The following is a 118,653-nucleotide window of genomic DNA, read 5'->3' on the forward strand; positions in this document are numbered from 1 at the left end:
CATTTGATACACCTAAATGTAAAACTTAGCAGTGCTGCTAAACCAGGGGACACCATCAGTGTTCATCAGTGACACAAAGAATTGGTCCGGGTGAACACTTGAGACATATAAGATGCAAACATGGACCCTCAGGGGATGACAGTTGATCATCGATGTGATTTGTCAGAAAACTGAAAGCCATTTAGTAGGCAACCATAAGGAGACAGCTACACGCCCGCATCCATGGCTTCACCACCACGTGCGCACACTCGCACACATACCGTCAGCCCAGCGTATAGTTAGATTTATGCATACATATATAATCAACAGCCTGTATGGCAGCCCTGACCCTGCAAGTCTGGAGCAAGGCCAAATAGATGGATCTGAAAAGTCTAAACTCTGAAGGCATTAATAAAAACCTGCCCCATCAACCTCTGTAAGGGCCCTGGCTCGGTGCAGGTTGGTCAGATAAATGGAGAGAGCGATAAATAAATTAAAGATGAAGCAGAGAAGTAGTCTAGTCAAAAAATTGTATGGTGACAGTATTTTAGCGTTAGTATTATTGGTTATTAACATTTAAATTTGAAATGATTTCTGTACTAAAAAAATGAGTGAATGTGCAGTTAACACAGGTGACACCTTTAGGAAGACAACAATAAACCTCTAGTTTCAAGTAAAAATATTTGACAGCAATAAAATTTCATCGACCACTATAACATCACGTTTTAAAAAAATATTTTACTACTGGCCATGATCACTACTTACTGCAGAAAGACAGAAAAGCCATGTCTCTTTTAATTTTTCCCATAACAGAAATGAGGAATGATGCATGGAGGTACTTATGAAATCAGAGGGGGAGCATTAAGGTGGACATCTTCAGAGAAGCGCTACCACATTTTCCCATTTTTTGTGACCACAGATGAAAAAAATAGACCCTTTCAAAAGACTCCTCCTGTCCCAGCTTTGGCACTTAAGTCGATCCCTGTCAGCTGATTTTTCTGTTTTTCAGGATGGAGCCACTATTATAAAAGAGTGAAGGTGCTTATTACAAACAGGGGACCTTATTCCAGCAGTCTCCTCAAATAGAGCTTTGCTGACATGTGGGACAGTTGCTCTCCTGGTGATCCTACTCCTGCACTGTGTTCACCTTTTTCACACTTTATGAACCCTGGGAAACAAATGTAGAGTCACAGCTGAGAAAGCTAACAGCTACTCTACACTGGAATTATTTTTGACTCTTTCATAGGCTATTGGAGGATGGATATTTATTTATCCCACAATCAAATTAATGCAAGTTCAACATGGAATAAAAAGCGACAGCACTGGATCACAGTGTCTTTTACGTGGGTCTTTAAACCTCAAGATGGTCCAGATACATAAGCTGTGCGACTGCTTTCATTGCTTATTCTGTTTTCTTGTGGGTTATATGTCATGTACTGACAGTCGGTTTCTGTTCCTGGTAAGTGAAAAGACAAATACTGGAGTGGAGAAGACAACAACATCAGTTTGTAATGCAAACACAACACACAGCTACAACAGCTGCTGTCCCAAAGGAAACTTTGTAAGGTTTTACGGTAACACAACAAACGTCATAGACTCATAGATGCAGGAAAACAGACACGACAATCTGTTCCTCACCAGTTAATAGTATCCACCCTTTCCACACTGTTGAACACTGTTAAGATGTTGTCCATAAATATGAACAACATCTTAGTCCTAATTTGGGAAAGTGAACTAGGCTGCACAATGGCACACCATTTGTGCCCTCTAACTGTTGAAGGAGTCTGCCTATCCTCTCCCTGCCTGTGTGAAACAGAGACAGTTGTCAAGCCGTAGCCAAGTCAGTCACGCTGCCACTGAGCTCCTAACAATGACCTGAATATAATGACAGATGACACAGAGGGTGTGTGGATGCAGCACAGGACTGAACCCAAACTCCATCTGTTACTCTGCCATGTTAGAAGATGATGGGCTTAAAAAAAGAGAAAGAAATAAAGAAAATACACAACACAATGTTTGTAACACAGGAACACTTACAGCAGACTTTCTTTCAATTACAACATTTCAAATGATGTATGTTGTCACTTCAACAACCAATTGCATACTTCGTTCTACACAGAAATAAAATTATTTCACAAACCTTCACAGACCAATTTGAACTCTAAAAATCCAAGGTTATAACTCCTTGCTTGATTTGTAACAACTGTAAAGTGCAATTAAACCATCTTTTTTTTCCAGAAATCACTGATGCCGCTTCTGCAGTGCAAATCAAAATAGCTTTGGCTTATCCACTGCGTTTTGAACAAATGACTTTTGATAATTAGTTAGTTAATTATTCAATAAAATAAACTGCAGAAGAGCAATAAGAAAGTTACTGTATGGGTGGATATACCAGTATTGACAATACCTGTGGTATTTAAAATATTGAGATCACACTTATACAATAAGAAATATGATAATATTGCAATGGCAGATGTTAGGTCTTTCGCTCATCTAGTTGCCGTTCTAATATACATTCAGTATGATATCTTGAAAGCTCTACTGCTGTCCCCAACATGCAGACAATGGATGTAGGCCCTATACTTTTTTATACCTCTTCGTATATTTGACTTCCACAAAGAGATTAAATAGAGAAAATAATATGCCTATATGTACGTCTGCCTGAGAGTGCACGGACATACTTGAATAGTGTGCGTAGACAGCGCCCCAAGATAACCTGCCATGGCTGAGGGATTTTAGCCAAATCAGCCCAGATGCACAGCTTTTCGCGGTGAGCACAGCTGCTAGTGTAGGAGGGTGTGAGGGACAGGAGCACCGGCTGTTTTAAATGTATTTTCCACAACACTTTCTCAATTAAAGGCCCTTTTTCCACATAGCACTCTGCTAATAACATAATGGCCAGTAGAATGTCATTGAGTGGTGTAATGTACCTAAATCCTTCACCAGCATTTTTAATGCTTTCATAATTGGAGCCCACTTTGGAACATTGTGGCACAAGGGAGGCAGCGGTGGAAAGGCACAGAGAAATGATTTGTAAAGATGTGCGGGCTGGAAATAATAACTAGGCTTGGTGCTAATGTAGGGCTCTTTGCAAAAGGGGAGAAAAAAAACTTGTTGCTAATTGAGTTTGCCTGAAAAAAAGACATTTAAAACTCATCATTTCATTTTACAGTCCTTTTGGTGGCACATTGTGTTTAGAAAGGGGAAGGGGAACACTAGTGGTGTTTCACATCCATTTGGAGGTTAATGGTCAAGTTTCAGGCTTTTAACTGTTGTAAAAACTACACTGAAAGGATTTACTTTAATTAATTGCAAAGTGTGATTTTTTTTTTCCCAATAGTTGTGAACTCTTGCCATTTAAAACTTACATACAGAAAATGCTCAGTTTACGCAAGATAAATACCAGTTTTAGTCTTTTTCCCCTCGCAATCAGAGTAATATGATAATTTTGCCAAAACATTTTGCCTGTATTTAAAGATATTTTTGAATAATCAAAACATGATCACTGCTAAATTATATGAAATCTACCTAAATTCACTTCGACTTGGACTTCTGCAAGAGCAATCATTTTACTTCTTTTGTCTTTCTCTCTTTGTTTCCTCTAAGGAAAAACAAGAGTTCATCCAGAGACTATACATCGCCATCCACTACAATGACCCCTAGCCCTGTCTAAACACAAGCCTTAATGACTCATGGTTTGTGGGCACACTCCTTGGTTATAAGGCACCGCAGGCTGTGGCCAGGGCAGGGAGAGGACACTAGGCTCCAGGATTGAGTGGACTCCACATAGACATTAGTACCTTTGCTTCTGGGTTGCATTGCATCAATGTCATTAGGTAAAAACATGTCCTCCATCTTCAAAACCACACCCCGAGGACAGAGAAAAGCACCTACAGACCCTTTATCTATCAAAAAATAATGGCCAAAGTCAAATCAGTCTTTCTCTGAAAGCACTCAGCTGTTGCACTGCAGCAGGATGTGGCAAGTTGTACAAATTAGCCAAGGCCCTGTTGCTCTCAGATAAGCTATTGTCCTCAAAGAGCACTACATCCTTTTTCGAATCCACGGTTTTTCAGCAAAAAAATAAAAAAAAGAGAGAGAGAGAGAGGTCTCCTGTAAAAATATCCCCTCTATAAAATGAAATGAGGAAAAGGGAGCTGGGGGTGAAGGAGCATGAAAATCATTTACTGGAGAATGATGAAGTGTCTGTTTCTTCTGGCAACAAACAACTTAACAGGTGCCTTAAGAGAAGGAGTTGTCCTATAATCGTAAAAGCTTTTTTGATCATTTAACCTGCACATCCAATCAATCAGCAGAGGAAGTAGACACACAGGCGGTGCACTACACAGTACACAAGCAAGTATATTACACAAAAGGTTAATAGCTCAGGAGAAACTGGGGTAGGTCAAGAAATAAGTGGAAAAGATGTATAGCAGTTACATTGGGAGTAAGGATTCACAGCGGCTCCATATACAGTGGCAGGCTATGTCCTTTTCTGGTATACCAGTGAGACTAATTTAATACTGAAGATGTAAATGACAATCCAACCTATTGTATGCGTTTTGTACAGACAGCATTCTTTTAAAATGATTATATAAAATTTCGCTTTTGAATCCAGGTTTCTACGGGTCAGTCATGCTTACTCAAAGCTGCAGAGTAACACTATAATTAAAAACACATAAACGAAGAGGAGGAGCTGTGGGAGTCTTGACAGATGATCCTGATGGCACTGAGAATGGCACAGAACCTCACCAGCTGGTAGTGGACCTGGCGCCAACTGCCCATCTCGGCTGGCAGCTTGCTCTAACATGCCAGTCGAGACCTGTGAGGGCTTAGCTCACGACCAGTATAAGGCCAGAGGGTATCAGATGCCAAACCTTCACAGTCGGCTCTCAGATGGACCAAGTGAGGCATTTAATCTAAGTAGAATGAAATACAAGTAATTCAGGGTGTACATGAAAATAATAGAAATGGACATTTTAACCCTTTTAAACCAAGCGTCCGGTGGCCATCGCATGTTTGCTCTATCAGAGAAATATCAGCAGTTTCACAAAGCTGAGAAGTTGCGCTTCACAGCCAATATCAGGTCATTACAATAATTCCATTCATGCTGTTGCCAGAAGTCAGCGACTCCGCTCCATCGTTGTTAACCATTAATACACTGTCGACATATGGTAAACTGCCAGATATTGAAGTGTTCAGGAAAAATTGGGAAAAACCCTCATTGACAGGACACTTTCCTCTGCTTTTATGGGTAAAATATGCAAAAAGGCCCGGTGAACAATAGGAATCATTGGTGTTAAAGGGTTAAGTAGAAGTAATATAACCTTAGCCCTAACCCAACCCTAATCCTATGAGGAGAAAAGTAATTTGGCCCACTTAAACAAATAACATGGACAGAGGAAGAAAACCCTGTAAATGTTACAAATGTGGGAAATATTAATTCATTCAATCATCTGAAGAGGGTTACCAACACTTAATTCTCCAGCATTTCCCTCCCACAAATTAAAGAAAAACATCTTAGTTCATCAAAAGTAACAAAAAACATTCCTCTTTTCAGAACAGAACTGAAGGTCTCCCAAAATCTTTCCCTGTCCCTTCACTCTCCCTTCTCTTCTGCAAACTTGTAACGATTTCTGGCAGAGATCCCTGTCTGGAGTAAATTCTTCACAACTTTTAAATCACAGACTGTTGCATCATGGTGGTCAAAACATCAGGGGGAGCTGACAGATATGGACTAAATTATACGTCTGCCTGGCAGAGGTCCAACACTGTAGGACTGCAGCGTTTGCGATGCTATGGTTTTCTGAAGTAGTTCTCCGTGTGGCATCAGTCCATTCTTTTAATGTATGCAAGTCACTTCACACAGAGATGCATGTCTTTGTCCATTTGAGAGACTTTTGGAGCATTTCTGGCAAAGATGTACATTTACAGGCTTTAGCTTGAAGGCACGTTTTATATATATTTTTTTTGCTAGAATGGTGAAATTTTTAAGCAGAAACAGCAAGGAACCAGCCTTAGAAAACTCTAAATTATTTTCAATTAATTGAAAACATCTTTAGCAGAGTGCTGGTACTATCCCAAAAAAAAAAAAAAAAAAACTTGAGCTAGGTAGTCATCTTTTCCTTTCACTTTTTGGTAAGTGTATGTGCAGGTAATTCAGTAAGTAATTAGTAAGGACTTTGTAGCTATAGAACCAGATAATTCTAGAAAGTTAAATTAATATAACAGTCAAATCTAACTACATGTACAGTGAGTCAGGTTCACCAGCCAGAAGCAATTAGGATCAAATAAATGTCCAAAATGTAATAATTTGTTCCAATTAAAGAGCATTTAATGACATGAGATACATCTGTAAGACTCAACACATTTTTAGGCTCTTAAATGACAAGTAGTCTCACGCTGACATGCTGGCTGAGATTCCAACTGAACTCAAGCTGCACATGGAAGAAGACAGACAGATCAAGAATATCAAGGGAGGATGGAGAGCAGCACGGAAAAACAGAGACATAGCAAAAGAGAATGGGAGATCCAGAGACTTGTCAGTCATGGCAATGAACACTGACAAGCCAGCTCTGTGGATAATGTTTCTGTCACTGAGCGCTCTAATCACAGTGTTCTTAGTCAAAACCAATCCCCTCACATCTGTAAACTCGCAAAGTGCCGGGATGTTTAGAAAAAAACAGCTGAAAGAATCGTACAAAGAGAGAGTGTCAAGGCAGGCAGACCCACTCACATCTCTACCATTGTCACCCGCTGTGAGTAGTGCACGGTGTAGAGAATGCTAGGGGTAAGACTCAGAGAGGAGAGGTAGAGTGTGCACCGAAAAGAAAGAAAGAAAGAGAAAGATGGCAGTTTTAAACACACCCGGGCAGGTAGTGCCTGTCAGAACACATTGCCATCCTCTAATTGGGTCATTTTTGATACCCCCTACCACACAGTGCCAGCGTATTGATGGCGAGGTGTCAGGGTGCCAAGAGCCTGCGAGGCCTAGCTGGCACCGAATCAAAGCAGGCACAAACGCTGCCCGCAGACAATCTGGCAAGCCCGAGCACACACAGGCGCAAGAACATCCAAAAACATGGCCCCACAGCTCCCGCCTATATCACCAGGGCGTAATTGGTACATGGGCATTCCGGAGCATTTTCAAAGGAGGGAACTTAATCCACATGTGTACTATGAAATTGGCTATTTTGTACCCAGCCCCCCCCCCCTTCATCTCTTGCTCTCGTTCTCACCCTCCCCCAGTTTGCAACCCCACCATCGATTTAGCACTCGGTCTTGTTTCCCTTGCATCCTCTCCGTCAACTATCAGCTGCCTCTCTATCGTTTCTCTCTGAAATCGCCCCAGGTTTGACCACGACATCTGAGGTTGTGAAGGCGGACAAGGATGCCTAATCTTCGCTCGGTGCTCAGCTTGACAAGATTTCACTGGTTTTGAGTTTGTTTGTGGTGTTGTTTGTGCCTGTGTGTGTGTGTGTGTTGTCTGCACTGTAAGTATGCAGATCTGGAGAGGCTAAAACAAATTCAATTTGTTTGCCGTGCTCGTGCATAAAGCTGTGGAGTTGGGTTTAAGGGTGTGCGTTGTGGATTGATGCTTACAGTAGGATGTGGGTGAACCAAAGCGAGCACATCCTACTCCTCTACTTAGACTCACAATCTAGAAATCTGAACGCTCACAAACAGTAACATCCTCTCATGTGTTGGTGTTCTGTACATTCCTACGTTGAAGAACACTGTCGCATCTCCTCTCCTTTTGTGTGCTGGAGTGTGCCTTCCAGCCAGCCTGGCACTGACTGGCACATGGAGTAAACCAACTCCAGCTGCTTTCTGACCGAGGGGAACTTGTTTAATTAACCACGCTCTGGTTCCAGTGAAAGGGTTGCTTTCGCCTCCAGCTGTTGACCAGTCTGCGGCACCCCGGGGTCCTGATGGGGACTGGCACATCAACCCCTGGTCCGGTTCGATCCACGTTTTTTTTTTTTTTTTTTGCAGGCAAAGATGGACTCTGCCTGTCATGCCAAGATGTATCACGCCTGAGCCCTCCTTCATAAATTAAACATGAGATCCGGAGGAGTTCTTTTAAAAAAGGAAAAAGACCCAGAGGATGTTTCTCTGCTCAGATTCACCCACGCTGTTTTTCTCTCCCCCCCCCCCAATGACTCGGACTCACTCAGACAGAGAGAAAAGGAAGAATGGGGAGAAAGTATAAACAGGTGCAGAGGTGAATTAGAAAACAGTGCCCTCAAAGACTTTCTCAAGTGTGTGGGCAATCCATGGTGGCCTGAAAGAGCACTTCAAAGAGTCTTCTGATGGCTGTCTGGCCCTATCTATGTGCTTTTGGGGACACACTCATATGTTTAAAAAAAAAAAAATGAACTCAGGTTTTAGGCATTACTCATCCTGTGTGTTAAGACTATAGCTGTGTAGCAGGTGGATTAGAAAACAAAGTTTAACCTTGAAAATAAACAAGTTTATTTCTGTCACATATGGTGCTCCCAAAATCACATTCAAATTCCCACATCCTCACATTCCCTTTAAAATTAGCCCTCATTTATTTTCAGCACATGTGCTATAAATTTATTTATTTATTTATTGTTTTTACTTGGAAGGTTTAAAACTACAGTCAGACACTTCAAGGCTGAAATTTACTTTCACAGTTCAGTTCACTTATTGCACAAAGTCTATCATGTTTAAACACAGAGCACAGCAAGGTGCAAGCACATGCTGAATCTGACCCCAGGGGGGTAAATACATGAAGACGCATACAGACACCACATCACAACAGCATCATGTCATCAGCTTAACCATAGAATAACCTATCAACCAACTTCTACACTTGCTGCAGCCGTGAATCACAGGACCGGTCGCCACTGAAGACATCAGGCAATAGGTCATCTGTTTCACTTTCAGTGTCTTGTTTTTGTTTTAACCAGAAAAAAACGAAAACTGTGAACTGGCAATGTCCACAACATAAAAAATATCAGCTATCTTTGAATAGGTTCAACCTAAAAACATGTGGATGTCATTCAGCCAGGACTTCATATGTGGCAACTGATGGAATTTCACATTCAGTTGTAGATTCACATATTTTCTGTATTCCTCGATCTCTCCACTTTGTCCTCCTACCTCTTTAAGTGTAGGATCTCAACAGTGGTAATTGTTCTGTCAGTGGGTTTCCACTCTTTTCCCACTCTCGTCCTAGATAAATCAGGCTTTAAAAGAGAAGTCGAATACCAAAGTGACATTCTGAGAGCTAATGTCAGCACCAGCTGCAGTTGAAGACTCTCGAAATCTAGTGAGAGCCGCAGCGCTACCAATAGAGTTAATTTCACCAGCATATAGATGACAGGTCGTACCATCACCAAACGCAATTGTCACCTTTGCAAGTTGCCATGCATGTTGTGTCATTGATGCAGTGATAATGCACAGTGGAAGGGTGTTGTGTCATCACCTGCACCCCACGTTCATCATGTGTGAATGCAAAGAGTCATATCAGCACCCAAGAGCAAATGAAAGCAAAGTTACCTTTTTTACATGTGTTTTTATATATATATATATATATATATATATATATATATATATATATATATATATATATATACACACACACACACACACACACACACACACACATAGGTTTTCTTACTTCTCTTACATCTGAACAACTCCCGCAAGAGCACTATGGTTTTTAAAGATCTTTGAATCTGCTTTTTCTGCTGTGCTGCTGCTCCCTTGTTCAACTCATGCAGCCTCCAACCCTCATCCCTGATCCACCTCCCCTTGTCATTTTTTTCCCCCTCCGTGCGAGTCCATGGCAGAGTCCACGGGAGCCCCATTTGCCGTGACATATGGCGAACAAGGCAGGCACTGCAAGCGAGTGGCCCTGTCTGGAGCTGTGACTTAGTGTCGTCCCTCAGTGCCTCTGGCAGCACAGGGACAGAGGGATGAAGGGGATGGAGGAAGAGGGAGAGAGGAGGTACAGAGACAGAAGAAGGGTGGGAGTTGGGGCAGAAGGGGGAATCATGCTGGAGTTTTCGCCCTGGAGACACACTGGCAGTCCTAAGATTAGAGGGGTAATCAATCTCAGCGTGGAGCCGGCCAATCCCACCACCCTACGGCCTGGCAACCTGGCCTCCTCAGGTGGGGGGAGGGCTGCAAGGGGGAGCAAAGGAACACTGACAGGAGCGACAGAGAGGAGAGAGGGAGAGATGAGGGGAGAGAATATGCTTTATTAAGAGTCATTTGTCCTTTAACAAGCCTTGGTGCTGGACAGGTGATGAAGCATAGCACCACAAACACATATGATTACTGTCATTGTTGTTTACAGGCTTAGCTGCCTCTGTCACCTCACTAGGGGAAGCTTGTTGTGGTTGCTCCTTACACACATGGCCTGAGCTGTGCAGTACCAGTCTTGGTCATAGTTAAGGATGTGCTGATCCAACAGTCAGTATCTATATCAGTCCAATACAAGCCCTTCCCAAAAAAGACAAAAAACACTGGACCAGTTTTCTGAAGAAAAAAAAAAATCTATCATTTTATAAATAAATGGGTAAATAAATTAAAGGGTCAATTAGCATAGTAACAATTTTGAAAACTAAAACGCAACTTAAATACTTTTATTGGTACACTCTAAGCAGCATGCAATGTGTTAACAACAGTAGCCCCAGCAGCTGCCTGCCGTCATTATGTCAGCTATGTTATTTTATGCTAAAGCAGGGGGGATAAAAAGCAACGACAGACTGCCAAGAGTGCAATATGTGTTGTGTTTTAAGGGGCGCAATCAGTGTTGGTTGGCATTAACACCAAAGAGACTCGACAGAACACTTGCAGAAGCATCAAACAAGAGAAAATGATTTTTGCAAACAGCAACAGACAAAATGAAAACTCCGCACTGTGTCTGATGGGATGAAGAACTATGACAGAAAGTCTCCCCCTGATGGTGACATTATGGGGTTTGTGGTGGTGAATGACCAATCTCTTTTTCGTGTTATATAAATGGAACCAGAAGATTTGCCAAATCAAAAATAATGGAAAATAGTACAGTGGTGAGCTATACTGCCTATATTTGGAGCTAAAATTTTATTAGCATAATTCTAAAAAAGAGAGCCATTGCTAAAAACTGAGTCATGTTGTGAAATATGCATTTTACAAATTGTGACTCATAATTGAAATAATGCATGCTTGCGGGCCAAAAATACTGCTGAGAAAATACACAATGCTAAGAGGAGAGAGCGCTGGACAGAAAACATCTTCAGTCATCCTGAGCAACTGTGGTTAGTTGGGTCAGGTGTGGTAATTTACACATCAATTACACACGACTGTCAGAAAAGCACTGGCTTTCTAATGTACAACAAACACTGGAGTGCTGATTATAGTCTTTAAATGTGTGATCAAGAAGAGGGGTGGTTCCTTTTCCTGTCAATGGTTTTAGCAAAGGTCTATAGAGCACAGCTTCGGCTAATGAGCCACAGAGGACTGCAGACTAGTTTGAATTACCGTCACCTTTACTATCAATGTCTTCTACTTCAGTGATCATCCTCAAATCTTTGGCAAAGATAAAGGAAAGAGAGAGCTGAAACATAACGCAATAAGGAGAAGACTCAAAGTGCTTAAGGTGTAAAATGAGAAGACAAATGAAAGTAAAGGACGGAAACATCCTCACAAGGCCTTTTACAGATAAATGAAATAATTAGACCTAACTCCCCAGTGGCCTTTAGTTTTATTCTATTTCTAGGGAAATAATTAGAGATGTTTTTTTTCTTTTGCTAAGCCTGTGGTTTTTGCTTTTTTTTTTTTTTTGGTTGTTGTTGGGTTTTTTGCTTGTTTTTTTGTTTTGTTGTTTTTTTTTTTTTTGTTGTTGTTTTTCTTTTTTGTTTTTTCATCTTTAATCTTTATTCTGTGTGGAACATTTCCCTCTGGGCAACTAGGTGCTTTATGTAAAGATGTGATACTGTGTGGTAATTCACTGTGGCTTTCCATCATGTGGATAAAAGCATCATGTATCAACCTGTGTAAATGCCTTGCTGCTGTAACCCTCTTTATCAAACTAATGCATTTATATATGTGACAAAGCAGGTAGTGCTAAAGTAGGAGAGCTTGTTTTAATTGGGCCAAGAGGTCTGAACTGAGTCCCATCTGTGTTATGGTAGGGACTTAATTACAAGCAAACATGCCCAACTATCGATACACCACAAAACCGCAGCGAGGAAGAGGGTTAAGAATAATCTTGATGCCCTGCGGATCATCGCACACTGTAAACAACATGGATTTATCCAAAAACAAGACAGAAGAGAGAGAACATAACAAGTTGTATTAAATCAATATGAGCCAAAGCAAGAATCAAAGCTGGAATAAGGGAAATTGGGTTAAATTGGACTTTTTGTTGTGTTTGATCAAATTTAGTGCAGCTACAGATGAACCACGGGAGAGAATGGCAATAACAGACTAATACCAAAGAAGAGATTGAGGGTCCATATCTAAACTCAGTCAATTCATGTCTTTATGACATGACACAGTGATAGAAGCCACAGATATGAGGTACTTTCCAAAGTTCCTCTCACAAGCCCATGAAGCCATTTCAAGTGAACACAGGCATGAGCGCGAAGACAAGGTATTGAGGGAGAAACTCAATGTGTTGTTCGCCTCCAGTTGTGGTCCATAACATCTAAGGCTAGGTTCATCTGTGAGCTACGCTTCCAGGCACATGCATTAATTGAGCTGGTAATTGAATAGTTGTCTTCATTAGTTCCAGTCCCCTGCTTACGAGTCTCAGTTACGGATTACTGGGGAAATGTTCGCACTGACATCTCCTCTGAAAAGCCGGGCAGAAGAACATTCCCATCCTCCTGCACTTATTGTTGTGTTATGTCACAAATTAAAAGCTGCGTAGCGTCTCTCACAGCTGACCAGAGATACAATGCATGTTTCCATAGTAACCAGGGATTTTCAAGACACCAAAGGAGATACACAACAGCCACGTGGAAAGGGGCATGTTAAATGGAAACAATTAACCAAAGCCATTAATATTCTCATGGAGGAAGTTCAGGCTGGAGCACAAAGGCTCTTCCAGCAAACAAATCACCTCAGCCAACTCAACGTTTATCTCACCAGCAAATCCAGAAAAATCATTTACAAGATCTAATGTTACTACTTTGAGATGTGAATGGAATTTAACAACAACAACAACAACAACACATTTAACTCACACAGCTTAGAAAGGTATGAAAAGTGACCTAAATATCTAGGAGGCATGGGCCAAGTTCTGGCAGGAATATTCCATCCTGTTTGACTGGGAGGGGAAAAACAGGTACACAAATAAACAGCATGCGCGTAGACAGGCCAGACATCAGCACTGCAAGTTGCTTGGGGTTGTGCAGCATGGTAGAGAAGATAAAGGGAAATTAAAGGAAAGGTCCCTGACCCTCTCCGATAGCTCTAAATGCCTTGCAATTTTCCACAGGAGACGAAAATCCTCCTCCACAAATGAAGGGCTGTGTCTGACCTCTTCCAAGAGCGCAGGAAGTTTAAGAGGGGTTGACACAAAAAAAAAAAAAAAAAAAAAAAAGACTCAAAGAGAAGCAAAATGGTAATTTGACTTGCGAACAGACATTTCTAACCCCTTTAAGGTGCATTTTAATAAATCCTCTGCAATTTGCATCTCCTGCGCTCAGCCAATTATTATGGCATGCGTCAGATTGAGGCAGCATCTATAGAAAGTCTGACGCTGTCAAACGGGCAAACAAAATGATGCCTAAAAAAGTGGCATCGCACCAAGAAGGCCCAGTTCTCACGCAAAGACTTGAGGACAGTTGTTCCCCTCATTAGAGCATCATTCGGAAATAATTATGTTTAAGTGCTCTCAAACATCTTGGAGAGGTGAAACAAACTGTGCAGAGTTCCAAGAAAAATCCTGACAGGTAACTAAAAAGAGCTACAAAAGTGGTCGTCACCAACTGTCAGAGCTAATCAACATCGCCAGGGCGCTGAATGACATCCCAAACAAATTTAATCAAATGAAATTTAGGTGCAATTTGGGTGGAAGTGGGGCTGATGATCAAGTCACACTTTAAATATCTTCCAAAGCGTGCCACAGACACCTCACATATGTCTACCTTGAAGCACAGACACCTTTCTCCTCTCACCAAAAACGGATTCACCCATTTCCTGGTACCTAACAGCTTCACAAATAGGAAGTGACTGAGCCACCCTGGAACAAACAACGCCCGAAAGCATCAAAAATTGATCTTGTATGAATATTCAACAAGGGAGCACAAGAAACTGAATTCCTCATTTTCACCTTCCTTTCCACCATTGCAGCTTTTCTCCAACTGCATAATTAATGTGTGAACACAAAAGTGTGAAATTGTTTGTTTAGCAAAATAAAGAATGGTGGGAATTTATAAAAAGACAACTTCATTTCTTTGTACTTTTCAGATGAACAATAAGGTTAATAAGGGAAGGAGGTGGATTTGTAAATAATTGTGTCTGAAATTATATACAGATTTACACAATCTCTGCAAAGGCTTGTTTTAGTCATTTAACAATTATTTTATTTCTATAGTAGGGGCTGACCAGTGTTTTCCTTAAAAACAGTACCTGAAATTCTGCTCAAAAGCCACTCTCTGTATTTTATGCAATCTATATCATTTTGATATTTTATGAAAATACACGCAGATTCAAATTATTTTCCCCCCAACATCTGTTTTCTATATTACTGAGAAAAACTGAAAAGTCAAGGTTTCAAAGTGAAACTGTCTGACATTATCTCCATCCCTCCCTCGTTTTGTCAGGCTCAGCACGTGTGGTGTGACGTAGGTTCAGCCAAAAGCAGCGCGCACACACATACACAGTGACAATCCACCAACATTATCTCCTGTGCTTGTTAATGGGAACAGCTCGCACAAACGCCCTAGCAGAGGGGAAAAATCTCCAGCCCCTTGCTCAGATGTGCTCCCCTGACATCAATCGTTGATCCTGTAATTTTTCCCACCTTTTGGGGGTTTTACGCCTTTAAAATGCATGTGTGCCATTTGCCTCCAAGTATACAATTGGGTATATACACATAAAACAGAGAAGAAAAACGGATGGTAGTGAGGGGGTTTTACAAGCTAAAGGGATTTTTTTTTTTTTCCAAAGGTACACAGATACCCTGAGGATTAGATTTACTGGCCTAGAATCATCTGTCAAGATGTGATACATTCAGAAGTTTTGCAGAGATGAATCTAGACAAATTAATGCATTTTTGATTCCTTCCGGTGTGTGTGTTCTGAGGGGAGGAGGAAACTGGTGGGAGTTAGTATGCCGAAGCTAAGTCATTGGACCGGCATGTAAGTAGGAGACAGAGTAGAGTAATCAGGCTGCCCGCAGCCCAGTGGCACAAAAATCACACACACAACACTATCATACGCACATACACATACACACACCTCCAATCATTCATTTTCTTAATGATCCACAGAGCAGCAGGAGGCAGGAAACCATGTTGACTGAGAGACCTCCGCCTTAACCCTCATTCAGAGCAGCATTACTAATTATACTGTCATTTTTATACTGTCAAGTATGTCAGTTCCAAAACGGCTTTTTCATTTTTGAAGCACAAACTAAGACCTTACAGAGTAGTATCACTTAGTTTTAGCTCAAAGTCAAACTGAAAAATTCCCTTTGGTCCATTTGTTTTGCAGAATGCTCTAAAATCAGAAGCTCCCAATTTGTCTCGACCCTAGGACCCTCACTCCCACCATTTCACTCCTCTCACCTCACTTTTGCTGACCTTAGAGTCTCAGTAAATATTTCAGGGGGGTTAAGAAAAGAAAAAAAAAAAAAAAAGGGGAAGAAAAAAAACTTTCACCCACACATTTAGGCAAATATCAGGACGGCCGCGGAGGCGAGGTGGCCCTGAGTGGCCATTAGGATGCAGCAAGCAGCGTTTCCATGCAGACACCATCTCCAGATGGAAAGGTCACCTCCCTCCCTTCGCGGGTAAATACGCAGACGTATACAAATGCGGTTGCGTGCTGAAATGGCTCACCTTAAGAAGGCATTAGGCTCTCTTCCACTGAACTTTACATGCCTCTCTTCCATTATCTTAACCAATGGCATTTCAACCTCTTCCAAAGTAGTGGAATGCTCCTAAACTACACAAAGCTATTAAGTCTGCATCTTCAAAAACCAAGAGTGATTTTCATTTAACTGAAACAAAAAAATTTCAACAAAATAAAATAGTTAACTTAAAATGGCAGTATGATTTTATGATTACCATTAATGTACGCAGTCCACTATGACAAGTAGACAATTTTACTGATAATAATTTGAAAACATCGATTTAAAAAAAAAAAAAAAAAAAAAAACATTGAATATACACAGGTCCTTTGAGCTGTCTGTAGTTATTACAATACCGCACAGCTACAGGAAGTGACACTGATTGACCAATAGTTCATCCTGGTCGACTTCAGATGTGACTCAGTGCCGTTCTGTGTGCTTTAGGTCCACTGCAAGGCCCTTAGCACCCAACATGCCTACTGGGCCCTGCAAGCTTTGCTGCTGTCAGGTCGCATCTAAGCAGATGACTAACCCAAACTGTCAGTGCCCCGCATCCATTGAAAACACACCTGAGCTGGGGCACGCCTTCCACTCCGGCCCTGGGCGCACCGGGCCCCAAGTCAGCACTGACTGTTGTGAAGAGGTTCAGGAGGGGTTAGGTCATTTAGAAATGATGGGAGAGGGAGTGGATTATTTTAGACAGGCGTTTGACTCATTTCTTGCTCTCTCCCACTTTAGCCTAAATGAAATGGTCACCAGTTAATGACATATCAGAACGTCTCCAGGTGAATAAAGTGGGGAATTCTAGTTCAATCTTTTTCTCAGCTTCGTGATATCTGTTTGATGTCGTATGAGGATGGAACCAATAACTACAGTTATTTCCTCAAGATCATTTGCTTTTCATACAACTACTGCTACTTTTGAGGTTTTTTTTTTTTTTGTTAACCTTTAAATTGTCTTCTACTTTGATCCGTCGTCTGTCTCCCTCTTCCCCCTTTTGTTGCTGGTAGTTCCCTTTCTCCCTTTTGTTGCTTCTATCTTGCCATCTCTCCCAGTCCCAGGGGATGACCATCTTACCCCTGGCACCAGATCCCAGCGGATACACAGAAGCCCCCGCCATCGCTGCACTACTAACTCTGCAGTTAGTTTCTTACGGAGTGCTGAGCCTTGTTCCCCTGACGCTCTCTCCCATTGGGAATTCCCACCAGAGACAATGGGCAGCTTACCAGGGTAAACAACAGCCTGCTCCATGCCAGGCTGCCACAAAGGCACAGACAGAGAGAAGGGAAAGAAAAGTGCAAATATGGTACAACAATGCAGAAGCAGAAACACCAGCAACAATACACAAAGCCAAATCAGACATACTCCTCTCAGAGCTTCAGATGTTTAGAATAAACGGTCACACAATCACACACACAATATGTAATTATGGTTTCAGCTGCCTCTTTGATTTAGTCAAACAATTGTTTCATCTGCTGTATAAAATCTATAAGAGCTAATTTTCTGTATCATTGATAGCAGGGGAAAAAATTTCATCAAGAAAATGCAATGAATTATGGGGCAGCTGGTATCCAAGTGCAGTGAAAAAAGTAAGCCTGTCTGATGTCACGATTGTGTCAAAGCATTTGTGAGAGGGGCTGATATAAAAGGATGGTTTGGTCTTGAAATTCATATCCACTTACCGCCAGAGCAGGCCTGTATACCTTTCCAAGTAATGGCTGTTTACAAGATAAAAGAAGAGGAAAAATAGCCACTTTTCCCTGCTCAGACATGAAATTCTCTTATGAAATTAGGCTGATAAAAGGGCCTTGTGACGTCGGCCATTTTTCCCCACGTCAAGAAAACCTTGCCTGTGAGCATTATTAATGGCATCCTTGTGGCATGTCGTTTTTCTACATCTCCAACGTGCTCCTAACAACAACAGCAGAGGGCTGGGCGTACTGCTTGCTTTGTCAGAACAACAGCGGAGTCGCCGTGCAGCCCTGTCACATTCCCAGAGGCAGGTACAACCTGGGAAGAGCCAGGAAAACACACATTGCTGTGTGCATAAGAACCAAGGGTTAATTTTTGTTGGTTCCCGGTTGCCTTCAGTGGGGGTATAGTGGAAAAATGAAACAGGGTTGAAACAAATAGCAGCGTCGGGAGAGACGTGTGGCCTTCGCTTAAACAGAGCTATAAATCAGTTGACTGACATGGAGAGGGACGAGAGGAGAGGAGAGACGAAAAAGAAGGAATGAGAGTACAAGCCAAAATGTAACGACTACGTAACATTACGAATGCTTGGACTGACCAGCATATAGAATTAACTCTTCCCAGGACTTGGAGATAGTTGTTCATCACTCTATAATTCCATTTACTTTTATGTTTTTTTGTAGATGTGTCACATTTTTTTCTTCCCCAGCGAGGTCATATGTAAGTGCAGTCCCTCATCTATATGGTCATGTTGACCCCCGACTCTCTACCTCACTCATTCAAACAGACGTCCAGCAATGTGTTTGAGGTGCCATGGGATAAGCTCTCCAGAAAAGAGCAGCAGAAAAATAACAGTTTTAACCACAAGACACACCTCACAGGTTCATACATATTTCTTTTTCACACAGCATAATGCATGCTGTCTGCAATGCACGTATCTGCATTAAAACACTGATGTGTGCGCACGATTGCTTACAGAAGTGTGCCTGTGTCCATACAGTTGTGTGCTCAACTGGCAATGGTATTTCAGCATCTGGCTCAACACAGGCCAGGATTAACAAGCCTCTTCGGAGTTGCTAAACAGAAAGGGGTGAGTGTGCATGTGGATTACATATATCAAGTATCATCTTGCAGTGATGCGCTTAATGAAGTCCTGTGTGTGTTTAAACCTGCGTGTGTGCCATAAGGCATGTGGCATACCAGGATATAATGCTTGCCAAATCGCTAATATATTCCAGGTCTGTCTATAAGCTCAGGTAGAGGCAGAATCTAGGAGATATCTTATGTGCAGCTGTGCATGTTCCAGCTGCGACCCACCCAGTGTCACTCATTTTGTCCTGACTTGTGAGGGATTACCACAGTACGGGCTTGTGCTGAGGTGGCGAAATAGAAAGGGATAAGAAGAGGAGACGAAGCTATGGCAGGCTGAACATGTCCGTGTTTCACATATAGGCCGGGTCTCAAGCAAACCTGTAGCATTTCAAATGAACGCTTCTGAGCGCGACATTAACAAATATCATCTACTGCCATTAAAGTTTGCACAAAGAAGCTAATAGAAAGATCAAGTTTTGGTTTTGCAGAAGGAACATGGCAGCTGTGGTTCAGGCAAAGCTGGAAAAAAATCAAATTGGATAGTCACAGGTATTCCACATTCATGGTTTGAAAGTAAGCCTAATAGTGCATTTTTCTATAACACAGTAACAGGGAAAAAGAAGATTTGGTGCATTTGTGTGATATAGCAGAGCATGCAATTGCCTCCCGGATTTCCACAGTTTAGGCGCAAAGTATGTGCAAATTATTTCATTCACCTTACACCAAAGAACAGCGGTCGCCTGGCACTTTGAGAGAAAATTAAATTAAGCACCCAGAAAATGTTAGAGGAAAACTTGGAGGATATAGAATGGATTTTTGGCTTTAAATCTGATGGAGCTTGATACTAATGCGGTATAAATCCTCGCCTTTCATTATAGTATTATATGAAAAGCGTTGGAATGGAGCGACGGATCCTATTTGACATTCCGTTACCAGAGCAGTTGTGCACAGCTCCACACTTAAGCCCTTTAAAGCTAATACATAAATGTAACATTACATATGGCTGCAGCGCTCAACAGCAGTTTTTTTTTTCCTCTTTCTGACTGAATCAGCAAACACATGAGATGATTCTCCCAAATGGTTTAATTACTCAAACAGATTGAGGAGCGTAATGATGTTTTGCCTCTCCAATGGAAACAATGCTGCTAATCGGCTCAGCTATTATTCTGACAATGAAAATGAATCATAAGATGCTTGTTCCTTTTTTACAATATGTTAATGTCACACACTGTAATCGACTGGGCTCACGGAACAGTTTGGAGGCGAACACTGTGCAGTGAATGTGTTCACAGAATTTTCATATGTTACATCAAGATCAAGGAAAGGATGCCACACTTCTGTTTTTAGATGGGAGCTGTGTGAGGAGTTTCCTTGTTTTTCTTACTTATGAAAGACTCCTCTCCAAACAGAGACACACAGAGTCATCTACATTGTTTAAGATGAGAACTGAAGAAATGAAAATATTGATTATAAGACCTTTTTCCAGAGGGTTTTCTGGCTGGTTTGCAAAAATCAAATAAAAAGAGGGTTCAAGACAAAGAAAGAAAGCGTTTCTCCAAATGAAATCTGCAGAGGAGGAAATTCAACTTTTCCCAGCACATGTTGTCACCAACGCATCCCTGTTGTTTATCAGTCTGCAAAGAGCTACAGAGGAGGGGTCGGGCCTGTATGGGAGGTGGTGGGTGCAAGATAGGGTCCATTTTGTCCCGTGTAATTTGGTACGAGGGGACATCACAGATGCATTGTGCCCTATGGCTGTGGTGGTGGCGGCAGCACGTTTGGGCTTCATTGTGCTGCGATTATGTAGGACGAGCACGCCGCCTGCTAATCCGCCTGTGGGAGGGTGCATGCCTGTGAATTATTGCACTTGGGGAGAGGAAAAAAAAAAGAAGAAAGAAGAGAGGGAGAGAGGGATATGAGGAGCACGAAGAAGGAGGAGAAGAAGAGGAGGAGGATGATGAGGAGGAGGAAGAGGAGGAGCGAGAGACACAGAGAGAGAAGCCCCGTTGGCTGTGATTATGAAATGGTCTGTCACAGATTAAGGCTACAGGGATGCAGGCAGAGATGAGCCAGAGCCTCCCACAGACACACTGGCTAGTCAGGCTGCTTCATTGAGCTTACCTGAGGTGATACACGCCTCGCATCCATCGATGGATGTACAGCACGCACGCACACACACACACACACACATACACACAAGAAAAAAATGAGAGAAAATGAGAGGGAGGGAGAGATTGAGAACGAGAGGAGAAAGCGTGAAAACAAACATGCTCCAAATAGGCTTGCAATTGAGACAGAAGGCAAGAAAGAGGAAGAGAGGGAGAGAGATCTGTGCCCAAGGAAAAACACAAGAAAATAAAAGGGAAAAAGGAAGAGAGGGAGTTTGAGAAAGCTGGCAGCCACAAAAGGCAGTGACTAAAATAAGACCTGTGTGGCTATTGTCTGTTTCCAGGAGGGCTTTGGTGATAAAAAGCCCACGCTATTTGTCTTTCTCTTGCCTTGCCCTCCTCGAGAGCATAGATACCTGGAGATGTTTTTTCAGCCAGAGATAGGAGAGGAGCGAGTATGTCAAGTGAGAACTGAGCACAACATGCAGCATTGGGCTCTTTCTGCAGGTTTGTATAATTATACTGGGACTCTTTATCCTAAATATCTATTATTTTCACGCCTGGCAGCTTGAGAGGTGCGCAACGTTGTGAAAAGGGTCAGAAATATTCAACTCTTCACTGACTGATTGACAGCTACAGGCTGCCCAGTTCTGTCCAATCACACGCTCCACTGTCAGGTTGATTCTTCCCCCAGCTTCAAGTGGGAAAGAAAAGCCACTGCCAGAGTTTGTTATAGCAGAAACATTCACATTTGATTGGCAAACCAGCCTTCTTTCAGGACAGACAGCCAATCAGCTTAATTAGCCCAATGGTATTTCCAGGTTTTGTATCTACAAGGCTGAGATTTGTGAGTAAGGATTTAAGTTTCAGCCTTTTGTTTAAGGGTCCACTGGCACTTGCAAGTGTCTTTCAAGGTAAGCCAGACAAAACGTAAATATGCATCATCGGTGGGAGTTTCATGCAGGTTCATAAAGGTGTTTTTTCCTCCAGTTGTGGAGGCAGCTAATTTTCTGTTTGCTTGAGAGAATCAAAATGAGTCATATGAGTCGATAAGCAAACATAAGCCAGAGCAATAATGTTGGCCTGAATATATCAAGTGAATCAATACTAAAGGTATCCCGTCAGTGAAAAAATCCAAAAAGAATCTACTGGACATTGGATATGGTCTTTTGGAAATTTTACAAGAATTCTGCAACAAGTAATAGAGGTTTTGAATTTCTTTCAAGCTTTTTTAAAGTTCTGCACATAATTCTTCAACTGATGTTTGTACAAGCAACTTCAACACTACTCTGGCCTGAGAGAAGAGACGGTCCAGTAGTCTGTGCTGTTAAATGTTTCACTTCTCAAAGCAAAAATGTGTTTCTATTCTTCCTACTTTCATGAGACTTTAAAAATTAAAGTGGAAAACTAAAAATGAAAATTAGCAAATAAAATCACATCAAAGACTGAACTGCCCCGAACATGTTGGTTCTACTGGAGCAACAAAAAGGAAAATCAAATCTGTGTTGATTGAGGAAACCTCCTCAAATGAAAACTTGAGATAGGCTTAAAACAAATTTCATAAAAGTGGTATTGAAATAAGTATCATTCAGAAACCGGTATCAAAATCAAGGTTTTATATAAACTATTATTCCTGTCAACTGACCCAGTGAGTAATGCTGTAACCTATTATATAGTGGATTATATATGGATTTGTGATAGAGCACTGAGACTAAAAGGATCCACCAAATGAAACATGTTGTTTTCTAACAATCCAGTATGTCCGACTGCTAGTAGAGCGGTTTCATGATAATGATAAAAACATAAATAGACATTATTGGATGATTGTGTTTCTTGAGTCCTTGTGTTAAATTCCTATGTAATCATGTGAAGGAGATGCAAGAGAAGGATACAACATTATTTTTTTTTAATATTCAGAGTGCATTTATTAGTATCCCTACACAGCAGGTCACTTCCTGCATCTATTCAGAAACTCAAGGCCACATGGCAGGACTTAAACATCATCATCTTCGACCAGCCATCATACTACATGTACATACATGCATACTATTTCTTACCCATCGGACCATATTAGATGAAGGTTGATAACCCTTTAGAAATGGTGAGTTACTGCAACATCTTGGCCTGACATGCATGTGACAACCCACATTGATGCCAGATAATTGCCCTGGTGCTCGCCACTTAATGAACATAATTACCATGTTCTTCGGCATTCACCCCGTGATTAATTGTTACAACATTTCTTTGTTGGGTTCCGACAAATTACCCCCTCGCACCACCGTTGCTATTTTCACATTAGGCAATCATAAAGCACACAAGCAGGCACTCATAAAGACAGCTTAGAGCCACTTGAGAGCGATGTTGGGATTACTGAGGGAGGCAGATGAAGTTAAGGACTCACCAATCAGTCAATTATAATCATTGGGGAAAGGTTTTTGAAGCTGTCATTCCATGAAGCAGGCAGGAAAGTGGGATGTCACGAGCACTATATCCAAACCAAAGCAGGATGCGTCAACTTAGTTGTGCATGTGCGTGCACACGACACTCAGAGATGCAGCGCATTACACAGGCACAGACACACACAGACAAATAATATCAAAGGGAAGATCTAAATAACATCAAATGCCTCAGAAATCATGTGATTCACATTCACAATCACTTTGAGCTCCGTGATAGCTGTCAATGCCAACCAAAACATGGCCATACAAGCAAAACAGCACAAGTTCTAATCCAATTCTTGAGCTCGTGTTTGGGGGCAATTAGCTCAGGCATATTTCACACACGACCTAATTGAGATGCTGTCACCCAGTTAAGCAAGGCTTGTCTTAAGAGCATTTGCCTAATAAGCCATGGACTAATGCAATAAGGTGCCTATTCCCAATCAGCCATGACAAAGTCTAATTTATTCCAGACCAAATGAGCAAGAGCGAGCAGAGGGAGTCTAGGGGCCGAGTAATGATCATGACCATTGGAAAGTGTGTGTGTGTTTTTTTTTTATAAATAAATAAATAAATAAATTACTGACTTTGGGGCAAAAAGACCCATCCCGTTAAAAACGCAGCTCTCAGGTCAGTGTGAGGAAGACATAGTGTATGTTCACCGACACCTCCTGTTGAGAGAAAAGCGGCTCTCTTCCTGGGCTTCGCACCTCCTTGCACATATATTCATGTGTGTGTGTATAAGCACAAACACAGTTCCATGTAGAGATACACACAGACACATGTATACAGTGCACACAACCCACAGCGCTCCTGCGTGACTGATTCAGCGGAGCATCAGATCGCTCACTGTGACAAATAGCAGGCTGACAGCCGAACACAAAAAAGCCCACACCCTAACACCTAACCTGTGAGGGGGACTGGGGGCAAAGGAGGGGGCTGACCTCGCAGCAGGCTTCACAGCTGTCTTTTTGTCTCTCTCTTTCCCGTGCCACTTTTCCTTCCATCCAGTTCCCCTTCTACCTGTCCCCCCCCGCCCCCCCCCCCCCCAACCCCAGCTCGCACTCTCACTTTCTACCCTTTTTCTTTCCCTTCCAACTTCTGTATCATCGTCAGTTTCTCTGTAAGGTATTCTTTCCCCTCTCTCTCTCTCGTTCTCAAGGAGTGATAGATTCCCCCTCAGTTCATTTATCCTGGAAGCGGAGGAGACGGCAGTGTGATGTGATCCATCTCACCGGCGATGGAGGGAGCGCGGCGTCCCTGATCACAGGCCCTATCAATCTCACTCATAGGGGCCGGATCAGTGCTGCTGTCAGACAGCAGACACACATGGCCTGTTTGCCTGCCGAGGACTTCCTACTGTACCTAGTCCAGTAGCACTCACTGGGGATGTGACTGCAGCTGAGAAAGGAGGTCCAAAGAGGAGTTATTGCTGTTCCTGAGCTCCAGAGAGGGAGACACTATAGCCCTTCTCATCCAGAGTGGCAGGACTGGGACATGAGTTAAAACCATTTGCTCTACATACAGGAAAATTATTTTGCTTTGGTGCCAAACAGCAATTCAATGGGAAAATAAACAATTTATTATCAATCTCTTTTAGCCAATTACGAAGCAATAAAGTCCCACATTTTAAAATGCCAGGATTCACTGTTTTTCAGTGTTTGATGTCATTGACAAAATAAGAAATTTGATTATATTAACTTGACATTTCAACACCTATGAAGAGAAATGTACCTTGTCTTTTTTTAATATTTTAAAATAATTAATGAAAAATTTATTTTTAATTATCAAAAGGTTTACATATTCACAATATGTAACTTCTGACAATTATGCTATCAATGTTTGATTGAGAAAATCCCTGTACCCTATGTAGATGCACAACATGGTTTTGTTTTGTTTTGACGTGGGGTGTTTTGGATGAACAAAAAAAAGTTCAAAAAGGAAATAAAGTATCAGACAGCATCCAGGCCAAAATAAATATACAAACTGTAAATCATCTTTCAACATTAAAGAAGATCTATTATTGGTCAAAAGACAACAGATGAGTGTATTTAAAATGAAAACAAACACAGATAAACAGCTCTGCAAAAACTGTTCCTTCATTAAAACAAATATTATAGTGACGTTTTACCTCAGCACACAGTTTTATACTAACAATATAAAGATCTCCATTTGAGCTGAAGCATTTCAATCCATGTCTGATTGTATTTCCCAACACACCTCCCATATGCTGTATCAAAACACATCAAACTCTCTTCGACACTCAAGTACACAAAATCACCCTGGCCCATGACATAAACCACTCTTTACACACATTCCCCCTTACACACTCTGACACCCCTCAAAAAACACTTCCCTGCTGACGTGTAACACTCTCATGCACTCATCCACAGACACTTCATAACCTGACATGCATCACCCTGACACACATGCACACATCCACACATATCAAAAGCAGTGGGCTGTAAAGTGCTGTCCCTATCCACCCCAGACAGCGTCGACCAATCAAATTAGGTCTGATCAAAACATGCCATTCAAAGCCAGGGCTTGGGGGGTAGGTGGGGGCATTCAGGGGAGCGCAGCCGATGCTCTGACCTTGGGAGCAATTAGCATGACCAGAGAGGAAGAGAGACAGAGACAGACTGGGAGAGAGAGAGTGAAGGGGGGGGCCTGAGCAGAATAAAGAAGGAGGTAATGTAGAAGCACCCCCACCTTACAAGATCTGCAAATAGGAGATGGAGCCCTCTGAGGGCCCACTCAGCACAAGGCCCTGGTCTTACCAACCTCCTCCTCCTGCATCACAGCCTCTTCACCCTAGCTCCCCAAACTCCCCTGCTGCCTCCTCCCCGACTTCCCCAATGCAAGCACTGGGCCTGGGTCCCCCCCCCAAAAAAACACCCCTCCCCGAGGAAGCAGGGGCCTCATCTCTGTATCTTCTTCAGCCTTGCTCTCATTAGATCCTGCGTGCCATATTTGATTTTATAGGTCATTAGGTGCCATGAGGTTGCTTTGCATTTGAGGTAAAATAATAGTGTGCTGGATTTTTCTATATTCTTTTGCTCATTTCTAATACAGGATAATTTAACCAGAATGAGTTCAATAATGACACTGAACTCCCTTGACACAGAAACACAAACACACAGCTCCTCTACAGTATACAGTATGCTTTTTTAATTATCCATTCGTTTATCAAAATGTAGTGAGCCTGCATCTTTGAACACATTATCAATAACTTTGAGAATGAAACACTGTAAAGAGCAGTGATCTCCTATAAAGCCAACTTACTATCTCTTCCTTTCAAAGGCTGAAGTATTTGTCAACGTTAACATTCGTTGGCTGTGTTTATACAACCACATATTCCTCTCGTATAGAACCAGTGCTCCCCTCTTGACACCACTGCATCCCACCCCCACAGCCCCCCCACCTCTACCTGGGAATCTAATTTCAATTGACTGCCAGACAGAGGAGGTTTGAGGTTAGACCCATAGAGTTAAAAGGCTGTGCAGGGCCGCCTAAGCGAGGTGCGCAGGTTCAAATTGTTTTCTATAAGTCACCTCTACGGGGGATTTGTGTTTATCCCTGGCCATTGATTTGTTGCTGGGGTTCATTGGGTAAGCGAGAGAGAAAAGGGGAAAGGAAGTAGACCAAAGAGTGGAATCCAGGAGAGCCTGAAAGAGAGTCTTCGTCCTTCTCGTGGACCTCCTGAGACAGAACGAACAGTGGTGTGATGGATATGGAAACCAGGGTTGTGTACACTTATTTTATCAATACTTTAATGACATAAAATTATTCTGTAGTCAGGAGTTTTCATTCCAAGTTTTTAAATAGATTTGCTACTTTTCTGTATTTTATGGCACTGAAAATTATTTTTTGACTTTTGTGTATTATGCTTAGGTTTCTATGCGTTTCTTTACCTTGGCCACCAGACATCCAAACATGGAAGAATGGTTAAGGGAAAAGCTGAGACAGAACACACACAACAAACAGGGTGTCTCGTGCCTTTAAACCCATGAAACAACACCTCACAGTCAAGCAGGCCAGTGTGGCGTACGGAGAAGGATGCATCACTTCATAATTAATTTACATATAGCTTCTTCGGCGCCTTCTTATCGCTCAATTTCACCTAGCAAACTCCCACACAGGTTTAAAGCTGTCTGGATTTTATACGGTGTATGATATTCACATACATTGGAACCAACAAACGTCTTGCTTTCATTGTGTTATGCTAAACACTTTGGCATCAATCCGACACTGTGGTATTATTTCCTTCTTCCCTTTTTGTCCATTCTTGTTTTGTCTTTGATACAATAGGATCTTCCTGATGGGGGGGATTTCCATTTCTCTGCATTGTTCTTCAAAGCTCTTGTCATTCTATGTCTGTTCTCATCTCATAATGCTGCTGTGGAGCTCACCCCATGACTCGCCTGTTTCACTTTCCCTTTGTGGCTTAATTACCACTGAGCGTCTTCAATGTAAACGATGAGAGACAAATGGAAAACAAATACAATCAACACACTGTCGTATTAACCAGGTTGTCCCCCTACCCACCGCAACACCTCTTCTGCTAGACAATGCCCTGTTTGCATGTGTGTTCTGTACAGTGCAATACGCTGATGGATAGACAATGGAGTGGATGTAAATACATGTTAGCATATGCATACAACACGGGTTAATGGGAAATGGTAAAGTCATACATGTTTCAAAGCATTATTAGGTCAATCAGTTTGTTCGAAAATACGTAAAGAGAAGCGCAGCCATGTTTACATCCCTAAACCTTCAAAGATATAAATCAAACTTTCCTTATTTAGTTCAAGACCAGAATAGCATAGGTTTAAAATGAAATAATACCTATTGAAATGAAAGCTTACGATAAAAAGATAAAACTATGAAACATACTAAACATATAAAACAAAAAAAAAAAAAACTATATTTGAAAAATGAACAAGATTGCATTGCAGGGGTTTTGATGATTGAGGTTGTCAGGTAAAACTAGAATTGACAGTATCATGTCTGATTAATCTCCCAAAAATTTTTTTCATCTCATCATTTGGTCAGTAAAATATTAGAAAAATTGTCTTGGAAAAAAAATATATTGCCATTTCCTGCATCACAAATAAACATACCTGAATCGCTTGTTTTGTCTAACAGTCTGACATACACATTCAGTGGAAAAGTCAATGAAAACCAAGATAAATTCACATTTAAGAGGCTGTGACTAGTGAGTTGTTTGGTATTTCTGCTTCAAACATGCCTTACACCATTAAACTGACTCTCACAATAGTCAATTATAAGTTGTCTTAAATTCCACTGGTTGCATAAAATGCATACATCTAACATAAAATAGACCATAAAAAGTAATTCCCAAGTGGAAAAAATAGTGTAGCTTCATCATAGTTTAAGTCTAAATAGCTGGGTTGGTACTTCAAACCCCAACTGCTGAGAAGTTACAGTAGTGTTTTGGTATATGCTTGATCACTCATGCATGTTGTGGATTTCATCAAGGAGTGTGTATTCATTTGTGTTTGTTTAGTTTGGGGAGCGAGCCTCAGCTTGACAGTCATCTTGAGGGGCCTGCTTGCTATACCCATAAACAAGACGGGTCTAAATTAGCCGCTCAGAAAGCCTGTGGCCTTGAGTGGGGCTGTCCTACCCCCCAGCTACATTACTGAGCAATGCTAATGATCTAGGCTCTACTCATTTACTCTCTCTTCAAAACCACTTTGCTACCTCTCGAATCAGATTTAGCAGGGCTGACTTTGTGGCAAGCTTTATCATTTAAAATTTCGACCCCTCCTACAAAAAAAAAAAAAAAAAAAAAAAAGGGTGGGGGGGGACAAAAAAAAACACACACACACACACATACATACCCAGTGGGAGCAGGACTCCACTCTGACTCTTGCTGACTGACTCTCTCTCAAGGTTTTGGTGAGCACTGCTGTTGCTTCTCCAGGTTTTAATAAGCAGTGTAGCAGAGGGTTTGTCTGTGTGTGTGTGTCTGTGTGCATGGTTTGTGTACATGCATGTTTGTATGTGTGCGAGTTTGAACGGTGAGGCAGTAACGAGACATACGCCCCCTCTACCACCTCCACCGCAACCGATGCCGCACCACTGTTTACTCTAGCAAATCCTGAACGAGGCCGCGGTGCTCCGAAGAGAGCTTTGCTCCTGTTAATTGGTCATTAAAAGTAGTGGTTTGTGGGCCTCACTAAATCTTTAAACAGGCCATGAAATAATAAAAGGGGAGGTTTGTCACTGCTGTTAGTTCCCCAGAGCAGGCAGTGAGGGAGAGAGGAAAAAGAAAGAAGAGCTCGCCTTTTGATCATTATCTGCAGAATTAGCATGACTGATAATAATTGCTCTGTTCATTTCAGGCCTTGTAAATACATTGTGGATGTGGGGCTGCACACCGGCAGATGAAAGGAGGTTGTCATTGATGTGTGAGGGGGTAGAGAGAGGTGGGCTGGAGGGGAAGATTGTGGCAGTAATCATGATTAGTGAGGAAAATACAAAGTCTTGCTAGACACAGGTTCAGGCAGCAATAGCTTGTTGTTTATCGCAGTCAACTTACAGTGTTGCACATGTTTGACACTGGCTGCTTAGATGTGTGCATTTGCATTGTTGTTCTCTGTGTGAGAGGAAGCACTACACAAGATGCTGCAAAAGCAGCGACAAATATGCAAAATGACAACCCCTCTCCTTTTAACACTAATGATATCAAAGAGTCAGCTTAAAAAAATGACACCAGCTGGATGGAGACAACAGGTGTCAACACACACACACGCAAAACATATTGTCTATTGTACCCTTTTAAGGCCTATGAGAGTAATGATTCTGTTATATGTGCATGGCTTCTCATATATTGATTTGGACCAGGAGGAGGCCCCTCCCACAGGGGGCCCCCATTCCTCGGCTCCCCACCCAGCTCCTATTGTGCCTGCGTATGTGTGTGCGCAAAATACCAGCAGTTGGTGTGTCAACAGAGGTTGTGTGTGTATGTGTAAAGAGGAAGACATAAAGGGAAAGAAAGAAATAGAGACCCTGGGCCTTGGCCAACTGCTGAAAAATACCAGCAGTTGGTGTGTCAACGGAGGGTGTGTGTGTGTGTGTGTGTGTGTGTGTAAAGAGGAAGACATAATGGGAAAGAAAGAAAAAGAGGACCTGGGCCTTGGATTTCTATGACATGTTTAAAGGTACCAACCAATCCCCTCATGTTCACTCACACACACACAAAAGACAGTATGTGCACTTGCTCGCAGACCCATACATGAGCACATCGACGCACAACACATGACCATGCACAGCTTTATTGTTGGGGTATCAGTTCAGGCCGTCAATAATGGAGCAGTGGACTGTGAAGAGACAAGCATGACCCAGACTGCCCACGGTGTTGTGTGTGCGTGTGCGTGTATAAGGATCCATACAATCCAAATGCACACCAGACACACACATGCAGAGAAAGAGAGCCTGATTGGTGACCTATATGACCTCTCCCTCCTGGCCACCCTCCTTCTGTCTATGTGCTGGCCTGTGCATGTGCGCCGTCCGTGTGTGCACCCTATACAGACCCCCTTTTCCCCTACCCCCCCCCCCCCCGTCTCTCCCTCTCCTCCCGTCACTTGTCCACCAAAACCTCCCATTGTTTCTTTCCCTCCCATCCATTGTCTCAGCTGAGTATGGAGGGATGAGCAGCCGGTGAAAGAAGGATGCTGATGCAGAAAACTGTCTACTAGAAGGTTCACCATACAGATTGGCAAAAAAAAATAAAAAAAATTAAATGGGTAACTGGTGTGTTCTTTGCCCACACTTAACTTAGAAAAGTGAGAAAGTGAGACTACAACAGTAGGTAAAATACATCTGGGAGCAAATTACCTGCACCACGAGCATTTTTTTTTTTTTTTACTTTTTAATTGAAAACAAATTCACACTTTATTTAATTAGAAATTAGCATAACTCTTTTGCCTTTTTATTTAATGCACACAGACCTTTGGTAATTTTCATGTTTTAAGCCAATCCCCTCTCACAGGTTTTACATTTTCAGTCCCGAAAGTGTTGATAAAACAGCAGACACCCGCAATTTAGTTGCTGCCCAATCATACAAATTTTCTTTCTCCTGTTTTCATTGTAGCAACTACTATACTCAGTTTTCTGAATGTCATCCATCATGCTTAACCTCCCTTTTATAGCAGAACATTGAAAATGCATCTCACTTAAAAAGGTAACAAAGCTTAAATTTGTCTTATTGGTACTTTGACTGCTGTAATTTAAGTGATATGAACACATGCAGCTAAAACATGATTCAACCAAAGAAGATACATTTGACCTATGAAGTAATATTTTGAAAATGGGCCTCAAAGTTTGCATTGCGGCTAACTAGGTTTTGGCTGCCATCTTCAGGCTGTTGTGAGTACTACCCCTCCTAACCCATAGATTTGATTTAAAAGCCCTAGAGCAAAACATGGTGATTGTTCCTTCATGAAAATTAGACATCCCCACCCCTAATCTCTTCTAATTTCATTCAAGGATTTGTAGAAGCCATAACCCTAAGACTTACGTTACACATAGTCATTGAGTGTGGCATCTGTTTACATAAGCACACATTGTCAGCTGAAATTCTTGCAAATTTATATACATTTTAATCATTTTCCTCAAAAGCACGCATGGTTTATGTCTGGGAAATGAACAGGAGAACAGTCACCACATAAATCTACGCCACGCTGAAGGCAAAATAATTGCTGTGCTTTACACCATCACAGACATATTCACAGAAATAATGACTCTATTCCCAGGTAGCTTTCATACCATTTCTGACAAGTTTACTATTGGAACGGCTCTGGACATATTTTTTTTATGTACAAATCTATCTGAAGCATTAGGTACAGTCGAGAGATGTGTACTCCAAATCATGCTCTGCCCCCTCGGGGAGTTGTGGTATTAAATAAGACCTACCTTTGGAGCATTAGTGGAATTCAATATGTGCAATGTAATTATTCTGCTCAATAAGCCACTGGAGGAGGATATTCCATTTACTACATGCTCGAAAGCAGGTAGATTCAGGTGCTGTTTTATGCTCAGACAATATTAGCAAACATACAACTGGTTAAAAAGGGAAAGGGGGGGGCTCAAATGCATTTTTTAACAGTTTGCTGTTAGTTTACCATGAGGCAGAGGTCTCATTTATGCATTTTAGAGCTGCTGGCAAAGATTGGGGAAATAAGAAGTTGAAAATCATCAAATTATAGATCTTTTTAATGTCATATGGTTGATAAAGCCACTGCTGCTAAGACCATTAGCCAATCAGTTACATGCATTTTGATAATCCAATCACTGTTTAGGTCATTAATCAATGAAAAATGCCAAGAATATGCTGGTTCCAACTTCTATGAACGTTACAGCTTTTATCTATTTTATAACACTGAAAATTGAGTTTGGTTGGGTTTCTGTCTGAATTATAAAAGGCTGGATTTCACCTTGGGCATTTTTTACAGAATTTCCAGACATTTAATAAGTTGAACAATTGATGAGGTGACCAAAAAATAATCTGCAAACTACTAAATTTTGAAAATAACCATTATTTGCAGCTTTACAAGTCATACACTTTTAAAGCTAGAGGAATATTTACACATCATCTCAAAAGACATGTAAAACGAATCCAAGTTATTTCAATGTAACATTACAAAAAAAAAAAACAAAAAAAAAAAACTAAATAATAATGATATGATGATAATGATGACACTGAACACAAGTGTTACAGTGCTGCTGCCTATCTGCTACACCACCAACCCAAAAAATAAAGAGTGCAAGTTTGAAAAGAGATGGCGAGGGAGGGAGGCGGCTTTGGGGATGGGTGGGGGGCGGTGGTTTTGCATTTCATGCTGTCCCAGTTGCCTAAAGTGATTCTCTCAATAATGTATTAGAGCACTTGTTTATTATTTACTGTTTACACAACTCAACTCATGCTGCTTTTGTGGAGTGACATCCTCACCCGCACCGTCTGCGCAGAGCAGGCGAAACAAGACGCGGCACAGACAGACAAGCTGGGCCCACCAGCCAGAGCAGGAAGCCAACCAAACTGGGCAGCCACCCGCTCCACGCCACACTCAGTTGATGCAAAGGCACTGGACTGAGAAATAAAAGACATCTCGGTTCATAGGAGCCATTGTACATGCATCCTGAGGTTGTCAAAGAAAAACACACACATGGACACAGGGGGGTTGGAAAAAGGTGGTGGGGTGGGGTTGGTTGGGGGAGGGGGGGCATTGAGGGGTTACTGATATTAATATTAATGCACCTAACTGGCCGCCATCCTTCTCATCTATTTCTTCATTCCCATGTCATTTTCTTTCAAAGTGGTCATCATGTGAATTAAAAGAAGGCCAGGGCAGGGGTGTGTGTCCTGTATGATAACAGGTGCAAAAGGTATGAAAAGGTTGTTTCATATTGAAGTATTGTACGTCATGTGACATAATGTTTTTCTTGGCACAAGATGAAAGAAAGAATGGCATACCACCGATTTTCTTTTTCTATGGTAATATTAAGGTCCTAAAAAAAAAAAAAAAGAAAATCCCCAGCTTCTGCTAAATGATTGAGAATCATTCAAATTCTGCCTCACGCATGATGGGTTTGTAGCAGAAAAGTAAAATGATTTAAAGGCTTAATCTGAGATCCCCACAACAATAAAATTCAAAACACAGGATTGAAACTTGCTTTCACCCCATTAATGTTTTCAGATCCCTCTAAAGTCTGTTTAAATCAGTAATGTTTGTTGGCGCAAGAAAAGAAAACATTTTCTACTACAATCAGTTATGAAAATGCACAAATGATAACATTGCATCTATAACTCACATTCTGCAATTATCTATGTGAATATACCTGTAATGGGCAGGATTTTTAAATTAAGGGATTAACACCATGAGCTACGTAAAACCTATCACCACAAAAAAGGCAAAATTTCACTGATTATTTGCCTTTTGAATTAAATAATTTCTATTTTCAATTTAACATAAAGATAATTATTGTATAATTCTTCTCTCATACCTGCATGACAGAGTTTGCATCTCCTCATAACACTTGTAAAGTGTTGGGGGAAGAAGCACACTAATACAAGTCTGGTAATTACAAATTAAAAAAAAAAAAAAAAGTCTAGCTCTGGTCATAGTAGACAGTAATAATATCCTCTAGTGCAGACATTAAAGTCAATCAGTTCCCAGGCCAATTTCGAAGAAAAAAATGGGGAGGTAGCATACAGATAAAAAACACACAACACTTACTGTACCCCAAAAACAAAAACAACCACACACACACAGACACAGCATTTTCAAAGTCATAAAACGAGGGGACTTCAAATGCAGCTATTTGTTTGGGGCCTGTTGTCGTGGGAATAGGCAGTGCGACTGTGCTGGTTCATTAGAATTCCTTTCAAGTTGTGGAGTGCGGCCTCCCTGTGTTCCTCTCCCCATATTCCCTGACCCCGACGCATCTCTATGGGGCTGAGGTAGGGCGGGGCACAGGGAGTGGGGGGTAGGGTTTGGAAGTAAAGCAGTAAAGCAGTACATTGCACTGTAAACGCACACACAAACACACTTTTGGGTGCACATATACAGTGGGACACAAGACTGCACACACATTACTTAAAAAAAAAATAATAATCCCGGAAGCAGTACTTGAACTGGTTGTGAAGTCACAATAATGCACATGAAAAGGCAGAGTGAAAACCTCACAGCAGTGTGACACACACACGCACACACTCACACACATTACATCTAATGCAGATAAACAACCACACACACACACTCACACACACACATACCCTGAGCTCTCCTCCCTAACGGTGTCACCTCGCTGCATCACCCTCTCAGGGATGCAGGGGGGAGGTTCGCCTCAACAGGCACAGCTCAGCACTCGGTCACAGGAGAGACTGTGATGTTGTGTTTTTGCCACCAGAGATGGTGGCGAGGAAATTGTTTGTGTAACACACCTGGATCCTTTCGAGCACACTAATAATTACTCCCCTCATCTGCTGCAAGAGCAGCTGAACACTGCCTCAAAAGTCCTCAAAAATAAGATGAATGTACAAGTGTCTCCATCAGACGATGATTATGAATGACTGAGTAGTATTTCAGATAATACTAGATTTCCAGTATTTTTGTAATATCAATAGAAATGGATTAAAAGAGGGAGAAAATTATCTTTGCATCAAGGCACTTCTGGATAAAAACGAATTTTCTTTGAATCCACAACAGCTCTTACTGAAATCATTTTAAATTCAACTTGTTTAACATTAGTGTAATGATTTTTGACTCACTTCAGAAACAAATATCTTGAGAAATTATTTAAAACCATGAGCTGAATCTTTTACAACAGCTTCAGAAAAATTTAAAAAAAAATAAAAATAAAAAAATAAATTTCAAGGCTGAAAAATAAGTCTGACAAATGATAATACACTTCCCTTCAAAGTGCAGAGCAATAAACTCTTAAGCTAATTAACAATAGTTCAACGTGGTAACAAACAGATTTGTGAAAGTAAAAACACCTAAATGATCAGTGACAGCTGATTAAACATCATTGTACGTAACAGATGAGTCAGCATTTTTGTTGCAACATTTAAATGCCTCCCAGTGAACGTGAGTACCATTTCTGCTGAAGACTGACCGATGTTGGTTCATTTGTTTGCAGTCCTGTCCAGTTTGCAAGAGTGAATATGGCATGAACCACGGCCTGTATAATTTTTTTTTCACTCAGTTGGAGTGAGGTCACTTTGGCAGGCTGGGCTCCCGAACGAGACCCCAGCGGGCGCCAGACTGCAGGGAGAGGGACGCAGAGCTGCTGCCCGTCACAGCCCACTGGTTACCTGACGGGCCCCAAGGCCTGCCAGACTGACACCACCCCCGGCCGGGCAGGAGGCAGAGAAGGGGCAGAGGAGGGGGCCAAGGATGGGGTGTACAGAGGTGGAGGTTGGCATAGGGGACAATCACAATCCATTGCATTTATCTATTTCATATAGTAGGGCAGAATTGGAGAGGACACTGAGACAAGGGACAGTTAATCGTGTGTCACAATTCCCACGGTTGGCATTGGAGTGAGGTTGTTTCAGGAGACGGACAGAGCAGGAGCGACAACGTAAGAGACAGCAATTACTCAACTTATGATAGAAAAAGATAGAAATACATGCAATACACAGAGCTACCATCATGGCGGAGTACAGTAAGAAAGAAAAACTGTCTAATAAAAAAAAAAAAAATCAGGTATTACCTGAGAGAACCGATAGAATGCGATGGGAGAGGGAAAAAAAGGATAAAGGAGAGTTAAAAAAAAAAACTAGTTGCGTGTGTGTGTCCCAGCGTGTGTCTGAGGCTGGCGTGGAGGAGAGGGCAACATCACAGAGTCTCTCAGGCGTGTCCAGAGCATGAGCTGCAGACCTCTACTACATTCAAACACACACACACACACACACACACACACACACACCTGCCCTCTTCCATTTTCGCCTAACACATGCAGCAATGCAATGCGTTTTCAGTTCGTTACAGCGACCCACTCAAACTTTTACCCTGCAATAATAAAGTTCATGCAAAGTCATGCTGATATGTGCATTTACCGTAGTTCATCCAGTGAGACTCAGTACTTTCCTATAAATGTTTTTCTTTTTTTCATGTCACTGTAATGAGGAGTCCATTTTCACAGGGGTAAGAAAAAAAAAAAAGGTTGTGTGCCGTTATACAAATATATCATACATCAAATGCATCCAAATTCAGCATATGCATATGTAATTTGTAAATGTACGAGTCTTCAACATTTACCTTGAATATATTCAAATTAATAACCTTATGTACACTCTTCCAAGTACACGCTCTAAACACATACACTCACACTGACTTCCTTGCACATGGACTAACACTGTTACTGATAAGGGGAGCAGATTGAATCTTGTCAAAGAGCAGTCCGTGTTCTACAGCAGAGCGTACACAGTAACTTTGCAATTAAACCGTAAATGGATCAATGTTTGTATATGTTTGTGTGTGCATGCGTGTGTTTGGGGGGCCTCAGGGGCCCATCCTAATGAGCTATCTGTGTGCATTTCTAACAAGAGCTCGGTGCAGCGCCCACGGCACTGTCATCCTGGGCCGCGGCTGACCTTGCTCGACTACTAGGCTGTGTCGTTTGCTATATTTATGGCACCACCACAACCACCACCTTGGTGTGTGTTTGTGTGTGTGTGTGTGTGTGTGTGTGTGTGTGTATGTGAGTGTAAATTCACCAGTGTGTGCATTCCAGGAGGGCGGGAGTGCAGGGGGGCTCACTCAGGAAGCAAATACTGTGTATATCAGCATAATGAATCAAGTGGCAGAGAGAGAGGGAGAAACAGAGAGAGAGAGAAGGAGGGAGGGTGGAAGGGATGCAGAAAGCCATTTTCCCTCTGCTGTTTTCTCCCCTCCTGGCAACCAACTCCTGTGGTGTCTATTCTCTCTATTCTGCATTTGCCTTTTTTCCATTATTTCCTGCTTTATCCCGCTTTTTATTTCTTTGCTTGGCCTGATCAGGCGGTTGCTTCTACCTTCAGCACAGCACAAACACCAAGCATTCAAGCATTACAAGTTGAGTTGGACGCAACAATGAAGAGGTTACGCGATGGTTCACGTGTGTTTACTGTCGTCTCTGTCTCTTTTTCAGACATAAGCTATCAATGCTGCCACTGGCGATGGGTGCTTGAACATTTACACAATGTACACACAGCAAAAATGTAAGCTTGTATCATGCATCAATTCGTGTCGAGGCACTGTGCATGCTAGCAGCTCTGGGTTTAGCACCGACCAAGCCATATGAATCACCAATGGAATAATAATAATGCATGTGCATGGAATCAACTGGACCGCATGTTCATCTCTGGGCAAGGGAGAAAGGCGCGCAGACACGCACGCGGGCACACACACACACAGATGCATACACAGCCTCAATATGCAAAGCTCCCCTGTGCTGGGTTAAGGGAGAGGGGCGTGCTGCTGTGAATACTCATCTGAGCCTGGCAGAGGGAGCTGTGTGTATCCCCCCATAACCTCGGGGCGAGGGGCAGGGGAGGGCACTCCATTTGCGTGGGACACACATACACAAGTGGAAACACACACACATCTGAAAACAGATTTGCACACGCACAGACACATACATGCTCATACACCAACACACACAAATAATATAACCCATGCATACACACAGTTGCACATGCAGGCGATAACCGAAGGAGCACTATGGGAAGGGGGCGCCGTGACCAAAAGTAAAGTTTTAATTCGGTCCTTGGGGACACTGCTTACTCATCCAACTCCCCCAAGGACCGACTTCCTCGGAAATCTATTCAAATCACATCTCTCCTCCGCCTTTTATTGCATTTCTCATATCCCCCATCACAAAGTGACAAATCACCACACACTTCACAGAACCAACATCACTTTCTCTCTATTTTGGGGGACAGACAGATTTGGGGGATTTTTACTTTTAAAGTGATTAGAGAAACTTACTTCCTACTGGCTTTTCCATTATTTTCCATGACTGTTACTGTACATCAGATGTTAGGAGTCCAGTGATATATAAACACATAAATATATACATATCTGACAAAACATGCAGCAGAAATACCTGGAGTTATCAATAAGAGGAAAAATGATTTCTCTGACAAACGTAACTGCACCTTCCTCAATACCATACACACACATATGTACACCATATACAGTATTTGTTGTCCCACCAGTACGCTCAAACACACTGGAACTCAAGTCCCACACTTGCTGCTCCATTCTCAATAAAGCAGGTGATGAGAGCGCCAAAGTCTAATTAGTTTATGCAGACGTATGAAGCTGGTGGGACAGGCAGCATTGTTATTATTTCTCTGCCAGCCCACTGCAGACACACACACACACACACACACACACACAGAACAACAGTGACACTTACAACGTCGCCTGCCGCATCCCCAACCATGCTCATCGAGGATGTTTTTTTTTTTTTTTTTTTTTTTTTTTTGGGGGGGGGGGGTTGCGCTGTGGGTGAGACTGGATGAGAAAGGGGGTGTCAGGATGAGGAGAGTCAATGTGCGAGCATGAGAAGCGAGGCAGAGAAGCGCCACTTGATATATTCGTAATGTTCCTTAATATTTTCATTTTGATGTAATTTGTGGCCCCGGTTTTTTAAATATCCGCTCTGTAATAATGTTTAATTTCAAGGGTCAGTCTGCCAAGGAGTATATTAAAGCTGATAAAACTCATTTTCCACAGGCCCAATATCGCGCCCAGATCAGGTTAGGAGGCCAGCCTCCCTGAATATTTCATCTTTTATCATGCCGATAATGGGAAGATGACAGAGGCGCATTATTACAATGAGAGAATTGCTCATTTTCCTGACGGGGAGGGCTGCCTGGCTGCTTGGCTGCCTTCTTTCCTGACTACCTGCATCAATGACTGGTTGGGGCTGCCGAAAGCCAAGGGCTCCACAGAGTGTTTGTCGCAATAAAAGCAATTCTTCCCTGAGAGAGGAGAGGTGACGAGTGGAGAAGAGCAGTGGAGGCGCAGGGAGGGGATGGAGGTAGGGAGCATGAGAGCGAGGTGAGAAAGAAAGTGAGGGAGAAAGAAAAGCAACTTTCTTCAACCACCTCACTTATTTGATTGCAATGAATAATAAATGTGTGGGCTTGCAGTCGGTGTGGGGGGGTACAGGGGGTTTGAGCAATGAAACACTAACAGTGTGTGTGCTTGAATGTGTGCTGGTGATGTGGCAGGGTAGGGGGCTAGGTGATAATCACAGATTTGAAGAGGGTCCCCATTCTGTATTAACCCATTTAATTGAGCCATTAGAAAGAACAAAGCTGGGGCTATGGGTTGAGACGAAGGTTTGGGGGGGGGGGGGGTCCAACCCATCATCAGCCATGGGAATGGAACCTGCGCTGCCCACAAATGAGTGACTGGACGGTCTCTGGCGCCAGAGCAGCTTAATAAATGGACCCAATCAAGGTTTTTCTGGGGACCACCTGTGTCCCATACAGGTCAGAACCATTAGACCCACATTAGAGGACCATGATAGACGCAAGCGCTACTCCAGCCACCCCAATAATGAGGATAATAAGAGTACCATAATGGCATATTTATGGGCTGGCTAGGAAAAGACGAGACGGGCCGCAGCGTTTTGGGTTATTCAGAATTGAAGGGAAGGAGAGCGCAGAACTGTGACTCACAGACGGGTGACTGCATGAGGCTGTATGGCTCTAAGCAATGTACAATATCAATAGCGTACAATTTCAATTACCAACATGATTACAGGATTTTAATCCTTCACATATAAAGCCTGTAATAAAAGAGGCAGCAAACGAGTACACCAGGAGTGATCAGAATAAAATTACTCACAAGAGACCTAGTTATGATACATTTCCATTTCCACTGGCTGCGCTGTGTAAAAGATCTGTCACACACCAGGTGGGCCTATCTTGGCATTTAATATGTTAATTTGTAATCTTCCTCTTCATTCAACTATTCTACTACAGGCACCGCATTGAAGGAATTTTCTCCTTTTCTGTCTCTCCCTCCAGTACTCTAATCTTGAAAGTTCCTTCTGCACTACAGGCACTGGGGACTGAATGCTGGAAAATAAGAATGGGAATTTTTAAACAGCTAGACAGGCAATGTCAACTAGTGGTGTAAAATACAACTTTGTGTAGGATTTGCTTTAAAATACACTTCTCTAAGGGCTGAGGGGTGATCTGATTGCCAAATGGTTAGAGTGTATACAACATGGGCTCAAATACCCTCAGCAGGTGAGTCTGAGGTTTGATACATGTCTAATAATAGTTATAAATAACTTAAAAATAGCTTAAAGCACAAGTCAAAAAAGCTATATCTCTACATTACTTAAGATCTCTGTGTGTAACAATATCTGATGTTACAGCAGGCTGTCATTGTTTGTGCACACATTGGGAATAGGTGCATGACAGCAAAGTATGAAATAATGCATGAAGTTTCAACGCTGTTTAGTTTTACCCTGTTTCCTTTTTCCATCGTCAGTACCTACTTGCACTCCCTCTCTATGACGTATTTCTCTCTCACATCTGTGTCCAGACTAACACAAAGATACTTGCAGATACCCAATAAAAATTCTTGGAAGAGCTGGATAAGCAGAGTCCTTTGTCTCTGCTTATCCAGGTGAGCATGATCCTGCCATCATCACTGAATACAAACTTTTTTTTGGGGGGGAGGCTAAGTTCAAACATCAACAGCAGCAGATACATTTCCATTAATCGATGTTTAGATATGCTTTTTCGTTTTTCTAAGTGGAGCATTACAGGAGATTTAAGTTTGTCTTTCCTTCGTATTCCTCCATGCTTTAGTCTTCTGGTGTTCGGACAACAGCAGGTTTGAAAGAGACAATGTGCACCGCACACCAATGAATGATGTAACAAGGGGGCATTCCCAGATTTTGCAATGACAGTTTGGACAAAATAACATCTTTACAAGTCTAACAGCTTGTCAGTGATGCCAAACCGGTGTGTTAGCTATTGTGAAAAGGCTTTCAAAAGAAAGACAACAAATCCCATGCACAACCCACCCATCCTTAGCCACCCTCCAAAAAAGGTGCCAGACACTTTGGGTGCATCCCCATGGAGAGGAAGAGGAAGTGATGAGTACCCCAAAGGGCAACGGAGGTCACTACTGACCACTGTGTCTGCCAGCAACCCCAGGGAAGGGCAAGATGGAGTCAATGTGTCTGGACCCCCACCCCACTTAAAAAAAAAATAAATAAAAAAATCTGTCACCGCCATGTCAGGAGGAGTGAGTGGGAGGTGGCAGAGTGGGTCAGGCCTAGGGTTAGGGGGAGTGGGTGATGGTGGGTACCAGACTGGGGCACCTCGGGGGACTTTTGGGGAGGAAGAGCCATGCACCATGTCTCCTGCTACCAACCGTTGTTCCCTCATTTGATTGTAAAGCCATGAATAATGCATGGCGGATGGGACTGAAGGAGGGGGAAGGATGAAGGGGTGGGTGTTTTTGTGTGTGTGTGTGTGTGTGTGTGTGTGTGGTGGGTGGGGGGGAGTTCAACCTTAAAGGGGCCTTGCCACAGTGGGAGTCATTACCGATGAACAGCCACACTGATGAGCCAGAGAAGGGGAGACAGAGAGAGAGAAATGAATGGAGGAGAAAAACAAACAAGATACAAAAAAAAATAAAAACTAGGAGGATGCCCAAGAAACTATGCTTCTCAAACATTTCAAACATGCCGCTTATTGAGTTTTTTCCCCTTCTCTGTTTTCATCACTCTGTAGATGTTTTGTTGTTGTTTTTCATCTGTTCATTCATCTATCCATAATTCAACTCCGGGAAAATACTTGACATGTTTTTCCTATTTATATTTTTTTGCTGGGCTTTGTTGTAATAACTTATTTGTACATGGGCCTGTGAATGTAAAGTAAAAACTTTTAATACTTCAGTTGAAACTGATGGGACTACATTCTAAGGGAAAACACAACAAGGGGTATGATGTGACAAATTATGTATATATGTAGGTATGTAACCCTGCTGCACCAATATTCATATAAATGCTCCATTTTGATCAAATTTGCGTCTTCTATACATCAGGAACAGCAAAGTCATAAGTTTATTACTTCTCTGGCATGTTCAAGCACTGAGGTTCATTGAAACTGCAGCTATTTCCTGTCATCTGTGGCTCCTAAAAGTTCAGTTACTGTTCTACTGCTGCTGCTTCTTTTACCATTTTACTTCTTGATCTGCCAGCTTTACAATGTGCTTCCAATGACAATGGCTAACACGTGCACAATGAATTGAGACAGATATTCCAGTCTGGTAGTAAGTAATGTACTACAAAGTGTGACTGGTCTTAGTATAGCTAATATCGATCGGTGAAAACATACAGATTGATTGTATGGACATTAATCAGTTAATCAATTTTCAGAAAATGAATAAGCAGCAATTTTGCAAAGTTATTTGTCCACCACATTACTAGTAAAAATGTCAACCATTGAGCAAATACTGCGGAATTCTATTTTATATTACCATTAATTAAAACTGAGGTTCTGTACTGTTAATACTGAAGACTTCTGTAGACCTTTTCCCCAAGATTTTCTGACATTCTGCAAATTAACAAAGACTATAAATATAGTATGATCACTCATACACATGGGTAATCATTTGAATGTTATAGAAAGGATGCACAAACTTTGACCCGCATACTGTAAAATGTAAAACAAACAGGAGACTTCTAGTAGCAGATCAGTAGAAACACAATTTCCTTCCGCATATGTAAGTTGGTGGCGCAGGAGGTGGGTGGGAGAGGAAAATGAGCAGAGCCATCCACCAGTATTGCTGCTGCTAACAATGTGTGCATGTGTGTCTGCAGGTACGCATGTTATCGTGTATGTGAGAGAGAGAGAGAGCCATTCCTGCGGCAGCAGCTAAGGCGCTGTAACAGGACTAGGTGTTATCACTCATTCTGATTCCGTATTACAGCATGACGGATGGGCCCCCGCGGGCCGGCGAGTGTCGCCGCGCGCTTATTACCGCAGCTCTTAAGTGGGAGTTGATTTAGCTTAAATAGGTTGTTTCATAAGGAGAAGACACTGGCGCTGTCACCACTGCTCTGCTCCTCGCTACAGCAAACCGCCACTCTAATTGAATAATGCCTCCTCTACATACCTATTAGAGTGCTTAGGTACATAGTGTGCCCCAATAATTGCTCACACAACCTGGCTAATTTGGCCTTCACCCTCTGTGCACACATACTGAGACACACACTCATATTATATTTATATAAATATATTTACTCACACACACACACACACACAGCTTGTCCAGCTTCTCTTCTGTGTGATATTCATGTTGCGAATAAAATACGCAGTATGTATTTTTTCTGGATTAGTATTTTCGAGTAGTCTGTGTTTGAAGATCAACTCTACAGTGCTGATGTATTAGCAAAAACAAAACAAACAAGGCCTGTATCTGAGTCATATTTTTATGATTTCATACTGCATATCTAATCTGATATTCCTCGAACATGAATCCATTGGAATCACTGGATTCAATGCTATAAAAGTGCAAATAGACCCACACTATAAAGGATTAGTGTTTTATTAGTATGTCACAGAGATATTTGAGAACGCGTGTTTCAATAATACAAATGCCATGGTGTTTTAGTGTGGAGGTGGTTACGATGGAAGGAGGCTTGGATAAAGACATTTCGATTAACGGAACGCTGATCCGTTTTCTTGTCTCTCTTGGTTTTAAGAGATTATTGCTGATGCAACAGTGCGATGGCATGTGAATGGTGCACAACTGTGGAATGGAACCTGTGCCAACTCTCTGTAAGTGAACAAGGCACCATGGATTCTTGCCAGCAACAACATACTCCCAGGGAAGCCGAAGTTGGCCGTCAATCATGGGCCCTCAAATGGAAACGCACCCATTTCTCACCCGCCCGCCATTTTTTGTCAGAAAGATGGGCAAACACATACACATAAGGGCAAATGTAAGTAAATGGGAAAGTTTGATTTGGCCCCAGGATATCTTGATTAATCCTGAGGAGCTGACCTTATGAGCAACATGGGAATTTTACAAGGTCTCTTGCCTTAGGTGAAAAAATGATCAGTGGATAAAATTCAAAATAAGGTCTGTTTCAGCTAGACAAGCTTTACAAATATCAATCACCACTTTTAATGAGCACCAATAATTATATATTATTTGAAAATAACAGATTTTACATCTGATCTGTGATTCAATTAGTCTGGCTTTCAATCCAAAAAAAAAAAAAAAAGTTTTCCTACTTGCTCAACATTTCCAGCCTAGCCAGTTTCATTACCCTTATGAATTGTTTGGTATGACATAAAGATACAGGCAAAATCCTAATTTATTCTTCTTTTCGTTTTGTAAAACACAACAGTGTTTGTTTACCTTTTTTGTGAACTGTGGTTTAACAGCTACAGAGGAGTAAGGCAAACTAGGCAAGAACAGCTTTAAAAAAAGAAAAGCACTGTGTGCTAACAATACATCCCCTAAAATTACTGAAGAAATGACAGTGTCATTTAAATAGCTGATATTAACATTTTCAGATCTAAATTCAACAGCCTTCATACACTCAGTCACACACAAACCAACGTACACACAATATACACCCTACATTAAGATACACAATGAAAAAAAAAAAAAGAATCACTCAGCAAATGCATGAGTATACATTAGTGCAGTGTGTGCTTACATGCCCACATATACACACAGCCCTGTGGGTGCTTTGGTGTGCCATGCCGCTCTCTTTCCCATGCGTGCTTGCTGTGCCCTCTGGTTGGCGGTGATTGATGACGGCCATGGAGAGGCAGATCATTTGGGTGGCCCCATCTACACAGGACGTAAATCAAATCAGCTCTGCTAATGATTCTCAGACGTTCATCTGGCAGCCGCGGCCAGAACCCTATCGGGTCTTGAACGGAGGGACAAAAGAAACATCAATAAGTCCCAGAACGATTTTATTTGACCATCCGTTCCAGGGATTGACATCAATTTTCCCAAAGTTTTCTTGGTGAAAAAGAGGCACCTCTGTCTAGAAAAACTAAGGCGTCATCTGTGCTGCATCCCATATGCGTAATTGATGCATGCTTGGTGTGTGGGCATGCATGATACGCATGTTTTTAGATGTGATGCAAGGTGATGCAATGTCGCTGAATAGGGGAAAAGATTGCTTCATTGGAATATCTGCTGGAACATCAAATCTGCTAGGCTGTGAACCTCCTACATGGCAAAACAATTAAAAAGTTCTCATTGGTGGCGAGAATGAGAGCTCCAGCCCATCCACACGGTATCTGCACCAGTCTGTGGATGCAGTACTGTTGCTAGGTGTGATGTGATGGATAACCCTGGTAGGCAGGAGGACCTCAGCCCTAAGGCCTCCGGGGGTGACCCATTACAACTTTTCATTAAAACGTCTGTCTGATGCACCGCCTTGATTTGTCTATAATTTATGAAGCCATTACGAGCTAATTAGTGCCAGGATCCCTCTGCCCTGTTTGGCAGGCCAGGCCCCTGGTAGTTACAAGAGGGCAAACACTGCTGGCTTTAGCTGCACAAGTACAAGCAAAGGCTATTGGTAACAAGGAAGGGCTCAATTTTCCTTCTAAACTGTGGCCGTAAAGGTTGGTAAATACAGTCCACTGCCAAATCAAAAGATTTGTACCATCATATCCCACTACTGCTTGAGAGTTTAGACTTTTTTTATTTGAGTAAACATGGGCCGAATTGTTTATTATATTTATTTTATTTTGGCATTTTCATTCCTTCACAAGCTTCACAAGCAAACTTTGGTTGAAGGATGATATCGCCTCAGATTTTCTCTTGATAAGATTTCATTGTCCATTTCTGCAGGTGATGCACTTTGGAATCTATCACTGCCCATTCTGATTGAGTTTATTATAAAAACCTCTGCTGTTTTTGTAAAAAAAAGTTGCAAAATTGACTACTACTTAGAACAGAAAAGCTTATGTTTATTTGTGAACAAACGGGTTAACATTTTTTGAAGCATGATTGATTATAATTCTTAAAAAAAAAAAATTAATTTAAATCCTTTCAGTCTTTTCAGTTATATTTGACCCCAGAGGCACTGTCAAATTCAAAATCTGCATCATCTGCATACAGAACAAATGTTTAACAGTAGCCTAGCAGAGCAGAGAGTGACTGTCCTCAGCAGCTTGTCTATAAGATTGGAGGGGGGGGTGTCTCATCAAAGCCAGTGCACCCATGCATGAAAGTCAATCCACTGCTTGTGTGTGTTTTATTTATTCATTAGTGGCACGCGGCCTGAAAAGGAAGAAGAGAAAAAGACAAGAAAGTTCCATTCAAATAAGCATGGCATCCCCGGAGCAGGATTGTAAGAGAGACAGAAAGAAGGGGGGGAGAGATAAAGTAAGAGCGTGTGTGTGTGTGTAAAAAACAGGGTGCTGGAGAAAAAGGGAGATGAGGGAAGAGTGGGATGACTTCTTTTAATTTGGGGAACCCCTCGGGGGAAATCGAGCCCGTGAACACGCAATTACGACAGTCATCAGTGAAGCGCGCACGTGAGGAAGTGGGGCATTGAGTGTACAAAAAGAAAAAAGAAAAAAATAAATCAGGATGGAAAAAGAGGAAATGACTTGAAGTATTATTATCTCAAGTCTCAGCACGCTCGTACACATAAATCTCCATTCACGTCATTTTAGAAATAATACATGTAACTAATACAAATGTAATCTATTACAATTAAATGACAGTTTTGGCTGTGGGGAAGGGGCAAGACCATTACCACTGGCCAATTATCATCTTATTACGGGTGTTAAATGACCTCATATTAGGGTCAGCGCCCCTCATTTCAAGAGAGAAAATAATTGTTAACCTCTGTAATACTGATACACAGAAACAATTTAACACACCCCAAAGGGATTTCTTATGCTTCATATGCCAGAGCATTGGCCAGAAGTTCCCCTCCTTTCCCCCAACAAAAACTCTGCACTTCCAACAAGAGTTTTATGCTGCCATAGCTGAGATTTATCAATATCATCCCAAACCAGTTTCTGCCAGTGAGCTCTGACTAACAGTCAAATGAAATGTACAAGAAATCATCTATATTGTTGCCAGCATAAGATAGTACACTACCATAAATTCATACAAAATTTTAAACATGACACAGCTCTATCACGTTATAGGCCGGACATCCTTAGATTAAAAAAAAAAAAATGTCATTCAAAGATGACAGTTTCTTACATATTATAGATTTTTTTTTAAAGCCAATAGCAGTAATTCAGGTCATTAACTGTAGTTTTAGGTGCTGCAGTCTTAAATTCTCATTGAAAATGTAATGCACCCCACCTCCTGTCACGCTGTCCCCATGCCAAACTTTTTGGTCCACAGGAAACAGTAGTGAGCAAGTTGTCAAGCTAATTAAAAGATACTGTAAATGATAATGGCCTTCATACAGAAAATATATTACTGATCCCTACCTCACAATGAAAAAACTGTATTTGGTCTTTAATCTGACATAATATGGAGAGACACATTGTCAATAACAAAGGTGATCAAATTAACTTTTTCGTTTAAAAAGTCAATAGATAAAAACATGACAAAGGCAAAATTCTCATCACGGTGAACTTTTAAAATAATCACATCTTCAATTCATGGCAAGTACAATAAATTTAGAGGAAGTCTGGAATTTGAGTATCTTTAAAAGTCAATTCCCTTTCAAAAACAGTGTATGTGATGAAAATGTAAAGTCCTCTGAGGATATATCCAGCACTGCATTTCCCCTCAACAAGTTCACTAGAAGAGACGAGAGACTTGGTGTGTTTTCCAATAACTTTTTCTTTTGAGTCAGGTAAAACCAAATCTATTTAGCTTGTAGATAACAGTCAATCTTATATGAATGACTCTCCTAAGTCAGCCTGGGGTATGTGATTTTAGAAAATCACTATTTGCAAATAACTTTCAATTCCTTTCCAGCTTAAATCAGGTTTTTCAGGAAATTCTCTTTGTGGTTTATTGCATCTGGCTGAGTGGCCTTTATTGTGCTGGCTCTCAGGTGGGCTTTTATATAGGAAGGCCGGACCCCGGGGTCCTATGTCGCCTCTGGCTTATATTGAGACAGACACTGAAGTGACGATCTCCCCCAGTAGCCTGACTCACTCACTCAGCGAATCCTCTAAGTGAGTTACCTGTCTAGGAGGGTGGCTTAGATAGAATGAAACACTCACTTGTCACTTTTATTAACCCTCTTATACCCCCCTCCACACCCCCAATTCTCCCTCCAACAACCCTCACAAAACCCCACAACCTAGCACTATCACACTAACCCTATCTTCTCACCCGACAAAATCCCCATCTCTCTTTTCTTTTCTCCCCTACATTAACCCGCAATTCTCCCTATCACACCCCCTGAAGCCAAAATCATCTCCATTTTGCATAATGCTCCATTTAAACTGATAGCAGTGACATGAACGAGAGTGCACTCCGAGTGAGTTGGAGAGAATGGGGGAAGTGATGAAGCTTTGTCCTCTCTCATTGACTCTGTTTCTCTTTCTCTCTCTCTCTCTCTCTCGGGGCTGGCCGTGACCCCTGGTGGCAGTTATTATCCACAAGGTCGCAGTTGGTCCCATGTCCCATGAGCAGAACACAACCCCATCCTAATGTAGTCCCTCACTAGGCCTGCTCCTGTAAAGCCCTATACTCATTGTAGCACCCCTCCTCTTTCCTCTTCAGCACACATATATAAACACACACAGCATACACTTCCCATCCGCCTAGCAAGCTTTAGCCCTTACAGCTGCTGCCTAGTGGCTGTCACATGTAGTTCCTGGAAAGAAAACGTGAGGCAGAATGATAATGATTCATGAGACGGCACATTATGCATGTGTTACAAGTCACTGTTTCATTTTTATACAGTTCTTACAAGCTGTTTAACTTACTGAATACGCTGATTGGAAATCAAAATAAAACTGAAAAGAATGGAAAAACCTGAGGGACAAACCCCAGTTTGCAGTTCGTCACATAGAGTAAGGGTTTGATATGGAACACTGGAATTAGTTTTTTCTCGTAATTACAGTCTTGTGAAATTATTAAAGGCTTGAATTATTAAAACAAAACTGACTGAAGAAAAAGTCACTTATTGGTTAGACTGTTCATAACATATGAATATGTACAGTCTTAGTCCAACTCCTTAGAAGTGTAAACTTTTTTTGCCACCTGCATTAAAGTTAGTTTCTCACTTGGATAGAATGACTGCTGCCGCCGTAATCAGATATATTTTTACCAAGCTGCAGAATTTTTCAGTTTGTACAAAATAAATAAATCAACTCATCCGAATTGACAACATTCATTCTGTCTTGAATCATTTATTACAAAAAATTGAGGGAAATCCAAAAGGAGACTTTTAAAAAGATTTCAAACAGAAAACAATGACAGAAACAAGCTGTGCTGACATCTCTATCTGTCTCTCCTCGTGTGACACATTCTTAAATATTCCAATCGAGAAGTGGGCAGAGTCACAACATAACCTCATGAATTCAAATGGTAGATGCCCTGAATGCCAATAGTTTCAGTCTTTCCTGCTGTTACCAATTTATATTTTCCATATGGGTCCTTAAACAGCAAATGGAAGTCAGTCCGTGCCCTTCTATCCCTCCGTGCTTTCCCCCTGGGGCCAAAGATGGTCAAAAGTCAAGGAAATTCTGATTCTTCAGCACATGACACCAAGGGCACCTAAACACAAACCAAACAGCTCCCACAATGCCTCAGTGTTGGCAAACTTGGGCTCCCTCCCTCAGAGATCTGCTAGTATTCTAAATGGTAATTATTATACACATATATACACACACACCTAGACACACACTACTTAGATTGTACAGATGAAATGCAAAAGACAAAGAGGAGAAAGGGAGGAGTTCAGCAGAGGCAGCAAAGAAAATGAGGTGTAGTAAGAAAAAAAAGGAGAAGTGTAACAAACCGGGAAAAAAGAAAGAAAGCAGAAAAAACTGGTGGTATGTAAATGCGGAGTCAGAGAGTTCATGAGGAGTGAGGAGGTATAATGTGCTGAGCTGACCTGTGGGCTGCGGGACTGAGTGTCCGGGGGCCGCAGGGGGACAGTGACCAGATCTCAGTGGTTATCATTATGTTGAGGGGGAGGTCTGCTCTGTCGTTCTCTCAGTCCCTCCCCCCAAATCTACCTCAGACTCCATTTCTCTCCCAGAGCAAAGGTGAGGTGGCCTGGGGAGCCGCGGAAGGTGAAGGGTAACACAGGGCAAGCTCGAGGTCGATGGCTGTCGTTAGCGATGCAGCTTGACCTGCTCACCCATAACTTGAAGTTTTACTCCCCAAGTTTTTTTCCCATCCTTTTTTTTCACAAACTGTCGTTCTGTCACCGGTGCCAGACCAGACTGGGATAGATGAAATGTCCCCTCCTGAATTTTAATCGGTAAAATGTTTCTTTGAAGGAACTTGCTGGGTGAAGTTACCAAGAAGTATTTGATAGAATTAAAAAGATGGAAATGATGACTTCTGATTCAGATTGAGAGGCAATTGTATGTTTATTTACAAATCTCTGCATCTATAAACTGGTGCAATGAAGAGAATATAAAAATATTGTTGTGTTTATGCACTGAATTATCATTTTCTGCTGCTGCAGAAATTGAATATCACTGCAGAATTGATTAAAGATTAACTTTATCTCATCTATGGTTCTAGTGCTGATTGATTCTACAGATTCTGAATTGTGGAATAAAATAGAAACAGACTGAGAAAAGAGTGAAGAAAGGAGTTTAAGTGGGAGAGAAGAAGGTAAGAGGACCCTTGCACCTTAGACCTACAACATCAAACACACACACACATACACACTTGCCTGTCTAAAACACATGGCACTTTCCACAGATTAGAAATCATCTCAATTTACAAAAGCCTCCCTCGACAAAAGGTGTTCTTTTCAGCGAGATGAGGCCATTGGCAGAAAGAAGAGCCCCAGGCCCCTTCATTGTCAAGCTCTTTCTTTTCTTTTCTTTGCCGCCAACAAACACCACCCTCTTTATCAGCGCAATTACTGCACAAACAGACTCATCATTGGCTCAACTGTCCTCTCCTATCGCCTCCATTTCCACAAGCAACCTAATTAGTCCTAAAGAGAGAAAAGCCGATGAGCAGAGGAGAGTAGCAAGGCAGAGAGAGAAAAGACCAGCCATCATGTCCATTTGTGTGGAGTTTGGAACAGCCATTGTATGTGTTTATGTGCGTCTGTGAATGGGTGTATTTTTCCCCGCTCTGTTTTTTCCCCCTTTTCTTTTTGTTGTTGTTGTCCTCACTCTTTCTATCTCCTTTTTTTCCAGAGAAAGAAAGCCTTCAAAGGAACGATTGTGCCGAGCGGCTCAAGTGGTCTGTTGGTAAGCGGACAGCAGAGCAACACAACAAACATGGCTGGCACTAATCAGGGCCCCGGCTAATGTAAACAATGTCATTTTTTGCCCTTAATGAGCCAATTTTCCACAGATACGAGAGGGCTAACAATTGGGGCAGCGCCTTTGATGTGATTCATCTGAAGGTTTGTTTGTGATCACTTGGCACTTTTTGTTGGAAGCCCTGCGCACAGCTGCTTTCATCTACCCCTGAAAAGGGAGGGCCACGACTCACTTGGGTATGGAGGGAGGGAGGAATAAAAATAATAATTTTCTTTTCTTTCTCTTTTTTCTAAAAGACAACCATCCTCCTCCTTTTATTAGAAACTAGTCCTAATCAGCTGACCAGCCCCCTCCTTCTTGTCTCCCTCCCCTTTAACTGCACACAAACCCACTGCTGAAAACACACATACATATACAAGAGCGAAGGATCATCGTCCATAAGGGATAACAAAAAAAAAAAAAAAAAAAGAAAAAGCATCGTTAATGTCGGGTGTCTATGGCGATCAAATAGCGAACTCATTAAAAGGCACCCCAGTGTGCGAGCGGTGGACACTGACAGGGCCTTCATTAACATGGTGCTGACAAAAGGTGAGGCAGACCAAAGAGGCAGCCGGCGGGCCAGGTGTTGGTGCTGCGGCGCCTTTCAAGATGGCACCACAGCCAGAGGCAGGCAGGCAAACACACTCCATCAAATGACATACTGACCAAAAACAAGCTGGTTCTACTGAGAGAAATAAAAAAGAGCAAGTCAGACAGAGAGATAGAGCTTTTTTTTTTTTTACTGTGCGGTCCTAAAAACTTCCCTTCTGCAAAAATGCTGTGGACAAGCTAATCCCCATATTTTACACTGACTGATCAATTTAATCAAACTGACCCCACAAGTCTCTCCATGTGATCCCTGGACCAGTAAAACATGTTTTGTTCAGATCTGAAGATAAGTCATAATAAAGTCTAGAAAGTTCAGTAAAAGGTCACACAAACAGACAAAGACTAAACAGTAAAGAGTAGAGCGACTGCTATTGATGTAATGAAGGTAGTCAAAGGTAGGAACCAAAGGCAATGCATCGCCTCATGTCCAGGCCCATTCCAATCAATCACTGGAGCTGAAGTGAAGTCAACTCCAGGCTAGTCAGTCAGCAAGATCCCACTATATCCACAAACACGCATACATGTATATCTATACAGATACAGATATGTGTACACATGAACACACCTCTGTCTGCTTCTCTGGCCATGAGTCAGTGGCCCTCTGGGGCCACACACACACACACACACACACACACACACACACACACACACACACACACACACACACACACACACACACACACACACACACACACACACACACACACACACACACACACACACACACACACAGAGCACCTGCTGGACCCTGCAGTTACCAGCTGTCAATTCCACGTGTTCTGTGCCGTCTGTTTAGCGCGTGCATGTGTGCGCGTGCACACACAAAGACTAGGGTTGCAGCAAAGTTAAGCAAGAAAGAAAATGGCATTAGTCCTTCAAGGACATTTACCATTCACCATACATTCAACAAATGCTCAATCAATGAACAGCAGCAGACATTTTCTCAAAAATTGATTTTGTGAAACAGCAGATAAATGAATAATGGAGATGTGGTTTGGTGTTCTTTGGAATCCTTGAAAATAAATTAGATTTTGGTTTTTGGGTGTTAGTTGGACCTATGTGATGTCGGTCTAACTCTCACTGTAAACAATGCAATGCTGCCCTTCAATTGCCAGAGTAGCCATTACCTTTGCTACCTGAAATTCCTCACCTTTTTCCAAAGCAATCACTACAGCTGTTACAACATGATGTATAACAAGGGCAAACAGACAGCTGATGCACCCCACAAGAGTACAAAGAACCATTAAGCAGTAAAATGGATAGTTTTGGTGGAAAAATAAGACACATTGCAGTGTTTACCTCTAGGGCATGACCTTAATCCTGAGCTCCCTGCACCCCTCTGTGAGGGACAGAGAGATAGGAAGTAAAGCTCAGACAACAATGAAACACATGTCTGTTTTTTTTTTTTTTTTTTTTTGGAAGGGGGGAAACGCAGAATCAATAATGTGTTGTGATGTGAAACTGATTCCCCACTGGATTTCTCTGCGCTCTGTGCAAGCCTATTCTCTTTGTGGCCCTAAGGTAAATAGTGTACTTTGTTACAGTGTGTAGCAGTAAGCCTTAGAGACCTGTGCAGCGATTAAGCCACACTGGAGCACATTAGCCCAGGCCATGTCATGGCAGGCTGAAACAGGCCTGGCATGGAAGGAAAAGAGATGAAGAGAGGGGTACACCAGAGGGAAAAACAGAAAAAAATGGATCAAAAGAGAAAAAAAAAAACAAAAAAGGATGATAAGGAGAGGACAGAAAAATAGAAGAAAAAAGGAACAAGGATTAAAAAAAATAAACATTTGTGGAACTTCATGTCATACAGCTTGTGAATACATCATCATACAAGGCTCTACTCCTACACAGATGCACTCTCGGGTCCAAAGGAAGACAAGATGTATAGCAAAACCACTCCATGGTGTCACTGCTGACAGTAAAGAGAAAGCCGAGGATGGCTACGTGGAGCATGGATGGAAGGAGGAAAGCTGAGACAGGATGGAGATGGAGAAAGTGACAAATTCCCTGCTGATGTCTAATCACAGGTTTTCCCCCTAAAGGCAGAAAACCCACAAGTCTTTGCCCCTGCTCTCATCGTCTCCTCTTTACTTAGACCTGTCCCTCTGTCTGTACTACATTTGTCACTTTTGCATAAATGTGCTATACACTGATGTGGGATGGACTAAGGCACTGGTGAAAGTGGGATGGCTAGATTAACAACCCTAGGTGTGATGAAAAAAGTGGGGGTGGTAATAGGAGAGCGGACTGAGATGAGTTGATAGCAGCAGATCCTTTCTCAATGTCTGAGAGGGAGGGAGAAAAAATATTCTGACCATCTTCCAAAATCCCAACCTCCCTCTTTTTCCATCCCCCTTTGCCCCCTGTCACCCACCTCACCCCTCTACCCCACTCGCATGTACCACTCCTCCTCTCTTTCACTCTCTCCTTTCTCTACTCTGCCTCTACTACCCCTCCACCCCCCCGTGTCTCTCCAGGAGGCAGTTGTCAATCAAGTGCGTCTCCCACAATCCCTCTGGAGCTCATTGTGCCCGCGGTCGCTGGCGGAGGCAGGCGTTGCGAGGCGGCGGAGAGCCGCAGATGGAGGGAGCACTGTCAATCATTGTCACTAATTATTAATTTCTGTCACTCAGGCCCCCATGGCAGCCACGTAGCGGGGGCTTATCACTCTGTCTCTTCCTTCCTCCTCCTCTCCACTCATTCACCAAGTCAGTCTGTATCCCTCTGTCCCTCCCATGTTCAGTCCCTCTCTCCCTCCCTTGTCCCTCGTTAAAGTCTCAACCTCTCCATCGCCTTTGCCTCTTTTGCTCAGGTCGCCTGCTGTTGCTATTTCTCTTTCCACTCTCTCGGGCTGCAGTCCACTCTTTCCCCACTCTGTCTCATTCAACACTCCCAGGGTGAGTTGATTTGGTATGCCACCCCGGCCACAAAAAGTTCAACCTTTCATTATGTGGTGCACGTGCACTCAGAACTGCCCCCTCTCCCCTCCCATCAGCAGGTCAGTCCCCTTGACTCTCTGCTCCCTTTTAATTGTATTCTGCCCTCCACCCCACTCAGCCTCTCATTTTCCCTATCTGACCCCCCCCCCAACACACCACATCCAACTCCTCCTCACAAGAATCCCAAAAAGACATTAAAAAGGCCAGCGTGGCTATTTTTCCCCCCTTTCTTCCTTGTTTAAGTGGAGACTCAGCAGGTCTCTACTGAGGTTCTGATTGATTCAGTGAACTTGGTGTATTCAATTTGCACACCAGCGCTTTCACTTGTGATGTCACTGTGATGGTGGCTAATGAGGGAGGCCTGACCTGCATGTAGTTGCGACTGAGGATGGGGCTGGTCCACTCTGCTAAGGGTTCTGATCCGCTCTCACCTTCACCTCATTACCAGAAGTGGTGGGCGGGAAGCAAAGAAGATGGAGAGAGAGAGAGAGAGAGAGAGACACAGACAGAGAGCGCTAGTGAAAGAGTTGGTGATTAGGATTTCAGGCTGAGAGACACACACACACTTTATAAATTCAAGCCCTTAACTAAATATTCCCACACCATGTAAATGTAAGCACAAATACTATACACACCACATATTTAGACATGCTCTTTATATGCATATACACAATTGATACTAAGCTCAAACAAAGGTTTTCAGGCACACACGCATACGTAAACTCATAAATACAACACACAATATCATATATGAACTATGCCCACTCTCACACATGCACTACACTGTTGGCTGATCATGGATTGTGATCCCCAACAGACATGTGCTTCTCTAATGAAGGGATGCGGAAGTGGCCAGCTGGACACCACTGATCCTTCACCTCCCTCCACTGTCGTTTCACTCCATCTTTAACTCTTTCCACCGATCCATCCACCCATGCACACAACCAACCCTCTGTCCACACAAGCCCCGGCCTGCCCCGAAGTCCTGCTCTGCATACAGCCATTAGCACCATTCTACCCATAACCTTCTGTCTCCCACCACCACCTCCCACTCTCTGGTGCTTCTCTGCACCCCCCCCCCCCCTCCATCTCCTCTCTTTCCTGTCACTCTTTTTTCCTTGGCACATGTCACTTTTCCTTTCTCTTTCCCTTGTCTTCCCATCTCTGCTGTTTTTTCCCCCCTTTCCTTTCCTCCATATCCTCGGTCTCATCTCCTCTTACCTGTCACCGTCTTTCTCTTCCCATCTGATTGTCTCTTTCTCCCTTTATCTATCCATCCCTCTGTACCCCGTCCTCAGTGTGTGTCTGGGTGTGTGTGTGTCAGCATTCAGCACCTCAGAAGAGATGGGGTTTATTGGGGTAATGCATTTATCACTGCTGCAAGCCAGGGCCTCACCTCCTTCTTTGAGCCAGTGAGTAATGAAAATGGGATCACTTCTGACAACACTCTGAAACACACACACCGATTCACACAAATGCACCGCTGCCCACACACAGAAACACACATCCACGCTTGTCACTATAAGGGGCTCAGATTTTAACACACAAGCTCATACACAACACCAATGCAACTCAAACCTTTAAAACAAGCAGGACTACATGACACTTAGTCACACTATGTCACGAGTTGTACATTTCCAATTATGTTGCCTTTTGTTCTTTATATTAGATAATATAAATGAATATGTTTGAGAAATTGCAGTAAACACAATTGCTTTGTAGTTAATTGATTACAATGGATCGCTAATTAACAGTGGTGCATAAATTACACAGAAATGAGCATAAAAAAACGATGTTCATTCATGTTAAATTAAATGAGGTTATGATATGGCCTATAGCGCACTACTAGGAATATTTTATGTTCGAAAATTACATTATCTTCTAATCTACAATGTTTTTATGACTGTTTACATTATTGAAAGCAGAAAAAAAATGTAATGGAAAAAATATGTTAAGCAATTTATAATATTATATTTATATTATAAAGAATCCAGGGAGTAAAGATGCCAAAATCAAATGTATTTACATAGAAGGCAAAAGACGATGATGTGTAGCCATCAACTGTGCCAACAATGAGGGAAGTTTCATGAAAAGAATAAGGACTTGCAGGGCAAATGTTTTCAATATTTGATGGACCCACCAAACTCTCCAAAAGCAAAAGAGATACTGAGGAGTTCGAGTGGTATAGTCGACATGGAGCCATGTGCAGTTGAGACTAATCTTGTATGGAAGTGCGTACAATAATAGTACAAAGTCTCTCTTATTTAGGCTTGAAAGTTTCCAAATAGGCACATGCAGAAATGTATGATTAAACATATTTCTAAAGTTATGAATTCAAATTCGTTTAAATATCTTATGTTTCTGTATGCTTAATAGAACCTGAATAGAGGGGTCAAAGCAATGCTGATGTGCAATTAATTAATCATTTTGTAAGGTTCAAATGTAGAAATACTGGTTAGGTGCAAAAAAGAAAAAGTAAAGCTGCTCACCATTTTAAAATGCACCATCCTACCCGTGGGATACCTTGGCCTTGGTAGGGGATGTACTTTAGTCTGTGCCTGGCTTTATCTTCCCACAACCTTGACAAATTATATATTGTTTGAAAGCTCAAAATCACCCGATTCTCTGTGTGCAAAGCATTTTAGGATCCCAATATTGTTACAAAAACTGTTAAGGCTTACGTATAAACATGGCTGTGTCTGTTACACGGTTAAAGTGAGAGTATCATCAGTTTGAATGTACATCACTCAACAGCAGCTTTGAGCAGTTCAAAGTGATCGAGTCATTTTCTTAGAAATTACATCTAAGTATCATAATTACAAAAGCAGTTTTACAGCTAATAAATTTGTGCCATCCTCCCATCATCACAACATTTTCAATCAAGTTGAATGACATCAATATAGTACACAAACAGCAGCATGCAAAATGATTACAAAGTAGAATCCACTCTTTAAAAAAAAAAAAAATCATGAAAATCTTTAAGGCCCATTGAGTCTAGGTCAGTGAGTTGAAAAACTGGGAAACTGTGACAAGAAAAAACTATTAGATGGACAAGTGACAACACACCCTGATGTCACACAATGATTTGGGGACTGCTGTTTTGAACATTTCATATTTCATGCTGACTTGTAAGGCAAGATTTACTAGTGATTCTCTGATTCTCTGTGGTTTTCTAGGGAGAAACAAATCAGGTAAGGATCAAGTGTTAATGGCCAGGGGTGTCTGTCTAATCCCATTTGGTCTGGCAATGTCGGGAGGGTGGGGGAGGTCTTCAGCAGTTTAAAACGATACCATCACCACAGGTATTCCAGCTAGGCTCAGATTGGCCTTGACAGAACAAAACATCGCCGCAGCAAACGATTCAAGCACCTCCCACTACATCAAACTCAAGAGGACAAGGTCAGATCAGCAGTGACATAAAGTTTAATCTTAGAAAACAAACTTCTCTTCAAACTACAGCCTTAAATGCAGTGTATCGTAGCAGAGGAGAGCGTTGCTAATACACCAAGTGGTGCGTGGAGAGCTTAAGTCAAAGGACTGCTGACTAATGCGCCGAAATGGTTGAAAATACTCTGTGGTATTGCAGATGGTAGAGGTATTTGTTATTCATATGGCCCTCAAGGTGCATCCACAAGGCTTGCGTGAAAGTGTGTGTCTGCATGTGCATGTGCAGATGTCTTTGTGTGTATGCTTTTGTATGAGTAAGTGTGTGTGTGTGTGTGTGTGTGTGTGTGTGTGTGTGTGTGTGTGTGTGTGTGTGTCTGTCTTGTGCTGCATCTGCAGTGCTGAGGATGCCATTAATGCTTGCTGCTGATCGCCCTCCCACATTTAAATAACAATAGTGCAGTCAGAGAAAGCATCGGTGTGAATCCAACCCGCAAAACACCCAGGAGCTGCAGGCCCCACTCCTGGTGTGTGTGTGTGTGTGTGTGTGTGTGTGTGTCTGTGTGCACATGTTTGTGTTAAATGTGAGTTCAGGTGCACTTGCTTCTTCTTAAACATCAACATACATGCGAGTTTGAGAAAAGGTATTAAGGGAGAGACAGGGGAGGAGAGCAGGAAAACAGAGCGAGAGAGAGGGAGGGAGGCAGGCTGCAGCAGCCTAAAATAGAGACTGACTGTGTTGTGTCGATTGGTTGTGTGATGAGAAAAATGCAGGTCCAGGAGCTTCCCCATTAGCATGTACTGGTGGCCCTGGGTTCTTCTGTGGATGAGCTGCCTATCTTCTAAATTAATGCAGCACTGGGTAAAGAGGAGGACAGGGTAACGCTGTAGGGTTTCTATCATCATTTTCATTTCAGAAACAATAGTTATTTCAACTTTTCCTCTCATTGCAGTGTGACTTCATCAATTGCGCTACATAAGGCACATGAAGTTGCAGCAGGACTTTCCTTCCGCATTTCTGTCAAATTCATTTGGACAGCTCATTATGAACAACATCTTCATTCCTGCTGTGGCCTCACAGAAACATAAGGCAGATCAAACCTTCTTCACTGTTCAAATAATGTGACTGTACATTTAACCAACTGTACATGTTTGCACTGTCTATTGTCTTACTCTGTCCACTACTCTGTATATACATATTTAAAATATTTACATATATAATATTTTATTGTAACTAATCACTACATAGTGTCAGTTATAGCATCACTTCTGTTGTAGTACTTTTTCATCACTCGCACTGCAACAAATAATACTATGTTTTTGCACTTCTGGTTCACTGCATTTCATTTCATACTCTGTATCTGTACTCTGTACAGAGCCAATGTAATCATTGGATAATCAATAATCTTAATCAGAAATTATAAATTGATGACTTGGAAACAACACAAAAAGGCAGCACATGTGGAAGCCAAGGCACCAATCGAATCATGATTTAGCTACATATTACGAGCACCATTGAGCCTCCTTATATCCATCCTCTACTGCTGAAACATTATCAAACACAAATGTTGGACAAACTTAAAAAGGTCTCAGCATGCAGGTGAAACTGGAGTCTGATACTTTCAGTACATCGTATCATCAGCCAAACACATTCACAAGCTCCAAGTTATAACAACAGCTCTGTTCCACCACATACGTTTGATTTTTAGGAGGAAAAACACAAATACCACACCAAAGCCAGCAGGTAAGCCAGAGCAGACATTGGCTTCTTTTGTTGTACTTCTACTGTGACAGTAATTCAGCACAATGGTAAAAAATATACATAGATATATACAGAGAGAGGAAAATACAGGAACATGTAAACACCGTTAGTGGACTCACCCAAAAAAGGCCTCCTGCCTGTCTGTGAAGATATCAGCTCCGTTTCTGCTCTGTTGATGGGCGTCCATCTTGTTAGCCTTGGTAACGGTTAGCTAGGCTAACGGGCTAGCTTCGTCATCAGACGCTTAAAATAAATCCTTTGGCGACTAAATTACGACAACAAACGCTCATGCGGATCCACGGAAGCTTAATAAAGTCCGCACAAAGTCACCGGAGGTCACTGAAGCCTACTTCACATCGACATTTCAGCTGAATTCAGGTTTCATTAGAAACAAGTGGCGTTCAATCAGCTCTGAGTTGAAGCTCATAACGAAGCGCAGCCATATTGGAGATGTAAGGTCAAAGGTCATAGGGCACCACCCTGTGCTAAAGGTCGACTTTTTCTCAGTTTTTAGCCCATATCGGTTTAGATTTTGGATTTTAAATCAAGAGTCACCATGTTACTGCACGTAACTTCAAAATAAGATTTATAATCTTATTATATTTGTTATTGAGATTGTATCTTTAGATTTTTTAAATCTTGTCCACCTCCAAAAGGCAAGCGCAACTCTGAAGCTGCTGCTGCTGAAACTGTGGGTTGAGTTAATGAGCAGATCAAACTGCCTTAATGGTACAAAGATATTTTCTAACATTCAATCCAATTAATTTTAATTAAAGAAAAAGGAGCTTAATAGAAGCCAATAACTTTCTCTTATTCTATTTTTTTCAAAGAAGTTCACACATATTTTAGATCATATCATAATTGTTCAATGTGACAGTCATATGGTCAAAGTTTTACTTATGTGCTTTTATGAAATGTGTTAGTGTTACTGCTATGTGTATACCTACCTAACAGCTAAATAATGAGTCTTTCTGACCTTTAGACAAACGCCACCTCTCAGCCTAGTGTGCGTCACGCATATGTTTCAAACAGCTGACTCACTGTTTGTGCTTTGTGGGATCAGGAAGGCATCTCTACCTGACCAGGTGAATTCTAAATAGGCTTGTAAGAAGTCTAAACTATGTTCTCTGTGATCTCCATCGATACTTCTTTGTATCAGCATCTTCTTCTTAATTTTTCCCATTTTTTCTCTGGCCCTGCAATCTATCAAGTGCACATATTCAGTCACACACACACACATACACACACACAAATATTCACACAATTACAGCTGCAGAATGCAATCCACCTCTTCTTACCTCTGTTACAATTTTTGAAAAAGTTAGATGTCACCAGACACCCACTCACTGGCATGTACATTCATACACACTGAAATATGTACGTATATATGATAATTGTGCATGAATGTGTGCATAGAAGAGCTTATCCAATTTAGATAATTTGAAGTGCAAATCACATCACTATGAAATAAAAGAGAAAAAAGATAAACGCTACAAAAATAATACAAGAAAGTTCTTCTATGTCTCATAAAGGGCAGTCTGCACATAAAATGAGAGAACATATCAATTTCTTTCCATGTGCAACATTTTTTTTTATTTCTCTTGTGATATGACACAATTTGATGCTCGAGAATCGCAAGTGCACAGCACACATGAGAAGTAGAGAAGAGCAGCAAAAAGAGGAGGGAAGCAAAAAAATGTAAAGTAGAAGTGGAATGTGTCGAGAGACTTTTGAAAAAGAAAAAAAAAACACAGAGACAAAAGACAGACAAAAAGAGTGAGAGGCTGAGTCTAATAAGAACCAAGAGACTACGTGCTGGTATCTCGTGGTGCCATTTGAATACAGGGCAGCAGCAGCTGGAGTCTGTGTCGAACAGCTCTGCACTTCACACAGCATCACCATCAGGAGAGCATAGCGCTGCTAGTACTCTGCTGGAGTCTTGCGCGGCTTCACACACTCCCACAGACCAGCCTGTGTGTGAGCATGTGTGTGTGTGTGTGTGAATGACTTGAAGCTCCATGGTTCTCATTACTCAGCCACTGTAATGTACTTGCCTTTCTAGCCTACCGTATTGGGGCTGGTGTTCCCACTGTTGGCTTACAGAAAGGGAAAGGACTGGCCTCACCTCTGTTCTGAATGCATTAGCACACATCACATTTTCAATCTGGACCTCAGCATAGGTTCCCTACTGAATAGTAACAGAGTATATGCATGCAGCTGTGTGTGTGTGTGTGCAATTGCAAGAGGTGGGGTGGGGGGTGGGGGTTGCAGCAGAGTTTAAAAATACCCATACTCCTGTTCGGTGCTGATAAGTTATGTTATGAGAAACTGCCGGGGCAGACAGCAGGGTCATTAGCATGACTGCCAGATTGAGAGGTAGTGAGCAAGGAGGCAGGGAAGGAAGGGGAAGAGAAGGGAAATAATACCCCAAGTTTCCAAAGTTTTTGTTAAGGGAAACAAGTGAACATCCAGTAATGAGTCTGCACATGTAATTTAAAGACAAACACCATCCCCTGACCTTTCACTCTGTCTTCCTCAGCCACTTCCAGACTTGATGATTGGCACCTCCACAGCCTGTGACATCGACCAACTTTCATAAGCTGCCGTCGCTACGCTCCACTGATTTCTGCAGCGGTGGACGGCAACTAACTTTTCACCTCACACTAAAGATTGAAGACGATAGGATATATAATAAGATTGTAGATTAAAGATCAAAATGGTTGTTCCCAACCTTCTGTGCTCATGACTCCTTGAAAAAAATGTTTTTATTAAATTTGAAAAAAATAAAAATAAAAAAATTATTAGATAAAGGTCCAGTTAACACATACATTTCAATGGTCACAAGTTTGGAAGCTAAATAAGCTTGTGCATTGATACAAAAGTAAAAATCAAACTGTCCCATATGACCAAAGTGTCAGTCTTTCTAATGTCCAGTTGCATCAAAAATCCCCCACAGTCTCAGTACACAAGTCTAGTCCATCATCTTTAAGTCCACTTCTGTTCCAAAATCCTCAGAGGCCCTTTTCACAGATATTACAAGAAGAAGTCTACCGCCCAGAAACATTTAGTGCAAAGGAGGCTGTTTATTGTTTTAATAGCAGCTGCTTCTGTATTATTGTCTTTTCCTTTCTTTCTTTTCTTTTTTGTTTTTGGCTGGTGTTTCTCCCGTTAGGAACAATAAATCAAGACTGGGCTATAAAGAGAAAAGATAAAAAATAAAAAAAATCATCACTGGAAAGGCTAATAAACTTTGTGTCCCTAAGTTTTGTGAAGGACGTATTGCTGAAATATTATGAGCTGGTTAAGGATGCATGAGCAAGATTTTCTAAGATTTTCTTTTGAATAATCATCACGGGTCTCTCTCAGTAACTGCTCAGTTTTAAACCCCACTTCTACTAATTAAACTGACCGACCCAAGAAGATTCCTTCACCAAAAACATAGATGATGTCAGCCTCCACTACACAGGGACATTCAGACAAGCAGCACATTAAAGCAAACACCTCAATAAATTAGTGTAGGGACATCCAAACAGGGGACAAATGGTCAGCGTTTGAGATCTTGTTACCAAGCTCTGTCTGTCTTCGTTTCTCCATCAGTTAATCCAGAAAGCTGTGGACAACAAGAAGCAGCTGAGCCTCCAAAGAATGGCCCATGTTGTACAACACTAATATTGTTGTTAAATAATATCAGTTCAAGTAGATATAAAACACAAACACATATTTCTGTATTTATTTAACAAAGATATATCTACGAGCAAACCATAAAATGGAAAAAGTTATACCCATGTCTCCAAGAAACTGATGGTAGTTAAGTTTGTCATATCAGTACAACTGTTTCTTCTGAGACCCTAACAAGGCCTTCAATGCTGTGATCATCACAGAGCTGATGCCAACTCGACCTGCTCCACCCACCTTACACTTTTCCATGCAATTTGAATTCAATAAACGTTTTCTTGTGGCCTTGTCAACAGCAAACCACAGACCAGTATCCTCAATGGTTTTGTACAAGAGCAATTGACACACGTTGATAAGGTGCTTTGTCTGTGTGTTATTATAAAAACGAGGGTATAATACTTCTACTCACGCCATTTGAAGGAAAAATTTGAAGTAGGTCATTGACCTGTTTTTGAGAAATGTGAAAAATCTGGAACTTGACAAAAGCCTCTCACACCAAACATGGGTACATCAGGAAGACACAACGTCATTACAACGTCACAACTGTCTGGTTTCCACTATACCACTAATGAGCAAACGAGAAGGAGAGAGAGGGTACCCTGATTAGTCTGGCAGCATCAGTGTCAGACACTCAGCGGGGCGTCCACAGCTCAGTGTGTTTCTCTGTGTCTGTGTGTAATGTGTATGTTCAAGCATTTGAACGGCTGCCAGTCCTTGCTTTCTCTTGTTTTTTTTTTTTTCATTCCATCCCTCTATTTCTCACTTTCTTTATCTTTTCTCTTGTTTTCTAAGCTCTAAAAAGTCTGATCCCTGCATTGGCTCAGTCTGGCAAATGACTGCAGGGCCTGACAATCCACTGTCAGCATGTGCCGCCACAGTCAATAACGCTGTCCCATGTCGCCACACTACACTGGCTAAAGCTCACATTTCTTATCCCTCCCAAAAAGTGCTGCTTAACAGCGCTTCTCTGCCTTTGCCAATCCTGCTAAACGCATCGCCATATCCCCCTAATATGCCCCCCCCACAAACCCCCTCCCTGTCACATTTTTGGTTCTCCAAATGACCAGAACATGCTCGGGTGAAGTGAATTCTGCATATTTTAAGACCAAGGGTAGCATGCAGAGAAATTTGAGACCAGATGTAATGTGTTTTTCACGATGCCCCTGAATTCTAAGCAAGTGATGGGTGACTGATCTGGCTGTCTGTCTGTAACAAGACAGGGTCATGTAGGCTATACTCAGATACACACTGGAATTGCATACGCGCATATACACACATACATGCATGGGATGCAGTGGAGCTCAGACAAGTGTTACCAAGAAATTGTAGTCGCCACGATAATCCACTTCTCCTCTATCGTGTTCCATTAACCTCACTGCTTAGACACACGCAAGCACACACACACACTCCTTGTATCAGCCCACATGAACTCACACACACACACACACACACACACGCGTGCATGTCTGTCAGTGTCAGGGGCTGTGTCGTCCAGATCCATTGTATCTGCATGAGGCTGAGATAATGGCATCTGTCGCTGCTCCTTTTGTCAGCGCTGTCCCCGGCCCCTGCTCACTGCTGGTCCCCATTAGCTGGCTGCTGGCCCGCTGGCCCCTCTGCTCCACGCTCTGTTGCCTGAGCGAGAAAATACAGGAGACGCCTGTCCCTTCTTCTAACTCCCTCTTTCGTTATCTTTCTCGCACTCTCCTGTCCTCGTCCGCCTCCTCACACTGCTGCGGATTAAAGGTAGTTTGGTAACCTGGAGAGGTCCAAGCTTAAAAAGGTGAATGTCTGATGGCAGCCATTAGACATTTGGTAATTCAGTTATGTAACAGATTATCAAGAAGCCTCAAATTATGTTTTCTCTTGTGTCTGCTATATGCTAAAATCTGGATAGTTTTCATTTTGAAAAGGTCTGTCTTGGTTTGAAACATGAATATATTTTAAAATGCCCCATATGTTTGACTCACTAGAGTGTGAACAGTCAACCATTACGATTATTTTTCATTAACAGCTGATTTGCCAATAATTTTTCCAATGAATTATTCGGCCCACTGAGTGACAGAAGTCCAAATGTTATGAAATGGATTGTTTTGTCCATTATTTACAGATTGTTATCGGGTTTACAAAGACAAACAGCAGGTTTTTGCTGAGGAGATGATGATGAAATTGTAGGATTGTGAGCATAATATCTTGAAATATTCTTTAATCCGTCAGGGGTGATATCACTGATTATCAAAGCAGTTGGTTATTAGTTAAATATACTGTATTTTTTATCCATTATCTTCAATGGACAGAGATGGTCATTAAAAAGCATTAAAAATTAGGAGGCTGAAAAAATGTGTCACAGTTATGACTCTCATTCAAGATAGAAATAGAAGCTCATCATAAACACTAAGGTGATATCCAGTTATTGTACGACTGTCCTAGCTACAGGCCCTCTACTGTAACATCTATTTTAATTCAAATTTTACAACTCTTCCCTTTTCCCAGAGGCATATCACTGAATATTTGTGTATGTGAGATGTTGTTTTGTGGGTCTCTTGCGACAGACCCATGATCTATTCTACCATTGCTATTTTGTGACTTTATGACAAACTGGGAACTTCGTAACTTTTCAGTCGTACGCTGTTGAGAGCTGTGTTTACAGAGTGTTGTACAGTAATGTCAGACAATCTCTAAACTGCCCATCTCAGCACCAACTGCGCTTGTCTCCGCTGCATAATTGCGATCACTGGAGCTGCATTGCCTTACAATATAACAAATGAAGTCTGTATTACATTTGTCACCTATCTGAGATGTCTCACTTAGTCACATCATTTTCCCCTCGTCTCTCATAAGCATGGCTAATAAAATGTAAAGATGGGAGATAATACACCACTGACTGAGTTTTATTAAGAACGTAAAGGCAATATCATTGTTGTAATGATAGTGAGACGTCCAAGATGAAGGGCAGGCCGGTGGACGGAAGTGAGCATGACATCACAGGCAAAAGTATGTTCTACTTGCTTTATTTCATTATTGGTTAAGCTTCGTTATTAGAGAATGGGGGGGTAAAGTAGTGTTGCCTTTGATAAAGCAAGGCAATATCAGGAGATGCTACAGTGCCAAATTACAGTTGTACATCATGCAGCTCGCTCTTCTGCCGCTTCTTCAACTTCTCCTCAGTTGTCCTTTCTCTGCAGCTTACTTTCTTTCTGGAGTATGAGAAGTTAATCTCCATGTTGCCTGCACTGTGAAGCAGAAAGACTGAGAGGTTTGAAGAGGAGCAGCCGAAGCAGCAGACAACAGCCCCATCTAGGGACTGCGCCGTGTCACTGTATGACTGAGTGGACGTCAGGCGATCCGGTTGCAAAATCCGGCAACATTCACGTTTATTGTTCAACATTTGGACTCAGACCATTCTGGACGTTTAACCTGATATGATTTATGTTGCTGCCCTGTTATTTCTGTTAATTCTCTTTAGATTTGGCATGGGTTTCTGATTTGACCCATGCCGTTAATTAACCACCTTCATCAAGTGAAGAGACTTCATTTACAAAGATAAAAGATGCGCAGGATGATTTTTAATCACATCGTGCAAATCAGCTGTTAGTCAACTCTGCACACATTGTTTTGTAATCTGAAGACACAGGACACATTCACCTCAAGTGTAGTTTTCATTTAAAAATAAGTTTTGCACTTTTCAATCAGAACTTCATTAGCTCATTTTATTTCTTGCAGCCTATAATATTGCACATTTTTATATTATTTGCTGACTTCTATTTAAAAGGCTTCTATCCTTTATGTCTAAATTAGATGTTCACAATATATAAAATATAGTATTTTTTGTTTAAGTCTAAACTTATCTCTATCGGTTTGCATTATTGTGAATTGTAATGTTTGAATTTTCTTGAGTGGGATCAATGAAATTTATAGTATTTTTTTCTCATGTACATTAAAAAGATGAAACTAATTACACAAGAATAGTCCTGAAGTAATTTCACCAGCATCTGCCCTGAGGTCAGCCCAAAAAATAAAACAGCCTTGTACTGAGGCCAGATGACCTTGAAAACATCGTAGGCATGACCTCTCTCCTTCTCTGAATATGAAGTGACTGGCACATAAACAAACCATCAGGTTGACTGTCTAACCTATCTGCCATTAGCCCGTCGAGATATCACACTTTGCTTTAATTCACCATCTTTCAGAGTGTCACACTTTATATTCCTTGGCATGGGTGGGCTACATGCGGATGCATAATTTATCTCAAATTAGCGCCTATTTGAGTAAGCATCAAAGCAAGGCGGCTAAGGTTGGAGGAGAGCTTAAGGAACCGCAGGGAAACCATCACCAGGATTAATGCGGGAGATTTTTATAAGAAATTACTGGCTTAATGAAGTGGATAAAAAAAGCTGTCAGTGTTTTATTGCATCTAAATTGTGTGGAAGTGGTGTTTAGCTGTCTCGCCTACTCCCCACATAATGGGTCATGACAGTAGCTGTGAGGCTTATTTAACTTAACTGGTGAATAACTTGCATGGCGAAGCTATTCACAGAGTTGTTTTTATATGCACTAAACCAGAAAGAGGAATTTTTTTTCCTCACTCATTATGACACCATATAAACAGAAACAAATCAAGAGGACTGACAGTTTGTCCGGCTACAGATCATTTAAGATAGTTTTTCCCCAAATTAGCGAAGGTTAAAAAGGTCATTTTTTTTTATTAACACATAGAAATTATCCTTAACTTTATAAATGAGATAAAAGCTAAAGTCTGTGCTGGCACTGCTCAGAAATCCTATGGTTGTTATGCTCACAGCGCAGGTCCAGTTAATCAAACAGTGGATCCCTCTTTTTACACAAGCACCTGACGTTTATAGTCAAACTTGAACAGGGCGCATAATTCAGCCAATGCTGAATGCTTGCTGTAAATTTTAAAGTATCAAAAGTTATTGAGGTTGGAGAAGAGGCGATAATGAATCACAATACAGTTGTAGGAAGTGCTTGAGCAAACCTCCAGCGCCATCTTGTGTTTGACTGCAGACCTGCATTATATTAAATGGTAAGCAAGAAACCGGGATAGAGCACCTTTCTGTTTCAGTCAGCAACAGTCAGCTGTCCCAAGAACAGTAGTGACTGTTTAAAATTCAGGCCAATTACTACAAAAACAAAAAACTAAATTTACATTTTCATTTATTTCACACAGTATAGCTCACAATACATTAAATCAATCATCCATCAAGCTTCTGATGTGCAGGTGTTTATTTTCATACGACTGATAATGACAATGTTGAGAAGAATTCGGGGGGGTGGGGGGGTCTAAAGAAGAAGAGTTATTTGAATAGCTTTGCTCAGTGAAACCCAGGATTCAGGGTTACCCTGTTAAGTTATCCAGATAACGCTGCTTTTCTGCTCTTTGGATGCAGCAGGTCTGACTTTTGACATGTCACCACAGATATAAACAAACAGAAAATGCATGGACGACAAATGGGTCACTGCAATAGTTTGCTGAGAATTTGGTCTTTTTCTCCTCCTTTCTGCTGAAGTTCCTTGATTAGCTTTACTTTCTCACCTTTACATACAAAGAGAAGTATTGTGGCTGAGAACGATGGAAGCAGACAACACGCTGATGTATGTCTGCTTGGAATGGGTACATTTTGTCTTTGTGAAACCTACTCAGAGCCAAACTAATTATGAGACGTGGGTCAACAGTTTTCAATGGGACAACTGTAGTTGGAAAAATGTGCAAGTTTCAACCAGTTCATACCGTTTTTTTAGATTGCAACAAATAAAGGTTCAGTCGAGGGATGTTTTTCCTATTTTTCCATTTTGGCAGTGTTTCTGTAAAAACATTTCCAAATTTCCAGCAAAAACTTATCAGAGATTCAATTAAAAGTCTGATTTCCATGGGTGTGCACACACAGGGAGACTTTACTTTCAGTGATTGAAGAGTTTTAATAATGCTAAGCTGCTGTTATTGAAAAGGATGCATATCTTTCCATAAACATCCTTCTCCAGTATCAACAAGGAGCCCAGTCTGGGATCTCATCAAAACCTTTCAGACACACAACCACACGCATTCACACGCACAACAAGTTAGCCATCGACAGCACAATCCCTTTGTGGGCTGCTCACAAAACCTTGTTTTCCCCTTCACGAGTGAAACCAAAAAGCGAGTTTTGGGCAGCATTCAGGTAAGGTGAGGTGAGTGGTGGAGAGAAAAAGCTTGCAATGCAGTCAAGCTTTATCTACATAAGGCCATCTCTGAACAGGTGTGGGTTAGGACTAGCAGTTCACAGTCACCATCTTTTTTTTCTTTGTTTTTTATTTAATTATTATTATTTTTTTTAGATCAGCACAGAAGTGGTCAGGGTGATTTCATCACTAGACAGAATCCTCGAGACTGCAGTCACAGCTCGTCCATGACAAGAGGTTACAAGAAGGGTTTCGTTCTCCCCCCCTCACATCGTTCATACAGAGAGACCAGCAGCTAAATATCACAGTCTTTGACCGCTTCAGGAAATCCAAAGAGAGAGACTTAACACCTTTTCCAGTCCCAGTGCGTTTCCACTCTCTTGACTTCCTCACAGCCAATACGGTGTTTTGCATCTGCCTGAAACGGATGCTTGAATTTCCCTTCCATCACAGCTTGAGAAGCCTGACCCCCTCGGTGCTCCAGTGTTGCTCCCACACTCTCTTGGCTCAAGCTGTCTCTCAGTGCTTTCAGTGCTGGGACCAAGGGATTGTTATTGGTGCACCGGGGAGCCCTGAGTTTAGTAGTCTGACCTCTAGGCTCCCTGGTTCTTCTCCATCTATCCATCCCTCCACCCTCTTTTTTCATCTTTTTCATTTTTTATATTGCATCAGTGTTTAGACAGTGTTGCGCGGCGTGCCGTTCATTGCAACAGCCTTGTTGCAGGGGGAGCCAACAGCCTGGGAACTCACTGGACGCTGACTGGAAACACCCACCTCAAATACTTCATGGATGGCCTTCCGGAAACAGTGGAAGTTGTAGTCTATTAATCCTAAGAAACCAAGAAATATAAAAGTAGTTTTAATGGCATCTCAAAGTCTATTTGAAAACAAATACTGTTCTATTTAATTATGTCATGACTATAAAAATAAAACATCAATGTTAAATGAAAGTAAAGACATATTGCTGATTTAAGGATGTGAAAACGTTTATTTTCGGGGAATTGCAGTCAGAATTCCTTTAGCTTTTTCTTTTTTTCCCCCCAAAAATAGGTCTCTTGTAATTCCGGTGAAACAAACTAAATCTCTGGATCTACCCTTTGATGTACTTAATTACAACAAATTACAGAGAATAGGTGTTGCATACATGCAGATGCACACTCAGTGTGCAATGCCAGGATAGCGAAGAAGAAGGGGGAGGGGGGAAAAAAAAAAAAAAAAAAAAGAGAGAACACTTGACTCAAGCCACAGCATCATTAAGCCAAATTAAGCCAAATGAGGTGCCGAGGATCACAGATTTCTCTGACAGCTAACCTTTGCGCTCAAAACTTTCTTCTCGCAGGATGCAGACAAGGGCCAGGAACTTGGTGACCTCTTTCAGGTACAGCACAGTGGTGTTGTTGAGCTTGATGATGGCCATGGACTCCTTGTCATAGGCACTGCCGCTGCCATCCTCCCTCAGACTAGTGTGCCACAACAAAACATCACAATGTTTAGGGTAAAATGGAAAATAAACTGCAGCTTACCAATGATGTCATTAATTAAGCAAATAAATATATAATTGAAGTTATGCTTCAATAACAACATCGAGAGACAACAATGGCTGCACTCTACATCTTAGAGCATCAACAAAGTACAGGGAGAGTAAACTAAATGTGCTTTATTTATTTGAGTAGTTAAAATGCAAATTTACACTAAACGTTAATAAACCTACTCTAAAGATACTCTGGCCCACGTTTCAACGTGCTGTCTGTAAAGCTCTTGCCTGTTAAATTGAATGAAGATGTGTAGAGAGAAGTGGCACAACCCAACTCTGACCTCTATGATAAATTGTCAAACAAGCACAGAAAACAAACGCCAACACACTCACCCATAGATGCAGGAGACGTCAATGACCACATCGATCATATCACAGCACAGCTCGTAGGACTGCATGTCGACAGGAGAGCTGTCTGTGGCAATGTAAATCTTACTGACCACATCGAACAGGAAGGCCTTTTCTATCCCTGAATTCTGTCAGACAAATATTAGATGAAGCACAGGGAGGAAGAGGGAGAGAAAAAAAGTGGGCGATGAAGAAAGGAAATATTAGGAAACTGTTGTGGTAAAGAAACACTGATTAGATTACTTAGATTGGTAATATGACGACACATGTCGATAACTGATGAGACATTTATTGCTGAATAATATCTTGATTAAGGTTCAGTGAACCGAGAAGTTCTTTAACTTTTACAGCAGGGCAGTTCTCCTTTTCATATCGCTGGGTCATAAATCAATGAAAGCAGCCCAATTTTTTATTTTTATTTATTTTTTTGTTCTTATTCAATTTTGGAGCGATATGATGATCAAACCACTCTGACCTGCCAATCTCTTCATTAGCTCACTAACACAAAAACAGACTTTCCTGTCTTCATATTTATCTAATAACTTTCCGGAACTTCTTACACTGAAATGTACCAAACGTTGTGTGACAATGCATATGGAAGCCAGGTACGCATGTGAAATTATGTTTTGTCTTATCGATCAGTAAAGCTCAATATGAATCCTCAACCACCTTTTAGCACGTTATTTCCTGTGTATTGATAATTGGAAATGTATTGGTATTTGTTGCTAAGTTTAAATCAGTTATGAAATACAGATTTACTGGGTCCCTTCTCGACCTTTTTGATTCTTGTTCATGGTCAAACTGGCCAGAGGGAGAGTGTTGTGGAAAATCTGTTGAACAAACAAAAAAACGATCTGGATACACTAAAACACTACCAAACTAGATTTAAAAAAAAAAAAAAAAAAAGACATGTTATTATTTGCAAGCAGTATGTGGTGACGTGCAGCAAGTTCTGCCATGATGATTCTATGGCAGCGATATTTTGGGTGTTGGATGTCAACATATGTAAACAATTTAGAAATCACTCCCTCAGCAGCTTTCCCATCAAACCACAAACACTGCCTGAAAAGACTGAGGGTGCTGGAAGAACTGCCAACAGTGGCCTCGGGGCTTTCAGTGACTCATATTCACTCTGCCACACACAAAATCACATCTTCAGTGACAATATCACGAAAAAGGTTTGTTGACAAAGAGCTTACAGAAATGAAGATGTTCAGAAGGTTCTCCAGAGTGGGGAGTTGAGGGATGAGCTTCTGCACCACTTTGCTGAAGGCCTCAAAGATTGAGTGGTCGTAAATACTTGTCAAATAAAAACTGAAAAGACAAAAGGAAAGAGGAGGTGAATCAGTTGTTGCTGAGCTGTCACTTCTCACTTCCTGAAAAAGCATATGGAAGCAGGTAAAATCATAGATAAGCACAACATCACATGACAGTCTGAGGCAGGGTGGTGGGAGAGAGAGAATTTAAGCATTTACGCCCAATTTTGATATAAGATCACAGAAATGGAAATGAAATTAGTATATCTGTTCTCATATGACTGCAGGAAAAGGGGGCCCATCATTTCTTTCACATTAACTCAAGCCACTCACCTTTCACTTAAGTGAACTGTCTGCATACACTTGGCAAAAACTCGACTTTTCAGAGCACAAGAGCGCCATGAGGCAGAGCAAAGAGGAGAAAAAAATAAAAAAAATAAAATAAAAACAGCCCTCTTAGCGCTGCTATATATCCAGGTCGGCCATGGCTGTCTAACCAGAATAAACAACAATCTCACCCCACATAAAACATAGTGAAGCTGGTGCCAACAGCATCCAAACATCAACAGTAAAGCTGTTCACCGAGCTGACCGAGCTGAGCCTGGACGGCCTGTTTTATACGGTACACAGCACAGTGTTTCAGGGCCACGCTGTGATTAGCAATCTTTCTCTATGTTTTTTTCATTTTCATTAATGTGTATTCCGAATTTTTCTATTCATTACATTTCTACATGTTTTGTCTGTTAAATTTAATTAAACCGCAAAAAAATTACTAATAGCCCACCCCCCCCCCCCAAAAAAAAAAAAAAAAAAAAAAAAATCTACTGTAGTTAAAAGAATTCAAGCCTGTCAAATTTGTTCCAAATTGAGTTTCTTTCCATCAATCGTCTTCCAGCTGCATTTTCAATAAGGCTTTGATTCCATAAAAGATTTACGAAGCTCAAAGTTTTCAGCGGCCCAAAAATAGAAAGTGCAGTCTAACAAAGAGCAAATACTCACATTTACCCAACTAATAACTACCACAATACAATGTTAAACAATTACTTTAATCAATGATCAATTAAGCCATCAATTTGTTTTCTGTGTATTGACTAAGCTATTAAGCCATCAATGGTGGATATTTCTAGGCTCTTTTTTAGGATATATGATGCAGTTAATGTGCCAATATTTCCCTAGCAAACCAGTCACTAAATATCCGAATAATTTATAACTGCAACTGCACTTCAGCCTCCTTTGTAGACCTTAGAGATGTCCGCTCTTTTCAGCCTGAATCATAAGAGCTCTGTTATATGAAGCACGTCATTGATTCTTCATTAGAAGATGAAAGAGGAATCTTGCAGTAACACGAAGAGTATGCAGAACGTTGTAACAGAGGATTGGTATGAACACCAAACATCTGTCATGAAGTTTCATCAAGTTAAATATCAGACTATAGAATGCAAGTCAACACCTTATTCATGGTCATACAAGTAAAATATCACACATCATTTTAAAACGGAAGGAACAATATAGATTAGTGTTATCTATATGACCAGCATGTGTAATAATTTTGCTCTATATGGGCAGATTTATGTTTTAAAAAGTGACATTTCAGGATTTTCTTACAATACAAAACAATTTTCACTTTCACAGTTGACACTTGTGTCAAGGTTGTAGAAACCCTTAATAATAAAATAAATAAATAAAAATCTGTTTAATTCAACAACACTTTCTGTTTGGCTGCTGGACCAACCTGCTTGAGCTCACTTCTATGCTGTGTTTTGGTAAGATTTGTGGAAATTTGCTGAACAAAACAGTAGCAGCACTTCAAGGCTCAAATTCACTGTGATTCAGTGTTATTGATGTGAACCTCAGTTTGTAGGAACATTTATTTCTGAACAGCAACTTTTAATGTTGCCCCCCCCCTCTTTTTTTTATTTTTTATTTATCTTAAGTGAATAAAATATTTTTGTATTATTTTATTTTCATATTCAGGAACCTATGGACCTGCTCTCAGGGTTTTCACTGGCTCCCTAAAACGCAGTAAAGAAACTCTTTTTGAGCCTGACAGGCCTGAATGACTATTGGCTGGTTGCCCTCACCGAGACAGTCATGAAGTGGGAGGATGGTTGATGGTTTTGAGAGGATGGTTATAGTCCACATAAAAAAAACAGAGAAAGAGATCCACTGACGGTGCCATTTTATCTGTGGTGCACACTGCTCTCACCCACTTGGAGAGTAAGGACTCGTATGTCCGACTGCCCTTTGTGGACTTCAACACAATAATACCAGAGGCTCTGGTGACCAAACTGAACAAAAGTGGACTGAGCACCTCCATCTGCAACTGTGTCCTGGACTTTCTAACAGACAGACCATAATCTCTATCATCTCCCTGAGCACTGGCTCCACCCCGGGCTGTGTGATGAGCTCCCTCCTGTACACCCTGCTGATGTATGACTGCACGGCAAACCACCCCGGCTGCCATATTAAGTGTGCTGACGACACAGCGGTGGGTCACATCAACAACGATGAGTCTGCATACAGACAGGAGGTGGAACACCTAGAAGGTTTGTGCAGAGAGAACAACCTCTGCATCAATGTGAAGAAAACGGAAGAGTTGGTTGTGGACTTCGGGAGGAACAACCACATGCCCTCTCCCCTGCACATTGGAGGAACAGCTGTCGGGATGGTCTCCAGTGTCAGGTACTTGGGCGCACATCTAGACAACCTCACCTGGAGCAACAACACCTCCTGCCTTGTTAAGAATCACCACCAGGACTCTACTTTCTTAGGAGGTGCAGACGTGCTGGACTTGGGAGCTCAGCCCTGACCTCATTCTACAGATGTGCAGTGGAGAGTGTTCTCTGCTCCTGCGTCAGTGTGGCATGACGGCTGCTCTGCTGCAGAGAAAAAGGCCCTGCACAGGGTGGTGAAAACTGCACAAAGGATTGTGGGTGGCAGCCTATACATCACCACAGACATCTACACAGCTAAGATGCAGGAAAAAGGCCTCCAACACCATAAGGGACCTCACCCACTCATTGTTCTGCTCCTCCCCTCAGGCCGGAGGTGGAAGAGTACCAGGAGCAGAACCAGACTCAACAAAAGTTTTTTTCCCACAAGCTGTTTGGCTGCTGAACTCTGTTGGCCCCCTTTAAACACTCGCCCCCGATGGGCATGTGCTTTATTGCAATATTGGCTAAATTTGCCAACCGGACTATCACTTTTTCTTTGATTTCATTTTCCTTTGATTTAATGTAAATTCAGTACTTTTTATTACCAAAGCCCACCAAGCACGCACACGCACACGCACGCACACACACACACACACACACACACCTTGATCTGGCCTCAGTTCATTTCGTACCCCCCTCATGCATGCATATGTTGTGGGTATAACCCTAACCCTGTGGGTATAACAATAAAACTTCCTTAACTCCTTGAATGTATGGCTAGTGAGTTGAAAAACAAAATATTAAACCAAATGTACCTTAGATGAAGTTTCTCTAAGCTGGCATCAGCCAGATCGTCATTAGCTCTCTGGTGGATGTCTCTCTGGGTCTCAATCTTGTGATCATCTGACAACCCGTCAACTTTGTGGATGAAAACCTCAAAGTTAATATCTGGATTTACCCTGTAGGCCCGGGACACAGTGAGGTGAAGCCTACCAAGAGCCTCCACATAGTCATCCTGCAAGGAAGGAAGTGGTATTAAAACACAGCAGCATTATACTCAGCTTTGCAGATTAATAAATTGCAAAAATTTCCTTCACCTTACAGTCTTTATTTTAGATGACAGCATTGAGACACACGATCACCACATAATTAATTCATCACATTTGCTTCTGCTAAATGTCAGCATAGTTAAAACAACTGAGACAAAAACAATTCAATTTTCTTCAACATTCAGATGCCTCAAACCTCTTAAAAAAAAAAAAATGTACGTGGCAATCTTCTGCCTGCGTGAACTTTGATAACGGCAATTTAAGTGATTCACTGCACGTGCATCTTATACTTTAAGTTAAAAACAAATTACAATAACCATGACCTTGCAGATTCCCATCACTAGACTGAACAGGGAAACCAAGAAATGCAGCCCATTAAAAAGTGTAACTGCTACAACCTGCTCTTTTGTGAGCTGAATCCAAAGCAATCATTAAAGGCTTCCCCGAGACAGCGTGAAGTGTATGTCCTCATCAGTTTTACACCAGGTATGAAAAAACGTGCCACTGCATTGTCTTACAAAACAGCAAGACAAAAACAGTTCTCTACAGACATCACTGTGTGACCAAGTGCTGAAACAAATTGAATCTGATGCACCTACTTGAGTGGAAATAAACTCTGCGATCAGATCGGCTGTGGCTTACACTGTAGCTGAGATTACTCCTTGAAAGCACTTATGCTCCTGTGGATGTCACTGGGATAAAAGCCAAGGCGTGTAATTGTCTTTTATTCTGGCTGTTCCAGCTGCTCATCACTGAGCTCAAATTTCAAGGAGTTAGAAACGGTCTTCTCTTGTGTTTTGCCTTGTATTCAGTGTCAGCGACCAGTTTATAAAAAAAAAAAAAAAATTAGGATTATTATTTTCATCATACACAAACTGAAAAAATATATGTGAAAGTGAGTCGGAATATTGACAGCTTTCTATTAAATGTGCTATAATTGCATGTAAAGCAAGAGGAAGAACAAAAACCTATCTTTTAGTCAGCATATTTGAAATGTGACTGTTTACTTCCTGTGTCCAGAGCAAGTCAAGCGAATAAGCACAGTCGCTTCATGTGTTCATGGCTGCATCTAACAAACGATTGATTTGCTGTTCCTCACCTGGGCATCAATGACGAATATCAAAGCCCCAGTTCCTCTGAAGATCATCTCATAGTCAAAGGTGGGGTCAAAGAAGTCAACCTGGCCTGGGAAGTCCCAGATCTGGAAGTTGACGAATGAGCTGCTGGAGATGTCATCCTTGTAGATCTTGTTAGTGCTCTCCAGGAACAAGGTCTCATTAGGAGACATTTTGTGAAAAACCACCTGAAAGCAGAGAAGGGAAAAGAACACATGCAGATGAAATGTATTGGTTTTCGTTGTAATCAACCTAGAAAGTCTGTCACAAAGTAATGCTGCATACATTCTAGCACAATCCTACAGTTTTAGGTTTCCTAATCTAATACCCAGACAAAGCTCCGGTTAAGTTAAGATGCAAACATTGCCCTGGCAGGTTCTGATATAACAGCTGAGCTACTCCTCAGAGCTAATAAAACTACAGTTCTTTAACACTGCTCTGCGTAATCATGCCATGCAGAGATGAAGACTGCAAATTAGACAACTATTATCTATACCTGAGCTGTTACAGGCTTAAACACTGACTCCATTTATTTCAAATTTATTTAGCTTTTAGAGTGACAGGCTTGACATGACTTTCCTGACACATTGTGCAACTCTTTCAGGGTGTCATGTGAGTTTTTGCTTTTTGAGCTGTATTAGGATCTCTGAATATTTGTTTTTTTAGATTTGTATTGAAGACTTTCAACTATTTCTTGCACATGCTTTTGAAAACAGTAAGAATTGTATGTTTTGTGTAGAATACAACATCTTGAATGAATGATCGGTGTGTTTTATTTTTTTTTTAACAGTTACAGATGCACTGTATAATGCATAATTGTATAATGAATAATTATCATGTGTTACTTGTATTAAGATTACATTGGTTTCATGAGATTGTCGTGACAGCCCCATACTATGATTCCAGCACATCCGAGAGATCATCTGGTTGTCACATGCAGAGCAAAAGGGAAAAGGGCAAAACATTGCAGACTCACTGGTCTGATGCAACACATGTCACTCTATAGTCAGCATTTTTCAGTTGCAGCAGACAGCAAGACTGGCGCTGCAAAGTCAATCGTAATTTTGGGCTGACCAGAGTCTTGGTCTACTGGATACAGTAACAGGTAGAAAATAAATTGGGGTGGATTATGGTGGAGATTTGTGCCTTTACTGCCATGTTGAATCAGTGTATGGGTGACTGAGGTCACAGGCTACTAAACCAGCAACAAGCCAAATCACATGTTTTCAGCCCGTACTTGAGTCTTACAGGGCAGCATTACTCAGGGACTTGAGGATGTGTGGATTACTGAAAAACAGAACACATGAAATTCTTTCCTTTTAATTCCTTCAGGCATTGTCTTTAGGATATGCTCTTGGCATGTCGTACTATATTTAGCCTGATTCAACTTCCCCCTTAGATTTTAATATGAATAATAAAATAGCACAGAAGGAACAACTGCATCACATCTATTATTCAGCTACGGTGCGAGTCTGGAAGTGGTCTGAAGAATGTGATGGAGACCGCTGACTTTCCCGTACAAGCTACTGTTCTAATGAAAGCAAAGTCAGAAATAACCCTGAGTGCCCCCCCCACCTCAAATTAACTGCATGTCTGTTGATTTTGAGTTATGGCTAGTTTCATTAAGTACAAAATGTTAAGAAATTTTCACCACTTAGGTACAAAAATCAAATAAAAGCCTTTGAGCCTTTGTTAACTTCAACTCTGAAAAGTATTATTATCCAATTTATATTGTGTTGACAAGAACACGAATACACTTATTTTCATTGGTAGTCACATATCCCACCAATATTTGATAGCATCATTGAATATATTTATATAAACAGTTGCAGATTACACTTGTATGAAAACAACAATTACTGATTAAATTAATCCCAAGTAGGAACAGTACTATTAACTGGTTTAACATTAACGGTGACTTAAAGCATAATTATTCAACCCTAGGGGCTGAGTAATCCCAAGATTTAGAGGGGAAAAAAGCAAAGTGACTATGGTCACAGAATGTGGGGCATTAATGGTAAATTTCTGAAGTACTGTTGAGAAACTTGCACTGTAGCCCCTGCTGCCGGAACAACAGGCTCTGAGAAGATTTTGAATATACACAGGTTTCTCTTTGTTCGTTTGTTTTAAAGGGACCAGAATGGAATAAAAGTTGGTCCAGATGCTGGCTCAATTGCCAATGAAGCCAACACTGCTGCAGGAACAATGACAGATGGAGTCTTTATCTTTATCAACTGAAAAAACTAGGGAAATCATTAGTGTGGGAGTATTTCAATTATAAAAAGGCCAGGGGGTTAAAGATGGCGGCCACCAAATCTGTAAAACCTGCCGAAAGAAAATTGCAGCCAAGGGGGTTCAACATTTGCATGATCACCATTCAGAGATATGCTCACAATTAAAAAGGTACGCAAGCGTTTAACTATGCTACAGCACGATGGTCTGCATATGCATGTGTGTTAAATTGTTAAAAACATGATACATTATAATCATTCCATTAAAATCCATAATCAGCCCATCCATAATCCCAAAGTAAGCTGCGCCAGCATCTGCAAAATCTACCATCACATGTAAACACTCTTCTGGTAATGTTAGTTTACTCGGGCTGAAGCTGAAACTTTGGACTCAGTTGACAGAAATCCAAAGTGCAACTGCTTTGTTTTTAAATTTTTCAAGCCAAACATGTCACACTTCCAGCTGCTTCAGTGTAACAATTTACTACTTTCCAGTCTTAGATTGAGGTAAACTGAACATCTTGGTAAACTGATTGCAGAAAAATGGTTTGAAAACATCACTTTGGGCTGATGAGAAATCAATAACCAATCACAAATATCGCAGCTATTTTAAACTCGGAGTATTGCATGTTAATGGGTTTTTATGGGGGGGGGCAAACACATTGAAGCCACCTTTGCCCTCCCAGATGGCTGATCCGGCCCTGATTTAAACACATATGCAGAGATGTTGTGGTGCTGCTGTAGTGATTTACAGTGTTTGGGTTTGCACAGCTGAAGGTGTGGTCCCTTTTTTTTTTTTTTGGCTGTCATGTGAGAGCCACACATCAGTCCTAACCAGCCTCACAGCTGGGTGGGACTAAGATATATTTGGCATGTCAGACAAGCTGTTAGCTGAACAGTCACATGCTGCACATCCACCGTCCGCCGGGTTAATGATTCCCCCGCAAGCTAATGAAAGCTAACGGGAAGAGCTGCTTTGATTGGACTTCCTCCCCCTCCTGTGTAGCAACACTCAGTCAGACACACACACACACACACACACACACACACACACACACACACACACAGCTAGTTATCTCCTGATACAGTTTCCATCACCTGCGACATGCTAAAGTAACTCGCTAGCCCTTTAGGCTAGCCTCCCCGTTGGCCCGGGCAGGCTAGCTAACTCCGTAGCCGCCCGGTCCTCACCTTCTGTATGGACGACTTGCCGCTCCTCCTCAAGCCCATGAGCAGGATCCTCGGTTTGCTGTCGGAGGGCGCCGGGCTGTCCTCGATGTCGGCCTCCTCTTCGCCGTAGCCGAAATCTTTGGGGAAGGAGTCCGCAACCCCGTAGCTGTCGGACAGCTGTTCCACATCGTACTGAATCGACATTTTGACCCAACGACTGGTGGCTTCCCCTGGTTTCCCCCTCCGCCGCCTCCCCCCCGGTTCAGTCGTCGCTTACCGAGCCCGTGTTGACACCAGACGGTGGTTGTGCACCGCAGATTAACGCCAGGCAGAGAGAATAGGTAGTCAGGAAAGCTTCGGCTCGTCGGACACACACAGCCTGATCACACACATTTCCTTTGGATTTCCTCTCCTCCGTTAAAAAAAAAAAAAAAAAAAAAAAACACACACACACACAAAAAAAAATCACCCTTTGGTCCCGCCTCCCCACTCTTATTGGCTGTAGCGGTTGCAATTCTAGATGTGATTGGTCCGACCGCCTGTCAATCTCCTGAGGACTGACGCTGTCACCTGACCAGTACTCCGACGAGTTTTGTGACCTATCACCCGAATAAAAGGCAGATAAACACTCTCATCGCGGATTTTTAAAGCTCCGTCACAGTCAATAAATCAGACATTTTCTTGTCATATTTTTTTGGGCTTCTAAAAACGAAATATCTGCATAAAATCTATGTTGAACAAGCCAAATCGAAGTTGAGCAATTGTGTCGTTACGGCGCGTCACCAGCAGATGGTGGCAGATACCCACCACGGGCTGGATGTGACCTTAACAGTCGAAAAAAATATCGGAAATTATAAATATAAGTCACGATGAAGACGCACGAGTGTATCATTAGCTTTAAATGTTAAGCAAGCGCTGAGTGTCCGCGGGCGTTTAGACTTCTTAACAACAGGGGATTTCTCTAAAGCTACCACCGTTTTTGTGCAAAGTCGGTGGTTTTTATTCGACACACCTTTCGGTTTATTTTTACGAGGCACACTTGAAGGCATCGTCGGCGGCTCGAAGGAAGGTGACACAGGAAAGTTAACTTTCCGGCTCAGTTTGGATTTGGCAGTCACAACTAACCACCGTGACATCAGGTGGACAGAAGGCACAGTGTTCACAGGAGGAAAGTCAGCCGTGCAGCTTTAAATCACCATGTCTCATCCAAGAGTGAGTGTGTTTGGTTCTGTTGTTGCACCAGTGCCCGGTCTAATATTCAGAAAGTAGCTAAGCTAACGTTAGCACCCTGGGAAGAGTAGGAGTTGATTGGTGATACGTCAATCACCTGTGAGCTGATCATTTGGGCTTTTCTGTGTTTATTGTACATGTTAAGTAACTTAAGTTGAGGGTGTTAAAGTAGTAATAACTATAAACGTATTTAACAGCATGCCATGATTTGTCCATGTTAAATCTGTCAGCACTTGATTTCTTAAAAACAAACACAACACGAAGGAGCAGCTCAGCTATCACAGTGGTAAAATTACTGGATCTTGAACAAGGAAGAGATGGAGAATGACTAGACACAACGTGACACTGAAACATAATAAGAGACCATGTAACCCCAAGAGAGTATTTTTTTTGTGTGGCTGTAATACAGATGTCAGTAATCTAATGCCTGACTTTGCTCCACACAGGTTTCAGACACCAAAAGGGAGCAGTTTCGGAGGTACTTGGAGAAAGCCGGTGTTGTTGACAGTCTTACTAGTGGTATGGCTTTTTTTTTTTTTTTTTTAAATGGAGGCACTGTTTAAAATCTTCCTCACAACATAAACAACTCACAAAAAGCAAATGAAGTCAAACCAGAAGAGCTGCTGACAAATGTACAAATGCTGAGCACAGATCCTGCTCCAACAGGACTGAACTGAAAACACCAATAAACAGCAAAACAAAGAATCAGTGTGATGAGTAAATCATGTTAAATCATCATCTAATGCGAGACACTGAGACCAAATGAAGCATACTAATAATTAAAGAAGGGCGTCATTGGAAAATTTTAAACACTGGTATTAATATGATATGGGAGTTTCTTTACTGACATACCTTTCTTTGTTTGTTTACCAAAATATAGAACAGTTTTAAGAAGTCCAGGAATCCTCCAAAGTATTTCCAAAGAAGTCAGTTTCTGTATTGAATTGTAAGACCCAAAAGTATTGGGTATCTGCAATTTCATTTAAACCCCCCCCCCCCCCCTTCTCTGTTTCAGTACTCGTGGCTTTGTATGAACAACCCGATAGGCCCAGCAATGCCCTGGAGTATCCTTTTGCTCACATTTAGCTCATCTTGATATGGCCAAATAATTTTTTGGTTTGAAGTGGGTTGAGCAGCAGAGTCAAGTAGCCACATGATGAAAGAAGATTCACAAATACAATAGACACATTTTCTGTCGATTCTTTCTTCCTTTCTTTTTTTTTTTTTTTAACCAACTTACTCCAGATTTGTGAAGCAGCATCTCGGTGCTGCTGGCCAGATTTCAGCTGACTCTGAGGCTCTGCAGCAGGAGGTGCTTGACCTAAGGCAGAGGTGTGCACGTTTGACAGAGGAAAACAAAGACCTCAAAGCAAGGGTAAGCTTAATAACTAAATGTATGTACACATTCAACATACTGTTTAAGGCACTTTACAAGCAGAGTCCTTTTTTTTCTCCTCACTCTGCAGCTTCAACACTATGAACCAGTATCAGAAGATGGAGCCACAGCTGAGTAGACCACAGCAGAGCTTTGGTTTGAGGGTTTTTTTTTTTTTTTTTTTTGGTTGTTGTTGATATTGTTAATATGTCTGACAAGACGAGGTGGCACTGTCAGGTGGAAGCCAATCATTTTTTATATAGCTGGGCAATTTTTTGTAAATCTTAGTTTCTACTCCTTTTCTTAGAACCTAACTTATTCTGTACATGTATTTATATATGTATGTTGCTTTTGTCACTCCTTACAATAGCTTTACCAAGAGTTTCTTCATATCATTGGGCAAGTCACTTCTTAAGAGTGTAGGCATCATTTTTTTGAGAGGACTAAAAGGGGTTCCATAACCAGCACCAACTTTACTGCGAATGAGTTTTCTTTTCTAGCTTCTTGTTGTAAAAATACACCTATTGTACATGGACACAAAGATGGTAACAAAGACACACATATACTTTATTTTGAAAGGTCTGCTCAAAGTGAATTGCTGTAAAAATTTCACAAATATGTCACTTGTAAAATAAAGCACAGTATTGCATTATGAGGTCAATCACTATTTTCTGAACAGCAGTCTTTCTATTAGGCCTCTCGTGGAGGAACTTGGTGTAGTTTCAGTTCTCAGAGTATTCTGGGTTTTGAAACATTAACAACCCCAATTGAGTTTCCTTAAAAAAGATCAAGATGGTATTCACATTCCTGAATAACACTTACAGAGGTCTGAAATATAATTACATCTTCAGTCATAATAAATTATTAATAGAATTAATAGCAATAGCTCAGATTAAAACTGTTCTAATAATGCAATAATTCAAGAAAGAAAGCTAACAAAACACACAATCACTGCTCTTTGTCATGAAACCTGAAAGTGCTGGAACTGTCACTTATTTTTCACATTTACTTTTTCATAACCCAGATGGCTCCTCTATTTTCTGTACTTGTCTAAAGTCGATGACATTCATGTAGTTTCGAAATAATTCTGGATACTGTGTGGTATTAAAAATCCCCTGAGGAAGCAACCCAAACACTGATACAGAGACAAACATCTCTATGGCCAGATCACATTTGGTATTTTACCAGGTTCGTTCAGATTTTAACAATTTTCATATAATTCATCAGGACCAAGCAATGACAACTATCTGGGACAAAAAACAGCAGTACTCTAGCTAGTGAGGATAGTGCTGCTACTTGTTGATATGCTCAGAAATCTGATGACAATGTTTGACACCCAGGACATGATGCCAACGCTGAGCCAGAAAGCATCTTGTTTTAGAATTACAATAACGATTAAAGGAAACTGCAAACTTTTCAAAAATTATACTTAATTTAAAAGATTTTTTTTCTATGTCACTGCTATAAAAACACCACAGTGGGTTTTTAAAGGACGCAACATAAATGAGACCGAAATGTTAACGGTTTAAAGTGCAGGACATAACGAGAACAAACAAATATAACTGACCGGTTAGAAAGCTGCTTACAGATGTCTGTTGGTAGATAATGCAAATAAGGAAAGCTTAGATCTGCAGGTCTGGAGCTCGTCTGCTGCTCGTGTTACTCGCCACTGATGCTTTGCAGGAAGGTGGTCTTGTGTTTTGTCCGGATTCTGAGCCGGAGTGGTCTGGTGACTCTGGGGAGGCGGCCCGGCTTTGGTGTTTCTCATCTGATTTGGACTGATTTCCAGAGGACGGAGGTCCACTGCTGGCTTTTGTACCTCCATATGAATCTGTATCAGAGCTTTTACCCTCCAGCACTGTGGAGCATTTGGAAGAGCTGTGAGTTATCCACGGTCTCCTAGATGAGCTCAGTGGCAGGGTGGGGAAGGAGCAAACGTGAGCTGCCCGCTGTGGGCGTTTTGGAGAGTCTGGGCTCTCTCTGTCACTGCTGTCTCCCTCTGGGCGTCGAGGAAGATTTAAAAAGTCCTCAGTCTCCTGCTTTGGATTAATCGGGGAGTCACAGCATGCCGAGCAGGGCTCATTGGTAGTCGAGGTGCAGGTACACCCTGGAGGGCACTGAGCTGAACATCTGCAATCGTCCAAATCCTGCTGAATGGCCTGCTCGCCCTGAAGAGGTAGAATATTTGAGGGATTGATAAGGTTTGGGTACATCACTGTGCCCTGAGACCTCTCCATAATGAGGTAGTCACTGGGTGCAGAGGCAATTGTTGCCTTTCGAGCTGCACTGGTGCCTATTTGAACAACAGACTCTTTTTTATATCTGTTTTCATAGAGTTCATCAAGTTCATCTCTCTCGTCTCTTAAATGAGCGTAGAAGTCCAAGATGGTCTTTTTAATCTTCTTGTAGCCCAGATGCATGATCTCTAAGATGTTTAGGAAGAGGGAGATCGCAGCAATGCACTGCATGAACACCATGAAGACACTTTTCTCTGTTGGTCTGGAAACGTAGCAGTCTACAGCGTTTGGACAAGGATCCCGCTCACACTTGAACAAAGGGTAGAGGTGAAAACCATAGAGAAGATACTGGCCTGTCATGAACACCACTTCGACAACGGAGCGAGTTACAATGTGTGCCACGTATGTGCGCAGCAGAGAGCCCCTCAGAGGAGGTTTGTTGAGCTTCCCCTGATCAAGTTGCTTCATCTCCCGCTCAATCCTCTTCCGGGCTTCTGCCATCTCTACATCCACCAACTCCAGCTCCTTCCGCAACAGAGCCTTCTTCTTCTGCCGGGCCTTTTCCAGTGCCCGGAGCCTGTAGAGAGCGTGGCCCATGTAAACCAGAGAGGGGGAGGACACAAATATGACCTGCAGCACCCAGAAGCGGATGAGGGAGATTGGGAAAGCCAGGTCGTAGCAGACGTTTCTGCACCCAGGCTGCTCAGTGTTGCAGACGAAGTCGGCCTGCTCATCATTCCACACATCCTCCGCTGCCACACCGAGGACAAGCATACGAAAGATGAACAGGATGGTGAGCCAGATCTTGCCAACCATAGTAGAGTGGATATGCACCTCCTCTAAAATCCCCCCAAGGAAATTCCAGTCCCCCATCTTCACTCTGCCATTATGACTGCTCGGAGATCAACAAGAAAAAGAGAGATTAGTGAAATGAAATAATTTGGCGAATTGTTTAAAATGGACAGATTGATAGTTGATTAACATAATGAGTACACAAATGTGGAAGAAATTGTTTTTAAAAAGTACTAAAACCCTCAAAAAAAAAGTGTAATATATAAAAATCTAGAATTTCCACAAAATCTTAAGTATCAAAAAGACAGTACCTTTTAACAGAGAAAAAGACAAAACAAAATAACTAGTCGAAAAGAAGCTATAAGGAAAAATGTAGTCACATATTTACAAAAAATAGTATTAAAAATAGACAGAAAAGACTTGTGGATCCAGAGATATGTTTCCTAGTCTTGCCAGTTGTCCACTTCAGCCATAATAAAAGCCTTCCTCTGAGCTGAGCGGGCCGTTATATAAAGCTGGCCAGAGGTCTGTGCAGGTTCCATTTACCTTGCAGAAGCGTGGACAGACTGCCGGTGGTGACTTAAATCTCCTCGGGTCATGCAGCCCTGATGTGCTCACCAAAAAGTTTTAAAAATCGTTATTGCCCTCCACATGAGTCCCTGCGCATCACCTAAACTACAGTGACCCGCCTCTGCTTCAGCGTTGCCAGAAACAAAGTGGGAACAACTGAAATGTGGAGGGCAGAGTGCCAACACTACTTTGACCAGAGAAAGTCGATACCAGCAGCTTCACCGATGCATTTAGATCATGGCCCCACTGCAATGGGGTTGTAAACAGTTGTAGCACCAATACTGACCTCGATCCTGTTGGGTCAGGGCTCTCTCTGTGTTTGTTCTGATCTAACTGCATTACATTAGACTGTTTCACCTTTCTGCACTTAAAGGTTTTCAGGCATTTGAAAGCACTGATGGCTGCTGAAAATACAGCTGGGGGTTAATTTAGGTGTTTGAGGTTTGAGTTTTAATAAGATGTTTCCAGATAAATGCTTTACAAGTCCAGGCAACATGCTTTGAATTTTTTCGCCCTCAATTATTCAGGGTTGGTTGTTTTATATGTTCAAATGAAGAGGAAAGAAAAACAGCGTTTGTTATCAATAACAGTCAGTTATCATTGGGCCTTGTGCGATCAATACTTCTCGGCTGCACTGAAGTAATCAATGAGTCATCATGTCTAATTTCATCCTCTGTTGCATTCTCTCTGGATGTAATTAATTCCCTGTACACTTGACACATTATTTTATCCCATTTGCAAGAAATTTATCACAACGGATTAGCTTGTTCACCAACTTCACAGTCCAATTCTGAACACCATGAAGCACCTTTGTGGGTTAAAATATGCTATTTTCAAAGCACTTGAAATGCTTATTTCATGTTACCAATACAGAGGACAACTTCAGTGCAAGACAATTTGACACCATCTGTTGATCTGAAACCATCCCAGGCTGAACTTTTCCCCTCCGACCTGAAATCTTTCATTCTGCCCAGCAGGATTGATTTAAATCAGTCTGGTACAAACACATTAGGGGTACAGACGGTCACACTGGGGTAACATATTGGGAAAATCCCAGTGCTACTTCCTTTTCCCCCCCTTTCCAATCACAGCAGTCAGTTTTAATGTGTGCTTCAGCCCCCATGTCAAATTCATTTGGGATCAGGAAGGAAACTTCTGCTCTATTATTCATTAGCATAATCTCTCTGTTTCGGAGTATAAAATCCGCTTTGACCAACTTGTGTTGACAATTTAAAACACATCAAACATCAAAACATAAGAAAAAAATAAGTATGAGATTACACGTAGGAAAAAGGATGTTTCTTTTTTTTTATAATTTTCGGCCCATTTATGGTATTTTATTATGAGAAAGGACGGTGTAAAGAGACAGGAAACGTCCTCACCAGAAATTCAATCTGCTCTGAGAATTTGCACCCACATGGTGGCTGACAATCTACATACAATCAATATATTGAGCCTTCATTATAAATCAAACTGGACAGAGGAACCCACTGTTAGTTTTCATTATTTTAATATATTTATATCATTATATAACCATTAGTACATTATTAAAAACAAGATTATTCTGCACTCTTCTAACACTCTAAAAAAAGAACAAAAAATCTAAAAGGACTAAAGCAATTGCTGCTTGTAGGAAACATTTTAACTTGCAGATCAGGCAGCCAATTTATCTCATGCAGATCTATACATGGAAACATACCATGTTGTTAACTTTATGTCCGTGTTCGTTCAGGATCAGGTTTGTGGGGACTGAATATTGATGCGACGAGTTTGGGAACTATGACATTTTCCACATACTCTCTCTCACGCTCACTCATTTTCTACCGCTTACCCATCAGGGCCACAGGGGTTGCTGGAGGCACTCACAGCCAATGTTTGTACACCCTGGACAGGTCACTTTCCACACAGGTGAAAATCAAGTACATGTACATGAATTACTGCAGTATCTTTAAATTATTTTTGTATCTGATATATATATATATATATATATATAAAATCAATAGTATTGTTCTGTATCTCCAGAAAGTCAACTTCAGTTACAGATATAAATACCATTATAAACGTCAATGTTCAATTAAAATACATTCAAGTTGAGTTGTGGAAATGCAAAAGCATGTGTAGTACTCTGTTTGGACTCACCTCTGTTTGGTCAGTTTCTCTATAACTTTCATGAAATTCTATACATTTTAAAAAATTAAATTATCTGTTAGACAATGCTCCTGGTCACATCAGATATAAAAGCTGTTAAAGCTTTTGCATTTCCCAGGTAAAAAAAAAAAAAAAAGACAGGAAAATTAATCACCACTGTTCTAACAAGCCCTGTCCTGTCAACAGGACGTGGTTGAAACAATAACAAGGCATTAAGCCAAGGCTTGATGGTCTGACAACTCCAGTGCTCACAAGAGAAACAACAATAACATTTGGGACATTCATCCCTTTTCCCTGAAACTTTGTTCTCTTTCTTCTCATAAGTAAAATTTCACTTTTAATGTGGTGCGGTGATAATGTTTTAAGGCACATTTTCAGTAATACTCAAAGGTCCATGGTTATCCTGTAGCCAAAAGTCTGACTATGAGAAGTCAGATGAAATACGAATTCATTTATTAATCCTGATTATTATGAAAGGCACACAAAAAGCCAAACATTTTGAAAGAAACAACAACAACAAACAAAAAAACTAAACAAACGCAACAGCACAGATCATAACTGGAGTAAGAAATATTTATAGAAGGCACATGCCATCATCAACTTAGTCTAAAATCCTTTTGCAATGCTACACATAAACAGCAGGGAGCACACTTTAAATTCATTTATTCATCTTCTACCACTTAAAAATTTCCGGGTCACAGAGGGTGGTGGATCTGATCCCAGCTCACAGTGGGCGAGGGCGGGATCACCCTGGACAGACCAAGTCCATCACAGGGCCAACACACAGAGGGAGGACATGTAAACTGCACAGAAAGGCCCCAGGGCAGGGAACCGCAGCCACGACCTTCTTGTTGTGGGGCAACAGCGCTAACCACCATGCCACCATGCTGCCCCCACACTTTAAACTGAACTCACAAAGTCCATTATGGAAAAAAAAAGAAGATAAAAACACTTTGTCCACTACAAAAAAAAAAAAAAAAATCTGTAAAACGTCAGTAAAATTTAGGTTCCTGAGTGGGACGTAAGACTTTGGACAACAGCCCAGACATTGGAGGTGCAGCGACATGGTCCCTATGGTGCTGGTGAGAGAAAGATATTGAAGAGGACGGCAAAGAGCACACAGACTACAAAGCCCACTATACAGAGCCAGAACCGTGGGTCTTTGAGTAGCTTCTTATTGTAATCACTGAAGAAGACGTAGCCGATGGTCATCCCTGCCAAAATTCCTCCAAAATGAGCCACAAATGACACCTAAGAGAGGATGAAGTGAAGTATCAGATTAGGCCCATAAACCCTTTCATCAAAGTTAAATAAATAGACCCCCCCCCCAGGGACGCCATCTGATCTCTCTGAAATGTTGTCAATGCCCAAAAACCAGCAGGACCAGTTTCCCAACACAAATTAGTAGTTGGGTGGAAAAGAAGGGGAGGGGAAGGGCAGGATGAGGTTTATGCTACAAAACTGAAACCAAGAACTGCCAACATGTATGGATGTGAATTCGTGTTTAGGTGGGGCGAGGTTATATGGTCTCTCTTCGTCATGTTCATACAGAGCTTGGTATCTACATGACGTGTCTTGTCCCAGCAAAAGCTGATAATCTTGTCTTTAGCCACAAGCAAACTAAGCAATCACCAAATGCTGTCATCTTGGGAGAGGTAAGCTGGATTTATTGGACCGCTGAAGGCCCGAACTGCATCGGGAAAAGGTCAAAACAGCCGTAAGTACAACAGAAACTAAATCGTACCTTCATTCCAGCCTCGTCACTGACAAATCTTCTGTAAAAGGCAAATCCAAAATCTATACCAACTGGAAAAGGTCAAATAAAACTGTCAATAAAACTATTTCCATGCATGATCAGAGCTGAAATAATACAGAGTGAAACCACACAGACGGACCTACCAAAAAGGACAATGACAAGGATGCGAAACACACCCAGGAGAGGAATCATCTCTCGGAAATTCTGTGAATTGAAGCAACAAATATATGAACTTGTGGAGTGCCTAAAACAGATAAAGTAACAATAATAAAGAGGACAATATGGATTATTTTAATTATGGATTCATTTTTGGATTACTATCTCAATATTGCCCATAAGAAACTAATACTAATAATAACAAACTTAAAATTGCTATTAAAAGGTTTAATTTCCTGTTTGCTGTTCAGTCCAAAAACCAAACATGCTGTTTTCAATTAAACATGTTGAAAAGGGTATGAAATTCTTATATTTGAGAAGTTGAAATCCTTTAAGAATCAAGTCACCATGTCAGCCATTTATGGAAAAATACCAAATAATCAGGCCGAGTGCTAACCTTTAAGAACATACTGATGATCATTCTCACACATTAACAACACGATCAGCACTTAAAACTGAGCCTGCTCCTCAGGCTGCTGTTCACGCCAACCTTTCCTATTTACGTGGATGTACACTTACCACCACAGCATTCATTAAATAGCCTCCCATTAAGGCATAAACACCCCCAGAGGCCCCCACCAGCGCACTGAGCGGATCAAAGATGGAGCTGGCCAAAGAGCCTGAGGAGAAACAGCCATAGAAAAGATGAGTTTTACCGTCCGTGGAATGTCTGGCAGCTTGGACTTGCTCTAACACACACAGGAAAAACCAACATCAAGATGAATTAATGTCGGATGTCTGTGTGCACGGCATTCACTAACACGAACAAAGTCCGTCTATTTTAAGACTTTGAAAGTATTGTTTGCTGCATGTGAAGAAGAAAACTGTCATATAAAGGCGTTTCTTACCAGCCAGGACTCCGGCAAGGTAAACCATTCCCACCTCAAACCCCTTGTGGACCAGTTCCAGTGGGATCCCCAGCAACAGCTGCATCAACAGGTTGCCCAGAATGTGCTGTACACTGGACAGGAGTACAGAATATTTGATCATGAATGGTAAATATCCCAGAAATGTACAGAAACACCTTTAAGAATAATAGCTAAGCAACAACCCCCCCGACTCAGACCTCACACAGCCAAGTACTAGTTTATGTGCCATCTGTGCAGATTATCCTCAGATACAGATACCACAGCAGCAGCTGTCGAAACAGAAGTGGACCACATCACACCCAAGAAAACACTGACAGAACAAACATGCACACACACAAAAAAGCGTCTCAAAATTGTGCGTCTGTAATTTTAACTTCTCTTGGAAACTGTTAACAGTAAGAAAAATATACACAATCTCCAGATGTATCCTTGAAGCAAATATCCTGTTTGGTGTCTCTTGGTTAGCGCTGGCCAGTGATTGTGACCACTCTTCCTTTGCTAATCTAATTTTCCTGTGTGCTTCTGTGCTGTCATGGTTTTTTTGTTTTGCACTTTTCCTTTTGTTTACGTATATGAGGTATTTTGCTTTGCATAAAAAAGTGCCAGCATCTGGTAATAACCCCCTAAATATAAATATTATATAAACCTCCTTGATTTATCTAGAAATCATGTTAAAGTTAATACTATAAATCAGGATATGACTCCCTTTAACTAAGTGATGAGTATAAAGACCTGGTGTGAAATAATAGACGGTATTAACGTTATGGTCATGACTACGACACACAGGATGAGCAAAGAGATGACGCTGATAATGTGTCTTCAAAATGACCGCAGAAATGAATCAGCATCGAAAATAGAAACTCACAAGGATCAGACTGGTGTTTGCTGGATTCAGGGGCTATGACACAGTGGTTTGTGGGATTTTACACTCTTTTACACCAACTCGAGCTTTCATCATCTCAAACGACCTAAAAGTGCTGCCCCAGCTTACCCAGCATGGACAAACATGTAGGAGATAAAGCGCCATGCTTCCTGCCTGCACTCAGGCTTGTAGGTGAGGGGGCTGTTCCAGATGCCATCATCCAGGGTCACCCACTGTTTCTGGGGCTTCCAAACAGCGTAGTAGATAAACACTGCCAGCTGATGAAAAACAGAGAGCGGACATAAACATTTAACTCTAAGTATTTGATCCAGAAAGTCCCTAAAAAAACTAAAAAAAAAAAATGTAGAATAGATGGGGGATGGGAAGGCTAAATCTCCAACAGCTGAGAAAACAATGAGCAGAGTGGATCAGACATTCAGATGATGGAGTATGCTTCACCAAGACATGTCCCACTGAGCTGACCCCCAGAAATCCCCCAGAGTGGTCGCACAGAGCCGCTCAGATGTCTAAATGCTGGTATTTGTGTAAATATAAATCAACGGAACATCCACAATGACACAGACACTCAGTTGATCTTTTCTGGGGAACATAAATGGCTAATCTATTGGCTCCAGCACCCCCCCCCCATAACCCGACAACAGATAAACAGTAGAGGATGAATGAATGATTGAATAAATGGCTGATCCATGCAAATATAGTGGGCTATTTACAGCTATTCAAATTCAAACACTGGACATCTGTAAATGAGACAGAGGGCTTAGTGATGAGCAACAGCCTTCCACCAAATTTGAATATGACAAGGGACTGATTGAGAAACTGTTATTTAATTTAAATGTTTTAAGCATATAAAAGAAATGGGCCAAACATTATAAACACACATAAAGAATAATTTAAAAATATAAAATCTGGCTTCAGGTATATTTAATATTAATGAATACTATACAAACATGTAACAGTTGATAAGACACCATAATATAGTTTGAAGCACTTATTATGAAATAGTGTTAATTCTTGTACAGTATTTTTCAACATGTTGCATTGTTAGTGTTGTACACTAAATTCATAATCTATTTATAAATCTGTGTCCTCCTATAGGTGCCTACAGAAGGAGTTATAGTCGTTTGCACATGAATTGATGAATGGATCTGCTTATTTAACTATTAGAAATGTGGCCAAAATATTATTATTATTATAATATTATTATTCCTAGTGGGAGACGTTTAAAACCAGAATAAGTGTTACATATGGGATCATCCTTGCTACATAAATAACTCAATAATGCTCCCTTTTGTTAAGCTGTAGTCATGAGGGAAATGAAACCACAGCGTGCCCCCGTTCAGCCTAATGGCTCCCCACATCCAACCAGATGTGTTTATTTGGGTCTAAGAGCCAAAAAGGACACAGTTTATGAAAACCATCTCTTAATCCCACCATAAAAGATCATCTGTAACTAGTTTAACATAAATGTACCACTCATGGAAAGTACTGGTTCCTCGAACACATGCCGACTGCTTGGTGTGAGGACTGCAGGGGGTGAATCAGGACATTCAGAGAAGGTGGTGCAGATGCCAGACGAAAAGGAAGACAGGCAGAAATGAAAACTCAAGAATATCAGTTTAGAAAAACCAAACCAAATCAAATCAAACTCTGGCTTACAGGTATTTGGTGCGTTCTTTAATAAGTTTACTCAATATATTCTCTACCAAATACAATTAAAGCAAATCTAGTAACAGTAATTGTGACTGGCAGCATATAAGCCAATGTGGGCTGCATGTCGTATAATTGGATCACAGAATCTATAGCCACTGTCCCAGTACTCAGATGGGGATGTGTGTCATGTACATTCAGGGAAGGGCTACCTCAGCAATACTGATGAGGATGATGAAGATGGGGGGCGGGCAGCAGTTGGCACGTTCCAGGTACTTGCTGCGCAACTCTTCGGGAAGCATCCACCTGGACACAGACTGTTGGAACCTCTCACAACATCCTGGCTTCCTGTTACCGTCCACCTGAACCTGGTCCACCTGAACCTGATACTGTCTCCCATCGCGGTCCACAGGAAACGGCTCCTGCTGCTCGATGTCATCGTTGTCCATCGCTGCAGCAGTCCTGCAGAGCAGAGTCATTTTTAGCAGTAGTTAACGTGACATTTAACTACTTAAAACTCCGTATTCGAATGGGGCCTGCTGTTTAAGCAGTGTGCTTCAATCATCTTTAATAACTCAGAAGGTTTTAAGGGCTAATTGGATTGACAAATTTCTATATTAAATGGAGGAAAATAGGAATAATTAATGGAAAACAGAAATATTAAACTTGTCCTCCACTTTAATATTTCCATATTACACATTTATTTTGCTGTTAAAGTAACCAGTTAGGTGAGACTACCAAAAAATGTGATACGAGTTGCTATTCAGTATAGTAATGGTCCTTTTTGATATTTAAAACGATATCTTTATTTAACAATACATCTTCCATCACAGACAGCGACTGAAATTAACACATGCACAACTTGCTTCAAATTACAAAACATTTGCAACAACTGTAATGCATTCATTTCAATAAAAGTAAATATCAAACAACATCAATTTATATTCCTGACAGAGTCATCCATTTGGAAACGGTGCATTGTTGGATTGTAACTATGGAGTGTAAATGTAAATCTCTGTTACAGATGGGGCTGATTCTAACAACACTCAGCTGCTGAGGAGCTTCACTGAACAGATCTATTAGTTGACTTCAGCGAGGTAAATAATTGTTTATAAGGAATTGGTCGAAAGTACACGTAGGCTACCTTAAACTCCGTGTTCATGCTGTGAATGGAGCTGCAGATGATGTGTTTAATGACTTCTCTAAGTCACTCTGACCTCCATCAGCCTGGAGCATTTCCTGTTTATTGGGCGTTGTGGAATCGGTTGGTGATTTCAGGCAAACGTATAGTAAAATCTAACGGAGACTTCTCACCGATGTTCAGCGTTTTTTTTTTTTTTAGACAAATGTCGCTTTCAGTTTTAAATGAAACGAAGCTTAATGTGGTCAGCTCACCCAAACCTTCAGCAGGAAATGTGCAGATGGCTCCTCCCGGTCCGCAGACACATAAATAAAACCAATTATTCGGCTGGACTCAAATCTGCTGAGCTAAAGAACAAACAAACAAACAAACACAAAAAAAACGAGTGCGTTGGTTTTTGATTTGAAGAATAAAAATATTCCTCACTGTCGTCAGACAGCGAACTGAGTCTTCTTCTCCGAACCCGACTGCCCCCCCCCAGAGACCGGGATAAAACAAACAAACCCTTGGAGGTAATTATAGTCCTTCCATTCCTCCTTCCTGGCTCGGACTTCCTCCCCGGACTGACTGCCGGCTCTGCCCCTCTCAGACCGGCCTTCTGTCTGTTTACAGGCCGCGCGCTGCCACCACAACCTACCTGTCACCGCCTCCCCGCGCGCTCACACACCTGTGAGCCAGTGACGTCACCGACATCATGGTTCCTCATCCGGGGCAGCAGAGGATCAGATTTACCCAGCATTCACCTCCACCCGCCACCCCCCCCCCCCACCCCAGGGGAGGGGGGGCACCAGGGTTTGACCTTTAACCCCAATAATCATACTCACAGACTGAGGTCTAATTAAAGACTCTGTAATGTTGATGTTTCCGTTCATCCACCACCAGGTGGCACTAAAGCCCGCTGTATGAATAATGAACAGCAAACCACGCTGCAGAGAAAATGGAAACTTTTGGTTGGTTTGTTTTGCATAAATTGTGAGAGAGAAACTGCAGCTCTCCCAAAGACAGTCCCTTCAGACATCTTGTTTGATGGGAACAATAATCTGACTGAAAGGTGAGTCAAACTAGATAAATCTGACAAAGCCAAACATACACTGAAGCTGCAACACTTTGCAAACAAGAATGAATGGTAAAGAAAAACAAAGCAGGACTGTAGTTAGGATGTCTTATCTTAGAGCTTTGTCACCTTTGTACTGTTTTCTTTGTATTATGAAAATACAGTAAGACAGAAGAAAAACAGAAATCCACTGCTTAGCTGGACATGAAAACCTTCCCTTTCTTTGATAGATTGAAATAGGTTTTGTTGATGAACCTTCTCACTGATCGGTTAAAATCTCCCCCCACCATCAAAGTTTAAGGCCAAGATTTTATTTTCAATACCATCACAGCTAAAATATACCAAGCCTTAAATGGTCAAAAATAGTCAGTCTTAATATTTACAAAACCTTCTCTTGAATTAATTAGTCTGCTGATAAACACATAATACTCAAAACCTCCAGAACAATGTCCACCACTGCTACTGAAACGTAAAGCTTTGTTTAAAATCAACATCCCAGACAACAGATTTTAAACACAGAAATTTTATTTTTTTCAAAAGGGAAGAAAAATCCACATTCTCTGTTGAAGAGTTGTGAGGAGAGAGAAGGGTGGGGGGGGAATGTGGGGCAATGTGAGAAGCAGGAGCCTTTAAATACAGCTGCTGGAAGGTTATACAGAACGATCATAAGAGCCAATAAGCTTTTTTTCTACAGCACTGGCAAAGGATTTGACACAGATCTGCTTTAGTCAGGATTTTAAGAAAGAGCATATCAACAAGAAAAAGGGAAAAAAGGGCAGGCTTCATACATTGTTTATCTTTCAGATTCTAACTTTTGGCCAGCAGCAATAGTTTTGAAGTAAGAAATTAACTTTTGGATTAAAAACTGGATCAACCATGGCACCCAAAACAGTTTTAAGATGGAGGGGGCAGGGGGGGATCAAGGAGTATAATGAAAATCAAGTGGAAGGAGGAAGAGCAGCCATCTTGTGGGAGGAAGCGGAGATCTAATCCACATTCAGGAGTTCAGGAGACATCTGAAACACATGAAGTGAATGATGCAGTGAGACTGAGCCGATCCTTTCACTCACTTATTAAAACAAGAAATATTCACATTGAGGATACTTACAACTAGCAGGCCGGGCTCCATATCTTCGCATGATCTGGTCTTGCGTAAATTTCACAAAAGATTCATATTGTTCTGGAAGAAGAAGATGGACATGAGGTTCAAACACCAGAGGACTGACTGCCTGTCCGAAATGAGACAGCTACTTATGTATCAAAATGACTTTACATCCACAGCAATGTTTGCAGGTCTATTTGCACATCTGTCCACGCCAACACATGTGAGCAGGACGAAGACACTTCACATCTTTTCCCCCCTTTATCCTCCTTTCACAAATAAGACTGCAGATCACAGTCAACACCTGGTAAGGATACCAAGTCTCAGCATGTATAATCTATGATCTGTCTCCAACACAGACAAGCTGGAGATATACAGCAGTTGTTCATTTTTGTTTCTGATGTAAGAATGTTGTGCCTTATTAATTCTATTACCAGTGTAATAACGCTGCATTAATATTCATTCACTCGAGACCATTTTGTAGAAATATGGGTAAAGAAAATATGAACTCTATCAACAGTGCTCACAGAAGGACTACAGACAGAAGAAGATGGGTTTTATACTTAAGCTAAAGAGAATATTTGCTTATTAAGCTGGTTCAGTTGCTAAACTAAATTATGACTCATTTTAATGTTCACTTCAGCTGCTATAATTCATCCGTTCCCATTTACAGTCTTGGCTTTCAGCAGCTCATATGAACCCTGGGGAATCTGTGGGTGCCAGCACTGCAGAAGTTGTCAGTTACAATGAAAGATTCTCATAAAGGAGGGGGGAGATGTTTCTCATTATAGTGCCACATAACTTATCTTCACTCACAGAATTTAACATTTTGCCCACATAAATTCTGAGTCTGAGTCTTCTGACAGAGCTAGTACTACTTTTTAAAAACAAGAAGAACTTTACCTGCAAGTTTTGTATTAAGGATCTGTTCGTACTCCTCCCGGATCTTCTCCTCGTGATCTTTGAGCAGCCGCTCACACAGAAAGCTCACCTGCTTCAGTGTGAACGAAGGCTGGTCCTTCCTTGAGGCACCTGGGGGAGAAAAAAAAAAAAAAAAATAAATAAATAAATAAAAAAATCAGAGCCACTTTAAAAAGACTGCACTACCAGCAGCTCCTGTGCAGCGATAAGTCGGAGGCAGAAATGTCACCTCTCCAGAAATAGGTTCCTGACCAGGTGCATATTTACAGCTTTGTTCTCAGTCATCTTTCTGTTCTGCTGGACCAGCGGGGTCATGCAGCACTAATGTTCTCAATGTGTCCATCACCAGTACCCCGAGAGCAACTTTTAGTGAGGTGATTCATTACCCTGTGCTCTTTGAGGTCTGCTATGAGTTGGTTAGACTAAAATGCCTGTAAATCATCGATGAGGATGAAGGTTGGAGATGGAAAGGCTGAGATAGTAACAGTTTGGTATATGTGGTGTGTGAGAGTGCACTAAAGAAGCGCAGTACTGATGGTCTGGGACTTGGATTACATCTTATGTGTTCATTCCCAAACTGTTCCACTGTTACGCCAGCACAAATGTGTTTCCAATGGGGAGCAGCAGAGTAAGCAAAGTGTGCAATGTTTCTAAACATGAATAATTAGTTGTGCTGTAGTTTTTGGCTGGAACACAACAATGAGTTCAGCTCTTTAAACTTGAATGTTGGCATTTACCAATTAGTCAGTGCTCGTTAAAAAATGAATTAGAGACAGTTTCTATTATATCATGAAGTGGGTGTTTACAGGCAGTGATGTAAACTCATTACCAGGTTTTTGCAGGGGTTACATCATATCTTGACATACACTTTGGATATATTCTTTTATTGCTTTATTTGACTATTTTATGTAATAATTTATAACAAAGAAAGTAAGTAAGTAATTGGGGATGTCACAAAGACTGGTACTTGAGTCCCAAAGTGAGGCCAAACGTCCAAAGTACTGGAGATCTGACTCTTCTCAGACAGAGAGGGAGTATAAAAACCATGTGGATAATCAGAGGTCAGTTTTAGACAGGCGGGATTCAGTATACTATTGGTGCCCGCGTGCCAGAGAGCATTTCAAAAGAAAAGAGCAAGCTCGAAGACAAGCATCTGGTTCTGTACACAGATTTCAAGGCCAGTGAGTCTTAAGTTTATATTAACAAGATGTCAAAGAAATTTTACTGTTATTGTGTGTGAACTTCTATTACTCGATCAATTGTAACTTTTGCTGTGTTAATGATCAAAAACCTGGCTTGGTAGGATTAAGTACATTTTATTTGATGGCAACAAAACAAAGCATTATCTGTTATTGAAAACACCTCCATCTCTCACGAAACCCAAATCCCTCCAGTAAAGTGTCACGAAAAAACAACTCAAATTTTACAGCAATCTGAAATGAGCAAACAGTAACAGAAACTGTTTTAGGGCCTAAAAGATTCTACCACTTCATTTACAAAATGTACAGATTTGTAATGGCGCTTGCACACCTGTACCAGTTTAGTATGCATCACATCTGTGTATGATCAACCTCTGCAGCTGCAGTCCTAATAAGGTGTGCAAGGATTCTCCTACCTGGTGGGGAGCTGGGAGCGTTAAGGGATGAACTGGGGCTGGGGGCGTCACTGGAGCTGCAGGCCTCAGTCTGGTTGAAGGCCCCTTCCAGCTGCCGCCGCCTCTGGATCCGGCTGTACTCCTGGCGGAGATTCTGGAAAATCTGCTCTGTAGACAACGAGTAGGAGCAAGGTCAGAAACATCAAAAAAAAAAAAAAAAAAAAAAAAGGACTGAAGGTAATCGCTTACACCCAGTTATTTACAGATAAAACTTCTTCACCGCACCAAGAGAGATAGGTGCCTGGCTAGATTCAAACCAGGGATGCTGCGATTACATGGCATGTGCTCCAAACCACTCGATCACCAAAGCCTCCAACTAAAAGTATTTTAAGTGTAACATGAGTTCTTTCAAAACTACAACCACCACAAGCAGATTTGTGCAATACAAATGAACATGAACGAAACAATTGTGGGGAGATGTAATCATTCAATGTTCTTTAGATAAACCACAGCTCTGCTCATTTCCTTTCTGTTATCTAGCACCAAGAATGGATTCCAAAAAGTACATTCACTCACAGGATGTAGGGGACTGACATACAAACTACAGCTGTGGTAAACACACACACACACACACACACACACACACAGATGACTCAACACACAATCTGACCATGTGACTGTATTACTTTCACATCTCTTCCCAAGTTTTTCATGTCGTCACATCATACCAAGCTACAGCTGGTAACGACACTAAGGTCTACGCTGAATCTGAGATGGATTATTTACAAGCCTGTAATGAAGTAAAAACAGTCCCATTCTTCTGTGGTCTGTTTGATGGCTGAACAGACTTTTGAGGGGTTTGCAAATATAAAGATTTTAGCAGAAGAATCTGAATACTGATGATTATCATGATTGCATGATGATTATCTGCTCATATATTTGAGATATACAGAAACCCTGGCATCTTGTGAATACTGAGGTTTGAGCTTAAAAATCTGAAAAACAGCATGTTTGGTATATTATTGTGAAATCATGGATATCATGCAATTGAGGGTGAGCTTCTCTACAATGTGCTCAGAATTCATGCTGATGTAACAATGTTTCTCTACATAAGCAGCAAATAGGGACAGAAAACAAATGCGAAAATGGTCTCAGAGATTTCACTTACAAAGCAGTACATGACAGTTAACGAACATCAGGTCACATAGTGGGGAGCGCAGAATGCTCTAAAAATGTCATTTGCACAGTGACAGACAAACCTGCCCATGATAAACTTAATTTCATACAAACCAAAAAGAATGAACTGAAACTGTTCCCACTCACAAATCTCATTCCCACATGACATTTTAAAGCCACCGTAAAATTAACGAGACAATGGATGACAGCAAAGGAGGCTGTCGCGTTTTGATAGACACTTTTTTTTGGGTTGGTGAACTTGGTTGGATAATTTAATGTCACAATGTACTCCTCTGAGAGTGTGATTAGCATTTTCCTCCATTTCGTGACATTTTGAAAAACAGTAGGTGCATGTGTATAAAGCTATGGTGGCTCATTAAGATGTGGTCAGCATTCTGTGTGACACGTCTCTTCATTAAGAATGAACCCTATGCTGCCTTTCTGTCCAGCCTAAAAACAGTTTAGTCCTTGGGAACCAACAGAAAACCCCCAGCCTTAAGCTCTTGAATTGACTAAGATAAGCTCCCTCATCTATATTTGGTTATCAGCTTTGGTTAAGTCACTGTACATGTTACACCTCTCTAGGAACTGGTGCCTCATTTATCTTGGGTGGGGAGAGTGAGAGCATGCCATGTTGCACTCCAGCCTGCTCACCATCAAGTTTGTTTTGGTAATGACGAGGGGAGGGCGTTTCTTTTAGAGCCATTTTTTGCTATTGCCTCACCTGAAATGTTCTAGACAAGTAAAAATAATTCTTCTTCATTTGATTTATTTTGAGAAAGTCATTCATGTTGCCAAGTATTACTGTAAAAGTGCTGCCAATGAGACCCTGCCTCTTGCTACATCTGGCCTTGAAAAGCTTCCAGTATCAGCAAAACGAGATGCTAATCCTGCAGCTCTGTTTATTTAGCTACCACTGGGTTTTTCACTCATGATAAAACTTGCGCTACAAAGATCAACAGCATCCACATCCCACAAACAGGTGCAGGTAAATTCCAACTCGAGCTGACAATACCAGTTTGGCAATCAATGACAACAATTTTGATCATAAATAATTGATGCAGTAAAGGTTCTGTGAAATGGGAATATTTGGCATTTTTTCTTGAAAAAACAGACACACAGACGCATTAGAAGGGTATAAAACTTGATCAACTGTGGCTACCCCCCTCCATGAGAAACACAAGTGAAACAACAAAAACTGGCAGTTTTTTCATACAGAGAGTAGGTGATCCAGATCTTACCACCTCCATTTAACAGGTCCCTTTGGGGGAAACCTTATATTAAAAATGGGAACACTGTGTGGTTGTTGTTTAATCAAAGGCTATATAAGCAGCTGAGCATGGGAGAGCATGCTAACTCAACTTCATTTGGTAGCATAATGTCAATGTACCATAATCATATTCCAAGGCAGCTGTCTTGTGAATTGGTCCAATTGTTTATTTCCTGTATGAAAGGCAATGAGTTGATAGTAATTGCAGTGACTTTGTGTGTCTGGTTGAAGCCATACACACTTTCACAACCAACGGATGATTACCAGCACCCCTGAGTTAATCTGACTGACAAATGAAAACCCTGTACTGCTTCCTGCCACTTCCAGTTATTGCCAACGACTGGTAGCTCAACTCTGGGCGTTGCTTGGCAACAATGACCCTGCTACAAACAGGCCAAGTAATCAATCACAGAGACTTCCGGGAGAACTGAGAGCGCAGTGGAGAAAACCTTGGCTAAAAAGCTTAGGCCCAGGCCAAATAGTGAATACAACAGGAGATCGGCCAGATAATTTAGACATGGTGGCCCGAGAGAAAACAAAGATGACTCATTTCATTTCACCCTCCACTGCAACAGGATTGTGGGGGGAGGTGGGTTTCAAATGTCCCAACTGCCAGGAAGCAGGTTTTGATGTATTATGGGTCAGTTTAAGTTACCCCTCTAGAGTACAAGATGTAAGATTGACTGCCATTAGAAATACCAGCAAAAATACCAGGTAAACAATGAACTACCAACAAGCTTGCCGCAGAATAAATTATTTCCAGACAATACTGATCAGTAATGGTTGGCTAATGTAGCATTAATTTGGTCTCAAACACGATGGCTTATTTTTGGTCATCCAAACACTGATGTACAATGTAGATTAGCTACCAGTGATGTGAGCTATAAACCTCACATCATAAGATTTCTTTCCGTTACCTAGTTTTCACTAGTGAGACGTTAATCTTAGACTCATGAACAAAATTCATTGTTATTTGATCACTTCCTGCCCAGAGGCTATGTGTAGCCCACAATACTTTTCCAAAATGGTTCAGATTTGAGGTTTGAAGTAAGACCTACACACCTTTCTGTATACCCCTCCACTAAAAAAAAAGTCAAACAGCCAAGCTTTTCAGGTAACATTGTATTGCAGGAAAACACCAGGCTCATCTGTCATCTGGGGGAATTTTACCACAGCACAAGCCCAGACTGGCAGCATAAGAACAAGGCAGAGGAGAACTGAGAGTGTGATCCCATCAACACTGTGGTGGGGGAAAAAAAAGTAACAAAAAAAAAAAAAAAAAAAGCACAACAAAAGGAGAAAAGAAAAAAACAACAACCTAAAGATACCTCGGTATTGTCATAAATATTTCTCATGAGTGCACAATCATGTTTATAAAAACAAACCTGACTAACAAGCAAGCAAGTGTAGGTAGAGACACGGGGGTGGGTTGACAGCTGACCTTTTGCTAAATACAAAACTGCTTTCACTTGGCAAGCTGCAGCAGAAAGGCAGGCTTGCAGTACCAGTCCCAAGAGGGGCCTCTTTCTGGGTGAAGGTGAGCATAATACCTGAGTATCTGGTCCTAATGTCTACAACCGACAAATCAAAAGTACATCACCCACGCAGCTGTCATGCTGTAATTCAGCCAGATAGTCAAGGTCTGAGAGAAATGGGACACACTGAAAGCCTGTTGGATTCAAGAACTTGACAAAACTGGAAGTCAGAGAATTAGCAGTGTAGACAATGTAAAATAAACTAATTATTCCTTCTGCAAAACACCAAAATGTTGATATGCAACATATTCCTAACCCTTACACCTATCTTTCAAGGAAACATAATGAGTCAATCAGATTGCATAAATAGCAGAAATAACAGGCTCAAGAATAAACGTCTTCATCTCCAGGCAGCAGTAACTACATGGAATGAGGTTCTTAGTAACAAAACACTCCAAATGATGATGACACTTTGGCTAACCACAGCGAGAGTCATACAGTTCACTAGAAGAAAAAATAAATGCATTTTAAATGAAGCCAGTTGTGACTGCATCAACATACATCTGTGAAACAGACTGTCAAATAGGGGCTTGGGATGCATTTCACCATGGCATCATCTTGCACTGATGAGCACCATTAAGCATGTTATTTCTCACAGTATAAAGCCAGGAAGAACAGAAACCATGATTGGCTCTTTGTCTTAATGAATTATACCCAAACCTCAAAGGACAAACAGGGACTCTGTGGGATCTCATTTCTTTGTTTCAATGAAAATAATCTTACATTTCACTTTTGTTTTTCAGTGAAGAAGGGTTATTCTGCTGCATGTTCAGGTAAATGTTCCATGAATAAAAACACCTGAAACCTAAGTCATAGAGCACTGAATAAAGGGAGATGCTGTCCAACAGTCACACTGCACTACTACATATTTTTCCTGACCCACCCTGATTATGCTGTTGATAAGTGTTGATAATCTATGATATTTAAAAAGGCCTGAAAACAATTCAAATCTCTGAGGATGTAACCAGTTTAGTAAAGGAGACCAGCAGCTCAACACACAGTAAAGGGGCACTTATGAGGATAGGAGCACATTTAATCTAAACATTTCCTTTCCAAACAGGTCCATGCCTATCAAAACTGGATATGATGAATGAATTTGACACTGGAATGGTTTTAATCTGATGGCAAGATGAAAGACAAACTTCACTGCAATTATAGTAGCCCACCCTGAGTAACCTCCTTTTCAAGACACTGTCGGTAAATCACATTAATTTAAGAGTTCAAATCAGGGCTTGGTGTAGGTAGGAGAGCTTCCTAAGCCACGTAGAACCCACTTACATTTCAGTTACTCAAATAAATGTATACCAAGCTACTATTTCAATTAAAATTCAAAAAGTGTAAGCATTAGGCCTCACTGCCTTAATGGTGCCCAGATCTAAGTGGCTGGCACATACAATAAGCAACCAGATCGCAGTTGATGCATCTAGGCAATTATCTCGTATCTGGTGAAGCTTGTGTTATTTGCTTCCCGCACTGCTCATTGCTCACAACCAAGCTGCATTCAAGTCAATGGTAGAGAAGAGTACAGGCATAAAGGAAATGAACAATGCCTGCTAGGCCTGAAGAGGAAAAGAAATGGTTAGTGCATAATGATAACACCCCCCCCCCTCTCCCGGACAGAGAGAGACACACACACACCTAAATGCAAGGCAATTGTAGCAGTAAAGCAAAGGGGCATTACCCAGGCAGCTCCTAATTAAGAGCCTGCTATGATGCGCCTGCTGTTTTCATACTGTTTGTCTTGTCAGTAAATCCAAGAGGTTAGACTGTCACTGAGGTGCAAATGTTAACACATGAGCAAAACCTTTTTGTTTACTTCCACTTCAATTTAAGGCTTGATTAAATATAAATCAATACATCCATCAGCCTCCACCGGTAATGCAGGCGGTATGGTGTTAGTGATCATGACTGTCAAAGACATTCATCCACTCCGGTGATCGATGTGCCATCAAATTTAGCGAATCACAAAACTTCTCTGCTGTGATGTTGATTAACAAATAAACATCAGCCTACGTAATGTAACTCAGTCAACTACACAATAATTTAACGAGCCGGGATGAGGCCACCGATGAGTACCGACATGGCCACCTCTACTTGATGTGTGTCCGGCGTTGTTTTGATCAGGACGTTTATCTTTCAGGGGGAACTTGGCGACGACATTCTCCTTCCTGACGTTAGCTTAGCCCGGCTAACGTTTAGCCTCCAACCCCCATTCTGCTCCTCCGAACAAGCTAGCTATCCATTCCACTCCACCCAAACCCCCTCCCCCCATGACACCCACCCTGAAACGTAGAGAAAAAAAACAAAACACACACAAACAAAAAGAGATAGAAGCCAAATCTGGTTTTAAATCCATACCTGGGGTGAGCCTGTGTTCGCCTCCTAAGGCCGGAGGGGACATCGAATGCGTGGGGCTGTCGACCGGGGGACGGAGGTTGCATCTTTGCGGGGACGGAGTGCCAGGAGTCCCCGGTAGTGGATTGCACCTTCTCCGCTTGGGAGACTGGGGGCTGAGGAGGGCCTCAAACTCCATCGACCGTTTTAACGTAGCTCCGCAAGCCATGTTAGCTTGACAAAACGAGGAAATAAAAGTAAGTTTGAGGGGCGACGGCCGCACTTTGAACGTTAGACGGCCCTCGGGTGTGCTCGCTCTTTCTTCCTCCCACAACAACGGCTCTTCTTCTCTGAGCCGAGCCGACGGCCGACGCTGAATTTTTAAAACGTCACAATGGCGGAGCCTACCATTGGGAGAAAAAGGGAGGGGTGTTTGAATTTATTTATTTTTTTATTTCTTACAACCAGCACTTTCGTACCGTTCAATAGTCCCGCTTTTGTTTATCTTAATACCTGATGTGTTGCTGTATTCACCGTGTTGTGATCGCCGCTGTCGGTTTTAAGCTTTGTTTTACTAGATGCTGATCCTTTTTTCCAGTCGCTGATCACTTTCCGTTCCCCAGACGGCTGCTGCTGGTGGTCAGGTAACTCAGGTGGATTACTGATGATCCAGAGTACATCAGAACCATATTTATTTACATTTTTAAGAAAACAAACACTTTGTTCTATTTTTAAATGTCCCCTCAAACAGACGAACTCACAGTGTGGGTATGTTATTGATGGATACCAGCTAATTGAAAGAAAGCATCAAGCACATTTTTAGTAAGGCTTAAATAGATAAATGTTTTTCAATTGACCATATGATTAAAAAAAGCATATTGATGCTGCAGAAATTCCACCTTGAGTTATTGTGTTATTGCAATTTCTTTCTTCTTTTCCACACATTTTTGCAGTTTGGTGCTATTTTATTATTGTGAAAACAATATTGTGCCAAACAGTACAACTCTATATCCGGCAGTTCAAAAAAATTATTTATATTTTAACTGATTGAAAAGGATGACAAAGCTTTCAGTGATACTATAATACTGCATATAGATGTTTATATAATTTATGTTTTGTCTGGACTAATATCCCCAGGTGTTTTCATCCCTGCTGTAAATTGGATTTGAGCTTCTGATCATGTAATATATTTCAAATAATTTAAATATTACAAATATTAATCATCACTGAGTTGTACTGGTATAAAACACACACATGGGACTGGTAAAATAAGCCACTGCTAATATATCTGACAGACAAAGTGACAAGAGACAGGATGCTGACCTCCGCACTTATGATCAATCTGAATGAGAGGATTGACTGAGTGCATTTTCTTCTTCATTTTTACCCCTAAAGAGTATGGTGATGTGTAAATGTAAATACAATCCATAATGAAAATGAAGGGCAGCTCTGGTGGTTGAGTGGTTAGACCGCATGTCATGTAAACACAACATCCTGATTGGACTCTGGCTCCAGACCTTTGCCGCATGTCAGTCCCCCTCTCTGTTCCTGTTTCCTTCCATTCCAAATGCTAACTAAAATAAAGGCATAGAAAAACCCTGAGAATATAATTATAAAATGAAAATAGGATTACAGTTTTTTTCCTGACATAACTCATCCTGTTGGAAGTGGGGTCACATGACTGCTGGCTGATTGTACTTTGACTTTGTTATTATTATTATTATTATTTGTTTATTTCATTATACTTTCCTACTTATGTTGTCAAGTAGCACATTTAATCTCCTTGGTTTGTTCTAACCAAGCGTGAATGCGCTGATTGATCGAGTTTGATTTAGGATTATTTGTTGCTTCAGATAATGTGAGCAGTGTACGTTTCCTTTCATTTGTAGAGTTATGAACACAAAACTGTAACCACTAACACCTGACGAAAGGCAAGCAAAAGTTTAAATACTTCCCCATGGTGTCGCCTGCTTTGATTTCAATGAACCATGTCTAATGTAATCCAAGAACACTATCATTTTTATGAAATTCCCTATAAATGTTTATAATAACTTGACAACTTTGGTCCATTATATTTATCCATCAGATGCTATATCTGTTGATGACTTTATGCCTGTGGAGAGAATCAATAAGACTATGAAATGAATATTAAACTTGTGAGGTCTACACTTTCACAGTATGTTTTTTGTTTTCTTTTGTGTTGGGGGAGGGTCATTGAATGGATAGTGAAATTCCATGTTTGCATTGCCACTTACAATATTTAATAATTATTTTTATGAAATACACAGTTGGTGATAGTTCACAGTGTTAGTTTTGATTTTGGCAGTCTCAACTTTCTGAGGGCATTAGAATTACAAAAACATTTAGAAGTCAACTTTGCTTTCACATTAATGGACTGTGTGTTAAGGATAATAATTTAACTAACTTTCAGCTTGTACAGCTGCTGTTAGACTTTTACTTTTACTTACTGATATGATTGCTGGATTTTTGTTGCAGCTTATGACCTTTTCATTCCCTCACTCACTAAAGCGTGAGGGTTTCGTGTTGCAGAGTTTTGTCCAGAGTTGTATTAATAAAAACAAAAGCACAAAGTAAAGTTGGGGCAGAAGCTAATTGTATGCTGCCCTCATGCGGTATTAAGGCAAATGAATGCTGTGCATCGCTCAGTGCTCAGTCCAGGATCTTCAAATCAAACATCCACCCTGTCTGCTGGGGATAAATATAATCTGAGGTATCAGGGTGACTTTATTCAAACACGGGTCCTATTTGGTTGCAAAGGTCCCTCATTCCCATGATTACAAACGTGATTTAATACAAATGACACATTTATCAGTTTTTTTTGGGGGGGGCAGTAGATGGTCACTTAGTCCAAAATTGATGTATCATATTTATATAATTTTTGATGTTGATGAGTTCCTTAAAAGTGATATTTTTCTGTCTGTGAGGTGAGAGAAAGATACTGAAATAAATACTTTTGTCAACATCTGTTTAGATGCAGAGGAGAAAAACGAGTTGCTCAAAGTTCCCACAGTGCGATTGACAATGAAGTTACAGATCCGTTGAAAATAAACACAAAACAAAACAACATCTTCAACCTGATAGGACAGCAGCAGAGCAGTTAAAATCCGAAGAAGGCAGGCAGTCCCGTTACCTTCACCGCTGATGCTGATATTATATTGTCACAGCTTTTGTTGACAACTCTGAGTCGTCGTCCATCTTGAGATTCTACATCCTCCTGGAGCTGCCGTGGACGTGAAGGCAACACCAAAGCACCCTGCCTTGTGATTGGACTGTCACTGTCAGGTGAACAGGCTATGTCACTTCACTGTCACACACTGGGTGGGGAATTTGAGAACCGGTTTACCACTTCACTGGCCAACGCTATACAAACTGCAAGGTCTAAATTATTTTATGCACGGAGATGTGTAACTGAAGTCAGGGCCCATTCTAGAAATGTAAAAAATTTAATTTAAGTGTAAAATTTCTTGTTTTTGACATTGGCGCTGAATGACTTGAGGGTTTCCTGCTTTTTATTTACTTATTATTTAGAGTTAAAACAGCTAAGCATTCTTGAGCAGGTGAGTGAAATTGCTTGAAAACAAATGCAGAGTCCAAACAGGGTAGGATCAAGAATTGCATTTAATTTAGTCGATACAGGGGTTGAAGCATGCTGAGAATACTGCCATCTGACCTATAATCAACAAGAGATTAAGATTTATGTGACACTCTAACCATCCCTGCAGCTGTGAGTCGAAGTCAGGATGTGCTTTACTGCAGCTGCTGTCTGAAATCCTTCCATGCATGGGGCTTTTGTCAAGTTCTGCCATTCATGTGCAGATAGGATGCTCAACACAGTTCCAGCATGCTCACTGACCAACCCTCAGAGGTAAGTTATCATATGAGCGACCAGTTGATGTAGTCCACCCAAAAAGTCTGTCAACAGGTCACTTCAGAGATGCAGTATGTCCCAGGGGTCATTGCTTTGAAGCATCGCTATGGTAGGCAGAGAGGTCATGGATTACGGGTCAGACAGTGACTCTTTATCATCACTTAACTAAAAACTATGGATGTCTTAAGCAAATGCCTAACAATAATTCAACTAACTCCTGATGCTTTAATTGTTATGACTGAATTAACGTCTAAGAATGGCCAGCTATTACTCACAGTTAATGTTTTCTCCTCAAAGAAAAACAAATTACACGTTACCCATATTTCAGTTACATTTGTAGTCATCTGTAACTACTATAATATTCAGGAAATGTACCTTTTCTACCTCAATATGTTTAAAAAGGCCAGTTATGCTATAGCTAATACTTTGATGACAATAAATCCCATGATTCCGCACTGGAAATTTGACTTGAAACAGTGCTTTTAACAAGAGTTTAGACATTTTTCCATCTGTGTCTTCATCTCAACACTCATATCTTCATTTTCTGTTGTCCGCCTGCTGATTTGTTACCATTTCTGAGACTGTGTCAAGTTGTTTGCTTCTGGTTTGGCTTTCATCAGTCTCAGAGACGCCAGAGAAGTTGTGGTCTGTAGACTGTAGTCCTGGGGTTAAGTCTGCTGAAGGTGTTTGACATCTCCCAAACACGCACAGCCTTTGTATGCACTTCAGCAGAGCCACTCGAAGCTCTCTGCAGCGCAGAGCATACAACAGCGGATTGACTGCAGAGTTAAGCAGGCAGAGGGTGCTGACAAAGGCGAATGCCCTCTGTTTGGGGCGGGACAGTCTTATACAGACATCAGCTAACATGAAGGAGAGTGCAGGAAGCCAGCAACTCACTAGTATGAGCAGGATCAGGCCAAAGGTTCGAGCCAGCCGGATATCCATCCTCATGCGGGCTTGGCGTGTCCCTGCTGCTCCCTGGAGGCTGGCCATGGAGGATTCATGACGGTGGGCCTTCCATAAGATGAGTGCGTAGGCCCCCATAATGAGAGCCAGAAGCACCAGGATGAAGCTGACCCAGCAGGCCAGATACCCCTTGTTGATGTAGGGAAACAGATGTGAGCAGGGCAACTTAAGCTCTGTGTGGCACCTCCAGCCTATGAGAGGCAAGAAGGAGATGAAGATGGTGGTGGTCCAGAGAGCTAGAAGGCTCAGCAGGGCTCGTCGACGGGTCAGCATCACTTTGTACCTGGATGCGTGGTATATGCACAGGTAGCGATCCAGAGCAGTCAGCAGTAAACTTCCCACTGAGCTGGTGAAGGCCATGGTCACACCACCTAACTTGAAGAGGTAGGCCGTGGCGTTGTCACTGCGACGATAGAGATGGAAGTCCAGGAAACTAGTGGTGAAGAAACAGCTGGCAAAGACGTCAGCCAGAGCAAGGCTGCCAATGAACAGGAAGGATGGCCGGTGCCGTAGAGACGCTGTGGCAGTGATCACACCCAACACAAGTGCATTTTCAAGCAGTGTAATAGGACCCGCCAGGTAACAGATGGAGCCAATGGCTATCTTCTCCACGTCACTCAGCACCATGTAGTACTCCAGGCTCTCATTAGACAAGTAATCTTTGAGGAAAAACACAAATGTATGCAAAAACAAGTCTTTAACTAAAGCCACTGCTGCTGACTTTAGTGCATTTGATGATAAATACAACAATAAAGTGTTGAAGTTATGCAACATTTTTAAAGATGGATGCATACCTGGTGACAATGAGTTGTTCTCTTTGGCTTCTAAAGGAGCAGTGCCCTCCATTTCAACGATGATCCTTCAGGCTAATGTTATACTTTAATGAGGAAATAAAAGTATCAATTAAATCTGTTGTTCTTTACAAAACCAGTGAAATAAGTCATCATTGCTTCACTGAAGGAATATTAAATTAAAAAGGTAAATCTCCACTATAACCATTATTGCTATTGGTGATATTATAACTTGGAAAATTGCTTTCAAATATTTGTTTAAAAACAAACCTTTGCCCTCTGGCCATTTTTACATCAAATGGTAAAATTGAAACCTCATATTGGGGAAAAATGTGGATGATGTGGTTGAGTAAAAAAGGTCAATATTGAACTTGCTGCTTAAAGGGAACATTAACGTATGTGATGTCAAGACAGAAAGTCATTTAGAGATCAGAGTAAACAGACAATAATCATTACAGCATCAACTAATGATTATATTGGAGACATATAACGCCATGACACTTTCCTCAAGGAACAAGAACAAGAAGCCTGCAGTCAGAACCGACTTCTTGATGATCACTACATATATATTGTTTCATTTGCATGCCATTTGAAAGCCCCTTTTATTTCACATTAGTGGAATTTTTTTACACAAGCTGTCTTATCTTTTGTCACGTATGCTGTTGTATGCATGTCATGTACTTAATGTTTAAATTCAGACTTCTGATAAATGTTTAGAGGGTTTGGGTTTAGAACAGCAGCCTACAATAGTTCTTATTTTGGTAATTTTTTCATAAACTCAGCTCATTTATGTAATAAACACATGATTTATATCCTCAAAGTCCCTTTGGGCTTTTACTGTAATTACACTAAGTTAAACCTTCAGAGGTCGGTCCTCTGATCTTAAGTATAATATCATATTTGACATGATGAGGGCTGCCCTCTTTTGGAATTAATAAGGATTACATTTTAACTGGACACTTAATCTGGCGGTGAAGGTCACCACTGAGCTGAACAGTCTGCTGTGAAGTACATCACCTGTATGCAATTAATAGATTGAAGTAAGTGTGGCAGGCTGATGTAATGCTGTGATAAAGTGGAGTGGCCACCTATAACTGGGTATTTTCTGTTCACTTCATTATTTTTCCAAATAATGAAGTGAACAGAAAACGTGCAAATCACGATACTCTTGAAGAAAATGCATTCAGAGGAACTTGGGAACGTTCACAAAATGATATGAAAATACGTTCAAATTGATATTGATCAAGAAAGTAGCAAACTTGTCTGTGATCTCCGTCCTCTGGCGCACTAAAGGGAGGATTTTCACAGTTTTCCCTTTATTCTATTTCCAGTGAACATTATATCTTTTTGTCATCACAGATTTGTGAAATCTGAAGAAGGAAGCGTTGGTTTGAGTAGATTATTTTCCATGAAGCCACTCAATGACCTGAGAGGCAATATTTCTCAAATCCACTATACGAGTGCATGCACTGTGGATATTACACCCCTCAGGCTGTGTCCTTTTCTCCCGTGTGGATCGACAGAGTGTTCTGTTTTGACTCCTAATTCTCTAATAAGAAATACAAAAACCCTTCATTTATACCGATTAAAACCTAAAAGGCAATCTCTTTTAATCATATCACTGTCACATCGCTGTCTGTGGCAATAAGCCCTGTGTCGCTTTTGCAACAAGCTGGTTTGTTTCAAAATACCAAAGTAGCAGCAAATCAGTTTTGTAACAACAGCAAAACCGATGCGCAGTGTGAAATAGGTCAAATGAAGCACATCATCTTGCACAAATAAATGTACTGAATAAAAGAGAAGTTACTTAAGAACAAGAATACATTTTCTTTGAACCTTCAAAAAAATATCTAAATCCCTTTTGTCAAAACACCTCATTCTAAAGTTAATTCAAACTTGAAATCTTAATAATAATAATAATAATAATCATTTAAATACTCACCTCAAAAGTTAATCTCTTTACCTGGTGGTATTGGTGTAAATCGGCTGGTTTCCTGTCTCTCTTAGCAGCAGTACAACCACAGCATGACAGCACAAGTTACTGACTGGTGACAAACAGCGTTTAAGGGAGAAGATATGAAGGGTGACTGTGGTGACGAGAGAGAGAGAGAGAGAGAGAGAGAGAGAGAGAGAGAGAGGCAGCTAGAAATGTGAAATTAATCTTTTCCATAGAGATGTAAGAGGCCAAATGTTGTGATCACACACTTGAGTGTTTTGACCCTCAATAGAAATGTGTTTCCAGCAGGCAGTATCATGGACTCTGGAGAGGAGAGCACTTAGAACTGGATCCAGGATGTTGGATGATAGGTGTGAAAACACACCAAAAACCAAACCATAGAACTCTAACCTACGGAAAGGTTTGAAAGACTATGAATTCCTCACTCCACCTCTGATAGCATTTCTTTCTGGCATTATTACACCATGAAATGAGCCTTGAATTAATATTATGTATATTATATATATATATATATATATGTGTGTGTGTGTATGTGTGTGTGTGTGTGCTTTTTCCTACTTAATGTAGGAAAAGATGTAACTAAAGATGTCTAGCCATTGGATTATGTCTGTTTGTACAGCAAGAGTTTTCCCTTCCACCTCCTTTTTCTAATTGCTTTCCTCGTCCTTCCATCTTAATTTTACAGACAATATCTACCATCACACATACACTTGTATACATACACACACTTTCCTTGTAAGATGACAATGTTGATGCTATTTTTAAATCACATTGGTTGCGGTAATGCAAGAATATCTTAATTGATTGCCTTGAAGGATGAGCAACATGATAAAAAGGGGTTTTAATCTTGTCTGCTTCGTTAATTTAAACACTGTATGTAGGTGCGTTGGCATAGACAATATAATAAATGTTTTGCAAAATAGAGACAATGCTATTTGATTCATTCATTGTCATTATTTTATATCTTCTTATCTATCCCAGAATCAGTACTATAATAATCTGTTTTGTCAGCACTGATTCCGTTCAAACATTTACTTATGTTTTACATATTTGTCACAATTGCATGCAAATGCCCACTGGAGACAATTTCGGTGTGTAATATTCTTTGCTGTACAACAGGGGGCAACGTTCAGCAATCCCTAACCAATGGACAAACAATGATAAATCCACAGACTGGGCGCACGATAAAGACTGGAAGCATCCTAACACTAAAGCTCTTTCAGAGTTTGACTTTTTGTTGTTCTTCACAAATGCAAAATAAAACTTTGCCAAGAAGTCTGCTCTGCAATTAAGGCCATTTAATTTAGCATATGTCCCGCTGGAAAAAATGAAGGAGGCATTAATAGTTCAATAACTACTTAATCAGGTCACAAAATTGTATACCTGAGGCAATCTGAAATGAATGAACAACCTATTTAGCTATCTCAATTTAAGAACAAATATTTTAAATTACATGACAAAAAAAATGGATCAGAGAGAAATGTTTCATGACATGTTTTTATTAAGCCATTATTCAAACACACGATTCATTTGAAATGCCAAACCAGAAAACAACTCCTCTTGAAATAGGATATCTGGTGTACTGGTTGTGTCTTCTTCCCCTCTGCCACTACAGAGCCAGAAGACCAGAAAGCAGGAAATGTGATTAGCAGCAGACAGCACAGCTTCAATAAGATTTCTTCTCTGTCAATGTCTGGCCAGGTGCAGCAAAACAGTCCAGAATAAAGCCTGAAATGTTCAATTATCAGCAGGATTGCATCATCCTGTTACACAGTCCCTTTATGGAAATCACCCTGGACACCAACATCAGGGCTCTTTCTGCAGTTTTAGATTGATTCAGTCTGAATACATTAATCAAATTTCCTCTCCTCATTTCCAGATTGCCAGACCTTCAGAGAGCAGTATCAGATCACAGAAATACACAAACCAAATTACTTGATGCTAAATGGTTTAATCATGCTTACTTACTTTACTGTACTGTTTAGAACAAAATAGGACTTAACTGTAAAACAAAGGTATTCACCAATGTTAAAAGAAATTTGGAGTTAGAAAGTTATTGTTGGTGGGTTTATAAAAGTCTTGATTCTTTGTATTTCCTGTCCTGGCTGATGGCTGAAGAAACTTAAATAATGTTCAACTAACTAAATTTTTAATTGACAATTTATGAATACATTTTTCAGCCATGGGATATGTGGCATTGATAATGACACAGTGAATGAAATTGTGCCGCTCATCTGCCAACTAAAGGTTTTATTTTTTGTTTTTTAATTTAAAAAGAGATCCTGGGACATCTTGCTTAGTTATAATATGACTAATGCACATGGTTTGTGAATCACAGGGTATGTTTTTCTTACTCCTTTTACTATGGGTTATGTGAAAGTGTCAAAAAAACCAAAAAAAAAAAAAAACAACTAAATATAAACAAGACATCTTGGCAGCCAATTCCCTCTGTATGTGTTTTTGGCAGTATAAATGGCCTGGTATTGGGTGAGATTGCTGCTGAGTGTCATGAAACTGTTTCAGCTTGTGGGGATGAGTCACAACACATCTCAGGCCATTCATGTGAAACTCCTCTTATCATTTCCTTTTGACCTTTTCACACCCAGTAACTTCTGTAAATGGCCAATAAGACAGAGAAAAGACAACCAAGAGAGGCCATCTGTTATCTCTACTTGTTTGGGAAGAATGAACCTGGTATCCTTTGTACACTTCTATTGTTTTCTATGTATTTCTTTCCATGACCTGGTTTACAATACTTATAACTATGACACTCCAAGCTTTGGCAACTAGTCAGATATGGAAAGTGTCTTTCACCTACCGTCCCAACGACCTACAGAAGCCTCCCAGCGACCTACTTTCCATACATAGCTGACTCTTCATGGGCACAACCCCCTTTACATGTTGCTTTGATTTAGGGGAGTGTCCTTTAAAGGCCTTTAGCTGTGAGCGCTGACTGACGCACTGTGTTGTGCAACTCAAATTCAGACTTCATACATGGCAGGGATGGTCCGGACTGGACTTTGTTATGGGTCAAT

General features: G+C 41.3%; 6 protein-coding genes across 8 annotated transcripts; 1 reads left to right on the plus strand and 5 right to left on the minus strand.

Annotated features, from left to right (window-relative positions):
- Positions 1-69,871: 69,871 nt before the first annotated feature.
- Positions 69,872-82,628, minus strand: rragca (Ras-related GTP binding Ca). Of its 2 annotated transcripts, none has more exons than XM_029504277.1 (7): positions 82,247-82,628; positions 78,809-78,910; positions 77,476-77,675; positions 73,950-74,064; positions 72,736-72,878; positions 72,180-72,328; positions 69,872-71,698 (listed from the first exon to the last, which is right to left on the minus strand). In XM_029504277.1, exons 1-7 carry the CDS (start codon positions 82,427-82,429, stop codon positions 71,544-71,546), a joined length of 1,047 nt encoding a protein of 348 aa, XP_029360137.1. In that variant the 5' UTR covers positions 82,430-82,628; the 3' UTR covers positions 69,872-71,543. The 2 variants fall into 2 exon arrangements, with proteins under 2 accessions (XP_029360137.1, XP_029360136.1); XM_029504276.1 differs by having other exon boundaries at positions 78,809-79,012.
- Positions 82,629-83,195: 567 nt separating this feature from the next.
- Positions 83,196-85,479, plus strand: LOC115044519 (c-Myc-binding protein-like). Its single transcript, XM_029503589.1, has 5 exons — positions 83,196-83,437; positions 83,902-83,974; positions 84,471-84,519; positions 84,701-84,830; positions 84,922-85,479. The coding sequence occupies exons 1-5, from the start codon at positions 83,423-83,425 to the stop codon at positions 84,967-84,969; spliced, it is 315 nt and encodes a 104-aa protein (XP_029359449.1). The 5' UTR covers positions 83,196-83,422; the 3' UTR covers positions 84,970-85,479.
- Positions 85,383-89,355, minus strand: gja9a (gap junction protein alpha 9a). The gene has a single exon (XM_029503586.1). The coding sequence runs from the start codon at positions 87,938-87,940 to the stop codon at positions 86,453-86,455; it is 1,488 nt and encodes a 495-aa protein (XP_029359446.1). The 5' UTR covers positions 87,941-89,355; the 3' UTR covers positions 85,383-86,452.
- Positions 89,356-89,917: 562 nt separating this feature from the next.
- Positions 89,918-97,662, minus strand: rhbdl2 (rhomboid, veinlet-like 2 (Drosophila)). 2 transcript variants are annotated; one of them, XM_029503587.1, is made up of 9 exons: positions 97,534-97,662; positions 97,284-97,376; positions 96,101-96,350; positions 94,350-94,498; positions 93,338-93,450; positions 93,009-93,109; positions 92,477-92,537; positions 92,322-92,383; positions 89,918-91,828 (listed from the first exon to the last, which is right to left on the minus strand). In XM_029503587.1, exons 3-9 carry the CDS (start codon positions 96,335-96,337, stop codon positions 91,649-91,651), a joined length of 903 nt encoding a protein of 300 aa, XP_029359447.1. In that variant the 5' UTR covers positions 96,338-96,350; positions 97,284-97,376; positions 97,534-97,662; the 3' UTR covers positions 89,918-91,648. The 2 variants fall into 2 exon arrangements, with proteins under 2 accessions (XP_029359447.1, XP_029359448.1); XM_029503588.1 differs by having other exon boundaries at positions 97,284-97,602.
- A 928-nt stretch (positions 97,663-98,590) lies between these two features.
- On the minus strand, positions 98,591-108,375 carry akirin1 (akirin 1). The gene is made up of 5 exons (XM_029503832.1): positions 108,040-108,375; positions 101,722-101,868; positions 100,089-100,217; positions 99,192-99,263; positions 98,591-99,099 (listed from the first exon to the last, which is right to left on the minus strand). The coding sequence occupies exons 1-5, from the start codon at positions 108,242-108,244 to the stop codon at positions 99,089-99,091; spliced, it is 564 nt and encodes a 187-aa protein (XP_029359692.1). The 5' UTR covers positions 108,245-108,375; the 3' UTR covers positions 98,591-99,088.
- A 4,066-nt stretch (positions 108,376-112,441) lies between these two features.
- On the minus strand, positions 112,442-115,706 carry cnr2 (cannabinoid receptor 2). The gene is made up of 3 exons (XM_029505091.1): positions 115,604-115,706; positions 113,665-113,747; positions 112,442-113,529 (listed from the first exon to the last, which is right to left on the minus strand). Exons 2-3 carry the CDS (start codon positions 113,714-113,716, stop codon positions 112,442-112,444), a joined length of 1,140 nt encoding a protein of 379 aa, XP_029360951.1. The 5' UTR covers positions 113,717-113,747; positions 115,604-115,706.
- Positions 115,707-118,653: the final 2,947 nt, after the last annotated feature.

Source organism: Echeneis naucrates, chromosome 6 (genome assembly GCF_900963305.1).
Source record: "Echeneis naucrates chromosome 6, fEcheNa1.1, whole genome shotgun sequence".
Taxonomy (NCBI): Eukaryota; Metazoa; Chordata; class Actinopteri; order Carangiformes; family Echeneidae; genus Echeneis; species Echeneis naucrates.

Coding starts and splice junctions, on each gene's coding strand:
- cnr2 (XM_029505091.1), bottom strand. CDS start 113,716: ATGGAGGGCACTGCTCCTTTAGAAGCCAAAGAGAACAACTCATTGTCA. Junction 113,530..113,664: donor GAACAACTCATTGTCACCAG/GTATGCATCCAT, acceptor TTTTCCTCAAAG/ATTACTTGTCTAATGAGAGC.
- akirin1 (XM_029503832.1), bottom strand. CDS start 108,244: ATGGCTTGCGGAGCTACGTTAAAACGGTCGATGGAGTTTGAGGCCCTC. Junction 101,869..108,039: donor CGAACACAGGCTCACCCCAG/GTATGGATTTAA, acceptor CGTTGTCTACAG/AGCAGATTTTCCAGAATCTC. Junction 100,218..101,721: donor CGCTCCCAGCTCCCCACCAG/GTAGGAGAATCC, acceptor TTTCTCCCCCAG/GTGCCTCAAGGAAGGACCAG.
- LOC115044519 (XM_029503589.1), top strand. Junction 83,975..84,470: donor TGTTGACAGTCTTACTAGTG/GTATGGCTTTTT, acceptor TCTCTGTTTCAG/TACTCGTGGCTTTGTATGAA. Junction 84,831..84,921: donor ACAAAGACCTCAAAGCAAGG/GTAAGCTTAATA, acceptor CTCACTCTGCAG/CTTCAACACTATGAACCAGT.
- rhbdl2 (XM_029503587.1), bottom strand. CDS start 96,337: ATGGACAACGATGACATCGAGCAGCAGGAGCCGTTTCCTGTGGACCGC. Junction 93,110..93,337: donor CCTTGCCGGAGTCCTGGCTG/GTAAGAAACGCC, acceptor GTTTCTCCTCAG/GCTCTTTGGCCAGCTCCATC. Junction 91,829..92,321: donor GTGACGAGGCTGGAATGAAG/GTACGATTTAGT, acceptor ATCCTCTCTTAG/GTGTCATTTGTGGCTCATTT.
- rragca (XM_029504276.1), bottom strand. CDS start 82,429: ATGTCGATTCAGTACGATGTGGAACAGCTGTCCGACAGCTACGGGGTT. Junction 77,676..78,808: donor TATTCGTCATTGATGCCCAG/GTGAGGAACAGC, acceptor CCTTCCTTGCAG/GATGACTATGTGGAGGCTCT. Junction 74,065..77,475: donor TTAGAGAAACTTCATCTAAG/GTACATTTGGTT, acceptor TTGTCTTTTCAG/TTTTTATTTGACAAGTATTT.
- gja9a (XM_029503586.1), bottom strand. CDS start 87,940: ATGGGGGACTGGAATTTCCTTGGGGGGATTTTAGAGGAGGTGCATATC.